Here is a 143,867-nt window from a genome sequence, read left to right on the forward strand (position 1 = left end):
TTTTTTTTGGTTTTTCAAATCTTTTTAAAGGAGGGAATAGCACTGGTACCACTGATCCCAGCTGGCACACGACGTTGTTTCAACGTTCATCTAACGTTATATGGACGTTAGATAAACGTCGAAAAAACGTCGTGTGTCAGCTGTGATAATGCAATCCTGTAAAACAACCATTCTCTCCATGGCAACATTGGTTATATATGGTGAAGATCAGAGATCTGACCTCAATGAGAGCAAGTATTGAAAATGCTGAATAAAATAAAGATGAAACATAAAAAGGGACTAATATCTTTATAATTATACCTTTTTTTTTTCTTCTTTCTTCAGTTTTAAGGGTTTTCAAATTTTCCAAAGAAGAGAGGCGAGTAATATATGATCCTGCAAAATCCATCCTTTGTCAAGTAAATCTGATCATTCTGCATATGAACTTTCTAGACACCAGACTTGTCAAAAATAATCATATCATCTTTATTGTTCATTAAATGCTTCCCAGATCCCTAATTTCTCAGTATCTTGAATGTAGGTGAATTCATTTTTGGTGATGTCTTTCAATTTGACCAAATTGGGGTCATTCTTGAGGGCGAGTAGACTGGTAATATGATCCTGCAAAACAGCTGTCCACTTCACGGGCACATTGGTGTGATTTGAATGTAAAAAGGCCGGTCTCCATTGCGTGTGCTTCAGTTATACTTTTTCGAGCAAAGCTTCCACGCTATTGGCGCGATCTGAAGTAACAGTTGAAATAAGTTGAAATGTGCGACTTTTTTAGCGCACGCTACATTTCTATGACGTAACCATTTTTCCAGGCAAAAGGGATTGAAGCTAAAAGGTGCAAGATGTAAGAGAATTTAAAGCACTGATGTGAAAATAGGTCTGCAAATTGAGGGCAATTTGTTAATCAGCATTGTCAAAATATAGTAAAACTTATAGTAATTCTACTCTAATGAACCTGGTTTGGTTACTCTGCCAAAATGGAAACAGGGTTGTTGTGTAGCTAAAGAGGAGGTGGTGATCCAATACACCCCTGTCTCAGTAAGAATAAAGGTTTCTATTGAAATCCCAATGGGGATAGAATTGTTACAATGCTGAGAAATCCGGTGGGGGTGGTTTTGGAGTGCAATTTTTAACATTGAATTTCAAGTGGGGATGAAATCAAAGTCAATTTCCTAGTGGAGCTGAAATTCCAAGGTATTTTCCCATCGGGGACGCATTAATAACTTTTGAAAGCCATCGTAGATTTTTGGAGATTAAGTCTAAAAATATTCTTCAAATGTTTCTTTTATTTTTTAGGTTCTAAGTTTTTGGGTATTTTTTGAGCAATTTGTTTTTGGAATCTGCGAAGTGTAGTTAATCTTACTTTCATTGGGGATGCTGATACTCATTATGTAAGGTTAATGCAACCTTGGTGTATTATCCAAGGCTTAATTTTACGTTATTCTGATAGACGCCAGAGAATTCCCTGTGTATTATCTGACACTATTACTACACACCAAAAAAACGATAATATGCAAGGTCGAGAGTTAGGTTAACGTTCTTACTGGGTACAAGTTTCTTTTATAAGAGCAAACTATATAAGAACATAAGGCTTCGATGGTCAAAATGCTAAGAATAAGTTAAGAACATTCTAAGGCCTTGCAGACTCGAAAACAGCCAATTTCTTAGGAAAATAGACAAAAATACTCACAAAATGGGGAAAATAAGAACATGTTAAAAAAATGTTTAGGCTTAAAAGTCAAAAAGTTAAGAACATCCGAAGGCTTCAAAAATTTTGGATACTCTTATAAAAAAACCTGTAGGGATTTTTACTACTGAAAAGAAGGGGATCTGGCATTTTACACAGTAATGCAATACGGTTTTTTTTAATCCATTCATGTTTACGTGGGGATGATGCCAAGCATTTTTCAAAATAGTCTCTCACATTTCTTTAATACCACTTCAAAATGCACTTTGCACCTCTTTTTCTAGACATGGAATAAAAAAATATGTTATTTATTGATATTGAGTACTCGGATATTGAGTTGTTTATCTTTGTTAGAACACGGTTTCAATTTCCATGCAGACTAAACAATCGCTGAATGTTTTATTGCAAGTACGACAATGTTCATTATTCTGCTTGCTGACAGCGCTAATTCCAGTGGATAAGGGTTCCTTTTTTACAACCTCGAAAGTCTCTTACGGGATACTAAAACCATAAATGACAATTAAGTCCTTTTATCAAAAATTGACTCCCACAAAATTGGGTACGGGAGCGTGCCACATGTCAGGGTCCCTTTTTTTTGGGTTTGAAGATATCTGACAGGGTCTCAAAGTTACTAACTTTCAAGATGTGTGTCTGATAGGATCGACTTTTTGTAATTTTTGACAATTTTCAGGGTGGAAATTAGAAAAATCTTTTGTCTACTTTTAGTCATTCTGACCACTTTTCAGGGTGAAAATGGGAACACTTTTCGATTTTTCGACAGGGCCCCAAGTTTGCCAAATATTCATATCTGACAGGGTCCATTTTTCAAACTCATGTGGTACGTTCCTGTCGGCCGTCAAGGCCAGTATCCCCCCCCCGTTCCCCCAGAGTGGGGGATTTTATTTAGACGTCATATCGCTACTAATAAAATAGTATATTTCATCTGTCGCGTGAGAGAAACCCCTTTAGTAATAAAAGCTTTACAAAGACATTTGCAAGTAATACTAAGTGGAGATTAATGGTCTTGGAGCGATTCCAATTTCAAACTATATTCAAGTTTTATGAAGAAACCAAAAGTAAAGAGATATTTGATTTCACAGAAAACTACACGATTCAGTTCATAAAAATAATTTCATGAGAATATAAGGCTCAAGTTAGACAAAATCGTTATAACTTGGCATACTGGAAACGTGGTAGGCGGAAATGATGATATTAGCCCCTTTTTTAAACAAAGTGAATAAAAAAACATGGCAGGACAGTTCTTCCTCGGACTAATGACCGAGAACAATTAGCCCAGGCAATTGGCCCAAAATAATTTGCAGCTGAGACAAAAATGGCTGATAGAATTTGAATGAAATTGCAATTTTGTGCTCGTTGAAAAGATATTTGCGAGTGAAATATTATCAAGCAAAAAAAATTGAAAAATAAAGAAAAATGAAAATGAAAAATGAAGAAGAAAAAAATCAACTTCTTGTAGAAATGTGGTATAATTACCATTTTCACAGGAGTGATTTTTTAATCTTTGACCATCATCACTGCGAAAAAGTTTTTCAAAAATATTCATTCAATGAAAAGATATCATACAAAGTTTGTTATTGGTTGATTGACAATAGGCTGTTTTTTTTGTCGTTTTTTACTACTTTATAGAGTCAACTACTTTAAAGAGTCAACTCGGCGAAGCCTCGTCCAATATCTTTTCTCGCACGCCCAATATTTTTGCATAATGGATTCGACTTTGTCCAATAACTGCTTAATGGACGTTGTAAACGTTTAGTTAACGTGCCAAATTAAAAGTTTTTTTTATAATATAAAAAAATAAAGAAAAATTAATATTAAAAATGAAGAAGAAAAAAAATCAACTTCTTGTAGAAATGTGGTATGATTACCATTTTCATATAAAACTATATAATTCAGTTAAAATATAATGCACTAAAAAAGCAATAGGTATTATATTAATTTTTATATAATTCTAAAGATAAGATGGGTCTGCTGATTGATAAAATAGTCTTTAGCCGAAAATTCTAGGTCTGAACAAAGTGTGTCGTATAGGTATTATTTTGATATACTTTTTAGAGCCAATTTGATGGTTTAGGACTAATTGATTATTTTACCACTTGAGCTTGCATTTAATTTAGATAAAGCCTGTTTCCGATTTTTCACAGATGGTGAAGTGTGGACATCACTGGATAATTTTGAAATCAAATTTCTTTTCACTCACTGTATTTGAAATTTCTATAAATTATTTAAACCAATCATGTTGATGTTTGCTTCTATTTGACAGCATGCTTCACATTGATTATAGAGTCAATCGAAATGATGAATTTAACGAATTTAATTATTGAAAGACCTATTGTTTTTCTAGTGTATTATATTTTACCTGAAGTATATAGTTTTATATGAAAATTTTGTAAAGCCAATCTTTGCACTTAGACTAACAGACCACACCAGAGGTAAAAAAGGTAAAATTATTTGAAATGAAAGGATTATTTCATTGCCTTTATGACTAACTAACTAAATTATAGAAATTCAAAATATCTATTTTACAGTAGATCCAGCTTTGCCGGCTTTAAAAGAAAGTTTTTTACAAAAGTTTGAAGGCTGATATTTTTGTTCTTGTGGCTTTTAAAGTACACTGAGCACACTTTTTTTAATTTCTCAGCTAGTCCCTTGATTGCAAATTTTTTTGGCGTGAGCAAATTTTTGCCTAATGCAATAATGTAATAGGGACGAATGGTCGGGTCGAAGGGACGATGCTTACTTTCACTATTTTTTGCGTAATAAACCGATTTCGGCGATTTTCGTTCTCTTAAGGGCTCTGACCATAGTCCAAAAATTGATTTAGGTATTTGAACATAAAAGTTATATTTCAGGTTCCTTAACACTTTTAACAAAGAATTGCCTTAATAAATTGCTTTTTAATCGAATCCCTTAAGAGTAATTAAGAATTTAATTGCAAAAATGACGTTATGAACTTTAAAAAGATGTTAATAATATGTTGCATCACCCTCTTTTACAAAAAGTGCTTAGTTTTAATGGGTAATTAACTTTTTTGTTTCAAAATTTCTTTACACTGTCCGCAAAGAATTGAACTATTTTAAATTTTGCGGAAAATTTTTCTAAAAAGATGTGTCAAAAGTTATTACTGTTTTTTTAAGCAAAATCCGGATGAAAAATTGATGAAAAACCACTATTTTGAAGATTTCGAGACAAAGAAGCATTTACAAAAATTTTCCGCAAAAATTTTTATTGTTCGGTAAAAGATACACCATCTACTGCGAAAAATTTTTCAAAATGTTTTTTCTTCGCCGAAACTAAGCTCTTCAAAGTTTAAATACTCTTCCTCGCAAAAGTCTTCATTTTCTTCTTCATCAAATTTTTTCAATGCAAATTTTGAATTTTCAGATTTAGGAATAGTTTGTCTAACAGAAAATGTATAACATGCCATAGTTTTGTTGGTTACATCAGTCAGAAAACACATATTAAACACGGCAATTATGAAAAATTCACTATGGTCAGAGCCCTTAATATACCAAAATCTTTTAGCATTATGTCGTGATGAAGTGTGTCGATCGTGGCCCCATTTCTAGAAAGTAATGATTATTTTCATCCAATTTTTCAGGTAAGTACACCATGGTTTCGCCGATATCTCGAAGACGGGGCAATCAAAAGATCTCTAGAAACAATATTACCATAAGAACATCTCAGCGTACGGAGTTGAATCATCTATTAAGCATTCTGGAGAAAGATAATCGGTAAGAACTATCACCAAAAGATTCTGGGTTCCGTTTCCCAAGTGGAGTTTCAAGTTCACAGCGTCGTTTAGTTGCCGATAAATTATAAAAAAAACTTCTCACAGAAAAATTGGCAAAAATATCGTCCCCGGTGAAAAATTATACTATTGTCCGTGCTCAGAAAAATTTAATAAATAAATGTTCACCGCAAGATATTGTGCTTATTTTTTCCATTCCCACTGAATGTTCTGGCTCGAAAATAATGGAGCTCAAATCACCAGTCATGAAAAAACATAGGAATATTAATCTCCATCCAATTTTGGTACATTATTTTTATAGCCCCACAGGTTCAAAAAATCCCACTGGGTCTGTGAGAAAAGGGTGTCTAAAGAATGCTAAATTAGGTCTTCGTTCGGTAATTTCAGATCTGCGTTTGCTGACGGAAAAAACTCTGTCGTCGGACTCTTAAAATGTAAATAAAGTTTAGACAGATTTGCCAACCATCGACCCTTATGAGAAATCTTTTAACTAATTTGATCTTTGCACATTATAGAGAACGATGGTCGGTCTATGTTGTCCTCAATTTTGTAGAGAGAAGGGCCACACTTACCAAGTGTTAATTTCTGCCGCTATAACATGGGGGCTGGATGTTAGGGTTAGTCCGCGAGTTTTAACGAAGATCTGAAATTTATTTTTTATTTCAGAGAATTCGAACGTGATTTAAGAATGTTGGCAGATCGATCAGACGCAGATTTGTCAACAAGACAAAAGATTATCGATCAACACAATCAAACACTTGAAACAAAATTACAACGGATTCGAATGTTGTTATTACAACTTGAAGAAACAAACACATCATTTGCCACCTACTGAAGACATCTTTCGACCGTAGCCGCCAATTTCTGCGCGGGCATTTTTTTGTCCGTTTTACCACCCTAAAACCGTCCAAGTGTTTTTTTGCGCGCCTAAAGACAATAGAAAAAACTGTAAAGAAATAAGAATTGGATTGAGCTTAGGGTTGATAAAAAGTGGCACGCGCCTGACCACGCGACTACGGTCGAAATGATGTATTAATATCAATTCTGCATTTCCTCAATGTATGTCTATCAATCCGGATAAACGTTATCAAGAAGCCGGTTGATGTGAAGGCCAAGTGACTCAGGCGACTCAAAACAGTAGACAATGGAATATTTCTTCCGAAATGAACTTGAATTGACAAATTTCAGATTGTCATAAAGCATTGCTCCTATAAAAACAGAAATAGTACCACAGAGAGTGACAGGCTAATGGAAGGACCGATGCATAGCCAACAATAAGTAATCCAGCGGTGATTTAGAAAGACATTTAGAAAGATTGTCCGACTAATTCGAAGCTAAACTGAATAAAAACTATTAAAATGTGGATCAATTTTCGGATTCCTATAGGCACTTAAAATAAATGATGACTGAGAAACCTGGAATGGTGACTAGTTAGAACTTGGTTAATGGTTTATGTTTGATTCTGGTTAACCATTTATTTTTTGATAACTCAAAAAGGCTTCAAGGATTAACCCTTTAAGTGCCACGGTCCTTTCTTCAATAGTTATGGTGAAATTTATATAAGAAAAGTAAAAAACATAAAGATCATAAAAATACACCTGTCTTCGTTCAAAAAAGTTGAATGAAAGGGACTAGGTCGGAGTTTTCCAGGGTTGGATGGACGTCAAATTTTTGTCATTGTATTGATACACTCATACTTACGCTTATTTTGACGGCATTTGATCCCGATAAACTTGAGCCTAATCCCTTTTAAAAGTGTTAAAGCTGATACTGACTAGATGTAAAATATCTTGCAAGAATTTTCAATGTTTTTCAACTTAAAATGCAATCAGGACAATCTGGATAGTTAAATTATATTGTATGTTGAATATCTGTAATGTTTATCTTCCTTTGCCAAAATATTGGTTCTTTGCTTTTTCCCACATGGCTGGTGAAGGGAATTCGTCTTTCCCATGCTTTCCAAGGATGGAATTTCTAATATCCCTCTTTCCAAAATATTGGTTCTTCGCTTTCTCCCACATGGCTGGCGAGGGGAATTCGTCTTTCCCATGCTTTCCGAGGATGGAATTTCTAAATTCTCTCTTTCCAAAATATTGGGATTTTGCTTTTTCCCACATACCTGGTGAGGGAAATTCGTCTTTCCTATTCATTCCAAAAGCGTCATTTTCAATTTCCCTCACCAGTGACCTCCGAGAGTTATCTTTTCCAAAATTCTTCCTTCCAAATCTTCTCATCAGGGAATCTCCTCGCTTCCAGATCCCCAGAGAAGGATTTACCCTTAAGATTGAGTGAAGGGAATCTCCTCGTCTCCAAACACTAAGTGAGGGTGATTCCAAAGATTTCTTCATTTTCGACCCCAGGCTCAGGGAATCGTCTTTCTTTCCAATAGCCAGGAAAGAGGATCGACCTCTTTTGGGAATTCCCCGCCGGGAATCTTTACGATATGTCTCCATAGCTTGTGATTTTGCAGTTTCCCACATTCCACCACTTGGCAAATCATTCTCACCATGAGAATTTATCAATTGCTGTGCGTCATTTGGGCCTCTGATGGATAATCCATGAGTATCTAAATGAAATATTAGAAGTTTAGAAGCTTTGAAAACCAATGTAGATCTTATTGGACCTAAATAGGAAAGATTGACGTCAAATCTATAAACAAGTCATTCTTAAACTTTACGTGAATATTCATATCTTCAAAACTATAATAGTTATATTTATGAAACTTTTTAGGAGTGTTCAAAATTGGCAACTTATTATTACTTTAAAGATTGAAGTCGTACTATGAATAAAATAAGCTACTCTACGTCAAAATTTAATTTCCCCTTAAAAATTTAGCGCCGGTGAAATTTCACCAATCTTAGAAAGACACTGGTTAATTTTTCAAAACCTTAAGAATTATGAACAAAAATTATACCTTGAAATTGATGACAAAGAAATAGAAGAAAGCCAAACAATAAAAACATATCTGTTGCAAAAAAGTAATTTTCAGTTGACCTCAACTTTCAACGTATGAAAATCGGATGAGCAAAAAAAATTCTTTCCTTCGTGACTATGTCACTTCTTCTCTTATTTTGAATTTTGAAATTTTAGCGTGAAACTAATTTTTAACATCGAAAATGAAACAAAATTTTATAAATTTGAAAAAGAAAAGAAAATCAAGATGGTCTTTCAAAGGTGTCATTCTAAAAAAAAAGTTTTCTTTAGATTTTGAAATTAAAACAAAAATATTGAATGAGTAAAAAACGAAACTTATTGCGGGACTTATTGATTTAGTCACAACAAAAACTCTGTCAAGAACCATGTGACTTCCAAAGTAACATTTTCAAAGGAAAAATATACACATTTTATTTACAAGAACAAACTATATAAGAACATAAGGCTTCGCTGGCCAAAATGTTAAGAACAAGTTAAGAAAATTTTAAGGCATCGCGTACTCTAAAACAGCCAATTTTTAGGGAAATAGGTAAAAATTGTTTACAAAATGGTGAAATTAAGAACATTTTTAGGCTTAAAGCCCAAAAAGTTAAGAACATCCGAAGGCTTAAAAATTTTTGGATGTTCTTATATAAAAACGTGTATAAGTTTTAAACACAGCATGTTTCTCATTTGAAAGAGTTTAGAACTAAGCTAGCTGACAGACAAAGATTCAAAGTCACCGAAAACACTTTTCATTCATATTTTTTCCAAAAAAAACATATTTTCAAAACATATAAAATTGTTATTAAACGTCATAACCTTTTGAGTTTGATTTTGATAAATACTTTAATTTAAATCCCTCCTGGAGTCAAAATCAAAACTATTTGAAAAGTATGATTTTTCAGTGGTAAAATATGGTAAAATATGATAATACTTTTAAAAATCCAAACTGGCCCTTACGAAAGAACAAAAATTGGGCTCTTCCAGAAAAAATTGAACCACTATTGAGGAGGTTATTCCTCATTTTTTGGACCACCCTGGATTTTCGACCTCGTTTTACTGACCTCCCTTCATTTTTACATTCAAAAAACCAGATCCTCCTGGATTTTTTATTTTTCAGACCACCCTGGATGTCACACCTCCTCAAAATAGGGGTGCAGACTATTTCTGGAATAGCCCTATTGACGTTCAGGGACCTTGAGAGATATCTCCTAAGGGTTTTGGCAATTTTTGGTATTAGTTTGGTCTAAAAAATTTGAAATTGTGTCCCTTTAACAAGAAAATCTTTTAATTTTTGTTATTGACCTGTGCAGAATCTCTAAGCACACACATAAAGCTTAGAATGTCAATTTCATTCACTTGTTGTCAACTTCTTGGATTGTGCATTTGTGTGCAACCAACATAATTGTAATCTAAGAATCTCTAAAACGAATGAAACTGATTTATAAAGTGTATTACAGTATTAAAAAACTTCGACCAATTCCTTTTCATTTAGCCTGGAGATCCATGCTGTGATTTCCCACTGTAAACTTTTTGAGGCAAAAAACTGCCTTACAGCTCGAACCCGCCCTGCATATATCAGATCATGAAAATACAGGACGGGTTTCCTGTTTATTTAAATCTACACTTATATACACTGAGCAACGATTTTGCTTGAACCCGACCATTAGTTCTTAAGATAGGGATTGCATAGGAGTTTACTGTGCGAAGGGTGGAATCTATATGACCTTACTAAAGCAAGAAAAAGTGAAGACGTAATAATTATATACCCCGGCATTTAGAATGACGGATTAAATTTAGCTCTTTTTTTCTCTCTGCAAATTGTTTGAAATCTGGCGATAAAACGTCGGTCACGTCTATTGGACGGGAAATTAGTGCCTTCAGTTAGCTCTCCAATGTTTATAATTTCAAATTTTTTCTCAAAACTTGTCGAAAAGGAACCTTGGGGGGGGGGGGCACTTGGACAAAATGGGTGCCGGGTGAAATTGGAAAAATAGTTTCTCAAAGGGTTACAAAAACGTCGAAATTCAGTCTCTCAAAGGGTCGATTTTCGAACTTTGGCTTTGACATACCCATTACCTCGCAAACCTAGTATCACCCCCTTCAGAAAAACCCTTTTCCTTTCTTTTGATTTCAAGAGCTGTTGGCTACTTTTGAACTCCTCGGTAGAAAATTCCTATTATCTCCAGAAAGCGATGTGGAATATTAAACGACTTCATAAATTTATCCATGTTCATTTCTCAGACTGTCCTATAATCGGTTGCAATTCACCCTGTTCAAAAACACAGACATACAATATTTTATCACAGCTTAACACCAACGATGGAGAGATATTTATCCAATTTCTATTGTTAGATAAGGTAACCATCACTCCTGCCCATGTTTTTTGTATTAACCAACCCTCCGATTCCACCCTTGTAGATAAAATGGAGTTAAAATAAAAAAAGAGTTGAAATTTTAGCCAATAGTTTGTCACAAAATAAAACCTACGGTGGAGAAAAATTTATCCAATTTCTATTGTTAAATAAGGCAAACAACACTCCTTCTCATGCTCTTTGTATCAACCAACCCTCCGATTCCACCCCTGTAGATAAAATGATATAAATAACGTTGCAATTTTAACATTTCCATCAAATTATTCGCAGATCTTGAATACCTAACAGGGTTACAAGAGTCTTGGAATAATTTCTGTTATTTTGCGCAAATTCTAAGCAGAAGAATATAAACGGGTAGTGAAAATGAAACTGTTCCTTGTTTTGTTGTTAGTGGCAGCAGGTAGGTTAAACTATAATAGGCTATTTTACAGTCGCTAAGTGTAATGTGCAATCAGGACCACTTCAAGCTAATAACAATTTACTTTTGGTCTTATTTTTAAAAGAATTTTGAAGATTTTTGCGTCTAACCAACGGGAAACTGTTATCGGGCGCGATCAGTCCTGATTACCCATGATCCATTTCGACTGTGAAGTGGGCTATTCTTTTTAGCTTTTGAGGAGTGTTTTAGGGATCCAGAATGTAAGTACACCATATAACGTTAGATGAACGCATTGAAACAACGTTGTGTGCCAGCTGGGTCTGGTTGCCGTTGGAGTGGCCGCTGGGAGTGAAAGATTTTATCCCCTTTTCTATTTGCGTTAGACTGAATGCTGATGTGGAGCGCTACACCTACTCTCAGTTCTCAATAACTTAGATCAGATTACCCAATCTAAGCTGCTCATTCGCTGATTTGGTGGTGACCGGGAATCAAACCATCAACCTCAACCCTTGGACTATAAGGCGAATGCTCTACCGGCTGAGGGCTGAGCTACCCGGTCATTATTGTCTGTAAGAATCCTGATGATACCACTTAAAGAGTTTATTATGCTTCTTTTGGTGTTTCATAGTCATGTGATGTTAGACTTTACAAAGGGTGGCTGTCCGAAGCTATGAACAGGTCGTTAGATTACTCACAGCTACCTTAGAAAGTAGGATAACTGTACAACCGTAAGCGCGGCCCTACATTTTCAGCCCTCCCAAAACGCACGACATGGGTTGATTTCAGAGACGGTGTACTGTTAGGGTGTATGAAGTGTGTAAAGTGTATGAACATAAAAAGTCTTTCAGCAAATCCAAGCATTCATGCCCTAAAATAGATTAAACGTGAGGTTAGATTTGAACAAGTTTGCTTACAGCTCTGGTAATGGCTGGTACCATGATTGATGTCTAAATGATTTATGTGCTTTAGGTAAAATTCTCTAAACGCTATTTTGATAACCAATAATATTAGGAAGAGGAAAGAAGAGTCAAGGGAACTTTTATCAAGCGTTTTTGAATTCGATTCGTTTTGTTTTTTCAGTTGCAGCTGTACCACACTGTCCACATGGAGATTGTGATTGCAAATGTCCATGCCATCGTGAACTGAAATTGAAAGAACATTCTGACAACCAAGTCCGTGCTGTGTTGAAATCTCTACGAACCATTGATGATGAAGGTAGGTGGAGAAATTCCAACCATGTACGAACCCTAGGGTTGCAAGGATTGACCAAAACTCCAACCATGTACGAACCTTAAGGCCTACTTAGACTACACAACAATATATTGGGGAGCAATATTCGACAATGTATTTTACGGGCCGTAATATTCAGAGCGAACAATTGGTATTTTATTATAAAAAGGAATTTTCTTTCGGTAAACAATTCCCCTATATTGTTGGAATATTGCAAATGAAGCTGACAATATATTGCGTACTCCTTTTATCAATCAAATTATTGCCTGACAATATATTGTGTAGTGTATATAGCCCTTTAGGGTTGCAAGGATTGACCAAACTTGGCAGGCGTGTCCGAGTAAAATATTCAAAATTGACGTTTAGGGAGAAAAAGCCAGATGACGTACTAAATTCCTGCATGATAAATGTGGCTTAAAGCTCATAGATAGCCGAACCGTTTTTATGTTGATGCGGTAAAAACAAACCAAAAGACTTCTAAAGAACACAGATCCACTGGGGCCCTACCACTGACCTTTATATACCCTGGACAAAGCTTCTCAATCCCAGCCAAGCAAAATCTTTGATCGGAGTTTTTTGAAAATTGGTACCCTAATGTCGGCACTACTCGATAGCGGTGTAAATGCATCGAGAGCGCTAGGTCTACTTTTCCTCAAATTCTTTTGATGATGCAGCGGCGTTAGACGTTAATTTTTAACATTGCAATGGCTTCTCCTTGGGTACCAATTCTAAAAAAACTCCAATCAAAGATGGCAGATATTGTTTGGTCCAGGGTTATATAAAGGTCAGTGGGCCCTACCCCCACTAGAAAATTTAGAAAAAAAATTCGTTCCCACGGGGAAAAATACCCTAAAGTTTCAGCCTCACTGAAACTTTGACTTTTATATCATCCGCATTCGATTTCATTGTTTAGAAATAGCACTCCAAAACCATTCCCGCTAGATTTTTTAACCTTGGGACGATAGAATTTTTATCCCCATTGAGATTTCAATCGAGGTTTTTATCCCCGCTGTCGGAAAAAGTTTCACCGGGGCCGTGAGATAGGTGTGTTAAAGAGTATCACATTATATTACCTTATGTCATTGGTTCTGTATAATCTTTTTTACATCAGATGTCTTAGTCAGTGGAGTCTCCACTCAAATTTGTTCGAGTTAAGGAAATTTCGAGTTATAGAGGTTCGAGTTAAATAAGACACTGCTGTACTCAAATTGACACGATTGACTTTTTCGTGAATTTTTGCCACCTGCAAACCATAGCTACGCAAGAGGAACAAAAATTTGTTCGAGTTAAGGAAATTTCGAGTTATGGAGTAAGATTTATAAGGCATTGATAACTGAAGGGTTGAGAAAGCTTGTTTGAGTTAAGGAGACGTTCGAGTTAAAGAGGTTCGTGTTAAAGAAGGCACTACTGTACTCAAATTGACACATCGTGATTTTTCGTGAATTTTTGCCACCTGCAAACCATGAAAATTCTCTGGTTAAGTTTCTACAGTGGAGTTTCTATAACTACGCAAGAGGAAACACAAATTCGTTGGAGTTAAAGGGACATAATAGTACTGACGAAATTTGTAAACAAACTGTATGCAGCGGGATGCAAAATCTAAACAAATGTCACATGTCAAAATAAAAAGTAAAAACAAATATCATTTTGACTGTTTCAATTGTTTTAAAAGTTTGTTTTGGACACTTGATTTAAATTATTCTGTTTAATGACACGTGGTTTGCGCAATGTTTACATTTTAATACTTTTATGTCCCTTTAAGGGAAATTTTACCTACAGAGACTCCACAGCTAAACCAAAATTGATGATAATTTTTTTTTTATATTCCTATGTTTTTAGCCATTGTGAATTTTTGCGCCAATCTGGAGAATGGCAACTACGCCCATCCAACAGGATGCGAAAAATATGTCGCATGTGCCAATCACATCGCTTACACGATGCCGTGCCCAGCAGGACTCCATTTCAATCACGTGTTAAACAAATGTCTTGAGCCAGAAGAAGCACATTGTCTGATGTTTGCTGGAGAAACTACTTTTGCTGCTAAGGGAAGAAAACCAGGTTAGTATTCATTTGGCAAATGTAAGCCAACAATTTAAGAGCGAACCATGGTGCAGTGGTAGAGCATCCGGCTACGGTTCGCAAGATTGCGAGTCCAATCCCCACCCGGGTCATACCAAAGATTCGCAAAATAGTACTTAATGCCTCTCTGCTTGATACACAGCAGTTAAGAGAAGTACCAAGGGTAATTGGAGAAATCCAGGGAGAAAGAGTGGCGTCCTCCTCTTCCTTTGGGTAGATAGTTATCAAAAGAGGAGCCTTTGGGTCGCCTCCGGCTGTGGTTGCAGAGTTACTTATTTGCTTGGCTGTCATCCATGTAATGTTATGTTCTCGCCCTACTGAACTGACTTTTTTCTCATTTAAATTCAAAATTCAAAGGTAAAAATTGCACTCCCAAACTATCCTACCTGGACTGAATAACTATCAAAGAACGCCTCAGCCTCGTCCCCGTGATTTCATACCCACTCGAAATTCAATTTTTAAAAATTGCACTCTAGAACCATCCCCAATGAATTTTTTTGCATGACCTTGGAAGAATATGATTTTATCTCCATTAGAATTTCGATTTTCGTCTAAGTAATTCCAAAACTCTTGAAAATATTGGATATTCTTAATATTTTGAGTTTTAAGCCTTAAAATGTTCTTAATTTGTTCTTAATATTTTGACCATCGAAAGCCTTGTGTTCTTAGATAGAAAAACTTGTATAACACTTAATCTAGCAAGCTAGACGAATAATTCCGACATAGCAGAAATAAAGCAAAAAGTAATGGAGGGAATAATTTTAGTTTATACGAACTAAATCCCGTAACAATAATCGTATTATCATATAACGCCTTACTACTGTATTACACGCATTATAAACGAATCCAGTCTAGTATAACACCTTTATCTCATCATAGGACGTGTCAGTTTAGCCCATCTTCCATCCGGTTTGATCAGTCAAGTTCGTTTGGAGCACGTATCAGGATCGGTCACGTGTACACAAAATGTCGCACCAAGCTACTGGGGTTGTAATAATAACCAGGCCACTTATACTTCAGAGGTAAGTAAGTATCAAAGGTTTTATTTTTACATAAGTGTTCCCGTTTCATATCAGACACATATTTCATATCAGCACAGTGTCTACCTATTGTTATATTATGCTGATATGATCAAAAAAATGTTTTTCTTTTCCTCTTACTGACCAATCTTTCTCCACATCTGTGTCAATTCAATGTGAAAAAGCTTGTGAATTGAAAATTATGATCAGTAAGCAAACAATATCACTCTTTTTTAAACACAAATCCTTTAAGAGGGAAACCCTCCAAAAAAGTGTTTTGATACTCTGAAATTCAACGAAAGTTTAACGTGCACCAGTAGAAATGAACGCTTAGAAAAAATCCCCTCGTTGAGAGGTTCAAACTTTAAAGGGAAAATCTATTTGTTTTGCGCTGTCAGCTGGTGTTTTTATATCATTCTTAAATCGCGTGATTTTCCAATATTTTTCATAACATAGTTTTGTCCCCCCCCCCTCCAGTTAATACCGAGTTTACGTATGTCTGTTTTTCAGCGACGGAGACGGTAAGGTTCTAATTTGACTAGATCATGACCAACTGAGGACGACGATCATCACTTTTACCGTCCTCGATTTTGCGGGGCAGAATTGCGGGTTATTCCAAATCGATTCAGTCACTTTACCGTCCTCAAAAGCGCAAATACATAAACTCGCTAATGATTCCATAGCCAGTCTCCATATTAACTCGATCGAGCTTGCGACTCGATCTCCATTTTGTGTTTGAGATTCTGTAAATATGATATATTTTATATTTCGCACCCTAGCACTTAGTTTGTTTTCCTGTGATTCTGATGTGGTCACAAAAAGTCCATCAGAAGGAAAAGAATATGGATGACTCTATAGGTTGGTACAAAATTGATGTAATTGAATCGGTTAATTTGACAATAAGATATTTATTCATCTTTACAGATCATTGGAACACTCATTACTGACGCTGTTGAAACGAAAATCTTCGAGAAAGAAAGACTTCCCGGATTTACCGGCAACAGCCCATTCATCACTTTCAACTCTGCTGTCATGGATATCCCAGCTGTTCATACTTCGGTATGGTGTAATTCATGTGCTTGTTTTATTCTCCCATTGGAAAATTGGCCAAAATATTATCCCCAAGACAATCATACTCATATTTTTGTCAACACTGAAAATAATCAGAGAAGCAAATCCGCACTGCAAAACACTGTGCTAATTTTTCTATCCCCACTCAATTTCCTGGCTTGAAAACAATAGAATTCAAATCCCCATTCGTAATAGACTTGGGAATATCAAAAAGCCCATCGAGTTTTTGTCCGTTTCTCCTACCCAGTCTGTGAAAAGGAGGTGTAGCTAGTACACGTCAAAGTGCATTTTTTGACCAGGCCTAGTTAAATTACACGAATCCTTACGCCGGTCTTTTGACATAAGTGCGTCAAGTGAATTTTTAGACCTGGAGAACCCTTACGCCGACCCCTATTCGCCAGCGACGAACACAATACACATAAGGGTCGCCGTAAAAAGGGCCGATAAGGTATTATAACTTTCCTTTGTTGTTTACAGGAATTGACTGACTTAGAATTATTGGTTTGGTATAACGAAGACTTCAACCAAGAGACCACCAGTGATGATAGCGGTGAACACGTGATCAGAGTCCTTGTTACCATGGATACCGATGTTGACTTGGAGTTGGCCACGAGACAAAGTGAACAGAAAACAAGTAAGATATATCGCCCTTCATCTTTTACATTACCCTCAATGAATTGTCGATGTGAGAAGAATCTGCAAAATATTTGACAAAAAATTTCTATCTTTAGCGTCATTTATATTAAGAAAAACGATCACTTGTTCCATAGTATCCACATACATGTTGGCAAAATGGGCCTTAATTCATCATAAAAACCATGAAATCCCCATTGCAAAACTTCACTGAGTTCTCTTACAAAACGAACTCACTTGTAGCTAAGAATTTCTCATTGGGAAATCCTTGTGCGTAATTCCTAGGTTGAAACGATACAAGCTGAAGTGTTGCTTACTTACATTGCACCCCTTTGTCACATACCCACTCGGACCCCAGTCCCGCTTGAAAATTTGGCCAAAATCTCGTCCCCAGTTGGAAAATACCCTGGTATTTTAGCCCCACTGTAAAGTTATGCAAAAATTTCGTCCCCGGTGGGAAAATACCCTGAAATTTCAGCCCCACCGGGAAATTGACTTTAATGTCATCCCCACTCGAAATTTAATGTTTGAAAGTTGCACTCCATTTCATCACTTCCACTGCATTTTTTAACCTTGAAACAATAACTTTTATCTCCGCTGAGGAAAAAAGTTCCACCGGGGGTGTGAGTTGTTAAAATGCAAATAAACGCTATTTATTTCAGAGACAGCCCAAGAAGAGATCCCAATGGACGAAGAATGCGTTGGACGCGCTGATGGAAACTATATCCATCCTTATGAATGCGGACTCTACTTGACTTGCTCTAATGAAAATACCTATGTCATGAAATGCCCTGCAGGTAGGGTTTTTTTAGAGATTCGTCTTTCTTTTTAGCAGATAACATCTCAACAGGCACTTAACGTTGTTTCAACGTGCGAGCGTTCACAACGTCTATATAACGTTAGATGAACGCTGAAAACAACGTTGTGTGGCAGCCTGGATAGGCGGTTTTACCATGTTGAACTTATTAGAGATTCATCTTTTTGTAACAGATTTAAACGAGTTTATCCCTAAAAATTTTATGAATTTTAGTAAAATGTTTTTTACGAATAATAACACCTCTAGGCAGAAAGCTCTTGCATTTACCATCAGGTACCTAATATAGGGTATAGTTTAGGAATGTCGTTACTCTTTTGAAGGAAATATTTTTTATTTCGGCATCTTTTGCCTTGACCTTATATTGAATTTTTGAGGTCCTCCCGCCTTGAGTAAGACTACACGTTTTTTCTTTGATAAGAACATCCAGAATTTTTGAAGCCTTCAGACGTGGCCTTATATTTTCAGGTTTCAAACCAAAGAATGTTCTTAATATGTTCTTATTTTCAGCATTTTGAGTATTTTTGTCCATTTTCACACGAAGCCTTAAAATGTTTTTAACTTGTTCTTAAGATTTTAGCCACTGAAGCCTTATGTTCTTATATAGTTTGTTCTTATAAAAAAACGTGAAATTCTATTTTCGTGTATCAATTTCTATTGTTGTAGTTCATTTTCTTTCTCTTTTTGTAGGACTTCACTTCCACTTCGAACTGAACATGTGTCACTATCCAGAAATCGTTCAATGCCAAATTTTAGTTGGACAAGTCACATTCGCTGCTAAAGGAAACAAACCAGGTATAGCAAAGATTTCCAAAATGGTACTTGATCCCTCTTTGCTTGATGTTCAGCAATTAAGAGAAGGATCAAGGGTAAGCGGGAATCCAGGGAGAAAGAGTAACGCCTTATCCTATCTTCGGGTAGATAGCTATCGAAAGAAGAGCCTTCGGGTCGACTCCGACTGTGGTCGCAGACTTACTTACTTAGTAAACTTTGTACGCTTAAAGTATTCTCAACGTGATCGTTATGTGAATACTCTTTACCGGAGTGTATCTCACGTTTATCGCTTCATACTCTGTGCGCACTCTCTGTTTATTGATAAAAAAGTCCCGTACGGTCAACCTCTGAGGTGAATTATGATTATTGTAAATAGCAATACTCCTCTCATTGTCTCCCTTCTCTCACCAACACTCCATCGCAGCGGTCGGTTTGAAAAATCTCAAATTAGAAAAGACATTGATAACAGACCCTCTACGGCAATATATTTTGAATTTAGATGCAAGGTCTATGTACACACAATATATAGAATTGAAACTTAACATAAGCCCCATTTGGCCGAACACCTCTTTATCATAGAAGCTACCAAAACCCTATTAGAAGTTGTACTCCTTCATTCTTAACCCGTACTGCGCAAAATGTATATATTTTCTTGATTTAATTTTTTAAATGAGGCTGAAACTAGCTAAAGAGGGCTCTGAAAAGGGATTATTTGTACCAAAAAAGTTTGATATTTCGAACATTACCAAACTGACTTAAGTTATCTCACCTAGTTGCTGAGCCAGGGGTATGGCGGGGTTCTGACATGCTTCAAAATTAAAAGTTCTTAAAATATTAGCTTTTGCTTCTTTTCATCTTTAGGTATCTTTGAAGTAATGATATCTGCTGGTTTAAATTTTAGGTGTCCTTAAATTGGACAACACTTTGAGCGGCGAAATTACACAAATTCGATTGGACTTTGTTTCTGGATTTGTCAAATGTTCTACCAACAGTGAGCCAAGCAAGTGGGGCTGTAACAATTCACCTTCATCCAACTTCCCAACTGAGGTACGTCTGAAAATATTCCAGCTAGCACAATACGTTTTTTCAACGTTCATTCAATGTTTACAATGTTCACAACGTCCATATAACGTTAGATGAACGTCCCAAAAAATCGTCCCCAGTGGAATATTATACTCCGATTTTTGTCTCCACTAAAAATAATCAAATAAACCAACCCTCGCTGCAAAATTTTATGCTATTTTCCTCATCCCCACTGAATTTTCTGACTTAAAAACAATCCCCAGTCATAAAGATATGAAAAAGTCAATCCCTATCGAGTTTAAATCTAATATTTTACCCCCACTGGCTGAAAAAAATCTACTGGGTCTTTGAGAAAGGGGTGTATTTCCATTCAGGCACTGGAACAGGATGTAGGAAAAATGGTATCAATCCGTAAAATTATCATAACTTTAGTAGATTAAATTTCGCGTGGATTAGTTTCCACAAAATTTGATTCTTGCAAAAATTTTACAATTTTGATTTTTGCCAATATATTGTGACGAAGGGAAGTTAGGCGATTGGGGTCACCCTTTAGTTATTGAGGGGACCTCTCAGATCACTTATCTGTTCCTTCGATCAGGGTATCCCTTATTGGGAATAAGTCTATGGACACGTAGTAAAGGTACGCTAATAGATTTCAATCAACATCAATTCTGTTTCTCCAATTAAGCAATAAATATCAAATAAGCATAACATAAATAACATCAAATAAATTAATAACTCTAGCATGTGATTTACGATAGTTCTCTTTCAAGTCCTTCTCCTTCAAGTTCTCCTTTTCAAGTCCTTTTCCTTTGAGCTTTCTTTCGAAGTCCTCTTCCTTCAAGCTCTTCCTTCCAAGTCCTCGATTTCTTTCCTTTTCTCGCTCATGTTTGCTCGCCCTGGGGTCTGGGCTCGAGGGCCTGAGCCCCACTCTATTGATTTCTATTCATCTTTCAGTTCATTAATATCGTGCTGGCTCAGTCCTAGTCTCTATTTGCATTATTCATCAATGATTAGTTTACTAGCTTCACAATATCTTGAAAAATTAAAAACATCAGATAAAAAAGAGACCCATTTTAGGTCTTCCATTCGCGAAATAAATTTTGCGCCAAATTATTCCACTTATTAAAGTAATTCTGCTACCAAGCAAAGAATTAACTTAAAATAACTTTAACCCTTTCTACAATTAAGGTCATAATATTTGAGAAAAAAGTGAAATTCACCGGGAAGTTTTGAAACCACAATCGATTTGTAAGTGCTCTAAAGGGTAGAGTTTTAACTATGAGTTTTAACGCTAGACTTAAGACTGAGGATCCAAAAGTTCAAAAATAGTCTAATAAGGCTCAGAATGTAGCCTGGAAGTCTGCCAACTCCTCCCCGACTAAATTAAAGAGATAGCCCAAAAATCGACTTTCTCGCCGGAAAAATGTTAAAATAACCAGAATTCTCAATATATTTCAACCATGATTGTAGCGTATTGGAGTTCAAATCACAAACAAACTTGAACAAACGCTTTTCAAAGAAGATAAGATGACCGGAAAAACTGGGAACAGTCAATCGATCACTTTCAACTCCAACAAGAATGAAATCTCAACTGAACCTATCCGTATTGCAGATCTTCCGGAACGTGAAATCCAAGTGTGGTATATTGAAGATATGGGCAATGGAGATTCGGAATATGACAATTCTGGCGAAGTTACCTGCAAAGTCTACGTTTCTGTCTTGTAAACTCAAAGAGAAATATAAGCTGTTATTATTTTAGTATTTTTTCGGTAGAAATTTTACCTACAAGAATTTTTATATAATTTTACCTTCGATATCATCTTCGTATCTTTTCTATCAGTATTTCTAACCAATTTTCCAATTGTTATCTGATTCCCCCAAAATACATGATCAAACGTTTTGCTATTTGACTCTTTCCTTGAATAAATAGTTTAAAAAATACTATTTCTTTGGTGATTGGTGATTTTCAGCATTTCCATTTTCAATTGAGAGGCGTAAGAACTTTTAAGTATTTAAACCAAGTAGTATTTCCTTTCAAATGTGATAATGTTTCTTTTTTAATTGTCTTTTTTCAAACCCCTTTTCTATACTTCTATATACTTTTTATCTCTTATAAGATATGGTCAAATATATTAGAATTGAATTATTTTTCTGCTCATATTTTGTTTTTCTTACGTAGTAAAAGTAATAGTGTTTCAAAATACTTATTTTATCTTATCCCTGTCCATCCATGTCCCACACATATACCTTAAATAGAGGGGGATTCAGAGGGCATCCGATTCTGTCATACCGTCAATTTTTCCTTAAATTTTATCAAACCGTCTAAACGAGCACAGAAAATTCCTTTGTAATAATTTCCGATTTCTGTCAAACATTGCAGAAATTTAGAATATCTTTTCAAAATTTCGAAACTCCGACTGATTTTTTGCCAAATTCAATTTTCCTGAACTGTAACAGACTAACTTCCATCTCCAACATAGGGCCTAATTTCTGAAATTCCGTCCAAATTTTCGTCATATTCCGCCATTCCAGCCGAAAAAAGACATGATTCCGCTCATCCACCAACCGTGAAACTGTCTATATTTTCAGTCAAAATCTATAGTAGACAAATATTCAAAGAGGTGTCTTGTCCGCTAGTTTTTCTTGAGAATATTTTGTTTTAAATCCAAAGATTTTTCCAATATATAAAGCGAAAAAGATCTATGTCTTATGAAAATCAGTTCACATTAAGTTTGTCCGGTCATTGAGAGCTAAGGGTTTTTCTATCTAAATTTCCAGTTGCAAGAAAGTCCAGCTGCTCATTGATTCTAAAAGCTAGAAATGATTGATGACTCTACATAAATAATTTAACAAATGCCCGCTTAGATATTTGAGTTTGGTATATGAACTTATATCTTTCCACACTCGGAAAATCTTTTTGATTTATTCTTAAGGAGTACTTCTCCTTGCCGACTGACGGGGGGTGTTTCACTGAGGTTCAAAAAATGGACCCTATGGGATTCGTTTTCTGTATAGATTTTTCCAAAATTTGCCAAAAGAAATGACCTTGAGTAGGACTGAAATTCCAAAATGTTTTCATAATTTTCCACTTATTTCCAAAATATTTATATTTTTCCCAATTTTTTCTATTTTGGCGATTTTTCAACCCTACCTGGGAGTAATGGGAATGAAAAAAGGTACCCTGACCGGTGGGACACATCCCCGTACTCCTTTTTGTCCGAAGTAACAACCCCGATTCTTAGGTATGGGACAAAATAAAGTAAAGTAAAAATCTAATTGAATTGATTCTCTTGAGCATTTTTCTGAAGACATATTTTTTCAACATACAACTGTTTATTGTGGTCTTCACCGACATTCTATGAACACCAACTTGATCCTTTTTCGACCATTTAGCTTCATCATCAGTATACTGAGAGTTACTGCAATGAAATAATTTCAGATGGCTATTTCAGCATTTCTTTAATGTTTTGATCCCAGCAGCAAAGACTGTTTCTATTATCACGAAGGTAAGGTCGTCCAACGCCGATTTCTTAACTCCATTCAAAGTAGTTTCATCTTTTGATAATCAATAATTTCTTGGTATTCATATTATCTCCAAAACAAGAAGCCGGAGCGGCGTGAAGGTCCAGCTGACGTGGCAATAACCGAATGTCGTTCGTACCGGGTTCCTTAAGTGACGCAAAAAAATTTCCTTCCCATCCTCCACTCTGAGCTTCTATTCTTTGACACTTTCTTTGTATTGCTAATTATTGAAATTTTTTGATGCATTTCCCGAAATTTCGAAACTTTTACCGCTGATGGGATAAGAACCCACTCATATACAAAGCACCTATGATTAGAACGCCAGCGCCTTAACCACTCGGCCATCGACTCACAGCTGTATTAAGGAGTTCAAAGCTCCTTATTAACATGGTATTTACTCCAAACTCTACCCGGGAGCTAAAATCCTAACCAGGGGTTAACTCCCATCCCCAACTCTAGCCCTAACCCTAACTGACCCTACCTGAAACAACCCTTTAATCTAACCGAGAAATTTGACTCTACTACCAATTCAATCCAAAACATAGGTCAAACATCGCGCGGGTCGGTGGGGCAAAAATTCTAGATCGGCGGCTGGTTTAGCCTGGATTTGTTAATTTATTGCGCGCACAGGCCCCGACAAAGACAAAATCTTTTCGATCAGTTGCTTTTTAAAGGTCCATTCTGCTGCGCGCTGGACCAAATATGTTAGCTAGTTTTGCTTGGAGTCTCCAATAACACGTGACTTCATTGAGACGTTCAAATAATGTTTTGCAAACGTCCAGATCATAGTCCTCATGAAAAACTCTGGTCTGAAAGTTCATTGTTTTTAACTTTATGTTAGCTTTTTCTTTGTTGATATCAAAAGGTGAAAGTCGATTTACTAGTTTTTGATCACGTTACCAAGTACTCCTCTTTGGATTGGTTTAAGTTATAATCACATGATCAAAAAGTGAGTAAAACAAACGAATTTATCAACGTTAGTTTCGAGTAAGAGACAATTGCAAGAAACAAAAGGCTTCCAGACCGGGACTTTTTATACGGACTATGTTCAAATGAACGAAAACCAACAATCGATCTGAATCCACGACTCAATTAATCAAAACATTGCTTCATTTACACAAACCCGAACCCAGCCCCTTAGTTTGCTTTTGTATGATTCTGATAGCGCTCAGGTCCATCAGTAACATTAAAAAAGTGATGTAAGTGTGGCTCTGGATCCTCGGCTCACGTAATCAAGACATGCTTCAAAACCAGCTGGCACACAACGATTTTTAAACGTTTATTTAACGTTCAAAACGTTCATATTACGTTAAATGAACGTTGAAACAACGTTGTGTGCCAGCTGGGATGCACTTTGTATTCTAATCACTCAATCATATTCTTCGACTCCTTTAAGCTCCATCACAAAATCTGTTTGTACTGGCTCTTTTTTCTCATCATCAGCCTCGTTTTCGATTTCATGAGCGGAAGAAAGGCTCTTATCTGTTATTGAAGAAGAGGTTGAAGGGGTTTCATCCAATACCAATTGATCGTCTGGAAGGACTATTGAGTAGAAAAAAGGAATATATGAAAGGTTTTATTTTTACATAAGTGTTCCCGTTTCATATCAGACACATATTTCAGATCGGGACAGTGTCTGCCTATTGTTATATTATGCTGATATAAGCGAGGTTAAGCAAGAAGCTATCTATTACGTACGGAATCTATTACGTAAGTTTTTCGCGGGCTAGCGCCCAAATCTCAAGGCTAACTCTGTCCCGTGAAATTTGACCTGTACGTCGTAGTTTGGGGAGTGGATCTATTGCGTGAAATTCTCCAATCTCACGTAATAGATATTGATTAGGATATAAGCATGATCCAGGGGAAATTTACTTTACGGAGATTGGGCTGAATCGTTTAGGATGAATCGTTTAGGATCAAAAATCACCCGAAAAAAATGTAAACAAAAAAAAACTTTGGTAATTTCTTTTTGACATCTGAAAAGTTTGAGCTGATCTGTGGAAACTATCATCATTTTTGAAGTCTCCAGCCTGCCCCAAAGTTTTCGGACAAACACACATACAGACATACAGACACACATTGTCAGATTCTAGCTCAACTGAAGTTGAGAATAGGCTTTGGTTTCGTTCATCTGAGAGCCATCGGATCGGCCTTCCACACCTATGAAACGAAGGAAGAAAAAAAACTAATCGACTGGCCTCCTCAGAAAGGCTCAAAAACGAACTGAAAATCATCCCTCAGAGACGGGGGCTCTGTGCACCAGAGGTTGTGGGAAACCCATTTGGGCAATGAATTTGTTCAATTAATCCATCTTCTCGCCTTCTTCTTTCCCGCACTTTGCGATTTGTTTGGTTGATTGAACAAATTGCCGGCACCGAGAGGTGGTCTACCGTTAGCAAAGATGGCGCATAATTTTGCTTCAACCCCTGTTGCTTGAGAAATACAGAGAAGCTCTATCTAGTGTATTATATAAGATATCTGTGATCGCTACCAGTTATTGATGAAGTCGAACACACATTCTCTCGAATTGTTCTCTTGGTTTAAGTAACACACCGCTTCACTTGGCGTCATAATCAAGCCCAGACAGACGGAGATTGCAGATGCAATGAAAGCAAAGGTCCTTGATATCAACAATGGTTCAAAACCAAAGATCAAAGATTTGAATCAGCCTGTTAGTTTTTACAAAGAAGGGAAACCTTAAAAACACCAAAAGAGTAGCTGAAAGATGATCCGGATTGGAGAGGACATAAACAACCAAAAGATCAGACCTTATCATCCACTGTACAGAACGAAAACTGCTGAAATGCTTTGAACTTACGACGGCGTGTTGGGAGACGGAAATGGAAGCGGGTCGAAATTTTAGTCATTGGATTTGTCGTTAACTATTCAGACAAAGACTTTTATTACTTTTTTCTAAAGAAATCGTCAACACAATAGTGTTTTGAAAAACCAATTATATGAGCATCTTATAAAAACTTCAACCCTAAGATTACGAAAGGAAGAATATTACGCTTCCCTGCTTGAAAACGGCAAAGAACCAAGGTTGAACTGTAACAAGCATGCCCTTCGGAGTCGGAGTCAGAGGGCTTGTTGGTAAAAGAACACACAGTCTGTTGAAGCAATTTGGTTTTCTGTCGTTTGGAATTAAGCAAATTGGTCAAGAGCATTAAAATATGTTGGGAATGCAAGCCGGAGTCAGTCAGACGTCAAAATCAGAATATTTTGGGAGATTCTGTGGGGTTGTGGGGTCCATCCAATGGATAGATAATCGTCACTTGGACTTGGATACCCTCTGCTTTGCTCAAGCGGCTTTACGTATTAAAACCCCGGGGGGGGGGGGGGGTACTAGGGCAAGATGGATTACGGGGATGCTCCGCTGGTCAGGGTACCTTTTTAACCTCCACGAGTCCCAGGTAGGATTGCAAAAACACCAAAACAGAAAAATGAGTCCCTCGTAGGGTGCCTTTTTTTTGGAAAATTTGGTGAAAAAGTAGACAATTTGAGAAAATTTTGAAATTTCAGTCCCATTCAGGGTCACTTTTTTCGCAAATTTCGAGTCCCACGTAGGGTCCATTTTTCGAACCTCAGCGGAGCACCCCCGTCGGTCGACAAGGGTAGTACCCCCCCCCCCCGGGATTAAAAACTATTTTTAGAATTGAACGAGCCGATTTTAGGGACAAGCGGTTCAGATTTCTTTGATGAGATTCTTATCACATAGAGACCGATTGTTTGATGTTCTTTCGGGAGAGCACAACTCCATAACATTTCTCATATGTCGAAAAAATAAACAGTTGTTTTCCCTCCCTATTTTCTTTGATTAAGTTAACGAAAGAAAGCAATCAAGTGTGCCCTAGCCGTGCTTTTCTTCTTCTTCATTTTTCAAATTTTCTAATTATCGAAAATGTAGAATGAAGGATTTTCCATAGAAATATCTTTATGCTTCATCAACCTTTCCTCGTTAATCAAATTAATTCCCAAGAATTCAATAGTTCAGAATATATGTCCAATAGTGTAATTTCTGTCTCTTATGCAGGTACTATATGTCTGTTCTCTGATACAGTTCTGTTTGAGTTGCCCTTTTTCAATCTGTTTTCACATATGTTTCGCTGATTCTGAAGAGTTGGTGGTTCTTTAAATTCCACTTCCAGTCTGAGAATCTCAAGCAAAGACCTTCAAGAACGTTGAAGAGAAAAAATCATCTCAGGGTAAAAATATTCGAATTCTATCGTTTACTTTCAAGAGTAAATATCTTACACTTTATACTGAGATCTTGATATTTAAAAAAGAATATCACTAAAATGATAAAATAAGAATTCCTAAACTTATTCATGAACTTTGAACCCCTCTTGAATCCTCAGAGACTGTACGTTTTCTTTCAAAAATAGTCTCTCCTCTATGGGCCTCCATCAGTTTGCGTGAAGGCATGATCGGGAATTTTTACTAGCGTGGTGACGCAATTTCAAAACTATTTTTGCGTGGTGGAGTAATTAAGGGCTTCTGCATGATGTGATAAAGCAAAAATTTGGGGCGTAATGTGTAATGAACAACATATCATAAATGAACAACAAAAGAAATGGTGTGATGAGCTAATAGACCTTATTGGGGTTTTTGATTTTTCTAAAAAAGCGATGCATTGTGGGATTGTTTCAGGGTATTACATACAATAGAATTCCCTCGAGGAATTCCTAAGAGATTTCTATTGTAATACTCCCAAAAAAATCCCACAATGCATCGCTTTTTTAGAAAAATAAAAAACTCTGATAAGGTCTATTTTGGTAATTTTGGTGATCGTGATAAGAGCAAGAAATATTGCATGATGACGATGACGTAACGCGAGCGGTAACGTTGGAGCCTTCTCTCGGAACATGTTAGAGTACCTTATCGGGCCTTTTTTTCGTCGCTGGCGTAATAAGAGCCGGCGTAATAGGTCTAAATTAAATTACGGCCGGGCTAAAAATGAAAAAACATTGCACTTTGGCGTAATTGGGGCCGGCGTAAAAAGGGCCGATAAGGTATGTAGAGAAGGGTATAGAGGCAAGTTTTCTTTATCACTGAATAATATTCATAGTATGCCGTTCGTGATAGGGAGTTATAAAACAATATCTACATAATAGACGATATCGGCTTTCTGAATTCTTCCCGAATGATTACCCATGATGCAGTGCGCAAAAAATTCACGGAAAGTCAATATCGTCCGTGAATTTTTTTGCGCCTTGCATCATGGGTAATCATTCGTGGAGAATTCGGAAAGCCGATATCGTACCCTGAGTATCAGAGGTTAAGTTTTCAAAGAAAATAGTAACCTCTGAAGACAAATAATAGAAATTTTATCGCGCATGTGTCAATCTAATCACTGTAGAAAAAATCAAAGATGAAGAGCAAATATTACCATATTAATGTCTAGCAGACTGTATCAGTATGCAGTTTACTATTTACGAATTCCCCAGAAAACTCCAAGTTTAGTTGAAATGATTTTATTTCGAAAGAAATCTTTTACATGATCCCCAAATGTATAACAGTAATTACTAAACTTTTAATTATGGAAATGTCACTTTAATTGAATCGAAATAATAGACAGACTTTATGTTATGATTCTCTATCACTGATACCCTGAGTATCAGAGGTTAAGTTTTCGAAGAATATATTAACCTCTGAAGACCGATAATAGAAATTTTATCGCGCATGTGTCAATCTAATCACTGTACAAAAAATCAAAGATGAAGAGCAAATATTACCATATTAATGTCTAGCAGACTGTATCAGTATGCAGTTTACTATTTACGAATTCCCCAGAAACCTCCAAGTGTAATTGAAATAAGTTTATTTCGAAAGAAATCTTTTACATGATCCCCAAATGTAATAACAGTAATTACTAAACTATTAATTATGGAAATGTCACTTTCAATTGAATTGAAATAATAGACATACTTTATGTTATGATTCTCTATCACTGACTCTTTTTAAAAAGCATTGATGATATTTTTTTGTTGTGTTTTCAACGACGGGAATAAAAATATCAACTTTGAACCTCATCCAAGATCTTGGATGGTCGTCATGGTTACTTTTGTCTTCGTTGATTGCGCGATGAATAGAATATCGATTCGTCGGCACAGCGTGAATATATGATTTTGAGCTGTGCTTTTCACGGTATATCACTGACTCTTTTTACAAAGCATTGATGACTTTTTGTAAGTTGTGTTTTCAACGACGGGAATAAAAATATCGACTATGACGCTCATCCAAGATCTTGGATGGTCGTCATGGTTACTTTTGTCTTCGCTGATTGCGCGATGAATAGAATCTCGATTCGTCGGCACATTTTATATTTTCTAAATTTAAAAACATACATATTTAGCATGAAGCTTTTAAAAAAATGCATTTTTGTTTGCTCGGAGGATTGTTTATTTGTCCGATATCGGAATCATTTTTTTCTTTTCATATTTGTTTATGTTGTGATTATATCACAAATAACGAAATAATTTAGTACATTTTTTGGTACATAGATTGGAAATGAGACATCCTCCAGACTAAAGACAATCTTGAAAATTAGTCGCATTTTTACAAAGGACCTTTACTCGTAAAAACGTCGAAAAGTAGTTTTAACGTATTCTAGGAGTCTTCTAGGAATTGTTATCGATATTTTTCTGCGTTTAGTCTAAAAATGATGTAATTTTTCCTTCGGTTTGGGAGGTTTTATGCCGTGATCTTATTTGAAGAACAGGTTCAAACTTGCTCAGTTTTGCTTGAAATACTCTCACATAAAAACATGAAAACATGTTCGATAAACACATTGTTGACGATCTTTGGAACGGAGTTTGAAGATAAGGAGTAAATATGTTTGGAGATTAATCGAGTGAAAAGTCGAAATCTTACTTTGAAGTATTATTTTATTGTAAGCCGGAAAGACAATCCGAGAAGAAGGACCAAGTATGAATCTTATGGAAGAGGATGAAGGTAAACCACACGTTTTCCAGGTCTCTCCCAGACAGCACACAACGTCAAAACAACGTCCATGTGACATTCATAACGTCCAAATAATGTTATTTGAACGTTAAAACAACGATGTGTGCCAGCTGGGATCCGAAACGTGAATTCTATTTCTCCGAACGGGGAGGCTACCAAAGTTAGATATTGCTTTCAAAATTTCAGCCAATGCGGACAAGTGGTTTTCCATTAATTGAGTATTCCGAGTATAATAATGACCGTAAAATAATGACCGATCTGTGAAATACTAACCACGCAGGTGGCCGAATTGAAATTTGGTCAATACCTATGGTTAAAATTTCAAGTCAAAAGGCCTAGTAGAACCTGAGTTCCAAAGGGTGCCAAAGTGTAACTTACAGACCTGTCTGTAATATAACGAATGACCACGTGACCAACTTTTTTTGGGACACCAATCAATTTTACTGACCAATTTAGGCAATGGGAGCCATTTTCAACCAAATATCCCTTGAGCCAATCACCCAAATCCCCTATTTTGGATTTAGAACTCCTATTTTAACACTCTGTTCTCTAAATTATAGCCCTGCAATAGAAGCTCAAGTGAAAATGAAATTCTATAAAATGTTAAGATTGAACAACACGAAATAACTCGGAATAGATCTCAAAAAGATTTATCGTATTCAAAGACTCGAAAGATTGACTCAAAATAGGGTTGGTCAAAGTTAGTTTTGGCAATTCCCGCCATTTTTTTTGAGGGGGGTCCATATTGGGGGTCCACGGTTTGTTTGTTCCCATTCCTGTCTTAAAAATTTCTTGATGGTAATTATAGATTGGCTAGCAAATCCATGCAATCACGCTAACTGGAATTGCATCTCATAACACCCCATATAAATTTGATTTTAAATGATAAACTTTTATCACATCATAAAATGCAGGAAAATTTCGGCAAATGTTTGCAAAGCCTCATACTTAAAAAGAACCTTTTGTAAATTTACAATAAATCTCATTTTGCTTTACAGGGACATCAATGGGACCAACCAAATACGATTTTCGGACAGTTGAAGAAGTAGACGAGAAATACGTGTGTCCGAAATGTCGAAATTTAATGAAAGGCTGTGTAGAGACACCGTGTGGACATAACCTTTGTGATAGATGTTTGCAGCAGTACAAGAAACTCTTTTTGGGGCAAAAAAAATTTGCCCCAAAGATTTCTTGTGGTTTAAGTAAAAATATAAACTTACAGGTCTCAATTTTAGAAAATTACTTCGATGTTCCTTCAGTTGGGTTGAAGTTTTTATAAGATGCTCAAATAATTGGTTATTCATAACAATAGTGATGGCGCGTTCTTTAGAAAAATGTAACAAAAGTTTTTGTCTGAATAGTTAACGACAAATACAATGACGAAAATTCTTGTAAAATCATCTTAACCCTTTTCCTCAGGTCCTTAAAGACGGGCTAACAATCTCAACAAAAACAAAAACTGTTACAACACAATCAACCCTGCTCTCGCGAGACCCGGTTCAGACCCTGTACACTTGCAACCAGCACCTTCAAAAGCTAATAGAACATTCAATAGGGATTTACCTGTTTCGAGTACCACTTTTCCAAGTCGCCCTTTGCTGATTTTCTTGAAGTATCCAATAACTTGTTCTTTGCCTGCAAAGTATACGAACTGAATGAAAGAAACAAATTCTGTTTAATGACTCGAACAAAGATTTCTTAGAAACTATTTTCAAGCTTCTTTACTTTGTTTTTTCTAGTGACTTCGTGTGCTCAGTTTGCGATTTACACTTCCGTAAAGAAAAGGTGAGTATCTTTTCAGAGAGAGAGGGTTCAAGATGTAACTAATGTATCACCAGAGATGATAGGGATGTGAGGCGCCACCATGGTTGGCGCTGACGGGAGAAAAGTTTTGAAAATTAGCCCTTCTAGATTGCCTAAAACAGGTCTTTTCCAAGGCTTTTAAGTAGAATTTATCTTTGAAAATATATGGTCCGGCCAAGGTTCGAGTGCCCCTCCCCTCCGCTGCCGAGGCCCCTGCTCAACCTATAACTTATTGGGGAAAGTGATAAAAATTTTGAGGGGTGAAAAAATATTTCCCCGCCGAAATAAAACCCCGATATTGTATCACCCAACCAAAACTTTTACCCGATTTTTTTATCCGCGACCAAAACTTTTACCCGAAATTTTATACGGCAACAAAAATTCAAATCTAAATTTTTTCACACCGAAACTGTGCTTTAAAGGTCGAATTACAAGATCAATTTTCGAGCTAGTAATGGAAACCATTTCGTTTGGACAGTTTAGTCGGGTCGAAGTCACAGATATCTTATATAGTACACTCGATAGAGCTTCTTTGGACCCTACTGAGTCTAAATTATGTGCCATCTGTAATTAATGACGTCACGATTTTGCTTGCGCGAGCTTAAATATTGTGACATCGTAAAGTGGTCTAAAGTGGTCTACTCAACGACATTTCTTTCAAAGATGGCGCATAATTTTGCTTTACCAACCGTTGCCCGGCAAATACAGAGGAAATATTTGTTTGTGTTTTATATGAGATATCTGTGGTCGAAGTGACTAAATTGTAAATTTGGTCGGGGAAAGTGACGAATTTGAAATTTTGATGGCCTTACCAAATATTTTCTTCCTTCTTCAAACTTTTCTTCGGACTTGTTTCCATCTTTCCATAGCAATGACCTGAAGTGAAAAATAGGAGATTTTATAAGAATTTTACTCCCTCGACTCTTGGTTTAGCTTATGTTTTTCAATAGATTCGTAAATGTACTTCAATTGATGACCACATATGCAAAGTGATTCAAGTGTTGTGCAAATCTCAATCCACTGGATGTCAATGGACCGGTTTGATAGAGGCATATTATTCAGTAAGAAAAATCAGTAAATAGAGTGTGTCTTTCTCATTGGCTTTCCCCTTCGAAAATGTCTCCAGCCGGATGAGCCTGATTATCAATCGCGTAGCTCTCTGAAGTAATTTTAAAGGCCGGTCTCCACTTTCGCGCGAAATGAGCGAAATATTTCTAAAGTTTTTGTAGCGTCATTGGTCTGTTGAAAAATGAAGCAATTCCATTGGGCAAATTTGACGTAATGGTTGAAAAAAGTAGAACTTCTTTCAACTTTTTATTCTTTCGCTCGAAAATCTTTCAATGACGTAATCTTTTCTGAAGGCAAAAACAATGGACAATAAAAGTTTTCGCTCATTTCACGCGAAAATGGAGACCGGCCTTTAAGTTCAATTCCATAAATAATTCACTCTGGTGATCAACATCAGCGAGTGCGTGTTCCGCTATAAAGAAAGATTTTGTAAAAGGAGAGTGGATCTTCGTCCCACAGATCTGTAAAGCACGAAGGGCTAGATATGCAAAAAAAGTGAAGCAAAAATTTGACTTTTTAAATTTCGTGCTGGTGGATAGCATCTAGCGTTTTAATTGTTTGAGGAGCACAAGATCAAAAAAAGTAGGCGGCAAATGCTATTTCGCATTTCTCAAACCGGTGAAATTGCATATTTCAGTCACGTGACGTAGGAAATCCGTCCAAACCTTGCTTCACTTTTCGATAAAAGTCGCGGATCTAGCCCCGATCTGTGCATCCTCAGATCTGTGCTTCGTTCTACTTACTATTTGATCGCCATCTTTATTTAGTTAATTTTTCCCTTTAAGTACCATGACAAAGAATGTCTTTATAAGAAAGTGGCATGCCCAAACATCGGATACTATGTGTTCTTAATGAAAAAAGCATTGCAACAACATATTAAAGTGTGCGACCAACGGACCGTCTTCTGTAAATTCTGCAAACAACAAGTTCTATACGTCGATTTCAGCGTAAGTCTTGAAGGTTTTTACGTGTGATTTCCTGGCAGCTGAATTTTTTTTTCTTTATTAAAACAAAGACACGTGTACACTACGAACATATATTACAAAACATTACTTAAACATAAAATATAGTCCCTCCCCCCGCAAGGAACTAACGTTATATCGCCAGAGGTACTAGACTATGAAAAAAAAAAAAATAAATAAATAAGTAAATAAAAAAAAAAGTTTTGGAAAAGGAAGCAACAATTGCTAGGTAAAAGCCTAAAATAAAGCACCGCTGAACCTTCCAGTTTCGTTAAGAAATTCAACAACAGAACAAAGAATAGATTTATTTGGATTTGAAGTCAAACTTTCATCCCCATATAATAAAAGCCGACAGAAAAAAGGAGGGTTAAGTGGATGAAAAACAATGCCTAGGGTCTGAAGTTTGTCGAACAAAGATTGTCTTGCATGGGAATATATAGAGCAGTGCAGTAGAAAGTGCTAAGTGTTTTCAACAGAGTTAGTTCGGCAACCACAGAAAGGGTCTAAAGTGTCGCGGAAGCCATGTCTAAATTTGTGCTTGTTGAGATGGCTGAAACCGACCCGAAGCCGATTAAGAAAGATCACTCCTTGAATGTCAGGAACATCAAAAACAATATGAGATTGCTTGGGTCTTAAGAATGCATAGATTGCTTTTTTGAAAGATTTTATTGAAGGTAGATCTCGTATATTACCTCCCAGAACATTCCACTCAGATATGCAGTAAGGAAAAAAAGTGTTACGGAAACGATCAGTTCGTGTGTTAAGAGGATAAATAGGATTTCTTGTTCTAAGGCCACCCGATGCTGTAAGTCTTACTGGCAGGTAGTTACGTAAATACGAAGGGGCTAAGTTGTTAATAATTCCATAGAAGAAGGGGCTAAGTTGTTAATAATTCCATAGAAGAAAGTCATTCTTCTAGCAAAGCGCCTGTCAGCAAGACTTTCAAGACCAAGTTCTGAATAAAGTTTTTCTTGAGACGTTCCACGAAAACAGCCTGTTATAGCTAAACAGGCATTCTATTGAATAGATTCAAGCTTCTGCACAAAGGTAGCATTTCCTGGGCGGTCATATACGATATCACCATAATCAAGATGAGGCCTAATGAAAGATCTATAAATGGTTAGCAGAGATCTCCTAGGCACATGCTTGCGAAGTCGGTTAATAAGACCAATTCCTTTATTGGCCTTTTGTATCTTCTCATATATGGTGATCAAAAGAAAGTTTAGAATCTAAGATTAGACCAATATGAGATTACTGGAGCATTAGGAGGAGTGAGCCTACAGGTAAAATAGACTTCAACAGCTTGCTTAGATGGGTCGGGGTTAAAGGACATCTTCCATTGATGAGCCCAATCAGTTATCCTGGAGAGATCTCTGTTAAGTACCTCATGGCTCAAGAGTTGATCAATCACAGGAGAGAATAAAGAGGTATCGTCAGCAAAGATCTTGGGTGAGCTGAATTTTAAGGAAGATGCAGTGTAAGCCCTGAACTTGATTAGATAAAACCGGTTTTGGTTACGGTTATAATTTTTACCATTTTTGAACTTTTGGATCCTGAAATCCTACGGTCCTAAGTGTTAAGCCTAGCGTTTAAGTTAAGTTAAGTTAGAGCACTTACGAATCGTTTGTGGTTTTAAGATTTCGTGGGGAATTTCCCTTTTGTCTCAAATATTATGTCCATGATTGGCATGATTATATTTCTTCGGGATTTCTCCTTATCGTTACAGGACCACAGTAAATCGTGCAATAATTATCCTGTCAAACGTCCCAATATCTATTGTCCAAAAGGTATTCCAAAAAGTCTGGTGAGTACAGAGACTTGTGACCATTCGATGAGAATTTCCCCAGCGCTTACTTTCCTTCAATATGGATGGACGTCCTTTAGAATTGATTTCACCCTATTTTTATCAGCATTCAGGCTGATGGATCCAATACACACCGGTGAATTCTTGTTGGGGCTCGGATGTTCTTATTTTTTTGTCCTCAAATTGTTCTTATCCTGTTCTTGTTTTAGGGAAAATTTGGGGCATTTTGGGGGTATTTCTGAGTCTGTACCTAAATACATTAATTTAGCCCTTATTTTACTTTTTTTAACACAGCAATTCAAGGCTCAGGATTGTTCTTACACTGTTCTCATTTTTTGAGCCTGATTGTTCTGATAAAACTATTCTCATATAAAAAAGAGTGTATGTTGAACTGGTGAGCTTTACCAAATTCCAGATCACGACACATTTGGAAGAAGAATGCTTGGAACAAATGGTCGATTGTTCTTATGTTAATATCGGCTGTGAGAATAAAGTAAGAATATTCTTTTGAATTTCGTCATCATTCGATTCTTATACTGTTAGTTTATGGACCTTAAGAAAGAAATTTTGGCAGGAATTTAATTTGGCGGATGATGGGTTTCAAGGATTAAAATTGCTAGATCACTGGAAGAGTTGCCCCAAATCATGTGATTATAATTTTGTAATTTTGTTTTGTACCAACGTTAAGTAAAGAATAAATAAAAAATAAAAAATAAAAATAAATAAAAAAAATAAATAAAAAAAATCTATGAGTTTCCCCCTGAAAAGTGTTACAAACATTTATCAGACTCCTTAACTCCTTAAAGATCTCTGTCTGGCATTAATTTCTCCTGGGGATTCCCAATCCTCCTAACATACCACATCTGCCTATAATTAAATACAAAACAGTAGGATCGTTTTCAAATAAGAATATGCAAAGCCAAATCTCTACCGTGTCCAATTTCTCCAATAGATCAAGTGGAAGAACATGGATTTCCATCTGAAAGATTTCACACATGATGATGATGATGATGTTGAAGCAAATCGAAGATACAAACTCTGAATTATCTTTCCTACGACAAGAACTGGATATCAAAAACAAAGAACTTGAACTTTATAATGTGAAAATAGCCTCCTTGGAAACGAGGCTAAAAGATGCCTCCTTGTGATTTTCAGGCTGATCGTATTGGACAGTTGATCTGAATGGTTCAAAAGTACATCCAGACGAAGGGAGCCATGGTAACAAGAGGCTGTCTGGAAGCTTTTTATTTGAAGCTTTTAAGGCCGGTCTCCACTTTCGCGCGAAATGAGCGAAACATTTCTAATGTTTTAGTAACGTCATTGGTCAGTTGAAAAATGAAGCAATTCCATTGGGCAAATCTGACGTAACGGTTGAAAAAAGTTGAACTTCTTTTACCTTTTTATTTTTTCACTCGAAAATCTTTTAATGACGTAATCTTTTCTGCATGTAAAAACACTTGACAAAAATGTTTTCGCTCGTTTCGCGCGAAAGTGGAGACCGGCCTTTAGACCTAAAATCTGCAACATGTATATTATAAACAACAATGACTTGAACATAAAAACTTGATAGAGGTTAGAGAAATACATTTGAAAAAAAATCACATACTTTATCATCATGATGAAACTGCTGCTCGAATTGGAAATAAAATTAATCTTCACTTCATCGAACAACTTGTTGAAAACATTTTCTTTTGCACAACAATTAGTACCTATTAAGCTTTAAAGTTTGAGGAGACTGGGTAAGAGTTTAGTGGTACAAAGTGACGTCAAATGTCTGAAGTCATTGCATTTGCGCGCTTACAGCTACAAACATCTGACATCATTTTGTACCGGTAAGCTCGGCCCAATCTCTTGTAGCGATTATGGTTGATAGGCGTATTAGTACCACTGACCTTTATATAACCCTGGACCAAGCTATATCCACCATCTTTGATTGGAGTTTTTTTAGAATTGGTACCCAAGGAGAAGCAATTGCAATGCTAAAAATTAACGTCTAACGCCGCTACATCATCAAAAGAATTTGAGGAAAAGTAGACCTAGCGCTCTCGATGCATTTACATCGCTATCGAGTAGTGCCGACATTAGGGTATCAATTTTCAAAAAAACTCCGATCAAAGATTTTGCTTGGCTGGGATTGAGAAGCTTGGTCCAGGGTATATAAAGGTCAGTGATTAGTACCAGTCATATATCTTATTGTGATGTAATGAAGACATACAGAGTAAAACCAAGATGAAAAAGTGTCTCCACCAAACCAAACCAAAGTATTATTCTATCCAACCACCATCACGATTTTGATATTAAAGTCATTTACTTTTAATTATTTCCCTGTAAAAAAAACAAAAATGAATGGAAGTATAAATGAATAACCGGGGGGGCTACTAGGTTTGCGAGGTGACGGGTATGTCCGAGCCGAAAATCGGAAACCGACCCTTTGAGAGACAAAATTTTGATATTTTTGGGACCCTTAGATTTTGGTCGATTTTCCTCAAGTTTTGGTCGATTTTTCCAAATTTTGGTTGATTTTCACAAAACTTTGGTCAAAAATTCTGGAAATTGCGACTCTTTGAGAGGAAAAATTTTGATTTTCGTGATTTTGGGATCCTTTCAGAGACTAACCTATTAATTATTAACCCTTTGAGAGACTTTTGAGGTATGAAAAATGAAAAAGGTAACCTTATGGCTCGCACATACTCGTCACCTATTTTGCCTAAGTAGCCCCCCCCCCCCCGGATGAATAAAATACGGAAAAATTAAAAAGAAATTCTAAAAACAAAATTTGAACTATAGCCTAAAATGTTTGAAAACGGAAAGCAAAGAAAACTAAAAAGAAGTGCGCACTTACCCTGAGTAGTCTTTCGTTGTAAGTATTAGGGGACCAGAAAGAAAGTTCTATTCAAATCCGTGCTCAGATTTTTCTCAAAAGATTTTGCGTGTCAAGAAAAGAAACTTTATATATAGAAAAAAATCCTATTATATGTTGCTATGAATTTACAAAATAATAATAATAAAAAAAGTAAAGATAATAATTAAAAACATGTATTTAAAGGTGGGAGTCACATGAAGAATGCGGAAAATTGAAATTTTACATTTTTCATCATAACTTTTGAAGCAGAAAAGATTTCTAAATGAAACTTTCAAGAAATGTAATATAACAATAGACAATGTGAAAAATTAAAAAAAAATTCTAAAAATAGCCAAGACGGGGGTAATATCAGCCAGGGGGTAATACACTATCAAAATACTTTGGCAGCGTTTCAGAAAAATCTATAAAAGCTATTCCAAAAATTTTTTTTGGAGGTTGCTAGTACTTGGATAAGCTGTGGAATGAATGGATAATTTTTTCAAAATTTCATTCCAGGGGGTCTGGAACATAAAAAATGGAAAATTTGAGTTTTAAAGAAAAAATTGAATTTTTCTAGATTTTTTCAAAAATCTAATCCATTCATTCCATAGCAAACCATAAATGGAGCAACTCCTGAAAATTTCATGAACATAGCTCTTTCCAATCCCGAGAAAACGTTGCCAAGGTGTGCGAAAACCCCCTGAAACCTATTTTGAGAAAACGGTTCGTAAAGTCAGAAGTAGATATATCTACAATGTATAGCAATGTGCCCTCCCGGTTATTACCATAATGGCTTTATGGCAACTCCTGAACTTGGGCACAGGATGTACGGTTTAAGTAAGTAAGTGTAAGTAGATATATCTCTCTATTTCTCTGTAATAAATCGACCGTTATACAAAATTCTTTCTCTGTTCGACAAAAATGGAATAAAGTTCTACTTTATATACTTTAGAAAAGGCTTTCAAATATCAAAATGGTCCAGAAATTCCAAATTATCACTTTCACAGGATGTGCGCCAATCCTTAAAATTTTGCGCCAAACTCCACGTCAACATTGATTTAAGTCAATTTAAGTATGTTTTCACAGCAAATACCATATTTTCAATGTAATAGATCATCCTAGTATATTTTCCTCACTGATAAGTTAATTTAAAGATGATCTGTTGTGATACAAGAATCCACTTGGATATCTACCCGTGCACGATTTCTCCTGACTGTAAATAATCCAGCCAGAGCGCAGAGGGCGCGAAGGGAGTGTCGCAGACCTTCAATAATTTATCACACACAATTGTTAAACCAGCCTCCAGGCTTTCAATTCCCTAAACACTTGGATCTTTAAATAGATACATCATTGAATATGCCTTTCGTCTCTTTGTCCTTCAAAGTTTTTCGGTACAGTAGGTGTCGTCGTCAAACTAAGTTCATATCGGAAACGTTGAGTTTGAGAATCAAGTCTTTGGTTTCACTTAACTCAAGCTTTCTTAGTTGAGAAGAATGACATTAAAGAGTAAAAAATGTCAGTCAATCCAACATTTCCCAATTAAAGCAGTTTTCATAGTCAAAAACGCTGCTGACTGGCTGGTGGCTGGACAGCCTCCAAAATTTGGAAAGATCTAGTTTCAATCACCAATTCCGCCCTTCCCCTCTTTTTCTCTATTTTCTATCTCTAACTCTGTTTTTTTCTGATTTCTGGACTTAGTTTTTCTGAATTTGACTATTTGAAGCTATTTTGCTAATTCTGAAACTATACTCCCACACCTCGGTTCATGCAATTCATAACATATTATACCGAACTAGTAAAAGACGGGGGTAATGTTATTATAATATGGGTAAAAGTACCCCTTTTTTAAACCTGACTGAAATTCGAGCCGTTACTAGCAACCCTGCGGGGCCCAAGGCGCCGAGTATGCACCCGGCACAGTGACAAACCGTTACTAGCAACCCTGGACCCTAGCTAATAATCGAATCCTGACCCCCGGAAAATTACAACGGACTAGAAAGAACGAAAAAAATTGAAGGGGCGGAATTGCTGATTGAAACCAGTTTTCACCCCAAAATTTGTATGTATATCACTTCTTTAGTTACCATCTTTGATATTAGGAAATCCCGCGAAAAAAAGGCGGTATTGACTTAGACGCCCGAAAAGGGCGTAAAAAGATCTTTCGTTTGGTATGTCATGATCCTATGTTTAGATCAGCCATAAAGAAATCAGGCCCTAGCAACGGGTATGACTTTTCGTTGCTAAGGAAAATACTTTAGATCAGGGTCTAGAAAAAACCTTATATCTCTGGAAATATAAATGCTACGGCCTTAAAATTTTCAGGGTGTATTCAGAAAGGGTATAGGATCATGAAACGCGCAAAATCCCGAATTCGATAATTTTTTCACCAAATCTCAAAGCTTCATGTGACTCGCACCTTTTAAGAACGTGTGAAAATTTTGCTTCCATTTTCTACGTAGGTATACTTGAATGGTATTGTCGGATGATTTTGGAATTTGAGTGACTCAATGTTTAAAGATTTCCAAAAGTTAGGACCAAAATTTTTGTTTTTGGTAATGGTTATATGTTATATATATAGTATGAAAATAAAATGTTTTCTCCTGTCTGATCTACAAACAACAAAGAGTGGCCGAATTGTTTTTCCTCTTAGAGAGACGATGTTACAATGAAAGGGCAAATATATCTGACATAAAAAATTTGTTGCTCCAAATCGAATTAGAGTGGGTCGGTTGGTCTTTTCTCCATTGAAGAAGAATGAAAAGTTGAAAATGAGGCTGAAAACTTTGCTATTGACCTAAATGTTAGTTTGCATTAAAAATATTTAAAATCAGGGACGTTTTAGGGTGCCGATTTCTTTTTGCGAGTTTTTAATATCAAACAAATGCCAGATTTTCGTTATTTATCTTTTTTGCTGTCAAATTTCTATGAATTGGCTATGTAATTCTGTGAACTGGCGGTTGCATAGTGAGCATCGGTAGCTATATTTATTCGGAATCGTAAATTAAAGGTGTCACATTTTTTTTATTGCATATTTAATTCATCATGTGACCATACATCTTACACATAGCTTTTTGAAACAGGTTCGTATATATCATTTCTTTATCGAAAGTCCATACAATTTGAATCGATATTTTTTGTTCTCTCCTTCTGCATATACTCCATTACAACTGCATTGTTCAAACGTTTGGTTCATTTGTCTAAAAAAAAGAGGGTAAAAAATATAAAATACTTTAAGCGTACAAACATTCGCGAGGTCGGAATTTCACGAAATTTACGACATTTACTTTCGCGAAAATATTTTTCGCGAGCATAAACTTTCGTGAATTGGGTGATGAAAATGAAAATGAAATGGCCAAAATTCGCGAAAATCGTGAAAGTTTCTGCTCGCAAAAGTTTGTACCCTAAAGTATATTTTTTCTCAAAAGAGAATGTGCGAAATATTAGGCGAGACCAATATGATTAGTTGTTTTACGGGCCCGACCGACCCTAAAATGTGAAAAATCGAAATAAAAATAGAATTAATTTTCGTAGTCAATATTTTTATTTTCATTGTTGCTGACTGCTAGTTTTCCAAAACTTTGATAGATGTTCCAAGTTTTAGAGGAATTTATATTCCACTTTTTTATTTAATACACAAATTCACCTTTCCCGAGCTTATAATTTGCTAGTATTTGTACTAGTAATAACATAGTTTAGAGGGTGATTTGGGATTAATAACCCCGAGGTTCATTGAAAACATTTCAAAATAGCCCGAACGTAGTGAGGGGTCAGTGTTTTCAATAAAACGAGGGGTTATTATATTAATCCAAAATTACCCAAGAATACCATGTTATTCCGCGTTAATTATATGGTCAAAAAAAGAATTGAAGAACACTCAATCGCTATTCTTTTCGAAACTTATAAAAACATTCGAAACTATAAAAAAACATTCGACTGACACTGTTATTATGATTGGCTTAAAAATTTCGTACGATATTTTGTTAACCAATAGAAATTTTTGTTTACATCAGGGCGATTACAAAAAAGCGGGGCTATTACGGATTTATCGCCCCGCTCGTCCTTTACAAATCTAAGCTAAATGTAATCAACCATATAATTAACTACGGTACATCCAACTAACCTTCAAAAATCTGCTCATCTTTTATGAGCAAACTAATTTGCAAAATCTAGAAATTATGATGTAATAACAAGATCAAATAACCAGTGCTCACGATTATTGCGATTGTAAAGTTATTTTTTTTAATATTTGGTGGATGTAATGGGGCTTAACTTTGTGATTTTTCCCGGTAAAGCTTTGCGATCACCAAGCTATGATTTAAGGGCTCTGACCATAGTCAAAAAATAGTTTACGAGATTTGAAGATAAGACTTTTGTTTTGAGTTCCTTGAAACTTTTAACAAAAGACTGTGTTTATAAATTAACTATGAATTTATTCTATCAAGAGTAATTAGCAATTTAATTAAAACAAGAATCGCAAAATTGCGACTAAATATTTCCTTAAAAATGAAGGTCATTATTGACATATATAAAAAAGCACACATAATAAAGTATACATATATATTTGTCCAGAAAGAACTGGCATGTTGTTTGCTTTGTTTTGGTGTTTAAAAATATGTACTTATCAGTCCTAAAAAAATACAAATTTGAATATAATGAGGGCAATAAGTCTGGTTAAATGTTACTTTATTCACAAGATTTAAGGATTACTGAAAAAATACTACTGCAGATGAACTAAACTCAAAAACTAAAACTTTACAATAAATTTACATTACGACAAAGTAAAAATCTATCTTTAATAGCAACAAAGAAAAAATGTGGCTCAAAGTTTTAAAGCATTTAAATAGCTTTAAACAGTAGACCTTTTTTTAAAGAGGCAGTCATATTGAATAATTATGTACTCCAGCATAAAAACAATGAACCAGCCATGCATAATTTAGGTCTATTTAGTTCAGTAGGTATAGAGAATTCAAGATTTGAAAACAGGCACTGCATTGGTTTACAAGACTAGAGAAAGATGTCAACCATCCACACGGTTCATGAAAAAAGTAAAGTATTTATCAAAAAAAGGTTCTTTTTTTTTTGGTAATCAATACACCGTTTAACAGTGTTGGCTGCGCACGCATATGAACAATTTTCTATTGTTTTGATTTTGGCAACGACGAGAAACTTCACTCTCCCCCGTAAAAAATGGTAGGTAAACAGCCAGTTCTCATAAGAAAACCCAGCAGAGAAATGGTAGGTAAAGAACTCCTTTTCATCATAGCTTCTTTTCCTCTTGGTGAGTTTTTGTGAAATTTTCAGGAGAGATACATAAAATTGTCATTAATATCATGTTCAAACATCTAAAACATTCTCTTTAAAGGAAGGGAAAAAAATGGCAATGTTTACATTTCTCTAACCTTCCACAGTACTAAAGTGAGCATTTTTACCTCCCGCCTCTACGGTGGAGATGGCGAGACTGTTAAACGGTGTCTTCCAACAAACAACAATCAATATACCCTAACAGGATCCCACGGTGTAAACATTATCAACCAACAAAACCCACACCACCAAAATTGTAAAAATAAGTCAATATAATTTCTATCAACAATTTCTCGTAAAATGTTTTTTTTTCCAACATTCTGACTGTCTGATACCAATCATCGCTGGAGTCATCATGTGTAGAGTGACTGTGTATAACAACAAAAGTTTATTGAAAATCATCCCACGGTCATGGTGAAGCTAAAAATTTATCAACCAAACAAAACTGACGCCAAGTCAAATCTGTCGATTAAAAATTTCCATGAAAATTACAATCGAAACTTATCTCATAAAATGTTTTTTTCAACATTCTGGAGGTGTTCAAAGTTAGAGGTATCATATGTAGAGCCAAGCAATACATGAAAAGTCATTTGCTATCCCATTTGCCATGAGATATACGAGTCAAGAAATCAAACAAAAACCAACAAATCATGTCTCTTCACTTTTTTCATGTCACATCGTGTTTATATGGGATAAACCAGAAAGTCAATCCACAAGAACAGCCATCTTTCTTTATTATGGAGTGTTCCAAAACTATTGGTAGGTTGTTTGGAAGTAAAGAAACCCACACAGTTTGATTTATTTATTTTGATTCTTTTGGCAAAAGCGCGGGAAAAAAAAGCTGATATGCGGGGTGATAAAATCGATTTTTCAGCTTTTTTAGCCTCGTTTCCATTCAGACTTTCGTCGTCGTGTGCAACTGTCTTAACTCCAAACATTGAGAATTGTCAGTTACACCCGACTGTCTGTTGGAAACATTACGTAATGGATTTTTTCCAAATCTCTTGTTAAATCGAGCTCCGGCGTGAGGAACAGTAGGGTGTTTTTTATACGACGATGAAGACGTCATTTCTTCGAGAAACGTCGGGGGAAAATATAAGTATCATTCTCGATCGGGAAACGTCGCCCGGTTCGGAAGCGTATTGTTGATCGGACCATACTGCTTTCTAACAGTCAAAACAAAGACGGCGGCAAAAATAAACAACTGGTTGCTACTGCTCTTTCGCTATTTTTCTTTGGGTTTTTTATGCTTTAATGAGTTGAATTTGATCATGATTTTTGTGTGATTGTTACAAGAAATGGTTGATGATGAAGTTTTCTTATTCCTTCCTGGATTTGATGTTTCGTTTGGTTTGGCATGAGAGATTGATGCAATCTCTTGAAAAACAGGACATTTTATCAACTTTCACAACAAACTAACTTCAATTTTGCCCGTATATTTACACAAATTCTAACAAGACAGGTGACTGAATATTTGTGGATAAATCTTACCATGCTATATTTGAAAAATTAAATACTTGCAGCATCAAAAAAGTTTGAACTCACTTTTTTACATGAATATGATGGTCAGATGGTAGATGCAGCACCACCCAAGGAGGATACGAAATGGTTGTGGTTGGATAAGGACTGGTTAGCTTTAATGTAAAAATTTAAACCCGGACCAAAATTTACTGATTGATGATTGAATTTCCCTTGGTGTTTTAAAAATGCAACGTGGAAAACTTTTGGCTGTGAATTTGGACATTTTCTTGCACATGCGTTTTAAAACGTGGAAATTTTGCTGTGAATTTGGACAGTTTCTTCCACGTGCGTTTAAAACGTGGAAAACTTTTGGCTGTGAATTTGGAAATTTTCTTTCACGTGCGTTTAAAATGTGGAAACTTATTGCTGTGAATTTGGACATTTCGTTCCACATGCATTTTAAGCCTGGGAAACTTTTGGTTTTGAATTTGGACATTTTCATCCATGTGCGTTTAAAACGTGTTAAACACAAAAGGCTACTAGGCAAGGATAGGCAGAAAGCACACAGATATGTCTACATGGTATTTTCAGTGCTTGACGGAATAAACACTGTGAAAACGGCACAGACAAAATATGTACAGGAATATAAACTAGGAAAATAAAACAAATGTCCAAATCCAATGTGTGTATTAGTTGTTAGGTAAAGAAGAAATATATGAAGAAATAGAATGCTGGGCATGCAAACGCTGCGACAAGGGCATATGTAGATAAAGATACATTGCATCAGACTTCCAGTCACCCATAACTGCAATGGAGTCAAGAGGCACACCAGCCTCCAAAGCAAAGGTAGCCCCCCCACGTCTGAATGAGTGTGACCCATATTGACGGTGTGAGAGCCCAGAACGTGAGAGGTGTGCTTGAAGAATGTGCATGAAATCCCGGTAAACAAAAACACGGTTAGCCCCAAGGTAGGAATCCCTCCAACAAAAAGCTTGATCACATGGGAGGGCCCCAGGGGTAAGAGAGAAGGCACGTGAAACTGCGGAAACAGGGCAGAGGTGAGACGAAGGCATTGCCACCAGTGGTTTAGTAACAGTGCGTTGACCAAACTGGATAGTCTTGCTCCATCTCACCCTGATGTGGATCTCAGAACCCAAAAAAGTAAAATCATCCCGGGTGAGAAAAAGTGTCTGGGGAAAAAAACCCTTCTGGGGGAGACGGGGGTTAAAGGTGACTCTTCCGAAAAAGCCCAAAAAAGGAAACCAAACATAGAGCCTAAAAAGAAGCTTGCTTACTATCCCGCAGGTTGAGCTGGGAGTGAATGAAAGAAAGAATCTCAACCGTGATGGGAAGCTTGGGGACGGGAGGGACACCCTTAGAGCGCTTGATACCCTTCAACACAGAGGACAGGAAAAAATTATCAAGAAGAGGGTTGGGGAACCCCATCTCACGATGCAAGAGGCAAACAATGTTCAAATATATACAAACAGACTGAGGTAACAGGAAACGGGCTAGATACGCAGCATACATGCAGAGGTGCACACACTTAGCAGGAGCTGGCGGTAGATCAAGCATATTGCAAAACTGAAGATAAACCTTGCGGTGAGTACGGTAGGCCTTGCGTGTATTGGTAGCATAGGTGGCTTCACGATAGAACTGCACATCCGCCAGCAGCGAAGACGCAAACTCTAAAAAGCAGAGTGAAGACGTGAGCCTGAGCCATGCAAGCCAAGAAGAAAACAGAAACAGTTCACAGACATGTGCCAGACAACATTATCAGTGGAAGCAGATTGGCCAAAACAGTCACAAAGATACTGGAGAAAGGCTGCAAGATGTGAATGCTCATGCAACCGAGATACATGATCAGCAACAACATTTTGGACTCCCGGCACATGAAAAACTTTTAGGCGAAAGTTATAGGTGGCAGAACACCAGAACAGACGTCTGAGGTAAGTCATCATGAGCGGGTTGCGAGATGATCCTTTATTCAACATCCCAACTGCAGCCGTGTTGTCACAGTAAATATGGACAACCTTATTACACAAGTAAGGTGCCCAGCGTTCCAAGGCAAAAACAATGCAAAGCGCTTCCTTGTAGTTGATGTGCAAGCCTGCAAGGGCAGGAGCATCAACCAACAAATTAGAATAGAACCAGTCATTGTCAAAAACTGCTCCGATGGTGTGGATGTTAGTAACAGGTCTAGTGTCATGAAAGGAACACTGACCATTAAAAATCTCAAGAAAATCCAACCACCAAGAAATGTCCTTAAAAAACTCCTCGCTCAACAGACACTTGGATGACTGTTTCCGTAAGGAGCCCATAAGGTCAAGAATACGACGCAAAGAAGTTCTTCCTCCATAAATAACCTTGCAAGCCCAGTTAAGACGGCCAGCAAGCTGTTGTAGCTGCCTCTTTGATGCACGAGCTCGGGACTGAAAAGACAGTAGTGCATCTTTCAGATCACCTAGCTTCTTGACTGGGAGAGAGAGAGTCAAAGAGGTGGTGTCAATCTCAACTCCAAGAAATACCAGTCTTGTGCATGGTGTGGGACAAGCTTAGAGGGGCTGATGGTAAAACCTAGGGAAACCAGAAGAGAGGAAAGAGTATCAAAGGCAGCTTGACATTCATGCTGAGTCCTACCAATGACCAAGAAATCATCAAGATATACTATGATCAAAGGGTAGCCTCTTCTCTGCATCATACGTCTGACACTCTGAGTTAAACGATGAAAAATACCAGGGGCACTGCGTGCACCAAAAGGGAGACGTGTGTCTTTTAGATACGTGTAATGGCTATCCCCACTAAATTTCCACTTCAAACCGAGAGCATCTCGGTTAGAAGGATGGACTGGGACAGATCGATACGCATGTCTCAAATCTATCTTAGCGATGAAGAAATCCTTCCCTATCAACCTGCAGGCATCATCTAGGGTCTGGAAAGATTGCTTCTCAATATCGATGTAAGAATTAACGCCCATACCGTGGGGCATCGAACAGTCATGGATCAAACGGAGATCCTCAGAATCAGGCTTTGGAACTGCTCCAAGTGCGCTGACTATCACAGGCTTTTCAGTAGCAATAATGTAATTTCCGGCCGCGAGTTCTTCAAGGATAGTGGCTTCAACTTTCCCTTTAGAACCCTGGCCAATAGCAGAATTATAGTTATCCATCTCCGCAGGGCTGATTGAAGCATCTACTGGGAGCAATTGAAATCCATTGACCACACTATCAAACAAAAATTGACGGTCCGGATCATTTTGGAGTTCGTTGTCCCAAAGTGCAGAATCAAGCGGAGAAGGACCAGGTTCAGAAGAAAAGAGTCATTGAGAGCCACCCTCATTCACAGGATGCAGAAAACCCTGATGTGATTTTCCACAAGCCTGAGAGCCAACCTTGCGGTTACAGGCATGAGTGAACCTGCAGGGTGACTTCTGGCAACCTTTTCTTGAATTAAACATCCGACAAATCTCAGAGCCGGACGAGAGATGTGTCATTGTGGGAGGACCAGAAACCTTACTGTTACCCGCAAGACCTGAGGAGAGAAAATCAATCTTGGGTGAGGAAGTATCAGTGCCATGCCCAAGCCCACGAGGTAGCTTTGCAGCCCAGCGAGGTATAAGAACAACCTCATGTAGATGGCTATGGTCAGTACTCCACGAGAACCCATAAGTATGTTGCAAAATCCGAAATTCATCGTCATATTGCAACACGGATTACCATGTGTACTTAGTTGCCAGCTCTAAGACCTTAATCGCATAAGAAAGGTACTCCTGTACATGGAAAAGGGTGGAAAGCTTCCCAGAAAAAAGTAACTCGTAAAAAATTCTCAAATTAGCAATATTAAATTGTTCAACTGTAACACTAGAAAGTTTGGGTTTAGAGTCCTGTAAAATCAAGGCAAGTTTACAATTGTTGTCATAAGACAAAACTTTTTCATCCTCAGCAGGTCGAATACGAGAAACAAAGTCCACTATACGTAAAGCTTTACCTCTGGTAACGTCGTTGGTGCGTGTTGGGCGAAGAAAAAGTTCGTTCTGTGTAAACTGACGAGTAGAAGAAGGTTCAGCGGTCGAACCAGAATTCAAAAAGGGAAGAACATTACCAAACGAAGAGCCAGGATTCAAGATTCAAAGATTTTGTTGTTGTCGTTGTTGAGAAGAAAGAAGCGGGCGGTGAAGCAAAGTAGACATGGAATCGGCAGGAAAATTATTTAAAATGGCGGATTGAGCTGTAAGGTTTTCCCCTGAGGAACTGTTGCGTGTTTTGGGCGGAGGGGCGGAGCGAGACGAATGTTGTTGACTTCTAGAGTCTTTTAAACGTTGGAGTTTCTCTGTCTGTCGTTTAATTTCCTCAATCAAAACGTTTTCATCTTCACGAAGTTGGTTCTCTTTGTCACGTCTGATCGATTCCAGGAGCTCAGTTTCTTGATTTTTAAGATCTCGAAGATGTTGTCCGTAATGATCCATCTGCTCTGTTGAGAAGGGACGAGAATCGGGGCTTTTCCTTGTGTTTTCAGCAGATGAGCGACGATTTCGTGTAGATGGAGAAGAAGACAGAGACGGCGGTGGAGGTGGACCTTGGCAGTTTTTCCTTGGATGATCAAAATCATGTAAGTCATGACTTCTTTGGCATCCAGGGCATTTTTTCTTTCTGGTACCAGTATCCTCACTGGTTGGAGTACCAGGTGGAGTAGTCAGGAACATAAGTATTGAAAAGAATAGTCTTTCAGCAAGCATTTTGACAGATAAACAGTAACAGGAGATAAATATGAAAACAGCAAAAAACAGCAGTCTGCACTGAAGAACTGAAGAACTGAAAAAGGCCCATGTGAAAAATCTGTGGCCTTATAAGGGGCATGAAAGTGAGGCTAAATCAAGAGTCCGGATTAGGACCAAAACAAACCAATTGCATCTAAACCCTGATATACAAAAACATATATCAGACACGAAATTTTTGCTGTGAATTTGGCCATTTTCTTCCCCGTGCGATTAAAATGTAGAAAACTTTTGTCTTGAACTTGACATTTTCTCCCACATGCATTTAAAAAATGCTCTCAGCCAAAAATGAAAAAATGTAGTGTTTCCGGAATGCAGGTGAAGGAAAAAAGCTTTCATGCGGCCGGCCAGAAAAAAGATTTTTATTTGATTTTTTGATGAGTTAAGTATATAATAAGATCATTGAAATAGAATTTTAAAGATAATTTTTACTTTTTGTCTTTTTGGAAATTTTGGAAATTATGATTGCCAATTATGTGACATTTTTTGCTTTTGCAGCATACTTTTGAAAATTATAAAATGCCTTCTGCTAGGGGAATTTTTTCCTTTCGACTTTCTTTCAGATTATGAAAATGTTTCCCAGTATATATGAGATTTTTTTTTCTTCTTTTTTTTGCATTACACCTTTTTTATATAAGAACCAGTAAAATTTCGACTATTCTTATTTATTTTTTTTTTGCACTTTGAGCCTCTATCATGTTCTTATTAATAGGATGTAGTTACCTTTTCTCCAATATTTTATATACTAAACCTTTTTTCCAATATATTATATATGAAAGTATATACAAAATATTTCATCTATTTTGAAAACATAAATTTTCCTTTCGTTTTCTATTGTAAAATATTCTCAATTTTTGATGAACAAGATCAATTTTTGTAGATATACATTACCCCCTGATTTAAGAAAACGAGAAAAGAGAAAAAGACAGAACGAAATTCCGTTACTTTGCGCCAAGTATCATAAGACATTTTATATACCAAAAAATCCTTATTATGTTCTTATTTTAGGTCGAAATTTTAAGATATTTGGGTAAAAACAACTTCAAAAAGCAGTTTGTTTTGAAAATAGAATATCAACTTTCTTTTGGTTCACCAGAGTTTGTACGTGTTTAAAATGTATTGATAGAAATTTTCCTCGCTCTCGTGACGATCATGGAAATTACCAAAAAAGGTTTGTTCACCATGCAAGTATCGCGAAAATAGCCCAAATCATGCCTCGAATTATTTCCCGATCACGCATCACGCAAACGGCTGGGTAAAAGTTTTTAAAATTGTATCATAAAATGGCTAACTTTCTCATTCCCGGGAAAAGATACCTGCCCCATCCTGCCATCTCCGGGATCTTTTTGCTTCTAGAACTAGAAGTCTCCGGCAAAAATCGGTGTTAAATCTACGTTTGTGGCGTTTTGCTCCTTTTCCGTTGTACACTAGCAATCGGAAAGTTTCGCTGGGAATAAGGAAGTTTAGCAATCTTACGGTATATGGTGTAGTCTAGCAAGCTAGACGACTAATTTATACATAGTAGAAATAAAGCAAAAAGTAATGAATGGAACAATTTTAGTCGTCTAGAAACCTTTGTGCACTAACTCCAAACAAAAGAAAATTGTCAATATTGCAATTATAATTTTTTCCTGCTCAAAATAATTCTTGAGAAAAAAAATATGCGTGGATTTGTGTATTGAAAGTTTTTCATTTGAGTTGATTTCGTTTTGAGAGTTTGTTGTTGCTTGATAAATTGTTTTCTCGCTACGCAAGTTTCTGCGTAGCTAGCCCCTGTATCTATAAGGCTGGAACACCGGATTCTTCCAGTCGTTTATACAAACTAAATCCCGTATTATTATACCCTGAGTATCAGAGGTTAAGTTTTCAAAGAATATAGTAACCTCTGAAGACAAATAATAAAAATTTTATCGCGCGTGTGTCAATCTAATCACTGTAGAAAAAATCAAAGATGAAGAGCAAATATTACCATATTAATGTCTAGCAGACTGTATCAGTATGCAGTTTACTATTTACGAATTCCCCAGAAACCTCCAAGTGTAATCGAAATTAGTTTATTCGAAAGAAATCTTTTATATGATCCCCAAATGTATAACAGTAATTACTAACTTTTAATTATGGAAATGTCACTTTAATTGAATCGAAATAATAGACAGACTTTATGTTATGATTCTCTATCACTGACTCTTTTTACAAAGCATTGATGACTTTTTGTAAGTTGTGTTTTCAACGACGGGAATAAAAATATCGACTATGACGCTCATCCAAGATCTTGGATGGTCACCATGGTTACTTGTGTCTTCACTGATTGCGCGATGAATAGAATCTCGATTCGTCGGCACAGCGTAAATATATGATTTTGAGCTGTGCTTTTCACGGTAGTATTATTATTATTAGTATTACACGCATTATAAACGACTCCAGTCTATATATGGTGTAAAAAACCTTTCGCTTGCGAACACGAGATTTTCGTATCGTGCGTAACCCCTTTTACAATTGATTTTAAAGATTTAACTTGAAAACAAACTGCATCTTTCTAGCAAAAAACTCATGTTTCAACCTGCTACATAACAAACGCCAGTCGGGTCTGCTACTAACATGTAATAGTTTTATTATAACCGGGCTTGAGAATCCGTAAGGAACTTGTAACATATATTATATATATAGTTTATCAGTCGACTTGAATCATGATACATTACTTATACTTCACTGGATGCATTTTTCGCTGCGAAATTAAAAACGGGCGTCAGTCAGGGCGTACGGAAGGCGTTTTGACACGGAAAATTATGATGGAGAAAGCCCGTTTTAATAAATATTTCCCTTTTGGAAAACGGGAAATATTTAAAAATGACGTTGAAAACCTTAAAAAGACCTTTTAGTTTCGATTTTTTTTTTAAATTGTCTGCAAAAGATTGAACTATCTAAAAATTTTCGAAAAAACTTTCTAAATTGATGTATCAAAAGTTATGAGTCTTTTTGTATGAGAAATTGGGATGAAAAATTGAAAAAAAAAACACTATTTTCAAGATTTTGAGACGAAGAAGCTTTTACAAAAATCTTCCGAAAATCTATTTTTAGTTTGGCTAAAGATACATCATCTCACACAAAAATTTTTTTCAAAATGTTTTTTCTTCGCCGAAAATAAGGTCCTCAAAGTTGAAATACTTGTCTTCGCAAAAGTCTTCATTTTCTTCTTCATAATTTTTTTTCATCGCAATTTTTACTTTTTTAGATTCAGGAATAGTTGGCCTAACAGAAAATGTATAACATGTCATGGTTTTGCTGCACATATTAGTCAGAAAAACACATTTTACACATAACAAATATGAAAAATTCACTATGGTCAGAGCCCTTAAATATCGACTGCAGTGTAGTTAAAAAAAATGAACTATTTTGGATGACCATAAGTGTTCCCTCCACATTTTATATTACTGATTGATATGTCAACTTGGGGTCATTCTATCGTTCAGTCTTGTGAGAAAAACCATCCCATTTCACCTAGCCAGGCCAGCCCGCCTCCATATGAAAAAACCCTTAGACTTGGTAGTCAATAAAAAACGGATAGAAATCCGAAAAACTAAAAATACCTTTTGTTCGTCTATGTTCCTTATGTCTGTTGGGGGCTGGTTTCATCAATATCCTTGAAGCACTTTGAAAAGCCTTTCTGGAGGCAAAGTTTTCATTATGTTTATCTGAAATTTTTTTTAATTGATTTCTTACGTTCTTGATGTAGGGAGATGCGTTCAGATCATTTGCATAATCTATTAAGGCTTTGTCTTGGATATTTAAGTCTCTCCCACCATTCAAAGACTGTCCAACCAAGAATATCTTGGCCCTTTCATCTCGGTAACCATTGTTCACCCACTGCTGTCGATCTTTGGGATCGACCAGATCGTGTCCAGTTGTAGTGATCACTTTAGAATGACCACCAAAATCTGTTTTATTCAACAATGCATCTGAACTTAAAGTTAGGTTGAGATGTGCTTCTAGTCCCCGAACAGCACATTGCTGCGGAGGTGTGAGGTCATGGTCGGATGCCCTCCCGTCAGGGTCGGTCATTTTGGAATGACGCTGTTCATGAAAATTTGATTGGCCGTTCGTCAGTCCTCCAGTGTTGTCAGTGTTATTGTTCTTAAACAATGCACCTGTATGTCCACCAATCTTAGGGTCGTCTTCATTTTTAGAGAGTTTTGATGGATCAAAGATAACAGATTGAGTATCGACACGAAGCCAAAGAGCAATATCCAATTCATCAAATGTTTGGGTGTCTCTGTTGTTCAGTTTGACTCTTTAAAAATAAATGAAAAGGAAGTTGTGAACCAAGAGAATCATTTTATTACTCTAAGGTCTCGAAGAAACGTCTCCCCTGCTTATTAATTTTTGAAAATCTTTCGGACCCACCCTTTCGTTTGAACCTCCTACTATTTGGGACCTTAGATGAGTACTTTGAAAAAAAAAAAGAAACATAATTTTCATTTGAATTAGCTTCTCTGTGGATGCACTAAGGAAAGATTAGGTAAAAGAGGTACCACTAAGCATGGTCCTTTTCTCAACCCTTCCAAATTTCTAATGGAATCCTTGATCGCCCTTCCGGGTTCCAAAAAAAAGCTTAAACTATTTTGTACGATATAAAATCATTATACCGTTTATTAGAATCATTCTGCGGGTTGTTTCGTTCCCAGACCTTTTGATGAGCCTCACGAATTTTTTTTCGTTGCCAAATCTCATCGTTGCCCGATTTTTTGCCTTTTTTGCCTTCATGTTGATATTTGGCTTTATCCAGAAATTTTTGTTTGTGCTTATTGTACTCTTTATCGAAATTATATGGATGAGTGTCTCGCAGTTTCTCAACCATTTCTTCCATATCTTGTTCATTGGTCCTGGAAACGCCACCGAATTTTCCTCTGGTTAAGAAATGTTCATGTATTCCCATCTCAATGTATTGGCAGATCCTCGGATCATTGACAATATGGTTGGCAATATCATCTCGACTGATTTTTTGTCCACTTGCTTCTTCAGCGGCTCTCAAAAAACAATTGTAATCTCCACCCTCACTTACGTTAGTTGAACCTAAAATAAGCGACACATGACAGGTAAAATGATCGGCTAAAATGCATTATAAGGCTATTGTGTTGAATAAGGACGAAAGCAAAAAGCTGTTGAATTCAAAACAAAACAGATACACTCATCGTTCAGTAGAGACCTTTAGGAAAATAATTTTCGCGGTTTTGATGAGTGTCATCCGTTAAAGCTACTTTAACGGGATAAAATTTCGCGGGGATTAAATTTCGCGGATTAGAGTGCCATACGCAAAATTAAAAATTTGAAAAGGCCTTATCCCATAAAAATATATGGAGCAAAAATGCAAAAAATGTCAATAAATTAATTTTAAGATGTTTACTGCCATCAAAGAAGTGCTAAAATGCGTATTTCAACAACCAAAATACATAGTTTGTATACACGCTTTTTTAAATAAGGAATGAGATGTTTTTCTATTTCATCATGAATATTCATAACTTCTTCAGAAAAACCCCGCGAAATTTTATATTTAATTAAAGTAGTTCCAGGAAATATGATTTTCTCGACAAATTTGACAAAAACCCTAAGAATTCGAAATAGTTCAATGAGAAAGTTTGTGTTATCTGCGAAAATTAGTTCTGCGAAATGCACTAAATTCAAGGGAACCGTTATTCCTTTACCTTAATAATAGTAGGGGGTTAAGCCTGGGGTCCCGCGACATCTTTTTTAAGACCTAGCCATTTTTATTCTATTCCAAAGAACAGTTTATTACAAGATATTTTTGAGAGGAAGGATGCGGATTAGGCCCTGGAAAACTTTTTGTGACCAAAATAGTGACGCCATAGGCAAAACTGCAAGGGAAATAAGGGGTTGGAAAACAGCTGATCTTCAAAAGTCAAAATGAACGAAAATGATTTATACCATTTGAAAGAGCATTAAATTCTGAGTAGAAAAAATCATACAAGAACTCTCTGACTAAAACACACAAAGAAATACAGTTGAAGTTCAACAACAAACCGACGTCAGTACGATCAAGACAAGATTTGACGTCAAATCACAGCAGAGCTGACAGTTAGTTGGCCCTACTATAAGGAACGTATTTGGTAATGTTGCAATATATGAAATACTGAAATCGTCGGATATTTTTGTCGGAAAAACAAGACGTATCCTAGGCAGATTCTATAGTTCTATAGTTTGTTAGTTCCATAGTTCCATAGTTCTATAGTTCTATAGTTTGTTAGTTCGATAGTTCCATAGTTCTATAGTTCTATGGTTTGTTAGTTCCATAGTTCTATAGTTCGCTGGTTTGTTAGTTCATTGGTTCTATAGTTCTATAGTTCTCTGGTTTCTTAGTTCATTGGTTCTTTGGTTCTCTGGTTCACTGGTTCATGGTTCACTGGTTCATGGTTCACTGGTTCATGGTTCTTTGGTTCTCTGGTTCATGGTTCACTGGTTCTCTGGTTCTCTGGTTCACTGGTTCTCTGGTTCACTGGTTCATGGTTCGTGGTTCTTTGGTTCGTGGTTCTTTGGTTCTTTGGTTCCTTGGTTCGTGGTTCATGATTCTCTGGTTCATGGTTCATGGTTCACTGGTTCTCTGGTTCACTGGTTCTCTGGTTCACTGGTTCTCTGGTTCTCTGGTTCGTGGTTCACTGGTTCATGGTTCACTGGTTCACTGGTTCTCTGGTTCTCTGGTTCATGGTTCTCTGGTACATTGGTTCACTGGTTCACTGGTTCATTGCTTCACTGGTTCATGGTTCACTGGTTCCCTGGTTCACTGGTTCTATGGTTCTCTGGTTCGTGGTTCACTGGTTCACTGGTTCACTGGTTCACTGGTTCTCTGGGTCTCTGGTTCTCTGGTTCATGGTTCTCTGGTTCACTGGTTATCTGGTTCACTGGTTCTTTGGTTCACTGGTTCATGGTCCTCCGGTTCTTTGGTTCTCTGGTTCTTTGGTTCGTGGTTCTTTGTGGGTTCATGGTTCTCTGTTCATGGTTCACTGGTTCATGCTGGTTGGATCGTTGGATCATTGAATTGTTGGATCGCTGAATCATTGGATCGTTGGGTGCTTGGATCGCTGGATTGTTGGATCATTGGATTGTTGGATCATTGGATCGTTGGATCATTATGTCATTTGATCGTTGCATCATTGGATCGCCGAGTCCTTGGATCGTTGGATGTTTTGATCGCTAGATCGTTGGATCGTTGGATCTCGAATCGCTGGGAAATTGGATTATATACTTTCGAGTCTGCTAAATTGCGTGGGTTGCGTGGGTGCGTGGGTCAATATTTTTGCGTGGGTCATTTTTTTTGCGTGGGTCCGTGGGTCAAAGATTTTGCATGGGTCAAATTCTTTGCTTGGGTCATTTTTTTTGCGTGGGTTATTATTTTTTAGCAGACTGTATCAATATGCAGTTTACTATTTACGAATTCCCCAGAAACCTCCAAGTGTAATTGAAGTAATTTTCTTTCGAAAGAAATCTTTTACATGATCCCCAAATGTATAACAGTAATTACTAAACTATTAATTATGGAAATGTCACTTTAATTGAATCGAAATAATAGACAGACTTTATGTTGTGATTCTCTATCACTGACTCTTTTTAAAAAGCATTGATGATATTTCTTAGTTGTGTTTTCAACGAAGAGAATAAAAATGTCAACTTTGAACTTCATCCAAGATCTTGGATGGTCGCCATGGTTACTTTTGTCTTCGTTGATTGCGCGCTGAATAGAATCTCGATTCGTCGGCACAGCGTCGATATATGATTTCGACCTGTGCTTTTCACGGTAGCACATATTTACTATAATATTATATACATAATCAACACACACCCGTCTAATTTCTGAAGACACACTTCAGGATCACACTTTTGAGTTTTAGCGTGTTATATTTCAGGATTTCAGTGTCATGGAAATAAACACTATAACTTTGAGCAAAAAAATGAGATATGACCGTCCATTGCTTCTTTCTTTTCTATTGAATTCTTTCTTCCCTTTTCTCTTGCTTTGAAAAAAAGTACAGCGTCTTTATTTCGTCCATTTTTTAAATTGACCTTTAAACTTAAATCAAAGAATTTACCAGTGGGGTGGATGAAATAATTGACAACGATTAAATTGTTTGGTAATCGGTCGCCTAATGAATATAACTTTTGTAGAAAAATTTTCAGATTTTGTCGCCATTTGCTTTGTTCTTAACATAACACTCAAAGGAAACCCAAAAGATTAAAGCGTGCTATAAGAAGCTATAAAAGCTGACATGTTCAGTCAGCGGAATTAAAAATTATAAAGCCGCTTGATTGTGTACATTTTTTGGCCATTCTCAAGGTATATACATAACGTAACTACAGTATTAATTTTGAACAAAATCTCCCAAAAGGGAAAAGTCCACTTATAAAATAACTCTCCCCTGTTGGAGACATTCTTTCCGACCTTAAAAGTGAATTGGAACAAATTCCCCATATTCAGTACGGAACTGTACAGCAAAATAAACAAAATAAACCAAAAGTGTTATGTAAAACACATCCAACATTTTGGATGTGACCAGTTCGAATTTCAAGGGAAGGCATTTTTCCCGGGCGGGGAGGGGGCACTTAGGCAAAAATAGGTACGGGGACGTGCCGCTGGTCAGGGTACCTTTTTCAGTGTTGCAGAATTACTGGCAGGGTATCTAAAATTGCAAAATCCTGATCTGACAGGGGCGCAATTTCATGATGTGTGTCTGACAGAGTCTATTTTTGCCGTTTTTGGATGTAGAGTTCTTTCGCAAATCCTTTTGACGCGGCGGTGAGCAGACCCCTGCGAGGGGCAAACAGCTTTTTGCAAATCTTATCACACGCACCGAAGAACCAAAGAACCAAAGAACCAGTGAACCTAAGAACCAGTGAACCAGTGAACCATGAACCAGAGAACCATGAAAGAGTGAACCAAAGAACCACGAACCAAAGAACCACGAACCAGAGAACCATGAACCAGTGAACCAAAGAACCAGTGAACCAAAGAACCACGAACCAAAGAACCAAAGAACCAAAGAACCAGTGAACCAAAGAACCAGTGAACCAAAGAACCACGAACCAAAGAACCAAAGAACCATTGAACCAGAGAACCATGAACCAGTGAACCAAAGAACCACGAACCAAATAACCACGAACCAGAGAATCATGAACCAGTGAACCAAAGAACCAGTGAACCAAAGAACCACGAACCAAAGAACCATGAACCAGTGAACCAGTGAACCAAAGAACCACGAACCAAAGAACCACGAACCAAAGAACCACGAACCAGAGAACCATGAACCACGGACCAAAGAACCAAAGAACCAAAGAACCAACGAACCAAGGACCAAAGAACCAAAGAACCAAAGAACCAAAGAACCAAAGAACCAAAGAACCGAAGAACCAAAGAACCAAAGAACCAAAGAACCAGAGAACCATGAACCAGTGAACAAAAGAACCAAAGAACCAAAGAACCAAAGAACCAGAGAACCATGAACCAGTGAACCAGAGAAGCATGAACCAGTGAACCAAAGAACCACGAACCAAAGAACCACGAACCAAAGAACCACGAACCACGAACCAAAGAACCACGAACCAAAGAACCATGAACCAAAGAACCACGAACCAAAGAACCACGAACCAAAGAACCACGAACCAAAGAACCACGAACCAGTGAACCATGAACCAGAGAACCATGAACCAGTGAACCACGAACCAGAGAACCAGAGAACCATGAACCAGTGAACCACGAACCAATGAACCAGAGAACCATGAACCAATGAACCAAAGAACCATGAACCAGTGAACCAAAGAATCACGAACCAAAGAACCACGGACCAGTGAACCATGAACCAGAGAACCAAAGAACCAGTGAACTAAGAAACCAGAGAACTATAGAACTAGAGAACTAGAGAACTATAGAACTAAGAAACCAGAGAACTATAGAACTATAGAACTAGAGAACTAAGAAACCAAAGAACAATAGAACTACAGAACTAAGACACCAGAGAACTGTAGAACTATAGAACTAGAGGACTAAGAAACCAAAGAACTATAGAACTAGAGAACTATAGAACGAAAGAATTAGAGAATCATTGTATTAGCTCTAAGAATCATTTCAACTTAAATAATACATGACTAAAAAATCCGACGGTTTCATTTTCCGAATGAAAAATCCGACGATTTTAGCATCTCATACATTGCAAGCTTGCCAAGTATTTGAAAGTTTACCTTGTACTTGATAATGCCCAACTGAGTCATCCCCATTCATATTCAAGTTCAAGTTGATTGGAGGCCCTCCTCCACCCCCATCTTTTGGATTGAGAACCAATGGTGGAGAACCATTGGACATTTCAACCACAATCTGTCGGTTGAGGAGATCAGCGGTTGCTTGAGCGCAATGCACACCCATAGGTACTCCAGCTTTGATGAGGACCTCATACATTTGTGGCGATCTTGTCTTTTCCAATATCTTAATGAAAGAAAATTCTTGCAAAGTTAATTTCGCAATTCTGTTTCTAACAAAGTAGATATATTTTCAAAAAGACTCAAACTGAAGGTTCACACAACATATAATTTTCGAAGATCAATTTAAAAAGAACCTTGACAGGTCTTCTCAAAAGAAGAAAATTTGGTAGAAAAAATCTTTTTCCATATCTTTTCGAATACTGTACACAAAGTGGCTGTGCAAAGTAACGTAGCCAGAAAGAAGTGTATCGTCTATACAGGATAGCAGAATTTTATGACACCTTAATTATCTTTTTATCCTATCAATAGATCATAACCCTGTCGTAAAAATCTGCTCTTCTACACAAACTTCAACACCCTCTTGATGGTTAAACTATTACAGTGCCGTAGCAACTGGGGGGGGGGCAAGGGGGGGCTATGCCACCCCAATAATTTTTTCAAAAATGGTTATTTTACAAAATGCAAAGTTTTTTCTTTTTTAATTTGTCATAATTGTCTTTTATGTGCATGTTTTGAGTGTGTTTTCAAGCAATCTAGAGCTCAAATTTTCAAAATCCCCCCCTCGGGCCAAACCATGGTTGGCCCTCGCGGTGTCACCAAATTTCAGACCCCCCCCCAATAAGAAAATGCTTCCTACGGCACTGTATTAACTCTTTTAGCACGGAGACTTTTTTGAAAAAGTGATTTTTTTTTGCAATTTTTTTCTTGTCAACTTTAAACTTCAAACTGGCGTTAAAGCTTGTAGCTTGCGAGCTGGGAGCTCGTTTTGGTACCGTTGGACAGCTATTTTTATATTCTTTCTAAAAGCATACGGTTTATGCCCTTTTAAATCAAGTTGTTAGGAGCTATGGCCTAGCGACGGGGACAGGTATTTTGCCCATTTTGGAACGCCAAAAGTCGTCTTCCGTGCCTGAAGGGTTAAACGCCAAACAAATGTTTTCACTCTATATACCTTTATCATTTGGTCAATCTCTTCTTTGTTATAAGCGGACTCAGATTCCTCTTCGATAATCCCTTCTCTCAATTTCCTCTTTTTGTTTTGTTGAACGATCGTTTCTAAATCCTTCTGCAATAGCCCTTCTTGGTAATTCTGATATTGATTTTGTATAAATTTTCCAAATGAGTGGACAGCATTGTGAGCAGTTGATTGAATAGCTGGACGAAGGAGCTCATGCCATAATATTTGGTTGATTTCATTTGTCAATTCTGCTTTGATTTGTTTGCATGTTCTGAATTGAAAATCCTTTATTTGTTGTTCTTTTAATTCAGGAGAGGCTGTTTCTAGTTCATACTGTAAGCGTTCTTCAATCTTTGAGCCAAGCTTTTCAATATAATTGCTAGCTTGATTTTTTATGGCCAATAAAGACTTGGCAGTTCCAGCATGTTTCATTACTTTACCAATGATAGTGGAAATTTGACCAATAGCTTTTGCATTACTTCCACCGGATATGCTCAACTTTTTAGCAGCTTGACCGAAACCTCGAGCAACACCACTTGCTGCTATCGTGGCAAACTTGATAATGAGTTGATGGATTCCATTTTGTTCTTCCTCTTTCATCATAGAGTTGGTTTGTTCAATAATTTGACCAGCTCTTTCAGGACCAACTTTTTTGCAAAGGGCATTCACAACATTCTTCAGTCTTTTATTTCCATCGACTTCCTTTTCAACGTCACTAATGCAAGTATTGATGACATTCTTGGTTGCCGACATCACTGCATCCTTCACCAAACGATCAATTGCAACATTTGTCAAACTCAAAGCTATAGCTTCCAATACTTTCTTTCCGATACGGCAACCAGCAGCTTTTAAAATCTTTTGATTGGTAAACTCTTTCAGAAGCGCTTCACCGGACAAATGCTTATAATATTCACCGCTCAATTTAAAACCATATTTATTGCATTTTGCACCTTTTGCCCAGTAAGCTCCCAAACCACATGAGACGACTGTAACAGCAACACTGAAGATCTTGTGCATTTTGTAGGCTTTCCAAGTGCAGTATCCAGTGGCAGCAGCTTCTATGGCAAACATCAGATCGCTGACACCTTCACTCATAAAACCAGAAGCGACAAACGTCATGGCACCAGCTGAGCAGACCTCGATAACAATTGCCACAACAATTTGTACCAAAGCAAGCAAGATAATGGCTGCTATCCTTGCTTTGAACCAGAAAGTCCTTTTCCGCTCTCCAAGTTTGATGGTGTGAGTAAAGCCGCTGTTCAAGATTACACTGAGGTCATTTTTCATTTGGTATTTAACATCTTCAGGAAACATAGAGGTGATTTCAATCAATCCACCATCAATGTCTTCAAGTTTATCAACGCTAGCTTTCCAACCATCGATGCACGAGATTAAACTATGCGTCAGTTGTTTTTTTTTCTGCTTGATTTTCTTTAGCTCTTCGTTCTTGGGTACGTTCAAAGCATAAAGTAGAGAGTCAGTGGCATAGTCCTTTGCTTCTGATGTCAAGTCAACTTTGTAATGATTTTTGATGATACTTTCAAAGTCGGTTGAAGGATGAACTTTACACTTTTCGATTATACCAAAGGACTCCAGATCACCTTCCAGTAAGAGATGAGGTGAATCCTCCAATAAGACTCTACCACCAGATTTGATGGTGTTCAACGCCAATCGATATTGAAAGTTCTTTTCCAGTACACCCATTACCTCGGCTTCATATTCAATATGTTTCGTCAATTTCACAATGGATCTATCAATGGTTGGTACTAGTAAATCACCGGTGTGTCTTTCAACGACTTGATTCTGGACCAAATCTTCAAATACTTCATTGGACATCTGTCTGGTGAATCCGTTGATGATAGTGAAAGAAGAATGGTGAAGGTTATCGTATTTTTTCATTCTGTTTAAGTAGCAGTCTTCCATTAATATCGCAGTCCTGGTGATTTTGATCCCTGCTTGTTCCAATAGTTCTTTACGATCAACGAAATCAAACTTTTCATCATAAAAGACGTCAACAGGGACCATAAGCAAAGATCCATCAGACATTTGTTCTTTCAAATTCTCATGCATAAAGATGACATTCTTCGATTGCTTTGGTTCTTGAAACAAGCGTTGATGCTCAAGCTCCATTCTTGACCTCACATCTCTTGGAATTTCCACCCAGCCGCCATCTTTCTCTTTGAGTTGTGACGGTTCCACTAAAGCATATTCTTTTATATTCGAGATAATGTTTGCGTCGGACATAACATCCCAAAACTCTTCGCTGGAAGGCAACACTTGTTTCAAATCACGTACGTCGAATGGAACATAACCTCTACAATTTGCGTTGAAACAAGCGAGTAAATCAAACTTCGACGGATACAATTTGGTAGAAATGAAGTTTTCAATATCTTTGTAATACAATGCGTATTTCTCTTGCAGCAACTTTTTATATTGTCCATGAGGTAGTTGCTTGATGACAGCGCTGGACAATATGTCATTATTCTTCAAAAGCTGAAATAGTTTCAAAGCCTGTGGAAATTCGATACTCAACTCAGTGGAAAATTTCATAGCGGTTGCCTCATGTCCTAAGATGTCAATAATAGATGTAATCATGGTATTGAAGACTTGGATAACCTGTTGTTTTTGTTCTTTATAACCTTCACATTTTAAGAAAGTGAATTTCTGGTTCTGATACACTTTACTGATGGCTGTTATGATGGCTGAGTTGGATGAAATGCGTTCAATCTTCTCCTCTACCATACGCAAAACTTCTTTGAGGTTCTCCTTCACTTTAACCCATTCTTCTCTTCCATTCTTACAAATATCGCCATAACATTTGTAGTATAGTGCAATTTCTGAAAAATGTCGATCCCTCTCAATTAAGTTATTAAGGATGCATTCAGCATCATCATATTTTTTCTTTGATAGCAAATGCTGTGCAAGTTTTATACGGCCTGCAGGGTTTTTTATTAAATGTTCGTAGGAAGCAGTACGATTCTGCATGGGTCTCAGAAATTGGTCGATTTTAGCATACTTTATGGCTTGTCCCAGACTCTTTTCATCTTGATTTGATCCTTTAGAAACAATCTCGTCTAGCCAAAATGCCCAATTATCCAAACAACTTTGTAGCACGATAGTCTTTTCTTCATTTTCGATCGTTTTGGTCGTGTTCAAGTGTCTCTTTAAGCCTCTGTACGCCTTGGTAAATTTCTCGAAATGTTTCTCTTCGTGTTGTGTAACATTTTCATATTTCCTTTTGATGGAACTAACCCGAACACCTTCTTCTTCTTGTCGATCAATTTTCATATCTATAGCTCTCAAAATACAAGAAATGTCGCTCTCGCCATCTACTTGATCACATTGTTCGCTCAAACAAATAATTTCACCACTTCCATTTTGTCCTTTCCTTGCAGCCCTCCCAAAAGCTTGTTGCTCAACTCGCAAGTTCTTTGGCATGTATGAAATAATGACATGTAATCCACCCTTGTTACTCATATTTTGACCGATTTTCAAATCAGTCCCGCGACCAGCAAGGTTTGTTGCAACCATGATTTTACAAGCTGTAATCTCTGTTTCGTTGGATTTGAAATTTTCGTAACTGTGCTTGTACACTTCTAATTCAGGTGTCTTTTTTAGGAGGTGTTTGGAGATTTTATCGGCATATTTCACTGAATCGCAAATAATCAACACAGGTCGTTGTTGAAGCTTTTTCTCCAGCATCGATCTTTCGATTGAGTCCAACCATTGGTCTTCATTCGTGAAAGCCATACTTGGATATTCTTTAAATTTTGATGGTTTAAATGATGGGATAGTTGCGTATTCAACAGAATAAATTTCCTTCAGTAAATCGCGGTCTACCTCTGATCCTAAGGTGCCTGTCAAGCCAAAGATTTTGTCATTGTATTTACGAAAGAATGACACGTTCGACATGAATACTGCTTTGAGACTTTCGAAGGAGATTCGACAACAATGTTTCAATTGAAGGAATTGGTGAAGACCTTGGCTCCATTGGGAATTATATTGTTCCATACCAGTATCTTTGTCAATTATGATGATATTATTATCGTGGAAAGTGTTTTTTCCCTCACTGCGATCTACATCAATGATATAATGATCATTTTGTGCCATGAAACGCGCTGAAAATGCATTGGAAACCCAATCATGGAGATGCAGGTCCACAAAATCTTTGAGATATGAGGGTATGTATAAATCTGTTCCGCGTCGGACCACATCTTTCATTTGCTTGATCAACATCACTTTCTGCTCTTTGGTGAGCTCACTAACGATTTGTATTTTGTTGTCCTCAAGATGTCCAGATTTGAGTTGGTCCACATCTATAATACTACCGTCTTCCTTGATAACATTCCTCCTTATGAGCAGATTCCAAATTTCTTCCACGCAATCTTTGCCAACAATCTTTTCTACATTTTTCACCAGGATTCGTTCATTCATCGAAGATCGAATACATTCCATGATTTGTTGAATATCCTCCTCCGAACCAATCACACACTCAGCATGCACAAAGTTCCAAATGGAAACATACAAGTCCTCCAGATTCTCCAATCCTGGAATATTATGAGAGAGATAGAGGACGTTTTGCCCTTTATCAAGAAGCATGCTATCCACTTCATCAACAATGACAATCCCGTTCTTTCTGCTTCCAACTCCCACTTCTTGGTCATAAAATTCATCGAGAAGAATATCCCTTTGAAATGCACCAATTTCACCATAGATGACTTGCTTCTTGGCATAAACATTTTTCCGTTGTTCAAGCGATTCATCACAATTATGGCCAACACTGATGTTAAATAAACTGTACAAACGTTCATTCTCCTTTGCATCTCTTTTCGCTAACACAGGTGAACTGGTGATGATGTCCACATTTTGTCCAGAAAGAGCATAGTAAATACTCAATACAGCTATGATGATGGATTTGCCCTCACCGGTCGACAGTTGCTGCAACATGCCTTTGTGATGTTTCTCTGAAATCAAAAATAACATGACAGCTAATTTCTGTGTATATCGGAGTTCGAAATCATAGATTTCTTTGACAGCCATGTTAATTTCGGCAAGTCTTTTGATGTCTGGTGTTTTGTTAGAGTATGATGATCTTCTGTATTGCTTGTTGAATGATAACTCAAGAAAGGCTTCCGACATTGCGTGTAGACCAGTTTTCAAGTCTCCTGATTTGTTAAATCTTTTTCCAAGAACAGGCTTCATTGATGCTTGTTGCATCCTTGGTTGGTTCGAGACCTGGAGATCCAATTGGTCCCATTCGAGCACATTTCTTTTAGCAATATCTAAGTAATCTTTGTTCATTGATGTGTTGGTGTCATTTTTTATCAGTTCAGTCAAATCATCCAAACTTCTCTCTTTATCTTTGAAAGTGTCAAATTTATCGGTCAAAAAGTCCATCCATTGATGGAAGGAAGTAGATTTTTCTTCAAAGACGTCTTTATCTAAAATCCAGTAACCGTTGACAAAATTTTGGAGCATTCTTAGTAGAGCATAGCAACCTATGTTTGAAAAGGTGCTCAATAAGTTGATCATCATGTCAGGCAGCTGGTGACCATAGGTATTCCTCAGCTCTGTCAAATGATAAAGGGCGTTCAGTTCTTGGCTGTCGTTTTTCCAAACCACGTTTAGCTTTTCTAGATGTTTGACCATTGCCAGCCATTGAAGATGGTTAGGCCATGTGGAAAGAGTATTGTTCTGCATCCGATGTTTCAATTCTTGATCAATCTCAATGTCTTCGCATAATTTCAAGATAGTGTCGATATCTTCACAAGTCACTTTTTCGTCTTCACCTTGGTCTTGCAATCGTTGATTAACCCATATCATTGCTGGTTGATTGGTGATTGGACGAAGTGTATTGCACTTGAATTGGAACTCCTCAAGTAGAGACATATCCAAACGATTTTGAAGTTGGAGTGTGAGAATTTCACGAGCCCATGCTTTGACAGGGTGTGCATAGACCAAAAGAAGTATGTCGTTGATATCATACACATCTACATAATCAAACGTAAACAAAATGAACCATTTGATGGTTTCCTGGTTACCGACCAATTCGCCATTCTTTAAACGGTACAATAGGGCCTTTAGAAGAATCAATACGTCACATTGATTTATCTTCAAAAATTGAAGCTGTTGAATATAAGTTGCTAAAGTAGAGGTAACACCGTTTACCTTTTCAAGATCCATACAGAGCTGTTCGATTTGCTTAAAGATGGCGAGATCATTTGATGTTTCAATCCCTTCATCAGAATATTGATCAGATTGTTCTATTGTCCTGTCGCTATGGTTACTGTTCTCAGCAACTTCACGTGGTTCTTGAAATTCTACATCATCTACAGTATCTCCATCGTTCTCACTTCTTTCTTTTTCTTGGTCTCTATGGAAACGCTCGAAGAACCCTGCCAGCTTGGTGTTTGTGAGCACTTTATACATCTCATCTGTTTCATCCAAAACCTCATTGAATTCAAAGAGAACTTGTTGCTGTTGGACGTCCAAATCGCAATCATCCACATCATCCATGTTGGTGTCCATCATCCTCGAAAGTAATTGGCAATATGAATTTCGAATCTTTTTATCAATCAATTTGTCGTGCTTCTTACTTTCTTTCATCCATCTTTTTAACCACTTAATGATCATTTTATCCAGCTTTTCCCTTGTTTGGCGAATTGTGATCAACTTCTCACGTTGAAACAATGTTTCAAGAATATCATCCAAATGATAAAGCAATCCTCTTTGGTGGAGTACATCTTTATTTCGTGTTGTTTCATCCTTCTTTGAAAAGATCGGTCTAACACTGAATCTGCTCTCCTCCTCTTTGACGTTAAAGAAACTTTCTTGATCTTCTTCTTTAAAATGATTGATAAAATTGAAGCATTCGATTACATCATTGTTGTCAATATTGAAAACATTGCCTTTGACGTTGACGAAGAAGTCACGAAGAAAGTTGTCAGTACATTCCAAAAATTCTGCACATTCAAAGATCTGTTCCAGATATGTGACAAACTCAATTGAACTTGTTGAATTGTTTTGCGAATCCACCACAGTTTTAATCACCACAGGAATACTCGGATACTTATCCACTGATAGCTTCATGAATTCATTGATCTGTTCTGTGACATCTTTAGCTGTTCCCTTTGAGCTATTCTTTCTAGTGGTTGATTTGATTTTTTGCAATTTGTTTTTGCCAGGATGAAGATTGGTAAATGCTGCATCCGATTGGAAATTAGCAAGTATATTCTTGTCTTCTTGGTGCACTACATTCACATTCCATTCACCAACGAATGAAGAATCAAAAGATTGATCAAAGAAATCCATCTCTTCGTTCCTCTCTTTAATGATCTCTTGATGTAACTGGGCCATTTGTTCCTTATCAACGGGTGCATTTCGACGGACTTGTTGTTGTTTTTCTCTCCTCTTTATTTTTCCTTTGATTCCATCTGATTCGTAAGAATGTGTTGGTGTCTCGTGGATTTCACAAGAAGCATATTTCTCATGATAACAGCAATACACCGATTCATTTGTCGCATTGGTAGAATATTTGATTAATAAATTCCCATGATAATAAATTATGTCTTGTTTAGATGTCATTTCGATGCGAAGATTATCAGGACCATGGATTCCGTTACGTCCACCTTTCCCTCCGCGACCATCTTTGCCAGCAGTTCCGTCTCCCCCTCTAGTGGCTTCCTCTTTTGGCCAACCTTTCTTCTTTTTATTGGGCCAACTGATGTCAATTTTTCCAGCGTATCCACCGGATCCTTGGAGGCCACATTGTCCACCATCACCACCGCTTGTCCCTTTTGTACCAGGGTTCCCCTTCACCATAAGGTAGCTGTACCGATTCGGCAACCAAAAATAGAGACAAACAATTATTTCATGATCATTTTCATCAATCTCAATTTTGCCTTCCGTGTGAAAGTTTAATCCTCTGAAAGTAGAATGCTTTGTCGTCGTTTGTTTCAAACGTTTGTCAATTTCTCTTCTTGCGTTTCCTGATTTATAGCCAGCATATCTTGCAATCGAAGGAAACTCCCTTTCAAAGCATGCCTTGGTGAGTCCACTTCCATCTTCTCCTTGTCTCCCATTCTTCCCATCGCCACCATCTTGACCATTAGAACCGTTACCACCGTTGGAAATAATTCTCAGAGATTCGCCATTCACCAGGCTGTTTGTTTTGATGTAAACATTCCCTCCACTTTGACCATTCTCTCCATTTCCACCAGCACTGCCATCATCTCCTACAACAAAAATAAAAATGAAAGAATTCAAAGAAAGTAATAAAGGTCACCCAGAATCCGTATTGTTCCGAAACGAAAGAAGCTATTCCATTGGTTAAAAGTGACGCTCAAAAGTGACGCTAGTTCGAAAATTGACCAATAGAACAGCTTCATTTGGTTCCGGAACAATACGGAACCGTCACGTGTGAACATGGCCTAAAGCTCAAGCTTCCCATTTAATGGTCTTTTTGCTTGATGTGAGTTCATCGCAATTTCCTGCCATGCCCCTAAGATTATCCTAAGACTATCCTATCATTTGAAATCTTTAATAGGGAAAGAGATGTTATTTTTTCAAAGTTTGTGTTCATACCATAATCCTTTCCTTCCTTAGCTTTCTTCCCATCCCACTTGTCCACACCGTCTGCACCGGATAAATCAAACCTAAAAGATGATTTTGATGCATCATAATCTTGCACTTTTATCTCATCCGCCAAAATAATAAGATTGATCCCCGGAAGAACGAGATTCGCGTCCACAACAAGGTAACATGAAGAAACAACAACAAGCTCGTCATATTGACCGTCAAAACTTTGGATAGCCGTAACGACTTCACTTATGCCAATATATTCCTTGACGATGGATAGATGTCTTTCTGTTAGGTCACATTTGATTTGTGTATTGAATAGGTGAATGTGATGATACATTTGTTGAATGAACCATTCGCTCGTCTCAGTCCCCTCAGCCGCATCCATGGACTTTACAAAATCCATTTCGTCAATTTCCAATGTGCTCTGAGCATTGTTACTAAGCCAAGAGTATAAACAGCCTTCTCTTAACCCTCGGCTGTTAATTTGAACTTCATACATCTCTCCTAATTTATAATCGTATTGCTCCTTTAGGAAGTTTTGAAATTTGAGTAAAAACCGTTGACAGTCTTGTTGAAGCGAAGTAATAAATTTGCTAAGGTGTAGCTCACATATCAAAGACAGCCGTGTTAATAAATCTGCTTCGTTCTTTTTCGAAAAGATTTTGCCCGACCAGCAATGTTTAATGAGTTGGATTCCTTTGACGTCCTGAAAAGTGATCATCATTTGTTTATTGACGCCAAATGATTTACGTCTCCATTTCTTGATCGAATTCACGTTTACAGATTCGATGCCTTGCTGGAGATGTCGAAGAAACATTTCTAGTACACTTGTTGTGTATTCTTCTCTGATGAAGTTTTTTTCTGAATTTGTGAGAACATTGCTATCAAAATACTTTTCAATTTTGGAGAGAACTTCATCCAAATGAAGCTTTGTGTCATTGACAGAGCGTGTAATGAATTCCTCGATCATTTCTTTGTTTTCTTCCATTTGTTCCTATGGTTACAAAATATACTAAATAATACATTGTTTACCGATTAATTGTTTCGACAAACCAAATCACTTTTTGATTGGCTGGCGCTGACTGATAAGCAACTTTTAGCCAATTAAAAAGCAAATTGGTTTGGCAACTTGAAATTTTGCTGGCTTTTTAACACCAAGCGTAAAATAAGTCCAAATTTTTGGAAACAAATCGAATAAAATGCTAACATGCTTATACTTAAAATGTTTGAAATTTCGTTAAAAATAAAATTCGTTGTAAAAAAGCTTCTTTGCACATTTTTGAAATCGTTTTTATGGGTCCCGTCAACGGGCGGCGGGGGGGGGGGGGGGCAAGGGGTCATGGCCCCTCACTTTTTACCAAGAAAAGCTATTTTGAAAACCTTCTATATTAAAGTCTATTCACGATAAGTGTGCACTCTTTTTTCATTTACCAATAACTTTTGAAGGAATTCTTCAATCTTTATAAATTTGGTATCATTGGAAAGATATTAGTGAGTGGAACAATTTGAAATAAAAAAATCTTTAAAAAGATTCTAAAAATGAAGATGAAAATGAAGAAGAAAAAAATGAAGATCTTGTAGAAAAGTGCTATAACTTTCATTTTCACTGAAGTGAATCCTTAATCATCGAACGTCATCACTGTGAAAAAAATTCTCTAAAATAATCATTCAGTCAAAAGATATCAAACAAAGTTAGAAGCTGATTGAAGTCTAAAAACCCTGTTTTCTGCAGTTTTTTGCTGTTTTTGGGGGTCAATCACTTATGAACTTTGTATCATAACTTTATATTGAATAAATATTCTAATAAAATTTCTTCACAGTGATTATCTCCTAAGATCAATGAATCTCTCTAGTGAAAATGAAAGTTATAGCACTTCTCTACAAGATCTTCATTTTTTTCTTCTTCATTTTCATCTTCATTTTTAGAATCTTTTTAAAGATTTTTTTATTTCAAATTGTTCCACTCACTAATATCTTTCCAATGATACCAAATTTATAAAGATTGAAGAATTCCTTCAAAAGTTATAGGTAAAAGAAAAAAGAGTGCACACTTATCGTGAATAGACTTTAATTGAGTTTATGAAAAATTTCTGTAACGCTAGCCCAGTAACATATTAAGGTTTCTAAAATTTGAACGCCGCGGCTGGAAAACCTATCCTCCTTCGATACAAAAAGTCTCGCGCTAAGTTTGACAAGCGTAGAAAACTCGGATTAGAGAAGACTCTACACTGCTATTTGTAAACGAAAAAAGTTCTGACGTCAATTTCATGAAAAAGTACTGCGACGTCACGAAGTTTCAAATAAAAAGGTGTGGCATTTTTGTTGCACGATTTCGAATTATTTTATATCAACACACGCAACAAAATCCAACATTGTTGTTTGATGATTAAACTTCGTCTAACATTATTTAAAAAGGTTTCAATGTTGGTTGCAATGCATATGCACCGGTCTTAAGCTGTCCGCATGTGAAGCCAACAAATGGGAAAACCTTCAGTGCTCAATCGCAAAGCGTGAGCCTCTCCTTCACAACTAAGGCTTTTTCTTTCCTAGAAGCAACCCTCTCACCACCTCAGCCACCTTTGGGCGTCTGCAACGACGGGTACTCTCGATAATTTTGACAGGGTCACTATGGCATTTCATTGAACACAAACTTCCGTTATCTTAAAAAGACATATCATCGAGGCTTACAGACATAAAATTTTGACTAATGTAGAAAGTTTAGAAGTATAATTTTTATTATTTTATTCGGCATTTTAAGCCAAAACGATGTCAGGAATTAACCCACATTATAGTATTTTAAAGGCTTTTGATGTGCAAGCAAAACCGTTAACCGGCGTTTGCGACGACGGGAACCGTCTAGTTGTTACATGAATTATTTTAAAACTGACTCTAAATGGGCCCTAAAATAGCACTTTGAACCCCTCAAAATTCAAAAGTTTTGTCCGTTGCCCAACATTTCACTCCTACATGTGGCCCCCTCACTTCAACCTTCAAGCCGGGATCCATGCATTTATACGTAGACGAGAACAATTTTAAATTTATTGTTCTATAATAATATTGATTTTCAAAAAGAAAGGTTTGGAAAAACTTGATTTATAAGCAAGAGAAGACAAGCACGATGAAATCAAAATTAAAGGGAAGAATTCTCATTAAAAGTTTGACTCTATCCCTCCCGGGTGACGTATCTTTTAACCATATTTTGAAAAAGATTTTTGTGACAAAAATGATCAGAAAGCAGAAAGGGCGTCATTCCCAAATTACACCATACCGGCGACCAGACGTCTGAGACGGCTCTGCAATTAGATTTTTTTCTCGCCTCGCTTGCGTTATTATATTTGCCGTAGTTCGTGACGTTTAGGAAAACTTTGATGCCAAGATAAGCGGAGTGAAATAATAGACATGACACGAGATTCGTCGAAAAAAGGCAGCCCGAGGTGGGGGGGGGGGGTACTTAGGCAAGAGAAGGGTATGGGTATGTGCCGGCCTTAAAGGTGCCTTTTTTGAAACATGGCAGTTTGAAAAATTGGAAAATCAAACTTCAGTCCCACTAAGAATCGGAAAAATAGGAAAATTTCAACTTTTTACCCCCAGAAAGATAGAAATTTGGTCAAATTAGTTCCAAAAAGTGAATTAAAATTCACACAATTTCCCTTGTTTCTTCTCCTCTTTATTCTTCTAAGGGTCCGAGGGGCAGGGTCGAAAGTCAGCTTGCAACTATAGTCCCCCCCGAAAGGCAGCTAGGACACGCAGACAAAAAAGCGTGACAGCGCAATTTTATGTTGTTTTTTATAAAATAACTTCGTTATAACTTCGATAACTTTTCAAATTCAATAATGACTTAGATTTACAGCAAAATAATTATCGACATACAGGGTGTCCCTAATTAAAGTATCGAGTTTGAACAAGCGATTGAGTAGAAAGTTTTATGTGCGTGTTCACAAAATTGTATTTTAAGCTCTCCCTCTTTTTTCTTTGTCATTACGATTAATTTATACGTTGTAACTACCTTTTGTAATAAGCCTGTGTGATGGAGAACGTTCTTATATTTTAGCGATAACACACACAAACTTTTCTACTCAATCGCATGTTCAAACTCGATACTTTAATTAGGGACACCCTGTAGATGCTTTTTACGAAGAAAGAACTCTAGTTTTTACCGCCTTTGGAATGTATTTTTAATGTTGCTGTTATTCTAACAAACTTGTCTTGTGATATGTTTTATTTAATATTTGTTCTTTTCTTTAACCTTTCCAGCGCGCTGTTTTTAATATTTTCACGCTGTCTGCGCGCAACTTTTTTTGAGAAAACGCGGGGTTTGGGAAATTTGCCATAACTCAAGAACTAGAAATCTTTTGGCAAAAAGTAAACTATCCCTGAAAAGCTAATTAAGTTTTGCAGCTTTTAGGTTGGGTACAAGTTCAATTAAAGTATTCTAACTTAAATGGTAGCTTTACATACACCAATGCTTTTTTCCTCATTTTTCGACAATGTCACTTTTTTGGCATTTTTCACTTTCTATGCAAAAAAAAGTGGGGGAAAGTTAATTATAAAATCTTTCTTTACTATTTTATCAATATATACTTACTCATGAAGCCATATACCAAAAATTAGCATCCAAAAACAATTCTACTGGTCACAAGGGCTTTTCAAACATTGTTCACTTTTCTCCAAAATCAGTGTTTTTCCGTCTGCCATCTTGAATCAGTGTTTTTATTTGAAAAGTGCTGACTCACACCGTGATCATAACATTACATCATTATATATCAACGGAAAGCTTAGACTCTCTACTTTCTTTTTCTTTATTTTTCAACGATCAGAAAGCAAGCCAATTAAAGATATTGCGCGAGAAAGACATGCCTATCAAATTGCGTATATGTACGGCATTCGGAACGTCTCAAGGACGTATATGTACGGCATTCGGGTCCAAAAGGTTAACAGATTCTGTTTAAAAGATTTTCTTTTGTTTTGAAAAGAATTCGAATGTCTCTAATCAAATAAGGTCGTTAATTGCATTCGAAAACATAAAACAAAAAAAAAGAAAGATGTCTAATCTATCAATCAAAACAAAGTCTTTATGAAACGGCGCGAATCTGATTTAACACATTTGTGGAGCAAGAAGCAAAAGTCATATTTTAGAAGAACAAAAACATTGGGTGCGAAAACGAAAGTAGCACAGACAGAAAGACAGAAAACAAAATGACATACAGACTACCACTATTAATATATAGATAAACATCGCGTTAGATTCTACTAGAAAATAATGTCTAAAAAAACGTAAATTCCCTATGAAAATGGTATATTTCGCACAGTTGAAAAAATTCAGCATTTTTAATTTGCTAGATTTGTATTTTGAATACTGTATCATTCGTGACATTACGTAAAGAAAAGAATGAAAAATAACACTTTGACCATCGTGATTTCACCCTAAGTCGAGGTAAAAATTTTCAAATTTAATTTTATTTTAACCGGTAAAAGACTTTCCAAACATTTCAAATATTCACCCTCTAAAAACTATCCACCCATTTCCAAAAACGACCCATGGAAGCTAAATAGTGCATTATTTTAATTCACCTGTGAGATCTACCACCAGTGCATTTCAAAAATAAATCCATGAAAACTACTACCAGTGCATTATTTGAATTCCTCTGTGAAGTCTATCAGTCCATTTCGAAAATTTGCCGTGGAAACTGCTAGTGCATTTTCAAAATTGCCCGGTGTCAGAGATTGCAGCCAACCTCGTTCCTAGCGTACTATCAGCTTTTTCGACGTTTTTTGATGGGCGCCAGATACTGTCTAGTCTACGAGTAAAATTGCGTAATCAAAAATGAAAACGTCAGATTTTATTTGTTCTTTGATTTTGAAGCCATTGCAGTGTAGTACATTTTTCTAACTTCAAATCATTTTATGACGTATTGTTCCCCCTCTCAGAGGGGGAACTCGACAAGCCAGTTCCAGGGTATTCTCTGGCGTCCACCAGTAACAAAAATAAAACCTGGGATACACGGGGACGAGGTTGGGCTTTTCACGGTTCAAAAAAGGGTGTAAAAATGGCTCTTCCACCATAAATCCACCCAAAAGGTCACCATGAATTTTTTCGATTTTTTTCTGTGCTTAAGCTTTTGACTGCTTTTGAATTATATAGTGATTTTATACTCGTTGAAAAGATAAGCTCCAACTGAACAATTTCAATATAAGAAATGTGGGAAACTTCAAAAATGAAGATGAAAAATGAAAAAAATAATATCATTTTTTCCAACGAAAGCAACCGTTTGGGCGGTCAAAATCTAGTTTTTACCATACTTGCTCATGAGGTTTTGTCTCTAAGTGAAAACGCAAAGAAGTTACTACTTTACCGTGCACTATTTTATTTTCGTGGTAGACTAGCAAACTAGTTAATTAATCATGTCAGAGAGCGAAAAATATTGGCAGGCCGACGTATGTTGAAAAATGAGCTGCGTAGGAGATCGAGTAAATTTTGAAGAGAAGGTACTGATTAACAACCCCTACCGCCGACATTTTTTCCCTTCCCGCTAACCTAACTCCGACGCTCATTTTTCCCGCGCAATATCCTCCCAAACCCGGTTGGTTTACCATCAAGATTCTACTGTATACCAGTACAGCTAAGGGATTGAAAACATGAATAAATATAGCAAAGGATAAAAGAAACAATTTCAAACCTGCGGATCATTTTTGTTATGAATCATAAATACCAAGCTGGCCATTTTGTATAGGTTCTTCTCTTTTAAAATATCAATATCTTCGCACATGCCAGGTAACAACGAGATGTTAATAGAGCTTTGTAAAGCTAGCTTGGCTCGGACGTAAGCATAGCAAATTGAAATACGGGTGTCTTCCTTTTGGCGAAAAACAATATCTCGTATATCATATTCGTCGACATTTACAAGATGGTTGAGAGCACGTTCCTTGACGTTCTCATTGTGAGATTGATGAGAATGTAAAATGTAAATCGTGTTTGTGAAGTGGTGAACAATCACCGAAATGTAATGAGATCCACCTGAAACAAGAAAATCCGGTTCAAATAATACGTGAACGTTGCATATAATACAATAATGACCGGTTAGTGAGGGCTGTACTGAGAAATCTTGCCCGAGGTCAAGTAACGACCGAGCTTGCTATCAAAATTGCTCAAAACAAGGCAAAATAGAACAAATTTACGCTGTCATACGCCAAAATAAGTTCCCGCCAAAATTAGAAATTTTTAGGATTTTTGCTGCACGCCAAAATTAGTTCCCGCCAAAATAAGTTCCCTTAAGGTATTTCGCAGGTCTATTGACCTCTATGAAACAAGAATTTTTCTTCCATTCCTTGACTAGACGTTCTTTGAAGACGTCCACTGATGGTGCTTCAACAACGTCATTTGTAAGACCATTCCAAGGTTCGACACTTCTATAGAAGAGGGAATTGGTTTGGTAGCCCCTCAAGCCATCATCTGCAAAGTTTCTTTGAAGCTCATAATTATGTTGACGTCGTGGTCGTGAGCGAAGAACGAAATTTGAGGATCTTGAAGTTTCATCGTAAACGTGAAGATTTTTGAACACCTCTACCATATCTCCGATTTGTCGTCTGGTTTTTAGGCTTGGCAGGTTGAGAAGCCGCAATCGATTTTCGTAAGAGTAGTTCTTGTAGCAGCTATCCAGTCGTGTAGCTCTTCGTTGGACACCCTCGATTGCATTGATATGTTTGATCAGCTTTGGAGACCAGACTACTTGTGCGTATTCCAGATGGGGTCTGACGAACGCAATGTAAAGTTTTCGGAACATTTCTGGTAAAAGGAATTCGAAACTCCTGCTGATCAAGCCGATGATTGAATTTGCTTTCTTGATTTTACTGAATATATGTGCTTCAAAGGTTAGATCACTATCGATTATCACTCCAAGATATTTTTCTTGTTCAACATGTTCTAATACAGACCCTCATATCGTATATGGGTGAGCATGTACGATATTCCAGAATTTTCCTAACGTTAATACATGACACTTGTCCGGATGGAATTTCAATAGCCAGTCCTTTGACCATCTTTCCATTGCATCAATGTCATCCTGTAACCTAGCTGCATCTCATACACCATTTATTTCGTCGATAAGTTTTGTATCGTCGGCAAACAGGAACATTTCTGTTTTTGTGATCTCTGGTAGGTCATTAATGTACATGAATGTAACTGTGTCTGAAATAATGCGAATTTGTGCAGAAAAAAATTTTAATGTGACGAAAAAAGAGAAACTTTTAAAATTTTGTATAGATTTTTTCAAATTTAGTTCGATAGTTCTCAAGTTATAGACTTTTGAACTCAAAATTCACTTTTGGAAAAAAATATATTATCATCATGGATAACGCTCCTCCCCTACCTCTTAAGAGAAATATTTGTTAAAAGGGGCATTTTTTCACACCCTCCAAGGTTAGGAAGATTTCGTGAGTTTGTACATGAGAAGTTTCCGTTTCTATGGAAACATGAAAAGACACTCGAGTTAAGAGTTGGGAGCTGGGAGTTGAGAGTTGAGAGTTGAGAGTGGAGAGTGGAGAGTGGAGAGTGGAGAGTTGAGAGTGGAGAGTGGAGAGTGGAGAGTGGAGAGTGGAGAGTGGAGAGTGGAGAGTGGAGAGTGGAGAGTGGAGAGTGGAGAGTGGAGAGTGGAGAGTGGAGAGTGGAGAGTGGGAGTGGAGAAGTGGAGAGTGGAGAGTGGAGAGTGGAGAGGGAGAGTGGAGAGTGGAGGTGGGAGTGGAGAGTGGAGAGTGGAGAGTGGAGAGTGGGAGAGTGGAGAGTGGAGAGTGGAGAGTGGAGAGTGGAGAGTGGAGAGGAGTGGAGAGAGTGGAGAGTGGAGAGTGGAGAGTGGAGAGTTGAGAGTGGAGAGTGGAGAGTGGAGAGTTGAGAGTCTCTAGTAGACTCGACTCGGCTCGACTCGAATAAATATTTTCTGCAGAAACAATACACTTCAGATTAGTCAAATTTACACGATATGGCAATATTGAAGGAAGCTGCTTTAGTTTAGAAACTTTTGTAGGATCAAGGAAAAGCATTCTTGTTCATTCTTCTTTATTGCTTTAAACAATTGCAGAGGAAATATTTATCCGCATCTTTGCGGCTTTTGTTTTGATTTACACTTTAGAACCAGACCTATCGGTACAGGACCGAAAAATCTAAAATGATAATGCAGATTAAAAATTCACTCCATTAAGAATTAGTGAATAAGAATAAGTGAATAAGGCCTTGGATAGCTGAGACCGTTGTGTTTCCAGAGATACAGAAAACAAAAACATAAAGACAAGAAAAAAACGAAGAACCGGTGAGAGACTGCTGATCCCGGGGCCTAGGCCAAAGGTAGCCCAACCCACCTGAGTTGTTTTATACTCAGAAGTGGCCTGTTGATTGAAAAACAGCAAGAAGAAAGAAAAAATCACCCCTAGCTTTTACACACCAGGTTAGCCCTGGACTTTCGAGGTATACCATTACTTATCTTTTTATCTTCAACCTGTCGCCAACAATGAAGACGAACCTCGATACTCAGAAATGTCCTTACATAGGGCTTGTGATTGATCACTCAAACATTAAGCCAAATCCTTTTGATCAGCTGCACTTTAGACTGGGGTTAGAGCAGGTAAATTATACATCCTTATTTCGTTTCATTACAACATCAACACTCTGGGGAAGTATTATTTCTGTTTCATCTTGACCTTCCAGCCAAATAATTTTGGGACTACACTGAATTAACTAACTCCAGTGCAAAAAGTCAGGATGGATCCATCGCCAGATTAATTATTAAATGCAGACAAAGAAATATGGCAGAAAGTAAATTGCTGAGTTTGCTCATGTTTTGGATTGTGCTTATAACTGATTTGTTTTGATTTTCAACTGATGGACTATGGCGTGACGTAACAAGTCCCATGGCAATTATGGCATTTTTAATTAGTTTGACACATCTTTAAAAGTAGCATTTTTCAACGCCTTTTTTATGAATTTTTGAAATCAGACAAGAACTTATGAGAGCCGTGAGAGGCTTTATGATAATTTTTCTGTGAGACAAGTTTTCTGATTTTCTGATACTGAGGAATCGTCAAAGATAGATTCATTTACCATTCAAGAACTTAGGGATAGTCCTTGGACAAAAGTTTGTAAGTATTTCCTATGTATATATATTTTCTACATTTTCTGAGGTATTTTGTTACAATATCTTTTCTCTAGCCCTAATTTTTATCTATAATTTTTGTCATGATTTTTCTTGTACATTGAGATTTTTACGTCGACATTTTTCTCATAGGCCTATGTACATACATTAATTTTTGCCACCGCAACGAGCGCAGCGAGTGAGGAGGCAGTTATAGCTTCAGGCGTAAGGAATATTGGACTGGAATCTCGAAATTTTGCGCGTTTTGTTTTGTTTTGTTTTGTTTTGTCGCTCAAGCCTACCCGTAGTTAGTCTCTTCCGTAGATGTTCGGTTTTTTTTTCGGGACGGCAGTTGCCAGCCTAAAAACTTTTTCTTTATAATAGCAGACGCTGCGGGCATTTTACTCAGCTTTCGACAGTAGATTCTATTCCGCTTGTAGAATTTGGCCCGATTGGTCAACATGCAGGAAATGGAATGGAGAAGTTTCTGGAAGTTTTTTTAAATTCAAGCTCTCTCCTCCTGCAGTCAAAATACTTATACGCATTCACTTTTGACTTTCGGATTTTTTTCTTTGTGTACTTTTATAAGACTTGGTTTTATTAATCTTTTATGTTTAACCTGTGTTCTTGTTGATACTTACCAGGCAGGTATCAAAGATTGAAAGAAACTTTTGTGAACCATTTTTGAGGAAATTTCAGTACACTCACCATATATATCATCTAATTTCATGTTTCTTATTTTCCCTTTACGCTTTTTATGAATGAAGATTTGTTTACCTTGACGACGCAATATTACCTCGTTACTGCTACTATTACCACGTTACGTCATGATTTTCCGTCCTTCTACACGATATTGCTGTTACAACTGCAAGATAACTGGCATATCTTTTTAATGTAAACAGTTTTGTCCATGAGATCCCTTATCATGCCGTTGGAAAATATCCTGAATGTACGCTATTTCCTGTTAATACCTGCTTCCTGCTCATCAATATTGCCTCTTTATATTACTGATACTATTACCACGTTACGTCTTATCATCTTCCATCCTTTACACAACGCTGTTACAGCTCCTAGATTACTGGTTAATCCACTTAATGTAAACAATTTTGGATCATGATATCCTTTGTTAAACCGTTGGAAAAACTCCTAAGTACGTTGTTACCTGTCAATTTTTGGTTCCTGCTCGTTATGTTTCTGGCTCATAGCATTTCTTATGCTGTTTGGTTCCACTATGTTTCATTTATATTTCAAATTGGTTGAAATAAATATAGCTGCATGTCTTTTGACTGGTTTAGTATCTGTAACTGTCTGTAATTGATTCTACCTGGACACTTTTCCTAATGAATGTTTTAAGATTCGTATTTTATTCTTTGTAAAAAGTAATTCACATTTTTAGAAAAAAAATATGTTTCATTTATGTTAGCGCTTATTCATTGATATCTCAAAGGAAATGCTGAGAAGAATCATTCTATTCTAACTATTCCAAATCATTTCCAAACTTTTGCTATGAAGCATTAAAAAGCCTTAATTAGCATTACTTAGTTTTTACAAGCATTTGTACTAGCGGGTGGCAGTTAGTGAAAGCTATGGCTAGTATTCTCTATAACTTGTGTTTTTACCTTGAACAACAAATTCAACAAATTGAAACAACGAAATTCCCACGTTCCAAGAATTTTGACTAAAACTATCCTGAACAGCTCTGAGGCACTAAATCTGCAAAATAAGAATTAAATCAAAACATTTAATCCAGAAAAAATCAAAAAGGAAAATTGTTGAACAGCAAATTGAACAAACCAGTGAGAATGGAATTTTCTCAAGACACTCAATCGATAACGAAAATAAAGATGATCTAGTCCAACAATTATGACGGATCTGTCTCAGGATCATGCCTTCATATATTGCTCAATTTGTGGACAAGAAATCCACACAAGTTCTGTTACCTCAGACTTCTGAAGAAAATGAATCTCATCAATAAGAATGAAGAAGTCAAAAGAAGACTTTTCAACATTCCAGGGATTTTCTTTCTCTGTCTTAACTGCCAAGGAAAAGTTTTCCTCTAAAAACCAAAGAGCAAAACACAACAGATATTTGATGAGAATGACTACAATGACGATGATGACCTGGATTAAAGTGAAAATGAAGACAGAATGGTAAATTAGTCCCCTCGACGTACTATTCCTCTAAGACTAAAATGATGAAAAAAAATTTGTTGATAGAACTGAATTCATGAAAAGGAAGTTCCAAAATGACAATGAGAGTAAATTAACAATTCAGTTTAGAAAACACAACCAATAAATCTACCCCAACAGAAAAACAACCAAGAGAAGAGAGTCAGATGAAGCTAAAGATGCATCTGAACAGCAAATTTCTATAAGAGGGAAATGTAAACATGGTCTAAAAGGAAGAAATTGTAAATACAATCCAGCAGTTTGCGTGAATGCGTGAATGGGATTTTTTGGTTGCGTGAATGCGTAAAAATCGGAAAAAAATTGCGTGAATACCTGAATTGAAAAAAACTTGCGTGAACTTCGCGATTGCGTGAATGCTTGAATCTGCCTTGTTTTTTGCGTGAATACGTGAATTTTCCCTTTACCCGACATTGAGCCAGTTTCTCCGACTTTTCCCCGACGATATTTCCCCGGTTTTTTTTCCCTGATTTCCCGACAAATCGACTTAGCGTGAATTTCTAGAAAAGCTTGCGTGAATTTCTAGAAAAGCTTGCGTGAATTTCTAGAAAAGCTTGCGTGAATGCGTGAATTTTGGGTTCACTGGGGGGGGGGGGCTCATACAAGCATCCTAAGACGGGTGTTTTCTAGGTATGGAGCAAAATTTTAATCCCTAAGTGGGTTCGTGAAGCCGAGTGCTATTCACCGCAAGGGTAAAATTTAAAAAGCCATTTTTCTTATAATCTTTCTGATTAGATAGGAATTAGTTTAATTAATTATGTACCCAATGGGAGTTTTTCGCTCACAGGTGTGACATATACTGATAACCTAATAGTTTAACCGAATAATTACGAAAAAGACTAATTGGAATGAACCGTAATGAAAAAAGGCACAAAAATTCAAGAATACTTCCAGTATCTCGTTCGAAACCGTGACAAAAAAGTTTTAAAGTTGAAATTTATGGAATTGGAATTCTCAGCTATTACAGTAGACGAGGGGTAAATCACTGAAAAAAATCACGTACACCTTTTTGAGAAATCAAAAAGAAATCAAAAAGAAATCAGAAATCAAAAATAAATCAAAAAGAAATCAGAAATCAAAAGGAAATCAAAAAGAAAATCAAAATCAAAAAAAAAGAAATCAAAAAATCAAAAAAATCAAAAAGAAATCAAAAAAATCAAAAAAAAAGAAATCAAAAGAAATCAAAGAGAAATCAAAAGAAATCAGAAAAAGAAATCAAAATGAAAATAAAAAAAATAAAAAAAAATCAAAAAAATCAAAAAAAAAAAAAATCAAAAAAATCAAAAGAAATCAAGAATCAAAAGAAATCAAAAAGAAATCAGAAATCAAAAGGAAATCAAAAAGAAATCAAAAATCAAAAAGAAATCAAAAAGAAATCAGAAATCAAAAAGAAATCAAAAAGAAATCAAAAATCAAAAAGAAATCAAAAAGAAATCAGAAATCAAAAAAAAATCAAAAAGAAATCAAAAAGAAATCAAAATGAAAATCAAAAAAAAAAAATCAAAAATCAAAAAAAAATCAAAAAAAAAAAAATCAAAAAATCAAAAAAATCAAAAAGCAAAAAAAAAAGAAATCAATCAAAAGGAAATCAAAAAGAAATCAAAAATCAAAAAGAAATCAAAAAAAAATCAAAAATCAAAAAGAAATCAAAAAGAAATCAAAAATCAAAAATAAATCAAAATCTCGTACACCTAATTTTTAGTGATTTACCCCTCGACAGTAGACTCTCACTAATTCGAACTTCAATAATTCGAACTTCTATAATTCGAACTTCTATAATTCGAAATTCTAGAATTCAAACTTCTATAATTCGAAATTCTAGAATTCAAACTTCTATAATTCGAACTTCTATAATTCGAACTTCTAGAATTCGAACTTCTAGAATCTGAACAAATCCTTAGTCACCCTCAATTTTTTCTTAAAACAAACTCTCAGTCATAAAACACTTTTTACAATTCCAACTTCTATAATTCGAATCTTTCTATAATTCGAACAAATCCTTAGTCACCCTCAATTTTGCTTAACAAACTCTTATAAAACACTTTCTACAATTCGAACTTAAGTAATTCGAAACTTTCTATAGTTAGAAAAATTTTCTTCGTCCCTTCAGCAATTTTCTCTCACTCATTCGATTTTTAGAGGGCTGACAGGCATTTTTCGAAGCTTTTTGATTTTGAATCCAAAATGTAGTATTTCAAAAATTTGCGTTTTTCGTGCAATATAAAAATTTATTAACTAAATTACAAGACTGTTTTGGTTAATTTGTTAAGAATGGCCCCGTTGCCGAAATTTTTCCTGAAAAGTAGAATATCTGTAAAGATGGTAATTTTCTTTCTCTAATTGTAATTTTCTTGTCAAAAAAATTCGCAATCAGAATTATCGTGACTTTCTTTTATTCGAACCCTCTGTAATTCGAACAAAATGTTTTCCTCCTTGAGAATTCGAATTAGCGAGAGTCTACTAAGGACTTACCCATTGGTAAAACCAAAGCAAAACGTTCCAACGTATTCCGTACGAGATTGATACGTTCGTTAGCATCTACAAAATAAACCACGTTTTCCCCAGTACCACTTTTCTTTCTTCTCCCAATGTCATCAGTGGTTGTCCTCTAAAAGTGGAAAAAGATAGCAAAATGTTTCAACTTTAATTGCTATTGGTTTAAAACTATATTCCAACCAATCGAAAACATCATCTATAAGATCTACAACCCTTAATGTAGACAACCACTCTTTGGCGTGCAAATAGAGCATTTTGAAAGTTGTGACATTCGACAAAGAAAATCTTTTGAGAAGAAATTTTTAAATTAACAGAGAGATATGAGATAAGCCCTCCGATATCTCAGAATGGGTCCTACCCACGAGGGAGTTAGGAATCACTGTGCTACCAGGGATTGCAACTCTACAGATGCGAGCTCCCGAGTCATGGTGTATACCTTGACATTCGAAACGACACTGGGAGAACGGATTTCATCACAAGGCCGGACTGTAGTGAGGAATCCGATGCCTGGAATATCACACACCACACTCTTGTATCAGTTGTAGTCATTAGAGCAGTAGAAATTCAACAAACAATGAATAAAAGGTGAAAGGAAACCTATTGTACCTCTTTACAGTACCAACCATATTCAGTTTTTTTTGGTGGACAACATGGATAAAGGATTCTTTCACCATTAACATCAGTGACGATGACATCATCAAGCTCATCCAAATATGGTAGAATATCTTTCATAAAATTTGAAGCGTTGACATCAACTTCCATTTTCTCTCTGGAGAAAATACATAAAAATTATGGATAAGAAGCCTTCCTGTAATGCTCAGTTTGAGTTAGAAATCATTATTTTTGGAATGAGTGAATCATTATTCGTAGAAATGGGGTTGTACTTCATGGTCAGTCAGAAAAAAAATTCGCAAATTAGTTTTCTCAGCGACATTTTTGGCGAGATTTTTAACTCCTTCTAGTTTCGGAGATATAATTGTTTAAAGTTTGAACTATTCGATTTTCTAAAAAAATCTTAGATAGAAAGGGCCTGGCACTTAGTTAAAGGGGATGATTTACACATTTTGCATTTCAAGTCTCGTCACAGACCTTTAATTCAAATTCAAAAACGAAAAGATCATTCTCAAATATTAACTTGAAAAAAATTGGAGCAGATACCAGATTTCTCTAAGTTACGTAATTTCCGCCATTATGGAATAAAACCTTCGATTTTAGATTTTGAAGAGGAGAATTCTTATGCAATTCAAATATTGTTTTCCATAATGGCGGAAATTACGTAACTTAGAGAAATGTGAAAAAACTTGGAGTGACTTTCGAGCATAGACGCTTTCGGGGTTATGGCAGCCATTTCGGCTGCCAAGTTGAACTTTTGAACTTTTACTTTCAAGCCCGTATAAATAGTGTAATTTGTAATAGAAAACAAAGAAAAAGGAATATATCTACCGTGGCTGGATTTAGCCATTTCAGTTGTGCCTTCTTTCTCGGCCGGTAATCTGACATCCGGCCGAGAGTTTCTAATTACCGGCCGTTAGTTTCGGACTGCCGGCCGAGAGTAGGACATCCCAAACTTTCGGTCAAGAGTTTCGAAATCCACCATAACCTGCATAATACGTCCGAAAGTTTGGGATGTCCGGCCGAGAAAGCACAAATTGAAATGGCTAAAATCAGCCACGGTATATTTTATCCAATTGAGCCCAATTTACAAGCTGAAGTTATACATTTATTTTTCCCCTTTATGCCGCTAACACATTCTAGTTTTTATACAAAACTTTTTGTTTTTTCGATCACTGTAAAAACTCCTTTACGCCTATACAACCTCACACTGTGTTTGAAATGAAGACAAGCTGGTTAAATTTGTTTAAAAACTTCCAAAAGTAAACAGTACTAAAGTGCAAAGGATAAGGGACCTTGTTTCTACAGGTACGTTGAAAATAAAACAGACACACATTTATTGCTAGGTTCCAAAGATAAATGTTGATATATAGGAGCTGGTAGAAACCAGCTTGATTGAGTAAGACATGAAGATTGGAACTGTTTACACCAAAGCCCTGTCTACGCTCGCTTTCATGGGATCCAACAACAAACAAGCCCCACCAATCAACAATTCGTCCAGACTATATACACTATATCAATATTACTTCCATTACCTTTTCACACACACATTAACAACAGTTGTTTTTGAGTTGTTACACCCCCTTCTCGCAGACCCGATAGGATTTTTTTAGCCAGTGGGGATAGAAATAACGGACTGAAAGTCGATGGGGATCGATGTTATTTTATTTTTATATGGCTGGGGATTTAAATTCTTTTGTTTTCAAGTCAAAAAGTTCAGTGGGGATTGGAAAAAATAGCATAATATTATGCAGTGAGGTTTGGTTTATTTGATTATTTTCAGTGGGGACAAAACACAGGAAAAAATTTTCGATTTGCAAGGTTGGAAATTTCAAGTTTTCTTAGTTGGAAAAAAGATAAAATCCAATGGAAAATCCAACCTGGAAATGTGGGACATTCTCCAAGGTTGGAAATTTTGCATTTTCCATGGCTTGGAATTTTCAAAAATCCAGGTTGAAAAAAGCCAAAATCCAAAGTAAACAAGGTTGGAATTTTCGAAAATCTAGGTTGAAAAAAGCTAAAATCCAAAAAGTGATGGCAGAGATGTGGAAAAAGAGATCTTAAACAAGGTTTTTGCTTTTGTGAACACTCACTCGCTAAGCTACAATCATGGTCAAAATAGAATGAGAATTCCGGTTATTTTAACGTTTTTCAAGATTTAAAGTTCTGGCGAGAAAGTCGATTTTGGGCTATCTCTTTAACTTAATCGAATATTTCAATTTGGGAGGGGTTGACAGACTTCCAGGCTATATTCTGAGCCTTATTGGACTATTTTTGAACTTTTGGATCCTCAGATCCTAAGGTCCTAAGCTCCCCTTAAGTCTAGTGTTAAAACTCAGAGTTAAAACTCTACCCTTCAAACCTACTTTAGAGCACTTACAAATCGATTGTGGTTTCAAAACTTCCCGGTGGATTTCCATTTTTTCTCAAATATTACGACCATGATTGTAGGTTCGATGGCTCCCGGTCAATCTCTCGTTATTGTTCGCACAGATACGTGGTTGATCTTATATCACTCACACAGCTCAGCAGGGCACCATTTGAAACCATGACACAAGTACCCTGGGCTTCACTGTGCGAACTCACTGCGATTGACCGAGGCAGCTCCGAAGAGACGCCTCACCTGGCGGAAACTTACAGCTTGACTGCTCTCATTATAGCCTAGTATCTAGGTTAGCTATACATCAAAACAGTTTTAAGCGAAAAATTGCTTGTGGTTTTTTCAAAGGACATGCGCAGAAAATGGTTACAAAAACGTAACTTCCACATGGATTTTTAACGTTTGGAGAAACAAAAGTTTCCAGCCCAAAAAATCTAGTTTTCCAATCGAAAGAGTTTCAATTTCACAAAAATGTAATTTCCACATGGATTTTTAACGTTTTCCAAACTGTTTGGAGAAACAAAAATTTCCAACCCAAAAAGTCTAGTTTTCCAATCGAAAGAGTTTCTTCAATTTCATAAAAAAATGGAATATCCACATGGATTTTTAACGTTTTCAAAACTGTTTGGGAGAAACACAAATTTCCGACCCAAAAAGTCTAGTTTTTCAACCCAAGGTATCAAATTTACAAAAATATGTATTTTCACATTGATTTTTGACCTTTTTTTCAATTCCCAAACTGTTTGGAAAATAAAAATTTCCCACCCAAAAAGTTTTCCAACCAGCCTTGGAAAATTGTCATTTCTACATGGGTTTTTTTCACTTGATTTTTCAAGGGCATTTGTTTATTCTACAAAACCTATGGGTGATTTACGTTTTCCAAATCAGCTGAAGGTAATCGCTCAAATTTCAAACCTTCAATTATAAAACCAAAATTTCAAACCCAAAAATATCGAATTTCATACCTTGGAAATCGAAAATTTTTTCCTGTGAAAGTTCGGGGTTAATTCCCCACCGGGGACGATATTATTCAATCCGGGGGGGTGCCGGGTATTTGCGAGCGATAAGGGTACCTTTTTTCATTCTTCAAAAGTCTGTCAAAGGGGTACAAATTCATAAGTTGGTCTCTGAAAGGGTCTCAAAATCACGAAAATCAAAAATTTCCTCTCAAAGGGTCACGATTTCAAGAAACTTTGACCAAAATTTGGTGAAAATCAAACCAAAATTTGGAAAAACTCGACCAAAATTTAGGAAAAAGTCTCTCAAAGGGTCCCAAAATAATCAAACTTTTGTCTCTCAAAGGGTCGATTTTCGATATTTGGCTTGGTCACCTCTCAAAAACCTAGTAACCCCCCTGGGGTTTCAATATTAAAATACAATACCTTTCTGTGCTTAGTTGTAGGGGGAAGGGGGATTAGGTTTGGCTGATAGTAATTAGAAAGAAATCAAAGAAACTTACAAAATAAACGTCCTATTTCAGCTCGTTATAACTTTCATTTTTGACGTTATCCTACAAAACAAAGTTGTTGTACAAAATGGTACCAGGTTGTGGTATTCAGTAATTTGGTACTTAAAATCACATGCCTGTCTGCGTGACAAAAATGATCGAAGTGCGTGTTTGGAAAATGATACTTATCACATGTTAATGGTTTCGAATGACCGATTGATTGCATTTTCTCTTTCCCCTGTATTGTAATATGATGCCACATATCTTTCTTAGTATAGCAATGTAAGAGTAGTAAGAGCAGACTCTTCGAGGGTGTCTCTTGGTTTATTGGCCCAGCTAGCTTTAGCGTACTGGGCCTTTCATTAGCATTCTGCCGGTGTCAAGTCAAAAAACAATTGCAAACGTCTTTATTGGTTAAAAACATAAAAGGAGAAAATACAATGAACTATTTAAACTATAAGAATATAACAGATGTAGTACGTTTTAACAAAAACAATGTGATTTAGACAGAAATAACCTTAACAAACCTTCTTCTCTTTAGGAAGATGTTCTTTTAAAAAAAGTTGTTTTTACATTTCTCTATCATGTGAACAGTTCAGTTGTTCACATGTTAGGGAAAAAACATCTCTGTATATACGATTAAATACTATGAACTATTTTCACGTTATTGCAAATAAGAGATAGCCGAATGGTCTAAGGCGCCTTTGGCTTTTATTAGCGACTCCAGGTTCAAACCCCATCTGCTACTCAAGTCTTTTTCAGTTCATATTTTTATTCGCTGGGCCTTCACGCCCTCTGGGCTTCTTGTTTGCATTAAAGAGAGTGTGATCCTGTCCAGTATCTTCTTAACGTCACACGATACGGATGGCAAGCGATCGCATAAACAGTGGGTGACATCATGTGTGTATGGAAAGCAACTCTTAACATGTCCCACACAAAGGATATTTCCCATCTCAAAAACCCTATATGTGGGATTCGTTTTCTGTAAAGATTTTGCCAAAATTTGCCAAACAAATTACCTTGAATAGGACTGAAATTCCAAAATGTTTTCATAATTTTCCACTTATTTCCAAACTATTGATACTTTTCCCAATTTTTCTATTTTGGCGATTTTGCAACCCTACCTGGGAGTCATGGGAATGAAAAAAGGTACCCTGACCGGTGGGAAACATCCCTGTACTCCTTTTTGTCCGAAGTAACAACCCCGATTCTTAGGTATGGAACAAAAATGAAGTAAAGTAAAAATCTAATTGAATTGATTCTCTTGAGCATTTTTCTGAAGACATATTTTTTCAACATGCAACTGTTTATCGTGGTCTTCACCGACATTCTATGAACACCAACTTGATCCTTTTTCGACCATTTAGTTTCATCATCAGTATACTGAGCTTATTACCGCAACAAAATATTTTCAGATGGCTATTCCAGCATTTCTTTAATGTTTTGATCCCAGCAACAAAGAGAACCTTCTGTTTGCATTACCACAAAGGTAAAGTTTTCCAATAACAACTTTTCAACCTCCTTAAAAGTTATTCCATTTTTTGACAATCATCTCCAAAGAATAAGTTAGCAAGTTTTAAATAACACATGACTTCATTGAGACGTGTCCAAAAAGAGTTTTATAAATGTTCACAAATAAACATTCTTTCCAAATGGAGACTAGAGTATAAGCTCTCGCTTATTCGTACTCCCATTATTTGAATCTTTCTATAAGTCAATTTCCGTCAGGGAGAAACCCTCTTAAAATGCTTTCTATGATTCGAAACTCTCTGTTATTCGAACAAATAAGATTTCCCTGTTCCAGTTCGAATTAGCGAGAGTGAACTGCATTAACGTCGGTCTGAATCCTCGACGTCATATAATCATGACATCGCTCCAATGCACCAGTATTATAAGCACTCAATCATATTCGTCAACTCCTTTAAACTCCATCACATAATCTGTTTGTACTGGCTCTTTTTTCTCATCAGCGTCGTTTTCGACTTCATGAGCGGAAGAGAGGCTCTTATTTGTTATTGAAGATGAGGTTGAATGGGTTTCATCCAATACCAATTGATCGTCTGGAAGGACTATGAAGCATAAAACGATAGATTATAAGAAGCTTTTTGTTGCCTAAAGATGTGGCATGAAACTACAATTTGTAGAATAAAAAGTTTTTTTTCTTCTTGAGGCGATAAAAAAGATCGTCTGGAAGGACTGTGATAGTGGGAAGGGTAAGGCTACAAACACTTTACAACATGATAGGAACATAAGACTATGAAGCAGAAACAGATAGACGTGATATGCACCATTTGGAAATCGTGTAAGACCATAAACAGTTTGTGACTTATATGTATTTATAAATGAAAAAATTACTCACCGGTCTGTCTCTTCTTTAACCTGAAAAGAAATAACAAAGATTTTGATTAGGATTATGAGGAGGTGACCAAAATTGAGTCACCTGAACATTTAGCCTTTTTGACATTGAGAAGTCTAGCTTTCTATAGCTATGTTTCATCAATATTGGAGTATCTACTAATTTGATAACAGTAACGTCCTGATACTTACTTTTTTCTCAGAACGTAGAAGAGAGCTGCCGAAAATACCAACAAGAAAGCTAACGAAGTCGTGACCCCTGCGATAACCGGGGCATTATTCACTACGGGTGGTTCTTCTGTCGGACTGGTTGTATTACGGAACGAAGTTGTTGGTATAATTGTATAATTAAAATACGTGGCCAATGATGAGGACGGCTGAATGAAAACGGAGGGAGGTACGAAAACGTCGCTGGTAATACTTGTTGTCGTCGTGGTTGGATCAAGAGACGTTGCTAATGATGAAGACGGCTGAATGAAAACGGAGGGAGGTACGAAAACGTCGCTGGTAATACTTGTTGTCGTCGTGGTTGGATCAAGAGACGTTGCTGATGATGAAGACGGTTGAATGAAGACAGAGGGAGGTACGAAAACGTCGCTGGCTTTTGATGCGTCAATATCTTTAATCACCGCTGGGTCTGTTAGTGAGAGTAAATGAGTGACTACAGTAAGTGTCTTTTGACCAGCCATTCGAAATTGGAAAACCATCATCTAGCGAGAGGTAACCATTATATAAGCCTTTTAAAGTGTGTGGTTTATGCAGAGTCAATACGTTAGAATTTGATTCTAGAACTATAGTTAAGTAAGTCTGCAATCGCAGTCGCGGGCGACCTGAAGATTCCTTTTTCGATCTCCCAGGATTGCTCCACTTACACTTGATCCTTCTCTTAATTGCTGAGCATCAGAGCAGAGAGGCGTCAAGTCCCATTTTGGGAATCTTTGGTATGACCCGGCTGGGGGTTAAACCCACAACCTTGCGCACCGTAGCCGGATGCTCTACAACTGCAATACGGTTGCTTTAGAACAAAATTGAAACGCAGTACTGATTGAGAAATTATAAATAAGGAAAAAGTCCACGGAGGTTTTACTCACAAACAAGTGTTCCAGGGACTTTAATGAAGAGACATTGATTAGGTTGACCAGCATCGTTGAAATCGAAAATGATTCTGATTGCGTGTCCTTGCCATATGGATAAATTTCTTGTTCTCTGAAAAAGATGAGCAAATAATTCATCATCTAATTAGTGACAGAAAATCCCCCCGTTGGTTTTGGAATTTGCTTTAGATAGTTTTGTTACACTTGGTTCTACAAATAGCTGTTTAGATTTTTCAGGTTGAAAGGTCAACATCTCCTTGGTCAACACCAGTGTGATATGTAAATGATTTTGCAAAAAATGGAGATATTTTGAAGTTTGGAGAAAGAATAATCTGACACATGTCAAATTCGCTGAGCACAGTGAAACTATAAAGAAAGTACTGGCTATTATAAATTAAGATACTGAGATAAGATACTTACTAAAATAGAGTTATCTTGTTCCAATGTAAAATATTTTTCGACGAACGAGTTCTCCACATTACTCCAAAAACTGACGCTCTCATTATCACAATTCCATATTTGGAAATGATACGATTGCACTTGGTTTGGTAAAACGGAGTTTAGGTAAACGAGCTCGAAATCTTTAAACGAGTTCACAGCACCACTTTTCTTGTCTTTGATAGTGACGTAACAGCCTGGAATTAAAAATAGAATCAATCAAATATCCTTTTAGAGGGGCATCACAGTACCAGTACCAGTAGAAATTAGTAAACAAACTGTATGCAGCGGATATAAAATCAAAACAAATGTCACATGTCAAAATAAAAATCAAAACAAATATTGGCTAATTTTGATTGTTCAATTGTTTTACAAGGTTTGTTTTGGACACGTGATTTTAATTGTTCTCTTTAATGACACGTGGTTCGCGCAATGTTTACATTTTACTACTTTAATGTTCCTTTAAAGTAAAGACCTTAGAAGACCTTTCTAAAGATCCTAGCATACCCAGCTGGCACACAACGTTGTTTCAACGTTCATCTAACTTTATATGGACGTTGTGAACGTTAGATAAACGTTGAAACAACGTTGTGTGCCTGCTGGGTTACCAATAATATTTCAGTTGATGCAAAGTTAGGGAAGGTTGCGAAGATGATTCGTCATCGCCAAATTTTGATTTACAACTGTAATTAAAACTCGTTTTAAATCACTACTAAGCCCTTCGTATTTCCAGTATTCTCCAAATCTAAATACACACTTTTTAAATATTTCCCTACTATAGGGGAATATTTGTTAAAACGGCCTTTTTCCGTTTCCTTTTCCATTTTCGATGTTAATGTTTTCTTTATTCGTGCTGCACATTATGTAAAGGCTCTTCAGTCACGTGACTAAAAATCGTCGCTAAGATTTAGCGGGGAAAAAACTAAATATAACAAATGATTGTGTGTAAAGCTCAGAGGACTGCCTGAGTTTCTCTCGTGTGTGCTGAATTTATTGTTCTTCCCATAAGGAGAAGAAGAGAAAGAAGCTGAAACACATGGAAATCCAACCCATTCCTATCTTGAGAAGAAGGTGAGCATAAATTTCTTTCTGGTTTCCATCATGTATATATTGTCTAGATATTAATGGTCAAAACTTGGAAAAGCTTGCACTCTTCTCAGTGCCCCATTTTTAGCCTTGATGCCAGATGCTCAAAAGAAAGCTAGATCATAATAGATGCTCTTTTACTCCCTGTTTACCTTTTTGTATGCTCCCCTCCCTTGTATCTTTTGTGCGCTCTCTGGGATCCTTTGGTACGTTTTGTGTGGTGGTCCTTTTTGTACACTACCCATGGTCCTTTTTGAATGCTTTCAGGGTACCTTTTGTACGCTCTCTGTTGGTCCTTTTTGTGTGTTCCTGGGTACCTTTTTGTACGCTCCCCTTGTACCTTATTGTACGTTCCAGTGTATCTTATTGTGCCGTTCCCCGTATACATTATTGTACGTACCCCATGTACCTTATTGTACGTTCCCCAGTACCTTATTGTATGTTCCCCGTGTATATACCTTATTGTACGTTCCCTGTGTACCTTATTGTACGTTCCCCTTGTACCTTATTGTACGTCCCCCTTGTACCTTATTGTACGTTCCCCTTGTACCTTATTGTACGTTCCCCGTGAACCTTATTTTATGTTCCTGTGTACCTTATTGTATGTTCCCAGTGTACCTTATTTTACGTTCCCAGTGTACCTTATTGTACGTTCCCAGTGTACTTTATTGTATGTTCCCTGTGAACCTTATTGTATGTTCCCCGTGAACCTTATTGTACGGTCCCAGTGTACCTTATTGTACGTTCCTCGTGTACCTTATTGTATGTTCCCCGTGAACCTTATTGTATTTTCCCCGTGAACCTTATTGTATGTTCCCAGTGTACCTTATTGTACGTACCCTGTGGTCCTTTTTGTACGTTCCCGTAAACTTCTTTAATGGCTCAGTATATATGCATGGCAAACATAGTTCAAACCATCAAGCAGAGTCTCACTTTCTTAAAGTCTTTTTTTTGAGAGATTTCAGCGAATAACCACACATTTGGCATTGATTACTGTAAAGAGATTTTTTCTCATTATGAAATTTTGGATTTTTCTTTCCTTTCACATTCAGGTGCCAGGATTACAAATTCAACAAAGTTTGACGACCTCTAAAGCTGACAATACAATGTAACTTGCTGGCAATGATGTAATGATAATGTTGCACATAATGAGAATATGAACAAAGAGGAACTCTGTTGTTCCAAGATGTGATTTAACGATCAATGATACAAATTTCATAGAGTTTAGTTTATCAAGACACAAATTTCACAAAAAAGTTTGCTGGAAAGTGTTGTAAATATTTAACAATACTGTAACTAAATGTGGACAATTTCAAGGTTGACAATTTGGTATATTATCACATGAATACTAATGTAACAGATGTTATGCACTGGAAATCTAAATCTGTAAAGAAGGAGATCCATTTTTAAGCAACTTTTTATTTGTGAATGTATAATATGGTGGTTTAAAATATTGATGACAGGGAAGTTTTTCATTTGAAACTAATGTGTACAACATATTTCGATATCTCCCAAATTCATATTGCCATATTTCCATATTAGTCCCTTAGTAGACAGTCTCAAGATATTTTGGCACTTTCTTAATCAGATGAGTCTTAGAATAATATCAACTTGTAAATCTAAGATTTTATTTCCTTAATGAAGGTAAAAACCAATATTAGTTGAATAAAATACATTTATTTTTGTGTTAAAATGGTTATCATTTGCATGCAATTTTTTAACAAGTTTTTAGACTTATATCATCTGTGAGCATGTCTATGAAATAACGACAAATTTTAGCAGGAATATGGTTATATTTTGTTTTGCATCGGATATTGCTTAATATAAAGGCTTTAATAAATCTAAGTTACTAAGTTGGGGCTTTAAGATAATCTGTGGGGTTCGACTGCGAATACAATCTATGCTCTGAGCTATTGGAGGAAATATTTAACCACATCTTTGTGGCTCTTGTTTATTTATAAGAACAATGTCATAAGAATACCAGCCTCCGATTTAACCTTTTGACCCCGAGTGCCGTACGGGACCATTCAAAAAGTACGTACGCTCTGAGGGGGAGGGGGAGGGTACTACCAAAAGCGTACGAAAGCGTACACGGGGGAGGGGGAGGTCAGGTAGAAAAGGTACGTACGCTTTGACATTTTTCAATACAACGAAATTTCAGTCAAAGTTTGGTTAGATCTTCTGATTATATCATCAACAAAGATAAACAGAAGTTGAACTTATTTTAGTGTTTCTCAAAATCCACTAATTTACCTTTGTAGAGACTGTTTGATAAGATCTAAAAAAATTTTGAGGGGGGATCATTTCAAAAGCGTACGTACGCGAAAGGGGGGGGTACTGCCAAAGCGTAGTTCCTAATGCCGTACATTTACGCAATTTGTAGACACGTTTTTCTCAAGCCATATCTTTTATTGGCTTGCTTGGTAATCGTTCGAAATAGAAGAAGAAGAAAGTAGAGAGCTTTCTGTTGATATATAATGATGTAATGTTATGATCAGGTGGTGAGTCAGCACTTTTCGAAGAAAAACACTGATTCAAAATGACGGACGGAAAAACACTGATTTCTGAGAAAAGTGACTGATGTTTGGAAAGCCATTGTGAGCAGTAGAATGTTTTTGGATGCTAATTTTTGGTATATGGCTCCAGGAGTAAGTATATAATGATAAAATACTAAAGAAAAATTTAATTGCGGAACGACCGTTTTGAGGGCGCGAAGCGCCCGAAAGGGAGTGTAGCATCCTTTCTCTAGATCTGGGCGTGTGGCGTAAAAAATTTGTATATGCACGAAATTTTCAAAAAAAATCGTAGGGTGACATATCGACTTTGCTTCGTGTTGGATGGGGTTAAAATTAGTTTAGCACTATTTGAAGTATTTGTTTCATAAATTACTTATCTTAATAGAATATAATCTATGTTTTGAGTATTATAATGTAAGATCTTTTATGAAAATTGCAACTTTTGTACAAATAATAGTAATAGTACCAAAACTTTATCTCCTTTGCTTTTTTCCCGCTTCTTCCAGATGTCTGGGCCCAGTCTTTTTTTCTGCGTTTCATTTTCAAAACAACAAAGATGGCCCTGAAAACCAACGAATCTCTTCGGTTTTTGAGGTGCATGCATTAACTTTTGGACTGATTATGGCCCATTGAAAGGTAAATCTTCAATTTTTTTCACCTTTATAGTTTCAACTACCTTTGGAATGTTACATTAGTACTTTTTTTTTGTATTGACTTTTTTGTATCTGTAAATTGGATTTCCATCTCACAAAACAAAATGTTTTTTTCTCGGCCATGTGTTTCGTGGATATCATATGGCCATGTTTTTTTTCCACAGGCTTATTTTTATTCATATGGGTCGTGTGTTTATTTCATTTTACTCTAACTATAATTATTTTCATCTCTTCTGTCTTCAGCTTCAGGGTTCAGGTGAAGGAGCTTGATTGATGTGATGGGTGACTTTTAACTACCGATCGGCCTAGCCTGGATCTCCATGCTAAAATTCCATCCTTCTTCCAAATGAGAACATATTTTCAGAAGTTTGGAATTTGAAGCATGGTGAAAGTCCACAACAATTTCAAATTCAAATTTTCCCTCTAACTGTCAAAGCCATGGCATAATTAGAAAAAGCCAATCAGAATTCACCATTTTTCGAATGTTTAAAATAATTAGCATAATTATGCAGCTTGAAGAGTCTCTCAGGTCCCTTTAAAAATGGCGGATTGAAATAAAAACAAAAATGAAAAAATGTGGCAGATTTCATAAAAAAGCTGCAAACAAAGCTGTTTTTGAGTGTTTTAGAGTTTGCTTTTCTTTTGAAAAATGATTATAATTGAAAGATAACACTTACAAATCGTTCTCCAAGTAAATTCGCGCGCTTAATCTTTGAGTAGGCCCATCAATCGCATCAAATAACACAGAAAAACAGGAACAAATCACTGAGTATCTCTTTTTTAAACTCTACTCCCTTTCTTCCCATGTATCACTTCTTTCAGCTACCATCTCGAATCACAATTTCAAGTTTGTTTATAAGTCCCATGCCATCCTCACTCTCTTTACCAGGTATTCTAAACTCCAGAAATGGAACTTTGGAAGTCTGACCATGTATAATTGTAAGAGTGGGATTTTGCCAACCATTCTCAAAGTATACTTTTCGGTTAGGGCGGAGAACTTCGTTCAACAGAAAGTATTTCAATTTAAAAAACTTCAATAAAATATTCAACTAGAAGAAAATTTGTTATGGATTTTTGCTCATATGATATCAAATTTCTTGATCATTTCTGTAAACAGAAGAAATTATACTAATTCTTCTTTTTTTAAACGCCCCCAAATTTTTGAGCGGGGAAAAAAAAATTTTTCGATCGAAAGTGAAAGTGAAAGCTAATTACAACTTTGAAGAGTGAGAAAATGTGGTGAAAAGTGTGAGGTGTGAGTGAACGAAGAAAAAATGCCTAAAACTAAGTCTTCTAAAACAGAAATAACATCAAAAACATCACAAAAACAGAAGAAATCAACTCATTGCCGAGTATGCGAATTTATTTGTTTCAATCCTTGATTCTAAGAGTTTTTCTTGAGTTTTCAAACAAAAGCGTGAATTTGATGTGAGCGTTATTTTTTCAAAAAATCATTTTTGATTGGATGAATGCACTTTACCTTCATTTGATTGGATATTTCTTTTTAAACAATCACACCGAAGCCTTTTTCATGTTTTCGTTTCATTTATAAAGATAATTTGAATAGGAGCAGCAAAAAGTGCAAAGTAAACTAATCCAATTAAAGTAACAACTATTCTTTTTACTATAATCAGCTAATTTTTCTTCAGTTTAAAAACTTCAAAAAACTTTCTACTGAAATCAGCTTGAAAATGCCTGAAAATGATTAAATTCTGCTTGCTAGACATATTTGAAAATACTTTTTTTCAAATGAACATAGAGACAACGTCTTCAAAAGAGACAAAGATGGAAATTCCATACAGACGAGATATGCAAAGTTTAACATTATCCTTAATCATGACAGCGAAAAGTCAGATTCAATTTGTAAAACATGTCATACTAATTTGAAGGCTTTGGAGAGAGCTGATTCGATTCTTATTAACCTTAAAGTAAGCTCTGAATTGGGTCTACCACCATCAGCAGAAGAGGTCATGTCTGAAATACTACCACAAGAAGAACCCATGCCTGTTGAAGTGATCCAAGCAGAACCATTTGAGCCTATGGATGTTGAAACCGTGCCAGAAGGACCAATGTTTGACGTTTTACGAGAGGAATCTCAAGGAAATGATATTCGTAATGATAGAGAAGTCTCCCCACCAGCTCCTCTTTTTAACGTAAGTGGGTTATGAAACATTTTTTCTGCAAATTTTATATGGTTTTCACCTTCCAAAGTCCAAAGGGCCCGGGGGGTATCTAGGCAAGTGAAAGGATACGGGTATGTGCCGCCCTTAAGGGTGCCTTGTTTGGACCTTCAAAAATCCCTGTAAGGTAAGGGTCGTAAAAATCAAAAATCTAATTTCAGTCGCCATAACTTGGATTTTATCAAAAATTTTCAAGTTCTTAAAGACCTTAAACGTGTTGTTCACTAAGGGGTAGAGAATATTATTTTTTAACGAAGGTTATAAATCAAGCAAATAAATAGAGCGACTTCTTTTTCATCATTTGATAAAAATCAAAAATATCTACTGACACACCTCAAAACCAAAGCTCACTAAATATGCTTATGTTATGCTTATTTTTTAGTAAAATTCAGGTCTCAGTACAAACGTTATGCTTATAAAAAAAACATGTATTTCTCTTAATTTTCAGGGAGATTTAGAGGATTTCAAGCAAATGTGTTACGATGAAATCAAACAAATTGATAAATCGTCAACGATCAAAGATACAAGCATCGACAAAATAGTGAATTTTAACTACAATGAAATGTGTGACGAAATCGACGAACTATGTCCAGTTCTATCGACTGCTCTTAAAGGGAAGCCTAGGTGTAGCGGATGGAAAAGAGGACAAGGCAAAAAGCTATTCGTTTAGGAATATATGCATCAATATTCAAAAAGAGGTAAATATATACTACTTGAATTATAATTGCTATTTTGTACTACTAAGAGAAGGAATTTTACATAGATCATTTGAATTTTACATACCTTAAGGGAACTTATTTTGGCGAGAACTAATTTTGGCGAATTTGTAGTCTCGATTTCCAGACCATAATTCTTTTATTTCCCATAAGGGTTAATACTGCCACAAAGATAAAAGCCGAAAAAGAGTAAGTCTGTCATAAACAAAATACGCGCGAGAGAGAGTTTGAATAATTTTTTCCTCTTTCTGGAGTGGCGTCTCTCTTTTTCAGTTTCATTTATGGGTTAGCATTCTCGAATTAATCATTATTAAATTAGTAGTCTAGATCTAGACTAGCGAATTTTTGGCGAATTGAAAAAAGATTCGCCAAAATTAGTTCCCTTAAGGTAGATCTATGACTTTCATTTTTGCATCTCCTATTTACCTCAGGTATCCTAATCGTAGAAATGTTGTTAATTGCCGAAATGATCAACTGTTTGTTGCGGCTGGTGTTAAAAAGAGAGCATTTGGTTGGTTTAACAAATTAGGAGTCACTAATTGTTACAGAACTGCTGTGGATGTGAATGGTGGAATGGCAAAAAGATTTCGATAAGGTTGTATTGGCTTGGAAAAAGGCTCAAGAGGACGAATACAAAGGGATGAAGGCAGAGGGGTTAGATCCTAAGAATAAAGATCACGTCAAGGAGTACAGAAAGACACACCCGACACCACCAGGATATTTAGTAAGTTTAGCAACCTCAACTGTATTGCTTTTTTCTAAAATATTTTTGTCTTAATAATATAGTAGATATTTACAATAAAGCACGAGCCTAGACTAACTAAAAATCTCTAGGATAAAACAAAATAAAAATCCAATATGAACTCATGAAAACATCTATCTAATACTAATAGGATGTTGGAGACAATCTTGATTTTGAGCAAATAACAAGGCATCAAACAAAGGATAACCACAATCAAAGTATACATTGGTTTCATCATATGGGTGTTAAACACAGGACAGATCCTATGGAAGGTAGAAGAATTTTCATTTTCAGTTTTTATTTTCGGACATGAGAAGCTTGAGCTTTGAATCCAAAATTACAATAGTTAGAAACCTCGTTTTGCTATTTTTATGTCTTTTTAACAAAATTCTTTGTTTGTATTACAGCTAAGAGATCACCAGAAGAGTACAGCAAAAACAACTATTGTCGCAAATGAAGACACTGAAAAGACGCTTTTCGAATCCAATAAGATTTTAGTTGCAAGAGTTTTGGTAGCAAATGTCCCTGCTCTCAAGATATTCAAGAAAAACGTGTGTATGCACATCCCACATATTTATACTCAAGAAATGTCTCAAAAATCAGAAGTTGTAAGTAAAAAATTACTTTTATATGGAATTTTAATTCACTTTTTAATCCACTATCAAAAATACTAAAATCAAAAAAAAATTATTTTCATCTATTTTCAATATTATGTTATAACTTTGGACTACCTTTTATAATATGCAAATGATTTTTCCTTCGAATTTAGGTACCTCTTGGACTAATATTCAAAGATGAAACGAGTACCAGTGGTATGATGATTGACATTGTAAAGCATATTCAAGAAAACTATGTTCCTCAAGTGACATTAGAAGATGGTACCATAGAGGTAAAAAATAAAATGAAAATAAAATGTTATTACTATTTTAGTTGCCAAAATGCTAAGGAGTTACAAGGCTTTACTTACTAGTATACTACATAGAGAAAATACCTGGCTATTTTGGGCTGCACAAACATTATGAATCATCATTACTCTAATTTAATGGTATCAATTTTTAAGGTTATCAAACAAATAGCAGTGGGAGGAGACCAAAAGACAGAGGGACGGTGTGACTCAGCTCAGAGGTGCTTTCTTGATGGAAGAAATGATTTTGAAAAGCTTCAAGGAGTATGGAGTAAATTTGAGCATTGGCATTTAAAAAGAACTCTTTACATAGTAAGTATAGACACTACATTCATGTAACTTAAAAACAAAAATTATGATCATAACTAAAAATTTAAACTTGTCATGTTATATTAAATTCAATTTGGGTGAACAAAGTATGCACTGAGTGCTCAAAATCCAAAATAGGTAAAACTATAATTCTAAGATTTTAAACTCATTCAAGGATACAGTTATCATTATATTGAGCTAAAAAAAAGCTTGAACTCTCTTTTCTTTTATATTTCTAGCTCAAAGAAACACTATTTCAAAAGTCAAGTTCGGGTTCCCAATATGGCACCACTCAGTGGTCATTGAATGTAACCAATATGACAAATGCAAAATCAGGACCAAAAAAAGCCTTTAATGCATACAAAGATTTCTCAGATGTGGAGCTGGATTCTCAAATCGTTGCCTGTGCTATGGTTCATTTTGATATGAAAAATATAGATGGTATGTAAATAAAAAGTAACAAAAGTTGTAAAGCAACATTTTCCTGAAAATTAGACAGGAAACACTTAGTCTAAATTCGTGAAAATACCTAGATGAATTAAAATTACAATATGTGTACAATATTTGTACTGCAAATTTATATAAATACAATTAATATTCTAATTTCAGACGACCCAGTTCCGCAAGAAATCAAAGACTCTGAAGACCCTAAGGAAAGAGCTTTACAATAACATTGAAGAAATTTTGACTAAGTAAGTATTCTCCCAATTGGACAGACTAACCCTGGTTTTAAAAGTAATCAAAGAAATTCTATTGGAAACTTGAAATCTAAAAGTTTTTTGAAAAGGTTTAAGATTATTTCATTCAAGAATAAGTTATTAATTCAAATTGACATTCATAACAGAATGATATATCAGTATTTTCGTTACAGTCATTACTGTCTACATTTTGAATTTCATAACCGTTTAATTGAAAGTTTTTTTTTTTTTTTGTTTTTTCTTTTTGTTTTGTTTTAAAAAGTTTAAAAGTTTTTCTGAAATCAATCAGTAAAGGCTTCAATTCAAAATATCGTTTATCATTAGTACTTATCATTTACTTTGTATGTGTTTGTTTTTGTTTGTTTAGATCATTAGTCACAGTATCAGTGATGGTTTACAGAGAGCTCAAAAAGAAGAAACACGAGAAGGAACTGTACCCATTTTGCATATGTATCTATGCTACAAGAATAATAAAACTGGAGAATGCTCAAAGAAAGGATACAAGAAAGCCAAAGGAAGAAACGAACATGAAAAAAAGAAGCATAACTACGACAGGTTAGCTCATGCTTCAAAAGCTCTCTAAACTTTCATTAATCTCAACTACATAAAAATTGTATATATAACAAATGGAATGCTGATTGAAATATTATGTAGTCAACTTTTGTTTATAATTTTGAATAAAAAATAGCCTTTTTAATTTGGAATTTTGTCCATTTTAGATCAAAGTGGGAGACTAAGCGGCTGGACTATCAAAAGGCTTTGTTGTCATTCAATCTGTTACTACGCAACATCAATGACTCAATCAGGGAAGGCGATGGAGAGAGGCTTATGGAAAATTACAAAGTAGCAATGTTATACTTCAAGGCACATGGGCATAAAAATTATGCTTTGTCCCTACTTAAGTATTTTTACACCATATAAAACACAAATCAGAATTTGCTCACGAATTGTTGTGGGAAGGTTTTGTTAACAACAAAGGGTACCCCGGCCGAAATATTTCCCTAGATTTACATTTGGAGCACTTAAACAACTTTCTGAAAGAACTACTTAAAAACCTGAGATCTAACCTGACGAAAAACAATAACGCAGAAAGAGTTTCGAAGGCTCTGAATAACATAAAGTTAATGGTTGATAATACAGAAAAAATGTTGGACGTAAAAAAAACAAGAATCTGGAAGTCGCAAGTTCAAGTCAGAAGATACTGTTCGACATTTAGCATCAGAACTACATAAAAACAATCCATTCAAAGAAAGTTATGAGACATACGAATCATTCAAGAATTTCAATGGTCAAATTCTGCAAAAGCTGGACTGTACAGCATTTATGGAATGGATGGTTACAAAAAGAAAAGAGTTTTTTGCTTTGAACAAACTTAACCCAAAAAAATGAAAAAAAAACTTTTATTTCTATTTATCAGTATGCTACATTGCATTTTTATTTACAATACAAAGAATCTTTGAATTTATTTAATGGCTTTTTTTTAAACTTTTTGAACCCTTTTTTATAGTATTTTTGAAAAGTATTGTGTTTGTTTTAATTTCTTTATGGAACTTTGCAGTGTCTGAAGTGTATAACATTGAGAAAAACATGAAAGACTTCTAATATGTACAAATAGTTTTGAAAAAAAAATAAAATAAAATCCTCTTGTTAAATCACAATACTTCAAAAAAGTTAAGATTTTTTGTTTGTTTTTTAATCAAAATAAAAACACTGAGTATATTTTCATTTGAGATTATATCAGTTGATATTCATGTTATAGTCTATGAAAGTAGGTTCTGTTCTTACTTGATGAGATATTTTTTGTAAATAATCCTATATACCTTCACCTGGTGTATTTTATATTGAAAAGAAAATTAGAACGTTAGCAAAACAAAAAGTAAAGTGTATATATTAAAAATGTGTCTGACCCAAATAGTAATAAAAATATATACATTAAAGATTAAAAATTACCTACAAATTTTCATCATCATAATCATTGTCTGAGCTTTGCTCAGAGGAGTCTGTAAATTCATACTTAAGTTCTACAGTCTCTGTTAGATCAACTTTAGATTTTTTTGGTAAGGATGGTCCACTTTCAAAATAATTCTGAATTACATCATAAATGCGTTGAGCCCAGATTTCATCTGCTATGTAAGTGTTCAANAGGTAATCAAAGAAATTCGCTAAATCATAGTTACTTATATTGTACTATATTGTTTGTTTTCAGATTTACAATCAAGTACAGTGATGGTTTACAGAGAGCTCAAAAAGAAGAAACACGAGAAGGAACTGTACCCATTTTGCATATGTATCTATGCTACAAGAATAAAACTGGAGAATGCTCAAAGAAAGGATACAAGAAAGCCAAAGGAAGAAACGAACATGAAAAAAAGAAGCATAACTACGACAGGTTAGCTCATGCTTCAAAAGCTCTCTAAACTTTCATTAATCTCAACTACATAAAAATTGTATATATAACAAATGGAATGCTGATTGAAATATTATGTAGTCAACTTTTGTTTATAATTTTGAATAAAAAATAGCCTTTTTAATTTGGAATTTTGTCCATTTTAGATCAAAGTGGGAGACTAAGCGGGCTGGACTATCAAAAGGCTTTGTTGTCATTCAATCTGTTACTACGCAACATCAATGACTCAATCAGGGAAGGCGATGGAGAGAGGCTTATGGAAAATTACAAAGTAGCAATGTTATACTTCAAGGCACATGGGCATAAAAATTATGCTTTGTCCCTACTTAAGTATTTTTACACCATAAAACACAAATCAGAATTTGCTCACGAATTGTTGTGGGAAGGTTTTGTTAACAACAAAGGGTACCCCGGCCGAAATATTTCCCTAGATTTACATTTGGAGCACTTAAACAACTTTCTGAAAGAACTACTTAAAAACCTGAGATCTAACCTGACGAAAAACAATAACGCAGAAAGAGTTTCGAAGGCTCTGAATAACATAAAGTTAATGGTTGATAATACAGAAAAAATGTTGGACGTAAAAAAACAAGAATCTGGAAGTCGCAAGTTCAAGTCAGAAGATACTGTTCGACATTTAGCATCAGAACTACATAAAAACAATCCATTCAAAGAAAGTTATGAGACATACGAATCATTCAAGAATTTCAATGGTCAAATTCTGCAAAAGCTGGACTGTACAGCATTTATGGAATGGATGGTTACAAAAAAGAAAAGAGTTTTTTGCTTTGAACAAACTTAACCCAAAAAAAATGAAAAAAAACTTTTATTTCTATTTATCAGTATGCTACATTGCATTTTTATTTACAGTACAAAGAATCTTTGAATTTATTTAATGGCTTTTTTTTAAATTTTTTGAACCCTTTTTTATAGTATTTTTGAAAAGTATGTGTTTGTTTTAATTTCTTTATGGAACTTTGCAGTGTCTGAAGTGTATAACATTGAGAAAAACATGAAAGACTTCTAATATGTACAAATAGTTTTGAAAAAAAAATAAATAAAATCCTCTTGTTAAATCACAATACTTCAAAAAAGTTAAGATTTTTTGTTTGTTTTTTAATCAAAATAAAAACACTGAGTATATTTTCATTTGAGATTATATCAGTTGATATTCATGTTATAGTCTATGAAAGTAGGTTCTGTTCTTACTTGATGAGATATTTTTTGTAAATAATCCTATATACCTTCACCTGGTGTATTTTATATTGAAAAGAAAATTAGAACGTTAGCAAAACAAAAAGTAAAGTGTATATATTAAAAATGTGTCTGACCCAAATAGTAATAAAAATATATACATTAAAGATTAAAAATTACCTACAAATTTTTCATCATCATAATCATTGTCTGAGCTTTGCTCAGAGGAGTCTGTAAATTCATACTTAAGTTCTACAGTCTCTGTTAGATCAACTTTAGATTTTTTTGGTAAGGATGGTCCACTTTCAAAATAATTCTGAATTACATCATAAATGCGTTGAGCCCAGATTTCATCTGCTATGTAAGTGTTCAACAAATATTGGGGAGAATCAATGTAACACAAATCCTCAATAATCTTCTTCAAGATAGGGGTTGTGAGACCACTAAGAAAAGCTGACGGAACTGTACGCAAAGAATCATCAAAGTTATTATGGAAGTTACGAAGCAGATCAGATAAGTTAAATTTATCATCTTCAGACACTTCACGAATAACAATTTTAAAATCTGACGGTTCTTGATTAAATTTTTGTAAATCTTCAAACAAAAACAATTGACAACAGTCATCAGCACCACAAGCGCAAGATTTTGAACAAAAAGAGCAACAACGGTGAGCAGGGGAAATAGATGAAACAGTATTAGTATTTTCGTTGAATGGAGTAAACAACTTAGTTCTTAAACACGAATCATTTCCATCACGAATGTAATCTCTCATCTGTTTTGCAATGACTGTAGAACCTTGTGGATAAGAGTATAATATTGCATGGGAAATGTCTTCACCAGACCTTCCAGCACGTCCTATTTGTTGGCAATACTCAACAAGGCCATGAGCAGGACCAAAATGTAACACATAGGAAAGATCTTTACAGTTAACTCCACAACCAAGAGCACTAGTGGCAATAATAACTCGAACATTCCCGGTTCCTTTTGTTAAACAGTCCATGGCTTTTTGTTTGTTAAAATCTGACGTGTCTGCATGATACATACCAATTAACAAATTTTGATTCGAATCAACACCATCTTTAAAAGCATTCATTCCAAGTTCGGCTAAGAACTGTTGAAATAACCAACCAGTCAGTTCTTGAGAATAACAATAAATTAAGATTTTTGGGCAGTTGATGGCATGTTCTATCAACCAGTTGAAAACCCAAGCAAAACATTTAATACTTTTTACGCGCGCAGCGCGTCTCCTTTGGTATAATGTGCGCGCGGTCGACTAAGTTCCTATATATCGCTCAACCACTTTCAAAATTCAGACTTCGTGTATGACTACATGACATCAATTTTCGTATCAATTTTTAAATCCTCAGATCGCTCCGATCGCAAGTGAAGGATCCTCAGTGCTTTATATTTTAAATAATGAGATTGCTCAAAAATGCTCATCCGTTACCATTAGTTACGTAAAGATGACTGGTTGCGGACCGATGACCAATGACCGAAGCAATTTCTGTTGAAATTTGTGGAATTTTCTCCTCCGAGCTATTTCCACAAGGACCATATTCTATGTTATAATTGAATATAGAATTTTGAGTATCAATGCAAAGAAGCTTGTATTCAAGTCAAATTTCTTCATACCTCATCAACAGTAGACAGCACCAAACAAACAGATAGACATGGCAGCACCAATCAACAGGACAAAGGGAAGTATAAAATTTTGTATAGCCATTCATCTACAACATTGCCCCTTGATTTTCCAACTTGAGGGTTGTTGGCCTTAACTTACCTAGGCTAGCGCTAGCAACACCCAAAAGACCAGTAAATTGTACAACTAACAAATAAAAGCAAAAAAGGGATTTATACAAAATGTATTTTGAATATTTACCTGTAGCTGTATCATCACTCACAGTTAAATAAAACGCATACGTTGTATTTGAATTTATTAGCTAACAAAAAATTAATCCAAGTTTTTCAATATCCACCATCTCAAATATGAATTCTCGTGAACAACAGAGAAATTCACCATTGCCCCTGAAAAACATGGGACAAAATATTTGTTTCTTTAATTCAGTTCTCCAAGCCCACTTTTCTCTTGATGGTTTTCGTGAATACATTTTTAACAAGCTCGTAAAACGAAAATAAACTTGAAACTTGAACTTAAATATACATCACGCTCACAGCACAGGACATGACCAACGAAGAACGTTAACTTGTGAAAAAGTTAGCTAATCCCATTGAATATGGATGTAGACAATTGGAGATCACCGCACATACACCAAAATTTTATTGCAAACTATAAACTTTTCCTTCACATGCGTTTAAATGTGGAAAACTTTTGTCGTGAACAATTAACTTTTCCTTTGCATGCGTTTAAAATGGGGAAAACTTTTATGGTGGACTATTAACTTGTCCTCTTCGCATGAGTTCAAATGGGGAAAACTTTTGTCGTGAACTATGAACTTTTTCCTTTTGCATGCGTTTAAAATGGGGAACACTTTTGTCGTGCCTATGAACTTTTCCTTTGCATGCGTTTTAAAATGGGGAAAACTTTTGTCGTAACTATTAACTTTTATTTGCATGAGTTTTTTTAAAATGGGGAAAACTTTTGTCGTGAACTATGAACTTCTCCTTTGCATGCGTTTAAAATGGGGAACACTTTTGTCGTGAACTATGAACTTTTCCTTTGCATGCGTTTAAAATGGAGAAAACTTTTGTCGTAACTATTAACTTTTATTTTGCATGCGTTTTAAATGGGGAAAACTTTGTCGTGAACTACGAACTTTCCTTCGCATGCGTTTAAAATGGGGAAAACTTTTGTCATGAATTTGGTGATTTCTTTCATCGGGCGTTTAAAACTTGGAAAACTTTTGTCGTGAATTATGACTTAGGCGTAGATCACAAATAAGTTGTGTTCGCGTCGTCCGACCGACTCACTTTCTATCTTAAAAATCCGACACTTTTCAGTCGGAAAGTGGCAATTACATCAAAATGCCTCAAAAATGTAAATATGAAAATTGCGTAATCAGAGAACGTATGTCTCGCTCATTATAAAAAGGCCGAGACAAACTTTCAATAATTGGATTGTAACATCGAGTTAAGTCTCTTTTGTTAAGTCACCAGGGGGTGAATAAAACAGACCTTGATACATTTATCGTTCTTTTCAACTTGACAATTCATTTAAAACTCAGCCTCCTAAATATTTGGGGTAGGTAAAATATGTACAAAGAAATTCACACTTTTCCAACCCGGCCAATCTTTAAAAAAGAAGCGAACAATAAAATGGAATTACCCTTACCAAATAAACCTCTTCGGTGGCGAGCGTAGTCTACTCTGACGTAATCGTAAAATTTATGTAATGGGAGTTTGACATAGTAATGTAATGTTGTTTGGGGAATCATGAAGTTCTCTGGGATTCCGATTGCATTTATTCAGGTTGATTTTTTATGACTTGTAATGGTACTTTTTCTAACAAGTTTGATTACTCTGTTCTCACACTTATGTCTTTTTTTTTCGCGTCCTTTTCTGTGATTACTTTTATTTATATTTTTAAAGACAGGTAAGAAGGCATATTGATGTAACTGAGTGGGAAATCTATCGGATTTTTTACCAATATTTTTCAAAGTATTTTATACATTCATCGTTAGTCGCCGATTGGATCATCCAGTGTTAGTTCAAATAAGCTTTCCGTAATTTTTCAAAGATTGTTTGCGTTAAAAAGCGCTATGCGACTGTTTTTTGCAACCGTGATATGTAACAAAGATCATAATGCAGCTAGTGCGCTTGAAAATTCTTGCCGTGCGAACAAACCTATGTTCAGGGCGCATTTTGCCGACGATTTTAGTGCCGACCAACTCACTTTTTGGGGCTGGAAATGACGCGAACACAACTTATATGTGATTGACGCATTATGACCTTTCCTTCGCATGCATCTAAAATGTGGTTTACTGTAATACTTTTGTCATGAATTTTCCTTTTTTGCATTTTTTTGGAAGGATGAAATCGTTTCCCTGGTTTGAAAGTTTTTTTCTTTTTGGCATTAGGTGAGACCAAATTAATTGTTCTGCAGGCCTGACCGACCCTATTTTTTCAAAATAGAAAAGTACTAGTATTGAATTTGCAACTGAACAAGTTGAAAATTTTAAAATGTATTTGTAAATTCATCTCAAAACTTAAATGAATTCAAAATATCACAATGAAAATGACACAAATATCATTCATCAATAAAGAGGAAAAAGTCTGGTGCTTTAAAATGTCACAAATTTTTTAGATCTTGACCTTCTGACCCTAGATTTTCAGAGATTTAGTTTTATTATATACTGACTTGCTGACCAGGTATGACCCATATTCTTCAGAAGGCTTTCCTGTATTTGTGGTCCCTTATTTAAAAGAATTATATTTTGGAAATAGACCTTTTGCTATTTATGATTTCATATTAAATAATTAAAAACTCAACATTAAAACATTAATTCACTAATGCATAATTAGTTAAAGTGGATTTTAAATATTATCATAAGCAGTCATAAGTCTGCTTGAGTTTTTTATTCATTCAGACATGACATTGCGGATATAGCAAAAGGTCTGTACTAAACTTTTCTTCCTTTTTTCAGCATTTTTACACATGATAGTATTCCAAAAAATTCATCTCTCAGAAATTTTGATATTTTCCTTGGTTTATTGTAAAACTTTCTCCATTTTGTAAAGTAAAGGTGTAAGGTGAAGCATGACGCTACAGATCAAATCTGTGTTTTGACTGGACTCACCAACCTTTATGATTATAAGGGTACAGTCTGTTTATTGCGACAACTCTTTAAATTCAAGATCCTTTGAGAGTGTCTAGTGTTTTCATCTTACTTTAATATACGGCGTTTGTTTGTCATTCAATTTTTTTGTTTGCAACTTGCAAATCGAGGAGGTTCTGGGTCGCTTCGCAACTTAAATTCGTGACATTTACGGCTTGTTTTTGTCACTCTCACATGTCTTTGCTATGCAAACAGAGTAGAGGAACGTACTTAAGCGTTCTGGAGCGCGCGTAACCCCTTTTTCTAAACATTGATTTCTTTCATTTTAACAAACGAAAGACGAAGATTAGGTCTATCCGAACACGAAAAGACATATTTCAATGTTGATGATAGACTACATGAAACTTTAATCAATTGGGTGTAGTCCCTGTCAACTGTTGCACTTAGAGCCAGCACTGGAATTTTCTCGGAGCAAAATGAGCGGACAGTACCAATTCTTCCAAAGGCCTCTCTGAAAGCTTCTCCATCTTTCGAGGAAGGTGTCCCCCAAGCAACTTTGTGTGCTTCATCAACTACAAAACATTTAACATTTTTACGAAAATGACTTGATGAAAGCATATCCTTCCAACGACTATTGTTGAGCCAAGCCTCAGGAGTGTCAATGATAAGGTTAAAACGTCCTGAAACAATATCTTGATAGTTACCATCCAGAGAACATGCACGAAGGTTTAAAGATTCAAGATAATTGTTGGCTTCTTCAATTTGATTTTGGATGAGTGCCTTCAGTGGTGAAAAAACGACAATTATTGCCTGGTCTGGCTGTCCTGGAAGCATCTTACAGACAGATGGCAGGAGCTGATAAATCATGCTTTTACCGTAAGATGTAGGTAAAATCGCAAGCGTATCATGTCCATTGATGATATTTTTTTAATGGATTCCAGTTGTTTTGGCTTCACAGAAAATGCTGGGTTGACTCTAGAAATGCAAGTTTCCACAGCATCTCTGACTAGAGAAGCCATTTTGCAATCTTTCTCGGTCGTCTGTTATGATTTTTGATATAAACAAAGACATTGGTCACACTTACTAAAATTTAAGACATTCATCACGGCAAAAACATTTTTCAAGTAAAGACGAACAATGATCAAGCGGGAAGTTTGAAAATTATGGAAATTTATTCTGACCAATCAGAACGCAGTAGTCCAAAACGGACTAATTTTCCGAGCACTTTCACCCACCTCTGTACATATCGTTTTATTTTGATGGAAAATAAATAAGATATGTACTTTGAGGTGGGATATCCCATCTAATCGGAGTTTATGTCGTGTGCCGATTGGTCTGGAGCCATCAGTTCTTTCTCCATATAACAACATTTTCGTGAGCGTATAGTGTCCAAGTCTCACTCTCATACAATAGAATAGGCATGAGACATTGCTTGTATACACTCAATTTGGTGGATGTGGTAAGGTCATGATTATTGAGCACACGCTGTTTCAAACGTCCATATGCACAGGATGTTGCCTGAATGCGTGCTGTAATTTCCTCCCTCAGCGTGCAATCAGATGAAACGAAACTTCCAAGGTATTTGAAGCAGTTGACATTCTTTAACGGTGATTCGTTGACAAAAAATATGATTTAAGAGACTTGAGACTTGATTATCAAGAGGCACTAAATTCTCATTGGCAGACTTTAGAAAACGACGATTTAGAAATTTTGACTCATCAATAATTAGATTTTCAACATCTTGTACATCATTTGAAGAATGCAAATGGCTCTGTAAAACATAAATTTTAGCACGTCAACAGCTATTTCTTCTTCTATATCAAAAAGTCTTTCAATAGCCCCCTTAGATTTTGCAAGTTCACGTCTAACCTAAGGCAGTTAGTTCAGTCTTTTCATCGACAAGTCTAAAGAACGAGAAAATTTAGTTCTGAAAGATTCTTTCGAGCTCGATTTAGAACTAGAAGATTTAGAGTTAGATTTGGACCTTGATTTTTTGTCACTTTCGTTTTCAACTTTCTTTAGCCAATCTATACAGGAAGATTTTGCAAAAAAGATTTCTTGATTTAGTTTTTTTGTCCAGTGCACAAACTCTTCAATGACATTTTTGGTGGAAAATATGGCCTCAGCTTTCTCAAGAACAAAAAGAAACTGACGTTGTAAGTTGTCTCTATGCTTTATTTCTCCTCCAACGAAAGAAGGATCAGACGCATCAGATTTGATGAGATTTTCGATGTGACCGTATGTATCTCACCGTAATGTTCGAAAATATCAAACTCGATTTTTCTAGATTGCTTCACATGAGACTCATATTGATAAGCTTCACCCTTCTCAGTCAGAGTTCTAGTTCTAGTTCCTTTACGTGTAACCATTTCAGAAAAGGCAAAAAGTTCTTATAAAAAAATCGAAAAGATTGAGGATGGAAGATGGTAAGAAAATCTCAAATTGCTTTTTCGACACTGAAGTGATTAACAAGCAATCATTTGCAATTTTGAAACATAAAAATAAATATAAATAAAAACCATAAAATCCACACACACGTGGCAGCAGTAGAGATATACGCCACACCCCTGTGACAGAAAGTCCACACACTCGTGGCAAAATAAAGGATCCACACACTTGTGGCGAGAGCAAATAAACTAATCTTCACACTTGTGGCGAAAGAAAATAAACTAATCCACACACTTGTGGCGAAAGCAAATAAACTAATCCACACACTTGTGGCGAAAGCAAAATAAAAAGAATTTCCTAGCACACATACATTCTTTTACTCACAAAGACACGTGCAAAAAATTCAAAAGATGCTTGTAAAAATATAGACGCTTTTCAAAATTCAAAACATTAGACACTGTTAAAAAATTCTACTTGTGTGAGAGGCAGAGACTTGAGACCTTTTCAGAAGTAAAAAGACAACATATTTACCTGCTACAGTAAATGTATAATTTTTTATTGCAACTCAAAAATCTCACTCTCACTTCTCACAAGACTCTCTGACAAGCTTCTCTCAATTTCTCAAATTTAAACGCAAAAAAAATTACAAACGCTACAAATCACCTAGGGATTAAAACATACAAAGAAAACAATGACATAGCTATGGCAACGGAAATTGATACAATACAAAAACATAAAAACCGTAACAAAATATAGCGCTCCTACACGGAGGCATTGTCAAAAGTTAATGTTCTCCTTCAGAGAACCAAAGTACAAATTGATTGTTCCATTAATTAAATAACGACACTTCACATTTGAAATGATATTGTTTCCATGACAGCAACATTATATCCCATTTTTTGCTCTTCAGGGGCAATGCTGTGATGGGCCCTGCTATGATATCCTCTAAATTGAAAATGTCAGCTGGAGCTTAAAGCCAGCTGGCCACCCCATCAGAAAGTGGCTCAACCAAGACCAATATCTCATAACGATCGACGATCAAAACTTACGCAAATGCTGAAACATGCTGAAATTATATCTTATATAACGATAGACGATTAAACCTCCGCAAACATACAAATGAGATACATACGGACCAAGGCCAATATCTGTTACCAAATTTAAAACTAACGACATTCCATTAACTACTATAAAAGCTGCAAATTAAACGATGAAAGACGGAGATTGAAAGAGACACGAATAGAGTATAACCTATTTTATAAGATATTTCATGAAACTAAATGCTGTCAAATTATTATAAGTTGAAATTGAGAATATAAGTTAATCGATGGTATGAAACCACATACAGTCTTAAATTACTGATCTCTCCGCTGAGCCGTCTCCCCCTTTGTTAGCCCAGTCTACAATACCAGGGAGATGATCTGGTGTTTCCTCCATAATTGTTCACAAACCAACCTTTGGCTTCAAGCAGCTCAATTCAATCGTGTGGACATCTTCATCTTTGTCGTTAAAAAGCAAACGTTTCAGTAAACGACCAATACAAAGTTTTTTCGTCTTTTTATTTTCCCATAAACCTGCATACCACATACCACTTTCTTGTGTTGGTGGAGAAAGGTGTCGCCATGTTTTAATAGCTTCTGGGATGCATTGTTTGGTAGATCACTTTCCACAGGCATTTTTAAATCTTTGTCCTCCGCTAGGCTATCTTCCACTTCATCCTCGCTTTCATCACATGCATCACTGTAATCATCATCTGATAATTTAAGCCCTAATTCAATGCCGGCCCTTATTACGCCACAGCCTGATTTTAGGGCCATAAATAACGCCAAAATTTGTTAGAATGGCTATTTATACTTCAATTTACATTAAAAAATCATTTTCAGCAGTAAACTGTTGAAAATTCCATTGAAAATCACCGATCTTTGCGAAGTTTTAGATGTGGAGTAAAACAATGGATAATTTTTTATCTTCGAATCATACCTAAAATCCTTTAAATAGAGAAAATGGTCAAAAACTAACGTCACTTTTAAGTAAAATTTACAAATTTTTGGCCCTTTTTACACCAGCCCTTATTACGCCAAGAGCTCCAATAAGGGCCGGCTTAGAAAGGGCCGATAAGGTGTCGCGTGATCGCTTTAATGACTTTTATTTTTATGAAACACGCAATTCACAAGAGATAAATTATGTGACGTCATAATTAGTATGCGCAAAGAAGAAATTATATTCTATAGAAATAGGCGTATTGATTTTTTTGATACAACACAAGGTTGACGATGTCAACATGAGTTTTTGAGTATGAGTTTTACTTAAAATTTTGACATTGAAACTTTTATGAAGACTTTGATTTGACTTTTATTTACTGGAATTTTACTTACTTGTGGTTCAGTTTTGGAACGTACACACAGTTTTCACCTAGTCGTATGCTGGTAAGCAGATATTTTATTTACATTAATTTCACATATTTTGCTTGTATTTTGTCACTTTTCTAGACTTAGAAATTTGCTTGTCAAGCCAGTTTTTGAAAAAAATTGTCAATTTTTAGGCCTTGTATAATTTATAGTGAAATTAATGAAAATATATTTTGCCTTTAGTTTGAACGCTCAGTTACAAACACTCCCGACTACGTTCCATTTTGCTGCTTGCACAACATTCAAACAGCTATCGAGTCATGTTATAGATGAGCAACAGACCAAAACGAACAACAGCCCAGCGTATTGATTATAGCCTCACCCGGAGGCGTGCTGCGAAAAGCGACCGAAATGGACGAAAAAGCAGATGCAAAACCAGCTATTGATATGATGACTTTATCATCAAATCCGAAGTTCTCAAGGACGATATTTCAGACTTTGTTGATGAGATATCATTTGATGCCATGTCCGCCCTTGATGTTATTTCCAGATTGGAAGAAATGAGGACGGATTTCAGAGCCATTTATTTCAAATTGAAACGAATCATCGGTACCGAAGTATACGACAAGGAATTCAAAAAGGAATTCGATGACGTCATCACCAAAATTAAGAGTGGAATCACCAAATCAAAGGATGTTAATTCCAAGGTAGTTGCAAAGGAGCAATCAGTTGTGGATCATCAGGAAAAGGCGATGTCATTCCAAGTGCAGACAGCTGATGAACTTGCAGAGGAGCTCAAAACGGACTGGTGTAATCAAGAATTGGTGATCTCCAGGCTGACAGATGAACAACTCCTGAAACTCAAAGACAAGCAGGAGGATTCTGGAAAGAAACTTGAACGTCTTACCAAAAGCTACCAAGAAATTCTCAAGTACCCTGCAACCTCCACAGATCTGGTAACTGCCATTATAGAACTTGGTAAGCCGTATAATTTACTTTCTTCTAAGAAGACTAGCTTTCTGAAAGATCTGGAGTCTCAAGTTGACCAGAGGGAGCTCAGCAAAGGAGGGAAAGTTGAACATAAATCTTGGAAAATTTTCTGGGTATGATTCAGCAGTGGACATTTACACATTTCAGTCTGAATTTGAGAAGCTTTACCTTCGAACAACCACTAAGAGAGTGCTTCCGGACCTCTTGAGAAAGAACCACTTATCAGAGCCAGCACTGTCTCTGGTAAAACATGTCGAAGACATCAGTGAAATCTGGGATAGATTGAAAGCGACTTATGGGGAAACCAAGACTCTTTTGACCAGAAAGCTTGCTACCCTTGATAACATCTCTCAGTTGGGGAGGACCAAGGACCCTGAAAAGTTGATAGCTGGAATTAGTCAAATCATAAGTTTGATGAGGGATCTCCTAAATTTGGTTACTAAGCACCGGATTGAGAAGTACCTGTTTTATGGGGAAGGCTTGCAACGAATCTACCGTTTGATGGGGAAGGCCCGAACAACCCAGTGGCTTAAAGAGTCTTGTGAGATTGAGCACAACGAAAAACTTATTTGGAACCGTTTGATTACCTCCTCGAGAAAGAAATGAAGGTCGAACAACAGAGGTTAAGATTTTGTGGGAGTCACAATGAAAAACCGCCTCAAGGTCCAAAGGGAGGAAGAGGCCCATCTGGATTCTATGGGGGCAATTCTCAAACCAAGAAATGTTCACTCTGTGGGGCAAAGGATGGGGAAGCTGATCATGTTGCAATTGGGTCAGTTATTCAATACTTTTCCTGTCGAACCTTTGCTGAGAAAACACCATCTCAACGTTTTTCGCTTCTTCGAAAGAAGGGATTCTGCTTTCAATGTTTATACCCTGGGGCTGACTGGAACAAAGGGAAACATACAAAAGGGGAGTGCCAGGCCGAGTTTGTTTGTCCACACCCATCTCACCAGCCCTACCCTAAAAAGAAACACGTTTTGCTTTGTGACGAGCATAAGGATTCTCAAGAAAACGAGGATTTGTTAGAACGATACAAAGCGAAATACATTAAGAGGCAAAGCTTACCGTCATTTTCCAGTTCAAATACATTCAACTTTCAAATGGAATTCATGTGGTCACGTCCTAGAAAAGGTCCTAAGGATTCTAACGTTTGCCCCTACTACTACAAGTATTTCTTTTATTCCTTTGTTAGAGTCTGATAGTAGAAATTAGTATCAATAAATCAAAATATTGATAACTTTTTAGAAATTTAGGTACTCTACAGTACTCTTTAATTCGAGTCGGCTCTCTTATATACCATGGTATAAACAACCTGTGTCTTAGAAAAATGGACAAAAATGCTCACAAAATGGGAAAATAAGAACATGTTAAGAACATTTTAAGACCTAAAATGAAAATATTTTAAGGACATCCGAAGGTTTCAAAATTTTGAAATTTTTTATAAAAACGTGTATTTTTTACTCAAGGCTTGCCTTTGTTTGAAAACGGAGTGTCTCAAAATAATCAGCCGCTGGAGAAAAAGTGATCTCCCATATTTATGCAAATACCCTAACTACTCTTCTAGTTTTCCTTTAAATTTTTTATTTTGTTACTAATACTTCTAATCGTAATCAATCATTTCTATTTATAACAGATCATAACCAAGTACAAGTATAAAAATCGACAATCAGCAATCAAATAATAATGGAGCATCGTGAATTGAGATTTTTAAACTTAGATATGCCTAATATAAAACTAATTCCGCATCGAATTATAACAATAGGGAGGTTAGTAAGTTATCTACGGTTTGTTTTAATTTATAAGTTTAAAGATTGAAATATAATGCCACAAAGCTTCTAACATGCTTTGAGCATGCCAGTTGTGCTTATTTTTGTGGGGTTCTTCATAGCCAAACAGATGTAATAAACGATCAACAAAGTAAAACACCCCTGTGTCACAGACCCGCTGGGACCCCAGCCCCACTGGAAAATTTGGTCAAAATTTCATCCCCGGTGGAAAAATACCCTAGAATTTCAGCTCCCACTTGGAAATTGACCTTGGTTTTTATCCCCATTCGAAATGCGATGTTTGAAAATTGCACTCCAAAACCATCCCAACTGGATTTTTCAACCTTGGAACAATAGAATTTCTATCCCCATTAGGGTTTCAATTAGAACTTTCATCCCCACTGAGGAAAAAAGTTACACCTGGGCTGTGAGATAGGGGTGTAGTAAATAATAAATATATCATTTTATTTCTCCACATTGTATTTCAGTGCTCCAGAAAGCAATATATTGTTGTCCTCAGGATTGCCTATGGAGGTTTATCTAGACATTAGGAAATTCCAAGTAAGTTATTTCAATCCATTTAAAAGAAATCTTATCAACAAACTTTCGGGTAACTTAATGCATGTCCTAGAATTTCATTAATTTTTCGACCCCAGTTCCAGTCCCTATAAATCATAACAAACTATACATTTTTGGAAGCGTATTTGGATGTAGAATTTCGGATTCGGTGTAACTTAATTTTTTTCTCGGCAAAATTTGAGTTTTAAAGTGATAAAGTGATAAAAAAGTAAATTGAGATTTTTCAAAAAATTTCTAGAGTATTTCCCAAAAAGAATTCAAATTTTTGCGATAAAATGCTGATATCAGCAAATTTTTCTATTTTATAAAAAAGAAATTTCCCTCCTCTTGATGAGTTCTATCATTGGTCTAAATCTCATAATGTTTCGAGTGTTCATGAGATATTCAACTTTTTAGAATTAGGACTCATGAATAATGACGTCATAATCACGTTTTCTTAAAAAATCTCAAATTCTGCTGAAAAGAAATTAAGTTACACGGAATCTGATATTTTACATCCAAATATGCTTCCAAAAATGTATAACTTGTTATAGTTTAAGAGCTGGAGTTTGGGGGAGAAAACGAAAGTAATAGAAATTGAGGCAAAAAACTTGATATTTAAAAGAAATGTTGATATTATAAAAAAGAAATAGTTTTTGAAGAAATTGGGACATCCATTAAGTTACCCGAGTCAACTTTGTCGTTTTTTTTCAGCTGATATTAAATTAAATGTAGCGGTACAATTCACTGATTTAGATGATAACTATTTATCAAACAGAAACTAAACAAAACTGAAATCTTAAATCAAAGCCTCTTAAAAACTTACAATATATTTTTTTAACTTTGAAATTTCACAGGTGATAGCAGTGGCCTTTGGTGAATCTCAATCTACGTTTTGTTGAAAGGAGATCCGACATTCCTCGAATCTGTCGACGTCCTCATTATCGGTGACACATCGCTCCAGTTCAAAGCAGGCGAAAGACAGGAACACAAAGAGTATGTCAAAAATCGTGATAATGGATTATATATAGGTATTCAAAATCTTCTTTTTTGATTAATCTATCAGTACACCCCTGTGTCACTGACCCTGGGACCCCAGAAAAACGTTCATTCCCGATTAGAAAATATCCTGAAATTTCAGACCCACTTGGAAATTGACTTTTAAAAGGATCGCTCCTCAAAGTCCGATACAAGAGCAACCCTCGCAAAGCTTAAATGGGGTAAAGGCTAGTTCAAATGAAGCTGATTCGTCAAATGCAAACGATGAAAATAATCCTAGTGAAGCAAGTTTTAATGTTTCTGGACCCGGTTGTTCAAAAGTCGATTAAATTTCATCCTGATTACCAATAATCGAGATTTTAATACTTTCGTCGTCAAAAAAGCATTGACATAATGCACTGATTTTACCAACGACAGCTTTGTAAAAACAATTCAAGTGAAGAAGTCGCCCTTCTATCATAAATCAATTTACACCAACGAGAAATATACTACTCTAAAAAAATGCATTCAATGCAACAAGGAGATTGCCTCTGTTGGTCTTCCACGCCACATGAGACTAGTGCATGATTCGGGTTACGCAAACCATAAAAGCGAAAGAAACCGGTTACTGAAAAGAAAAAGGATTACCATGGAAAGCAACAATGCCCGATGGACGGAGGTCTGTTTGCAGGCTTTCAGCTGGGGAGACACCTAAGATCAAGCGCACACCAAATGAACGCAAATGACCATAACTACAAAGACGCTCTGAAGGCTGCAAGACCATTCGTTCCATTAACGGGAAAAATTTGAAAGAAATCAGAGAAAGTTCGGCTAGAGAGAAGCAAAGAGAAGGAGAGAGCCAGCTGATTGAAGGGTTGCTACAAGCGAAAGAAAATTGAAGTAAAGAAATCGAGGACACTATGGATCTTTTTATTATTTACTGTCAGCTGACTGCAATTTTCGGGATCCCAAGTCCTCTAAACAAACAAAATCAGAAGTTCGGTCTGTTCTAATTTATGTGGGACAGATTCTCAATATCTTCGATCGTAAGAAAGTCAGGGATGGTTTTTTTAAAGAATACCTTGATCCGAAATCAGAACCTAGCACTTCCAAACGTTACTTATCATCCTTGATTTCCTTCATGGATTTTGCAATTTTGCAATGCAATTTCTGAGGGAATGGAGCACTTGCCATATGACATTCCAAAGGGTGATTTTGTTGCAATGAAATTGCGTTTCAATAACTGGAGGAAGGCATATCGTAAAAAGTGTGATGCCCAGTATTGGGAGAATGAAGAGGAGCTTCAGGAGGTTCTCATTACGGAGGAGCAAATTACGGCATACGAGGAAGGAGAAATGTCAAGAAATGCAGTCAAGCTCATTGGTACCATTATTGAAGACGTGGCATCTTTCCCATCATGGAACGAATTCATCTTGGTTCGGGACTATCTTCTAACTGCTATTGCACTCGCTAATGCACACAGGTATCTTTCGATTTCAAATTAAGCATTTCTTCCTTTTACGAAATATTTAACACCAATAGAAGAGGTATTATTATTATAATGTAACAAAGTTCTAGGCGCACGAGGGCCTCTGGAACTGATCGTGATTATACAACGTATTTTACAATTGTCTTGTGTTGAATCTTTTCGGGTGTTTACTCCATGCAGTGTTGAGTCTTTCTTTGAAGACTTTGACTGTCTTTGCTTCAGCGACATCTTTTGGCAATTTATTCCAGGTTGGTATAGTTCGTTAAAAGAAGGAATTCGTTTGTACACCACTTCCAAAGTCCATCGCTTCCAAAGTCCATCGCTTCCAAAGTTTGGAATCATCTCAAAGTTGTGCCTTCTGTTTGGTCGCGTTCGACGGGCTATCTTGTTTGGGATGGTATCTTTTTTGTAATAGTTGATGTGCTTGTAAAGTTGGACCATGCCACAAAAGTGTCTTCTAAACTCGAGCGTAGGAAGATCTAATTCACGCAATCGTTCTTCATATGACATATTACGACATTTTTGTACAAGTTTTGTTGCCCGTCTTTGTACTCCTTCAATCAGATTTACGTGTTTACGTAGAAACGGAGACCATACTGACTGAGCGTACTCCAGATGCGGGCGAACAAAGGTACAATACAGTGTTTTAAATTTACTTGTACTCATGTTTACAAATCCTCGATTGATTATGCCAAGTATCGCGTTTACACTTGCTTTGCAATGTGTTCTTCAAATGTAAGTTCTGAGTCAATGAGGATTCCAAGATCTTTTTCTTCAAAGACGTGTTCCAATTGGCGTCCATCTAGGGAATATGGATGAGCATGTTTGATGTTTCCAAACTTTCCTAGCGTCAGAACGTGACACTTTTCAGGATGGAATTGTAATAGCCAGTCTTTCGACCATTCTACAAGTGTGTCTATATCATTCTGAAGGGAAGTCTTCGATGCAGTTGACTTCTTTGAAGATTTTGGTATCATCAACAAACAGTAGGATCAATGAGATGACCTTTTCAGGAAGATCATCGATGTATAGCACGAACAGTATTGGTCCCAGTACGCTACCCTGTGGAATACCACTCACTACAGGGTCTGTAGTCGAGAAGGACTGGTTCACTTTTACTGATTGTGTTCGACCTGTTAGAAATGACGTTATCCATTTTAAGATTGGACCGTTGATGCCATATGCTGATAGTTTCTTGCATAGTCGACGGTGGGGTACAGTGTCGAAAGCCTTAGCAAAATCGAAGTAGATACTGTCAACAACGTTTCCTTTCGAGATGCTCTCATAACATTTATCCAGATAGTACAAAAGCTGTGTCACGGTTGAACGGTTGTTAATGAAGCCATATTGTTTGTTCGATAAAAGATTATGATCGGAAAGGTGCTTCATGATGTGTTTCCTCAGTATTGATTCCATTAATTTGCACACTACCGATGTCAAACTAACAGGTCGATAATTGACTGCCAAATTCTGAGGTCCCTTGTTTTTGTAGATAGGTTTGACATGTACCACCTTCCAATCTCGTGGTAATGAACCTTCAACTAAAGATTTGTTCATGATTACAGCTAAGGGTAGAGACAGATAGTCAGTAGTCAGATAATTCTGCTAGTATCCTAGGGTGTATTTCGTCTGGACCGAATGACTTATTATAGTTGAGCTCTTTCAATTGATTCTGTACCATCTCTTCAGAGATATGAATATCTCCGATGGATGAATCAGTTCTCTTTTCAAATGCAGGAAGCTCACCTACTGCTTCTTTTGTGAATACACTGCAGAACTGTCGTTGAAGTATATTGGCTTTTTCGTGATCTTCATGCTTTAGCGATGTTTTGAAATTTGGTGATTCAAGTAGTGATGAAACTGTACTAGAAGATTTCATCTTGTTACGCACATGTGACCAGAAGATCTTCGGTTTGGTCTTTGCGTTATCACAAATTCTTTGTTTGTAGTTCCTGTGAGCTTGTCTCATCAATTTGTTCACTCTGTTTCTTACAGGGGTGTATTTTGCTCGATTGTATTCTTTTTCTTCGGGCGATGATTTCATCCATTTCCGATGGAGGCGTCTCTTCTCTGCTATTTCTTTCCGAAGTTGAACTCCAATAGGTATTTTACCTTTCCTCTTCCAGTTTTGACCACCGATGATCTTTATGGGTACAAAACGGTTTCGTATATCCAGAATCTTCTTTCGGAAAAGCTGCCAAAGCTCCTCGGTTGACTTAGAACTAGCCATCTCGGGAAATTGCTTGTACCAATCATCAAAGTTGAGATCTTGTTTCATTGCTTCAAAGTCTGCGTCCTCGTTCGTACTTGTATCTTTCTGATTTAGGTTTCAATACAGCATCCCATTTGATACTGAAGGTCAAGCAACTATGATCGCTTAAACACAAAGGACTGAGATACTCTAGACATAGAGCTTGGTTAGCTTCACCTGTTAGAATGAGATCGACTAAAGATGGGTCGTCAGTCCCACGGCATCTGGTTGGTTCGTCTACACTTTGGTGGAGAAAGGAGTCGCGAAGGGCTTCAAGAAATTTTTCTTCTTTACTTTCCTCGAGATGTGGCGTCGTCCAATTTTTCCAATTGATTGTTGGGAAGTTAAAGTCCCCGACAAAGCATTTATGAGAGTATTTGTTGTTTGATGCGATATCTTTGATTAGATGATTCAACTTGTTGTTATTTTCAGCTGACGTGTCATTGTTCGTAGGGGAGCGATAGATACAGGAGAAGAACAGGAGATCGTTTCCGGATAGACGAATTTCGATTGTGAATGCTTCATTGAAATTGACTTGGTTCATTGATTGGTTGACATCGGTGACCAAATGTTTGATCGATGAATGATCAAGAATAATTATCCCGCCAATTAGTGGCAAACTTTGAGTTGTATCTTTTGACTGAATAAATATTTTTGAAAAGTTTTTTCACAGTGATGATCTTCTAGGACTGAAGTCTCACTCATATAAAAATGGTGTTTATAGCATATTTCTACCAGGAGTTGATTTTTTTCTTTTTCATTTTTCATCTAAATTTTTTAAATTTGTTTTTACATGATGATATCCCACTCACAATTATCTTTTCAACGAGCAAAAAATAGCAATCTAATTTAGATTCTATAAAAAGTTATTCATATTTGTAAACTTACTGCCAGCTAATTTGAAATGTTCTTTAGTAGATCGAAAAAGTCATTTGCGTAGTTGTCATCATCGTCATCGAAATCATTTTCCAATGTTTTAACTCATTTAAAATTCGAAAAATTGATGTTGAGCTTTTGTTTCGTTTATGTTTTGAATTGTTATTGACAAAGACTGTGTTAATCGATTTTCCCCTACAAATTTAAATCCACCCTCACAGTTCGGTGACTTTCATCTCGCTCGTAATTCTTTAATTAATGCTTTTTTCATGGTGGTAGTAAATCTTTTTAACAAATCTGGAACAATTAAAAAAGTATGTAGAATTTAGATCTTTATGGGATTGTAAAATACTTAAAACTTACCTTAAGGAAATTAATTAATGCAAATCTGGCCCTATTTTGCATTATTTAATACTGCAATTCCTAAAATTGTATCGTTCGCATCAATGTTCGCATTTTTCTGTTCGTTACGTACTAATTAATTCCGAAAAACATAATATTTCTCCGGCCTCATTCGCAATAATTTATTCCCTTAAGGTAAAACAAAAAAATCACATAATAAATTGAAAAAGTTTCAGATTGTAGAAAATTCACCAAAAAACTACTTGAAATTGTATTTTTTTAGAACTGGTGTTGTAGCTAACATGACAATGGATGAGTTCGCAAAAGCTACAGAAAAAGATGGGTTTCAAACAATCAAAGTCAAGAAGCACAAAACCTATTTAAAACATGGACCAGCACATGTGACACTGAGATCAAACATATACGGCCATCTTAAAATTTATGTTGAGAATTTGAGGCCAACCTTCGCTAAAAGAGACAGCTCTCACGTTTTTCTGTCGAGCAATGGTAGACAGATGACTTCAGGGGATGTCAGCAAGAGAATAGATAATATCTGGAAGTCATCTGGTGTCTACGGTGAAAATCCCCCACCAAAGAAGAACGTCACTGGCAATATCATCAGGAAGTCAATGACGACTTTGGTGCATGAGTCAAGTGAAGACAACCAAGCAGTAGCAGACCTCTTAGCACATCGTTTAGGAACAGCCGAAAAGATCTATCGAGTAAAGAAGATGGGGCAACAAGCTCGGGCAGGCGCGACAGCAATCGAAAATGTTACAAGAAGAAATCAAAGCACCGACAAATCTGCCGGGTAATTCAGCTACGTTGTATCTTATAAATTCTAACAAATATAATTATAATCACTTGCACAAGCCCAAGAAATCATGGAAAAACACTTTCGAACTTTTAGTTTATTTTCCCATGTTCGAGAAGGTTTTGCAAACACAGCCCGAATTCATGTCTTTACCACGTGTTTCTTGATTTTAAAAACCATAGGGCTTCTGGGTCCGAGCCATCGACCAGCAGTAAAGGTCTGGAGAATGGAAATACCAAAGCACGTGATCGAAGCAATGTTGATGAAGGAGACCAGAAGAAGTCAACTTAAAATGATGGAAATATCTGTTGGGTAAGTCATGTTTGATTTAATTTCCCATTTGGTAAAATTCTATACAATTAGAAAACTGAATTTTGTTAAAATGTAATCATGAAATCAGATTATGCCCCTTCTCATTCAGGCACTGATAATACGAAAGGGAACAAAAGAAAAATTTTGATAAAAATGGCCGAATATACGTATCTAGCAGGTGTTTTTTTATTTTCAAATCCATTGAATGTCTGGATCCGAACCATCGACCAGTAGTAAAGATCTGGAAAATGGAATTGCTGAAGCATATGATGGAAGCAATGTTGACAAGGAAGACAAAGAAGAAGTGAGCTCTCATTGCGAAAGAGATAGTGAAGACAGTGACGTTATTCCAGCTTCAACATGTGGCGATTATGGAAAGACCAAAGTTTTCACACATGAAGAATCCACGACGTGATCCTGACTACTCCGATCAACGGTTCCAGAATCAAAAACGTGATATCTAGAACCAAATTAGGAAGTTCGTTTTTGAAAAAGTTTAATATGGAATCTTTGATTAATAAAGCTATATACGGTAAAAAACTTTACAAGGAAAAGGAATTGTCTTTTTCCAAATAAATGACTTTCTCTGTATCATTTTTATTATAAACTTTGATAATTCTTTCTCCATAGTACCTTTTATATAACATGGCTATATCCAATGGACGATAGTAGGAGGTTTTAATACAATCAGTGCCGAAAGATATTAGAAAATTGGGGTATTTTAATGTTTTTCAGAATTTAAAGGTCGGGCGAGAATTTCCAATTTCAGTAATTCCACTTTCGTTCATCGGATATTTCCATTTGAGAGGAGTTAAGATGCTTCCAGGCTATGTTCTCAGCCATATTGAAATATTTTTGAGCTTTTAGATTTCGAGATCCTAAAGTCCTAAGTTTTTAAGTGGGGTTTGTACTTTTACGGTGTGACAGGATCAGCCATTTTTAGTACAGTATTTGACGGGAAACGGTATTTTAAAATCAGACAGTGATGGTGTTACCCTTTTTTTCAACTTTCGGGATTCCGGAATTCAGCAAAAGTCTTGACCGGGAAAAAGGTATTTCGAACCCCTACAATCCCCCTCTAATGTTAAAAATTAAAAGTAAAAGCTCTACTATTTAAACGTGATTTTCAATTTTTGAGGGAACTCTCCTTTTTTGCCAAATATTTTGGTGCTGATTGTAGTGTAGGTTTCTAGTGTCAAAACACACCCCATGTAACAGACCCTGCAGGGCAACTGGAAAATTTGGCCAGGTTTTTAACGCTGGTGGAGGAAAGATACTCTGAATTTTAAGCTAATAGGAAAAAATTCAATTGGACACTTTTTCGATCTGAAAACAATAGAATTACTGTTCCTATTGCAATTGCGATAGAAATTTTCATGACCAATGTGCAAAAAGTTACTTTGGGGCTGTGGAAATCCTTACCTGGCCATTATCCGCCAACGTTTCTCAAAATGACCCAAATTAGTTTCTAAACTAGTCCAATCTAAAATATTGTAGCGGTGTATCTAGTTGGAACAGATTTGGGCCATTTTAGGAAATGTGGGTGCATCATAACATAAGATGAGGTTGTGTGATGCTAGTAGTGTTTTTTATTCTGGATTTGATTGTTAAATTTTTAAGTAGTATGTACTTGTTGTAAAATTCTTTTCTTGATTGCTTTTAATAACTGGAGATGTGTATGTCCGACATATAAATGTTTTAATAGAATTCTGGTTACTAATACAATTGTTATCATTTATTGCATAAAGATCTTTCATTTAATGAATGGTCCGTTTGGATTCAATTTTTATTGTCACATAGATTCATACGACAAAAGCAATTTTTTTTTATATTCAGTTTCGCACTTCACCTCATTAGGGCTTAAACCTGAGATGTTTCATATCAAGCATCCAAATAGTAATGTTGGACATTTTTCATGTCGTTTTGGACTATTGAAGAGTTTTTTGAAGATTAATGATAGATTAACGGGAGTATTTTTTGTTCTCATATGAGTAAACTTTTACGATCCTTCAAATTTAATAAAAACCCATAGAAAATTCCCGCTAGAAATACTTTTTTTCACCAGAAAAATTACTGACTCCTGACGATCCTTGGAAAGTATCTGTATACTACACCAACATTTTCATCGGCACGGTGCCCGTCACTGTGGCGCCATAAAGTCTTAAACAGAGGTATATAATAAAACACTATGCGGCTTTCCTTAATTAGTCAGTGACTTTCTCATTCCAGTTTGGATATAAGGGGATAAGGCTTTAACTCTTTTTAAATATTGGGATAACGAATGTTTATCAGCAGGGATGCATTTTCGATCTTTAATTCTAATGCTTGAGTGTTATCTAAAAATTAAACGAGTTATATAATTTGAAATCATCGATGTTGAAATAAATGAAGCAGCCTCCACCTTCCGGAGGAAAATCGCTTCACTGATATCTAATACACCCCTGTCTCACAGATCCGATGGAGCCCCCTATCCAATGGAAAAAATTGGTCATAAATTCGTCCCTGGGAAAAAATAGAGGAAAAGAAACATTTTCCTTCCCCAAGTATATAGTATAAGTAAGTATAAATTTTCCATTCCCATCAGATTTTTTGAGTTGAAAACAATAAAGATCAAATCCGAACTCAAAACATTAAGCACATTTTCATATTTTCATTTTACAATTATTCAGAGTCTTTCATCCCTACAGGCTGGAAAACTCTCACCGGGACTGTGAGAAAGGGTTGTACTAATAGTGTCAGAAGAGCTATAACAGTCTACACTACTATACTGATAAAAAGTGTTTCACCTTAACATGACGTTAAAATCATCTCTCATGTTCTTTGAATACTTAAGCATTCACACTGTCCTCAACACAATAATAGTTTGAACTTCAGAGAAACCCAATCTATGAATCTCACGGTAATACAAGCAAAGATGGATTTTTTACCGATTTTTCTTGATTTCGACGATGCTTGATAGATCTGGTAACCCTAAGCTCGAACACAGTCTTTAGAATACCCCTATGTCCCAGAAGCAGCGCAAACCCCTACCATCTTAAAAATATGGGTTGAAAATCAGTCCACCGTGGAAAAATACCCTCTAATTTTAGCCTCGCTCTGAAAAATACATTTTGTTATCATCACCAATTTGAAATTCAATGGGTAATAATTGCAATTCAAACAATCCCAACAATAGAATTTCTATCGAAATTCTCATCCCTGCAGTCGGAAGAAATCCCGCAATGGGGCTGTGAGACAGGCATGTTTTAGAATATTAAATGCAATGCTTAAAAGTAACATTCAACAATCCATTCTGCTATCGATAGCTTTATCATTGTAATAATCGATTCTCTCTTTAAGGATTCTCTCAAAAAGGGGACATCTACTACAAAATTGCCGATTAGACCCCCCATAATGAAAAGGCCCCTACAGGGATCGCAGCCTCCACATTATTTCTCCACCGGTGGTTGTCAACGTCCTCAGAAGAGTCGAGGGGGAAGAAGCAGCTTGATTCTAGCGCCTTAACCTGGAATAACAGTCCAAGGTCAAACGCAGACTCAAATTCCCTGATCGACTCAACGTCAACTTCTCCAAGTTCAAGGAGGGGAAGGCTTGAGGGGAAGGCTTGAGGGGAAGACCAACCGTAGACGAACTAATCCAGTACCAACAAGCTAGTTCTAAATGGACCTACCTGATGATAGAAGCTAGATAGCAATGCGAGGAGAAAAATGAAAAAAAATCAGTCAAAAAATATAGCGTTTAGCGAAAATGCATAACGCAATAAATTCATCATTGATTGTAGGGAAAAAATAAATAGAAAGTTCTGGTCGCAAAAATCAGAATCATGCTTGATGGTGAGCATTGTTATCAATAATGTTTTTGTGTGAATAACATAGAAATGTAAGGAAAAAATCCAATGAAAATCTGCAAAAACGGCGATTTCCGGCATTTTTTCAATTTTTCGTTGCTCAATAACATGAAAAATTCTAAAATAAGATGTAAAAAGATCCTGCAACGATGCCAAAAAACAGCTAGAAGGAGAAAACAGAACCCCCGTTGTAAGTTTGTTTACATATGACTCGATATTGCTAGTCTGCATTCTGGGAGAAACCAGTTGACATCAGTTGGGTCTACTAATTGCGAGGGTGTCGCATACCACGTGTTCAATAATAAAATCAACTTTTCTTTCCTAAAACGGCAATAATTGCCGAAAACGGCAATTTTCATTTATTTACTTTTTTTACTTTTCTGCTGATTCAGAATGTTATTGTCGAAAAAATTGCCGTTTTCGGCAATTCTTGATATGCGTAAGTCAAGATCATGTCATATTTTTTAACGGAAGCACCCAAAAAAGCCGGTTTTTGACCTCTGTGTTTCTATTTTTATTAACAGAGAGAGGTGAAATCCCGGGTTTTTTAGGGTGTTTCCGCTAGAAAAATGACTTACGCATATCAAAATAGTTGCCGAAAAGAGAAATAATTGCTGTTTTTATCTTAAACACCCAACTGTTTATCTTTTTGAGGGGGGGCGTACGGGACTTCCAAAAACCAATAAACCGCGCAAAAATAGCTCTTTCACCCGACAAAATTTATCCTCTTCACCGACACCGACTTTTTACTCTTGCTTTAAAAAAGGTATGTAGCTCTTAATAAAGTAGACTGCATGTATCCCCGAAATTTTTGTAGCAAAACTAACCCATAATCCCCAATGCATGCTGGTAGGAATTCAAATTGTTGTTTAAGAGGTAGCAGGAGGTGCAACCATGGTTTGTGCCGACAGAAAATTTTTTCAGTTTTCTAGCTTTTGTTTAGGCTAAAAACGCCCTTTTTAGACACTTTTATTCCGAAAATAAGCTGGCTTAGTGAATCAACACTATTCAATACGGGTTTCTGCATTTATTATGTTGGTTGTCCTCGATGGAAAAACTTTTGTATTTTCTCAACCCTCCATGCGAGCGAGAAAAAAATTTATGGACTTATTTGTGCCGAGATTTGTGCAAGTTACTTGTCCACGATTTTAAACTCAAAAATTATAATCTCTAAAATCGTGTTTGGAAAAAGCATCTTTTGAGGCCCTAAAAGTATTACTGGATTGGACTAGTGGTGGGTAGGTCAAGGATGGGAAGGCAAAAGTAGAATTTTGGCTGAAGGCGCCCCCTAGGCATATCCCGCGCCTCCTTTTTGGTCGCATTAGTATACCCAAATTTGTTTAACTTGAACTTTTGGTCATTTTAGAAACATTTAGGAAATGCGAGAGAAGCGAGCAAGAAAAATTTGCGACATTGTTTATCGAGATGAATTGCGTGTGAATTGCGAGATGAAAGTCGATTAGAGTATAATGATACTGAAATGCGGGCGAAGCGAGCACAAAACTTCCGACTTTAAAAGGAACAAAATAAAACCACTTTAAATTTTCTTAATAACTTTATAGAATTATAAAAAATTTAAAATCAGGAATATAATATTTCACAAATCTTATGAAAAATTCCACATACCATTCTTGAGGAACTATTATTGGTTATGCCTATTCTAAAAAATTCAATGCAAAAAGTTGACTAATTTTGACGCGAGCGAAGCGAGGGAAATTTATTTCCAAAATAGAGCTTAAATTTGAGCAAAAGTTTAGTAACAGGGCGCCTTAAAGGGAAAGGGACGCTAAAGTTACATACTAAAGAGCAAATGCGAAAGAAAACTTCCTTCTTTTGGCGCCCCTTCAAAAAGCCTCCACAGGGAGGGGGAAGTTGCCACCATGCTACAACGCTACTGTATGGGCTAATGCTGAACATATTTTAGAAAATTTTACTTCTTGATTTTTGATTATTTATGCACAAGAACAATCAATTCTCAGAAACCGACGTATGTGATGTGTGTCACCGAAAAACCGCTATTTTTTTATTTTTTCACCGATAAACCAAACTAAAACAGCTCAATCACCGACACAGTGATGTTTTCCCTTCACCGATAAACTGACATATTTTGAACTCTTCACCGATAAACCGACAAAAAAAGGACCAAAACCGACAAACCACGCAAAACTGCTTTCCTGTACGCCCCCCACTTTTGATAAACAATAAAGTTCAGTATGACGAGTTGATGTTTTAAGAAAATAAATATTTTTGGCAGAAATATAGTGAAGTTATATGCACTGAAGAAAATACAAGCTAGAGACTAACCATAACAATCTGTAACAAAAACCAAATACCTTATCAGCCCTTTTTTGCGCCGGCCTTTATTAGGCCACAGCAGCCTATTTTGGGCTTACGTCAATTAAGGTCGTTTATATCGCCAAAATTAGTAAGAGTGGCTATTTATGCTTCAAATAAGTAAATAATGACTAAGAGTTACATTAAAGTGTCATTTTTCAGTAGTAAACTGTTGAAAATTCCATCGAAAATCACTGAAGTTTTAAATAGGGAGCAAAACAATGGATGATTTTCGTCTTCGAATCATACCTGAAATCCTTTAAATTGAGAAATAATTAGAAAAAGTAACGCTGCTTTTAGGTTCAATTACAAAATCTTGGCCCTTTTAACGCAACGATCCCAAGAATAACGCCAATAAGGGCCAGTAAAGTATACATTTTGGAAGAAATACACAAGACACAAAAAGAAGTGATAAGCTAAAGAACGAATTCTGAGATCAGGTGCGGTACCTAGAGCATCTCCTGCCACTTTAGAGTCACCCGTTAGCTTAACAAGAAGAAAGAAATTAAAACATAGGCACAAAGTCTGACCATACAGTTAGGTACAGCAGAAAGAGAACAGTTGAAAAGTCGGCCTAGAACCCGCCGCCTCAAAGAGAGGAGGGAGAAGAAATCAACATAAAAGGGGTTGCGGAACGACCGTTCCGTTTTCGCAAAGCGAAGAAATTTCGACAGGAACAAATTATTTTTATAAGTCAAACTTTTATTAATAATGTTTTCCAACTCAATTCTTTCTTTTTTATAAGAATTTTATAAGAACAATACGAGGCTCGAAAATTAAATACGCCGGGTTTTGAGCAATTCAAAAGCAATTTCAGGCTCAAAGTGCAAAAAAGAAAGTTTTTGAGTTAAAACTACAAATGTGCAATCGTTTGAATGCACACTACTTTGCTCACTATGTTGCACACTACTTTGCACACTTCCTTGCACAGTCTTGCACATTTAACTTGCACACTACTGCACATTGTGTTGCACATTAAATCAAATGTGCAGAAAAGTGTGCGAGTTAGTGTGTAGCACACTTTCCCGCACACTACTTTGCACACTACTTGGCACATTAAACCAAAGGTTGCATACTACCTGACACATTAAACTTGAGGCTGGCACACTTATCTTGCACACTTATCTCGCGCATTATTTCGCACACTTGTTCAGTTCTTCTCACTTTTGCCAAATATTTCAGATATTCAATGTTTCTGGAAAGCTCCGAATCCTGAATTAACACCGTAAAAGAGTCTCTTGTATCGGAACAGTCCTTTGTGGGTAGCGAACGTAGTGATGTTCCTTGATGATTCGTCTAATTCGATTTGGTGGTAACCGTCTCTGAGGTCGATCTTGGAGAAGTGAGTTGCGTCATGAAGTTCTGCGGTGATGTCTTCTAGTTTTGGTATGACGTGACGTTACCTGATAATTACTTCATTGGCTTTTCTCATGTCCACGCAAAGTCTGATTTTACCGTTTTTACGACTACCCGCAACGACTGGATTAAGCCATGTAAGCCATGATGTGGTAGGACCATCGACAGGTTCAATGATGTCTAATTTAATAAGTCTCTCAAGTTCATTTTCAATTTTCTCTCTTGAGTGGAACGATATGCGTCTGATTGGCTGCTGTACTGATGTGACGTTTGGATCAATGTGAAGTTGTAGTTTAAAGTTTTGAAGTTTACCAACTCCTTCGAACAGTTTCGAATGGTTTTTCATAATGTTCTCTTTGTATTCTTTGCTTGATAATGATCTTACGAGCTCTGGTTCTGATGGTCTGCCAATTCGAAGGATGTCTAAACTAATGGTGGTTGATCTGCCAAGGATTGAGCCAGAGTTACCTTGAACTACGATGCATGCTGATCTTGTCCGTCTGCTCTGATAACGGTTGAGAAGGTTCCTAGCGTTGGAATTGGGCGTGTTGACTGGTACGGGAAGATACGTGAAGATGAATTGGTGAGTTGCGGTTTTGAATCGAGCGAATTATATGTAGTTTCATCTATGATAATGACTGATGAGCCTGAGTCGATAAGTACAGATACTTTGGTGTTCAGAATGTCTATGGAGTACAGTGGTAGTTCATGTCCGCCGATTTTGAAAATAATTATGTCTTCAAACCCGTTTTCGAGATTCTCTTCAGTTGCTTGGACAGGTCTTGGCGGGTCATCTTCTGGTGGTTGTTCCTCTAGTTGGTTTACGCCTCGTCTAATGATAGGTTGTTGACGGTTGGACAGACACATGCGTTGAAAGTGTCCAGTTTTGCCGCATTTGTTGCATTTCGAATTTTCGGATCTACGACATTCCTCACCTTTGTGGCCCATTGCTCCACACCTTCCGCACATGATACGATGGCTGTTGGTTCCTCTGGTTGACCTTGAGTATGAATGAGTATGAGACCTTGAGTATGAATATAATTTTTAATGGATGATAACGTAAAAAGATGGTACTTTATAAATGTGTTAATATTTTCCACCTACTACCGTATTATGAATTTTTAATAAAAATAACGTAATTGTACTCATATCTCTAAAACCACTATCTTGCAGCATTTAATCGTTTTAAAACATGTCAATTTATATCTAGTCACATAATCAGCATCCTAATGAGTATGAAAAAATATTTTGCTGTAGATTGGTTCAGAGGCCTTATATTCTCAACTTCAGTTGAGCTACAATCTGACAATGTCTGTCTGTCTGTGTGTCTGTCTGTCTGTCACAAAGACTTTAGGGCAGCCTGGAGACTTCAAAAATGCTTGGATTTGGCTGAATTTGGCACACTTGCTCCTTGGGTGAATATCTTGGGGTATTTTTTTTCATTTTTTGAAAATTTTGATTTTTGGGGCCTGAGGACGAGTTTTTCGCCAAAACGAGGCTAAAACTTTAGGGCAGCCTGGAGACTTCAAAAATTGTTGGATTTGGCTGAAATTTGACACACTTGTTCCTTGGGTGAAAATCTGGGGGTGTTTTTTTTCATTTTTTTTAAATTTTGATTTTTGGGGCCTGGGGACAAGTTTTTCGCCAAAACGAGGCTAAAACTTTAGGGCAGCCTGGAGACTTCAAAAATAGTCGGATTTGGCTGAAATTTTGCACACTTGTTCCTTGGGTGAATATCTGGGGGTCTACAATTGGGCCTATGAATAATTTGAAGCCACTGAAGTTGAGCCCAGTGCGTTGCGCACGTTCGACTATTTTATGATTTTGACAATATTTTTGTCATTCAAGATCATTTTGTCAATATTTGTGGGTGAAATATTATTTAAAAAATTTCATGATAATACTATTCGTATATAATTGTTTCAGACATACTATACTAAGTACTATTGTATGTGTTATGTAGTACGTGCCTGTTATGAATTATTCGTCATGATAGTGCTATATTTTTTCCGGTTTGTTATTTGTATGCTCCGTGACCCGTGACCCTTACCCCGTGACCCGTAACCCGTGTTTCAAACTAGCCGAAAACTTTTTTAATTGGCATCACATCCTATCTCGAAATTTGCAAGGTTTTACAAGAATTTAAAACATTTATCTTACGTATTCTTTCGATTTCTTATGAAATTTTGTCCGAGACAAGGCATACTGTCCTCCAGGGTTTGTTCCCCCCACCAAATTCTTGATTTTTTTAAATCTCCCCTGTCTTTTTTTCCCCCTATGACATTTCAGTTTTTTAGTTTCCCCCTCTTTTTTGCTTTCCCCCCAGAAAATTCTGAAAATATCATTTCCCCCCATATACCCGTATAAATTTCTCAATTTCAACCTGAAGCAGACGTAAAATTTAGCTGCAAAAGGAATACTAGACAAAATAGAACGAAAATTGGTTAATTTTCGATCATGATCTAATCACATGATATCATGTGGACTGACCTTGGTTGCTGAGATAAAATTGAAGTGATTTCACACTCCCCCCACCAAATTTGCCAACTATCGATGTTTTCCCCCCTCTTTTTTTTCCCCCCTTTACTATTCAAATTTTCATTTTCCCCCCTCACCCATTCAAAATTGGAAAATTGGTTTCCCCCAATGGGAGGACACTATGGTTTATATAATTGGCAAAAATTTGTAAGATTTTGGGAAAATTTAATACAAGATCTTATAAAATTTTTTTAACAGTCAGAATTATATAAGATCTTACATTTATTTGGCAAGATCTTGCAAAGATTTTGGAAGATCTTGTTTTTTGTAAGAACTTACAATCTCTTTCAGGATCTTACAAAAACTTTCCAAGTTTTTTGACCAGGGTTATTCAAGTGGCTGGCCATGGCTTCCTACCCAATGTCTTAGTTTATGATGAAGAAAATTTACAAAAATAATCAGAAAACTCAATAACAGAGACTATTAATAATTTTATTTAATTGGATAATACCAATAGGAACATAAAGTCTTTTTCTAATTTCTAAGAATGCCAAATGCCTATGGAAAGAGACATCTTGCTGCTTGGTTGAAAGCCTGAATTGAAACAGGTAGGACAATTTTTATTACTATGGTTTTTTTGCTTTTATGTTCACCTAATTTTTAAAATGCAGATTTGGCTTTAGAGAAGAAAGAAAAAATGCTAGATATTTTCTGTTGGCAATATGCAACAATTGTATTGCTTGCTTGTACTAATTTACATGAAGCGAACAAAACCCTTCAAAAAATTTTTAAGCTTTTAAAATCATACGGGTAGGTTAGGAATTAATTCAAATCAAAATTTAGCTAAAGTTTTTGCTGGTCGAATACTGGACTTTTTACTGAAAATTCAATTTTAAGTCAAAGTATAAATTGACTAGGCACCATTTTAATACACTAGCACTATCATTAAAATATCAGCTATTAAGTTTAACCTAATTGAATGGAGTTTTTGAACTAGGTTAGAGATCAACATTACTTTTCAAAGGTTTCTCTTGAAAATTAATCTCTAAAATTGTAACTTTTAATCAGCAGTGTGTAAGTGAAAAGCAGACTCACTTGACTTATCCAATGTTATTAAGGTTTTCAAATTGTCCTTCTTTGTAGGCAAGTCCGTCAGATTTTGCTGAATTCTGTTCTTGTCGGTGGATTCGTGTTTTATTTTCTGACCTAAAAGTAATAGCGGTATGATTTGGTTGGGGCCCTGTTATACGCAACATTCTGGTTTCTAGCTAAACTCTAAATTTTATATCTCTTGCTCAATTTTTAAAACATTTTTTGTTTGTATATTGCAATTTACTTACTGGGCTTTTTCATCAATGTGGTGTAAGATTTTAAACCCTCTTTTTCTAAATACGAGGTGGCCATTGTCTCTACCATGTTGTTGCTAGATTCTTCGTGAATCGATGATTGCCCTAAAATCATATACAAGGTATATACATTAGCTATAACAGGTGAGGGTAGAAATAGCCTATATCTCAAATCTTGAAATTTGATTCTGATTCCACAAGTTTTGGTCAATAACTTTCAGCATTTGTTGGGAATGACAAAAACCAATTGAACATTTTCAATACAGTTAAGTTCAATTTCTCTTTACTTAAATTATACTCACATAGTTTGCTTGTTAATGTGGCTTTGGTTTTTCCAATGTTTGATACCTCATGGACCTTGTCCTTCTGTGTAACCATCTCAAAATCTTGAAAATGAAAAATTCTGAGTAACTGTTTGTTTATTTTAAAATAAATGTAGAGAAAACTTAGTTCATAATTTTTGATGTTCTGTCAAGGTTGAATCCAAAGTCAAGGAAGATCTTTTCAAAAAACTGCTTATGTTTAAAGAAGGTTTCGCCATCATTTAATCATTCTAAGTTTCCTGGTGGTGCCTTACCTACAGGTGTATCTTTTGCTGTGTCAGCGCTTTTTAGCTCATTGCCTTTAGATCCCATTAATTCTAAAAACAGTTTAAAGGTAAACAATATGTCAAAATTGCAACTGCAACTTCTTTTATCTTATGCCCATTTTTATGAATAATGTTTTGAAAAAAAAATCACCAAAACCACAATATTATATATCCTGGAAGCTTTGCATTGAAATTTTTAATTTAATTGATAGGGTTGCTGATAAATAATTACTGGTTTATGCCTCTAACTCAAAGAAAAATGTCTTACCGTCAAAGTTTTGTTCCGAGTTGTCAAGGATATTCTCGTTAAGCTCAAAAGATTTGTCTAAGATTTAGATAGAAAGTAAAGTATTGTTCAAAATATCTGAAATGATGATCTTAAATTTTCTCAGACATAGATAAACCCAAGATATTTTGAAACTTTACTGTTTTAACACATTCTGCTTACCGCCACTTTTGTTGATGATAATAGACTGTTGAGCTTGTCATGATGGAGGCAGATAGAAAAGACAATTGAGACTGTCAGCTTTATGCTGGAAAAACTAGTATATTCGATAGTAAAAACGTTATGCGTAGCTAATCTACCATTATGGAAAATGACATAATAAAATACGGAACAAAAAGCAAATAAGACAAATAATAGCTAAAAACATAATAAAAATATCAACACACCCTCTTGAGGATTACTTTCATTTTCGTTTACTGTCCGAAAAGAAATTGTCCGAATTTGACTAGGAGATGTCTTTTTGGTGGTTTAGTGAAGACATCTGCAACATTGTCATCAGATGGTACATAATCAATAACTACATTTCCATTCGAATAGACTTCTCGAATAAAGTGGTAACGAATATCAATGTGTTTCGATTTAGAATGTTTAACAGGGTTCTTAATCAATGACAATGCTCCTTGATTGTCGTTCTTGATGATGGTTGGTTGTAAATCGTGCTCTGTCAGTTCATTTAGAAGACGAGCAAGATAGATGGTTTCTTGACATGTGATTGACAACGAAACGTATTCGGCTTCACAAGTCGATAGTGCAACGGAGGTTTGCTTCTTGGATTTCCAACTGATTGGTGGACCATGTTCGGTAAGGCTAATGTGATAACCAGTGATGCTACGACGGTCATCAGTTGAAGACGCCCAATCCGCGTCGCAGAATGCGTGGATTCGAAGGTTGAACTGCGATTTTCGGAAAGTTAAATGTTTATCAACAGTTCCTTTGATGTATTGGAAGACGTGTTTGAGCATTGCCCAATCTGATGATTCAGGGCAAGATAGATGTCGAGATAATTTCGTCACGACAAAAGCGATAGCGTAAATTAGACTTCCAACCATTTTACGGTACTTCTGGTTGTCGGTCTCGTCGGATTTCGAATCATTGTAAGCTTTGAGGTTTTGCTCACATGGTGTAGATCGGGGTTTACAGTCCCATAGATTAAAAGTTTTTAAAACAGCTTCAAGGTAATGTGATTGCGACATGGTGATGAATTCCTCTGTCTGTTTGAAGTTGATACCGAGGAAGGTAGATAGTTGTCCGAGGTCTTTCATCTTAAATTTTGATGAGAATTTTGATTTCAGTTGTGCCATGTGGGACTCGGTACGTGTGGCGATAATAATGTCGTCTACCCAAACGAGTAGGATGGCGGTTCCACCCTGTTGAAAATAGACGCATGGGTCTGCTGATGATTGCTTGAAGGATAGTTCGTTAATGAGATAATCGTGTACAAGAGCCAAATTTGCCAATTACGACCGCTCTGTTTTAATCCGTAAAGCGACTTGTTCAACTTCCACACTTTATTGACGGGTTCATATCCTTCCGGTGGAGTAACATATACGTCCTCATCGATTGGAGCGTGAAGGTAAGCACTCTTGACATCCATTTGATGGAGTACTAGATTGTTCTGTATGGCGATTTGCATTATGGTACGGACTGATTCCATCCGGGCTGTCGGAGAGAACGTTTCGGTATAATCAATCCCTTGGATCTGAGAATATCCCTTGGCAACGAATCTGGCTTTGTAGATTGGAGAATCTGGATTTCCTTTGATGTGATAAACCCATTTTCCACCAACAATTGATTTGTTCTCAGGCGGTTCGGTTAACGTGTAGGTGTTGTTGAGTTGTAACGATTTAATTTCATCATCCATTGCGGCTGCCCATTTTTGCGAATCTGGGCTGGTCATGGCTTCCTGGTAAGTAAGCGGGGCATTCACCAGGTAGCAAAAATCAATGAGGTTGATGGAATCGGTGTCCTCTTTCACGTCTTCATCTTTCATTGGTTGTTGTTGACGGCTCCTCAATGGATAGCTTTTACGTTGCTCTGGACTGACTACTGGCTTGGATGGTTCTGTCTCTGTCTTAACTTCTTGCTCCTCAGGTTCAGTTGGAGGCAAGAGTACATCTGATCCCGGTTTAGTTTCAAACTTATCGGTGAACTTTACGAGTCGATATTTCATGACAGTACGTTTGTCTGGGTGATAGACGAGGTATGATGGGCTGTCACGATCGTACCCAACAAAATAACCCTTTTTGCATCGAGGGTCTAGTTTCTTTGGGTCATGGATGAGAGGGTAGCAAAACACTTCCGAATAGATGCATCTTCGAGATGTCGGGTTTCCTTCCAGTGATTACGCTGTACGGTGTAGTTTTCAATCTTTGCACATAGCAACGGTTTCGAATATGTGTGGCGGTTAGGACAGCGTAAGTCCATAGTGACTTTGGTAGGTTGGCTTCGATTAACAAAGATCGTGCCATCTCAAAAAGTGTTCTCCAGTTTCGTTCTGCTGTCCCATTTTGGTGTGGCGAGTAGGGCGATGTCAATTCATGTTTGATATTGTACTTTAACAAAAGTGCTTTGAATTCAGCTGATATATACTCTCCCCCATTGTCACTACGTAGACGATCGGTATCTTCTGTGGGTAGAAATTCAGTATGAAAGTTGAAAGTTTTAACATTACCAAATGGGTTGGTATCCGCTAAGAATTTCTCGGTTGCTTGCAATGCATCTGACTTGTTTTTCAGGAAGTATGTAAACGAGCATCCTGAAAAATCGTCAACGAAAATCATAGCATAGCGGTGGCCATCTTTAGCTACAGGATCGACAGGACCAGCAAGGTCAGTGTGGACTAATTCGAAGGGTTTGGTAGCTCGGATGTCAGCATCTCGGTTACGAGTGTTGGTCTGTTTGGCGAGAATACATGTTTCACAATCAAAGTCACTTTTATCTGAAATGTTCATACCTTGGGCTCCTTCTAGCTTTTTGACGTCGGAAAGGTTGCAATGACCTAGAAGTTTGTGCCAGGTCTTGAGCGATTCAGTTCTGGTATCGGATACTGATGTCTTACAGAGGTAGTACAATCGACCATGTTGCTCGATCGGGAATGTGGTACCATCAGTGGTAATAAGTTCAGCATGATCACCTTCAAAGTTCAATTTTGTTCCTTTCTTTGTTGCTGCTTGGACTGAGAAAATGCATTGTGGAAATGAAGGTACATACAATACATTGTCTAATTTTGCATTAACGACTTTTCCAGTGGAAGATAACAAAGAAATTGACACTGTCCCTTTTTTCTTTGCTAGGTTGTTAGATCTGGAACCATCAGCAAGTTCGATGAAATGTTGGTCTGGTTTGAAAGTTGTATCAATGTCAATAAAGTTTGAGTCTGTGTTCACAATGTGGGTGGTTGCACCACAATCAACTAGAAATTTGTCTGATGAAGTTTTTTAAAAGCAGTTTGTTGCTATCCTCAACTGTGAATACAAATGAATGTCCTTCTGATTCGTCCGAAACGGTTTTAGCTGTGTGTTGTTGTTTTTGTTTTCGACATGTCTCGTTCGAATGGGAATTGGTTTTGTGGTACGAGCAATACGGTTTGTCGTAGTTTTGCTTTTTGGGTTTGCGACAGTCGGTTGATTTGTGGCCAGCAGCACCACAATTAAAGCATGTGAGTTTCTTGGTACGATAGGAGTCTGTCTTCATGATATTATCACCTTCAGTTGAGTCAGGACGTTTGTTACGAGTCTGTTCTGTATCCTCGAAGTTCTTGAGGGCTTGTTTGAATTTTTGAAAATCTTGCACTACGTCCTCTGATTGGGTAGTAACGGCTATAAAGGATTTGTATTGATCTGGGAGTCCTTTTACAACCATGGCCACAAGTAGGCCATCACTCACGGTTTCCTTGGCGGTACATAGGGCATTTGCAGCTGACTCAGCACGTAAGATGTAGTCAGTGATTGATTCATTGTTTCGTTTGATCAAAGAGGTTAACTGAGTGTACAAAGTTATTATCCTCGGTTTGCCTGAACCAGCATAGTGTTCCTTGAGGATTTTGAATGCAAGTCTACCATTGTCTCTTGCATCTCTCATAATAAGTGAAATGGAACGTTCGTCTAAGAATTGGATGAGTTCAGAGAAAGCTAATTCGTTTTTCTCAGCTGTAATTTCATCTTCAGAAACGAAAACATGTTTCAGTTTACGAATGTTCATGTATCCTAAGAACTTCACCTCCCACAGCTCAAATTTTCTTTCATCTCCATCGAAAGCAATGTTCTGCCAAAGATTGTTCGCACTGGGCCCATAACCTGTTGAGCTTGTCATGATGGAGGCAGATAGAAAAGACAATTGAGACTGTCAGCTTTATGCTGGAAAAACTAGTATATTCGATAGTAAAAACGTTATGCGTAGCTAATCTACCATTATGGAAAATGACATAATAAAATACGGAACAAACAGCAAATAAGACAAATAATAGCTAAAAACATAATAAAAATATCAACATAGACGAGAGGTCTTTTTGCTGCCTTGTCTGCTTTCACTAAAAAATGGCATAAATAGGGTAGAGAGACTTTGAATTTTTCAATTGGGGTTTGAAATTATTTGGATCAGAGACTCTATAAGATTTAGGACTGCATTAATTAATATTAATTTGATATTTCAATATATTACTAAGTAAACTTTTGTGTGGTATACCTATTTCAGGATCTTGCTTTTTAGTCTTTTTGACTTTCATTTTCGTTTCAGTCTTAATGACTAGGAATTGAAAGTGATATTCTTGCTTACTTGGCTGTTTCGATTTGAAAGCGCTTTTACTAATTTAAAAGCTGAAAAGTTCTAATTAAGAAATTAAAGAAATATAACTTTTTAAACTCGTTACAAATAAGCAAAACTTAATTCCAATTTTAAGCAAGATGTCTTTTTCTGTGTCATTCTAGGCATTACCTTCTTCTGTAGAGGCTCTTTTCTTCTTTGCTTTTTTAGTCTT

The 143,867-nt window shown here is 36.3% G+C and overlaps 9 protein-coding genes, 1 long non-coding RNA gene and 1 pseudogene across 10 annotated transcripts; 6 read left to right on the top strand and 5 right to left on the bottom strand.

Moving 5' to 3' along the window:
• The first annotated feature begins 4,096 nt into the window (after nt 1-4,096).
• Nucleotides 4,097-6,902, top strand: LOC136813072 (uncharacterized). The gene is made up of 3 exons (XR_010847430.1): nt 4,097-4,137; nt 5,298-5,430; nt 6,114-6,902. It is a non-coding gene; the product is annotated as an uncharacterized lncRNA (long non-coding RNA).
• A 52-nt stretch (nt 6,903-6,954) lies between these two features.
• LOC136813071 (uncharacterized) lies at nt 6,955-8,559 on the bottom strand. Its single transcript, XM_067069599.1, has 2 exons — nt 8,362-8,559; nt 6,955-8,013 (listed from the first exon to the last, which is right to left on the bottom strand). Exons 1-2 carry the CDS (start codon nt 8,408-8,410, stop codon nt 7,328-7,330), a joined length of 735 nt encoding a protein of 244 aa, XP_066925700.1. The 5' UTR covers nt 8,411-8,559; the 3' UTR covers nt 6,955-7,327.
• A 2,446-nt stretch (nt 8,560-11,005) lies between these two features.
• On the top strand, nt 11,006-21,507 carry LOC136813073 (uncharacterized). Its single transcript, XM_067069600.1, has 10 exons — nt 11,006-11,138; nt 12,198-12,332; nt 14,187-14,405; nt 15,306-15,448; nt 16,370-16,504; nt 16,994-17,150; nt 17,812-17,946; nt 18,654-18,758; nt 19,639-19,784; nt 21,234-21,507. The coding sequence occupies exons 1-10, from the start codon at nt 11,102-11,104 to the stop codon at nt 21,486-21,488; spliced, it is 1,467 nt and encodes a 488-aa protein (XP_066925701.1). The 5' UTR covers nt 11,006-11,101; the 3' UTR covers nt 21,489-21,507.
• An 8,707-nt stretch (nt 21,508-30,214) lies between these two features.
• LOC136812964 (TNF receptor-associated factor 5-like) lies at nt 30,215-36,927 on the top strand. The gene is made up of 8 exons (XM_067069470.1): nt 30,215-30,239; nt 31,247-31,391; nt 31,988-32,033; nt 33,002-33,112; nt 33,905-34,066; nt 35,808-35,885; nt 36,301-36,378; nt 36,838-36,927. The coding sequence occupies exons 1-8, from the start codon at nt 30,215-30,217 to the stop codon at nt 36,925-36,927; spliced, it is 735 nt and encodes a 244-aa protein (XP_066925571.1).
• Nucleotides 36,928-41,197: 4,270 nt separating this feature from the next.
• On the bottom strand, nt 41,198-89,588 carry LOC136813074 (uncharacterized). Its single transcript, XM_067069601.1, has 10 exons — nt 89,529-89,588; nt 85,684-85,846; nt 85,054-85,189; nt 76,955-77,292; nt 70,281-71,271; nt 61,692-69,931; nt 60,503-60,743; nt 54,907-55,333; nt 53,851-54,551; nt 41,198-41,924 (listed from the first exon to the last, which is right to left on the bottom strand). The coding sequence occupies exons 2-10, from the start codon at nt 85,837-85,839 to the stop codon at nt 41,917-41,919; spliced, it is 11,238 nt and encodes a 3,745-aa protein (XP_066925702.1). The 5' UTR covers nt 85,840-85,846; nt 89,529-89,588; the 3' UTR covers nt 41,198-41,916.
• LOC136812933 (proteoglycan 4-like) lies at nt 59,344-60,146 on the top strand (annotated as a pseudogene).
• Nucleotides 89,589-90,895: 1,307 nt separating the features above from the next.
• Nucleotides 90,896-94,227, bottom strand: LOC136812965 (uncharacterized). The gene is made up of 6 exons (XM_067069471.1): nt 94,161-94,227; nt 93,386-93,600; nt 92,963-93,077; nt 92,064-92,508; nt 91,876-91,895; nt 90,896-91,585 (listed from the first exon to the last, which is right to left on the bottom strand). Exons 1-6 carry the CDS (start codon nt 94,225-94,227, stop codon nt 91,416-91,418), a joined length of 1,032 nt encoding a protein of 343 aa, XP_066925572.1. The 3' UTR covers nt 90,896-91,415.
• A 5,375-nt stretch (nt 94,228-99,602) lies between these two features.
• LOC136812966 (uncharacterized) lies at nt 99,603-101,148 on the top strand. The gene is made up of 3 exons (XM_067069472.1): nt 99,603-99,811; nt 100,287-100,462; nt 100,986-101,148. The coding sequence occupies exons 1-3, from the start codon at nt 99,629-99,631 to the stop codon at nt 101,146-101,148; spliced, it is 522 nt and encodes a 173-aa protein (XP_066925573.1). The 5' UTR covers nt 99,603-99,628.
• A 965-nt stretch (nt 101,149-102,113) lies between these two features.
• Nucleotides 102,114-103,180, top strand: LOC136812967 (uncharacterized). The gene is made up of 4 exons (XM_067069473.1): nt 102,114-102,185; nt 102,357-102,512; nt 102,749-102,950; nt 103,119-103,180. The coding sequence occupies exons 1-4, from the start codon at nt 102,114-102,116 to the stop codon at nt 103,178-103,180; spliced, it is 492 nt and encodes a 163-aa protein (XP_066925574.1).
• Nucleotides 103,181-106,977: 3,797 nt separating this feature from the next.
• Nucleotides 106,978-107,901, bottom strand: LOC136812969 (putative ATP-dependent DNA helicase Q1). Its single transcript, XM_067069474.1, has one exon. The coding sequence runs from the start codon at nt 107,899-107,901 to the stop codon at nt 106,978-106,980; it is 924 nt and encodes a 307-aa protein (XP_066925575.1).
• A 33,261-nt stretch (nt 107,902-141,162) lies between these two features.
• LOC136812970 (uncharacterized) lies at nt 141,163-143,203 on the bottom strand. The gene is made up of 2 exons (XM_067069476.1): nt 142,348-143,203; nt 141,163-142,067 (listed from the first exon to the last, which is right to left on the bottom strand). Exons 1-2 carry the CDS (start codon nt 143,201-143,203, stop codon nt 141,163-141,165), a joined length of 1,761 nt encoding a protein of 586 aa, XP_066925577.1.
• Between the last annotated feature and the right edge of the window lie 664 nt (nt 143,204-143,867).

The sequence above is a fragment of the Clytia hemisphaerica genome, unplaced genomic scaffold (assembly GCF_902728285.1).
Source record: "Clytia hemisphaerica strain Z4C2 unplaced genomic scaffold, Clytia hemisphaerica genome assembly, whole genome shotgun sequence".
In the NCBI taxonomy this organism is placed as follows: Eukaryota; Metazoa; Cnidaria; class Hydrozoa; order Leptothecata; family Clytiidae; genus Clytia; species Clytia hemisphaerica.

What these genes read in the sequence shown, in the direction of transcription:
- LOC136813073 (XM_067069600.1), top strand. Translation starts at nt 11,102, where the DNA reads ATGAAACTGTTCCTTGTTTTGTTGTTAGTGGCAGCAG. An exon ending in TCCCAGCTGTTCATACTTCG is followed by an intron (nt 16,505 to 16,993) that starts GTATGGTGTAAT and finishes TGTTGTTTACAG; the next exon opens with GAATTGACTGACTTAGAATT. An exon ending in TGCTAAAGGAAACAAACCAG is followed by an intron (nt 18,759 to 19,638) that starts GTATAGCAAAGA and finishes TTTAAATTTTAG; the next exon opens with GTGTCCTTAAATTGGACAAC.
- LOC136812964 (XM_067069470.1), top strand. Translation starts at nt 30,215, where the DNA reads ATGAATCTTATGGAAGAGGATGAAG. An exon ending in TCTTATGGAAGAGGATGAAG is followed by an intron (nt 30,240 to 31,246) that starts GTAAACCACACG and finishes TTTGCTTTACAG; the next exon opens with GGACATCAATGGGACCAACC. An exon ending in ATATCGGCTGTGAGAATAAA is followed by an intron (nt 36,379 to 36,837) that starts GTAAGAATATTC and finishes TTTCTCCAATAG; the next exon opens with ATCAAGTGGAAGAACATGGA.
- LOC136812966 (XM_067069472.1), top strand. Translation starts at nt 99,629, where the DNA reads ATGTCTGAAATACTACCACAAGAAGAACCCATGCCTGTTGAAGTGATC. An exon ending in CACCAGCTCCTCTTTTTAAC is followed by an intron (nt 99,812 to 100,286) that starts GTAAGTGGGTTA and finishes CTTAATTTTCAG; the next exon opens with GGAGATTTAGAGGATTTCAA. An exon ending in GCTCTTAAAGGGAAGCCTAG is followed by an intron (nt 100,463 to 100,985) that starts GTGTAGCGGATG and finishes TATTTACCTCAG; the next exon opens with GTATCCTAATCGTAGAAATG.
- LOC136813071 (XM_067069599.1), bottom strand. Translation starts at nt 8,410, where the DNA reads ATGTTTTTATTGTTTGGCTTTCTTCTATTTCTTTGTCATCAATTTCAA. An exon ending in TCTTTGTCATCAATTTCAAG is followed by an intron (nt 8,014 to 8,361) that starts GTATAATTTTTG and finishes TATTTCATTTAG; the next exon opens with ATACTCATGGATTATCCATC.
- LOC136812967 (XM_067069473.1), top strand. Translation starts at nt 102,114, where the DNA reads ATGATTGACATTGTAAAGCATATTCAAGAAAACTATGTTCCTCAAGTG. An exon ending in TAGAAGATGGTACCATAGAG is followed by an intron (nt 102,186 to 102,356) that starts GTAAAAAATAAA and finishes TCAATTTTTAAG; the next exon opens with GTTATCAAACAAATAGCAGT. An exon ending in TGATATGAAAAATATAGATG is followed by an intron (nt 102,951 to 103,118) that starts GTATGTAAATAA and finishes TTCTAATTTCAG; the next exon opens with ACGACCCAGTTCCGCAAGAA.
- LOC136812970 (XM_067069476.1), bottom strand. Translation starts at nt 143,203, where the DNA reads ATGACAAGCTCAACAGGTTATGGGCCCAGTGCGAACAATCTTTGGCAG. An exon ending in TGTATTCACAGTTGAGGATA is followed by an intron (nt 142,068 to 142,347) that starts GCAACAAACTGC and finishes GCATTTTCTCAG; the next exon opens with TCCAAGCAGCAACAAAGAAA.
- LOC136812969 (XM_067069474.1), bottom strand. Translation starts at nt 107,901, where the DNA reads ATGAATGCTTTTAAAGATGGTGTTGATTCGAATCAAAATTTGTTAATT.
- LOC136813074 (XM_067069601.1), bottom strand. Translation starts at nt 85,839, where the DNA reads ATGGAAGTTGATGTCAACGCTTCAAATTTTATGAAAGATATTCTACCA. An exon ending in TGGGCATTATCAAGTACAAG is followed by an intron (nt 55,334 to 60,502) that starts GTAAACTTTCAA and finishes CGCTTATTTTAG; the next exon opens with GTTCAACTAACGTAAGTGAG. An exon ending in CAGAATGATTCTAATAAACG is followed by an intron (nt 54,552 to 54,906) that starts GTATAATGATTT and finishes TTATTTTTAAAG; the next exon opens with AGTCAAACTGAACAACAGAG.
- LOC136812965 (XM_067069471.1), bottom strand. Translation starts at nt 94,227, where the DNA reads ATGGAAAAGGAAACGGAAAAAGGCCGTTTTAACAAATATTCCCCTATA. An exon ending in AGTCCCTGGAACACTTGTTT is followed by an intron (nt 92,509 to 92,962) that starts GTGAGTAAAACC and finishes TCTCACTAACAG; the next exon opens with ACCCAGCGGTGATTAAAGAT. An exon ending in GTTAAAGAAGAGACAGACCG is followed by an intron (nt 91,586 to 91,875) that starts GTGAGTAATTTT and finishes TATGCTTCATAG; the next exon opens with TCCTTCCAGACGATCAATTG.